The sequence below is a fragment of the Esox lucius genome, chromosome 2 (genome assembly GCF_011004845.1).
Source record: "Esox lucius isolate fEsoLuc1 chromosome 2, fEsoLuc1.pri, whole genome shotgun sequence".
Taxonomy (NCBI): domain Eukaryota; kingdom Metazoa; phylum Chordata; class Actinopteri; order Esociformes; family Esocidae; genus Esox; species Esox lucius.
This window is the reverse complement of record NC_047570.1, coordinates 21,992,006-22,118,302: the sequence shown is the minus strand read 5'-3', so window position 1 is coordinate 22,118,302 and position 126,297 is coordinate 21,992,006. Positions and strand designations below refer to the sequence as shown.

General features: G+C 39.8%; 3 protein-coding genes across 4 annotated transcripts; 2 read left to right on the top strand and 1 right to left on the bottom strand.

The window, feature by feature from the left end:
• Nucleotides 1–8,403: 8,403 nt before the first annotated feature.
• On the top strand, nt 8,404–104,083 carry pde3b (phosphodiesterase 3B). Of its 2 annotated transcripts, none has more exons than XM_010890509.5 (16): nt 8,404–9,461; nt 77,927–77,977; nt 86,421–86,669; nt 88,423–88,571; nt 90,828–90,925; nt 91,019–91,232; nt 91,571–91,650; nt 91,916–92,067; nt 94,695–94,826; nt 95,478–95,589; nt 95,959–96,072; nt 97,053–97,252; nt 97,621–97,824; nt 98,024–98,185; nt 100,516–100,762; nt 101,040–104,083. In XM_010890509.5, the coding sequence occupies exons 1-16, from the start codon at nt 8,574–8,576 to the stop codon at nt 101,246–101,248; spliced, it is 3,261 nt and encodes a 1,086-aa protein (XP_010888811.1). In that variant the 5' UTR covers nt 8,404–8,573; the 3' UTR covers nt 101,249–104,083. The 2 variants fall into 2 exon arrangements, with proteins under 2 accessions (XP_010888811.1, XP_010888810.1); XM_010890508.5 differs by having other exon boundaries at nt 91,913–92,067.
• A 2,183-nt stretch (nt 104,084–106,266) lies between these two features.
• On the bottom strand, nt 106,267–110,400 carry LOC105022275 (vitamin D 25-hydroxylase). The gene is made up of 5 exons (XM_020053026.1): nt 110,137–110,400; nt 109,426–109,567; nt 108,611–109,243; nt 107,981–108,310; nt 106,267–107,309 (listed from the first exon to the last, which is right to left on the bottom strand). The coding sequence occupies exons 1-5, from the start codon at nt 110,374–110,376 to the stop codon at nt 107,128–107,130; spliced, it is 1,527 nt and encodes a 508-aa protein (XP_019908585.1). The 5' UTR covers nt 110,377–110,400; the 3' UTR covers nt 106,267–107,127.
• An 8,992-nt stretch (nt 110,401–119,392) lies between these two features.
• calca (calcitonin/calcitonin-related polypeptide, alpha) lies at nt 119,393–124,010 on the top strand. Its single transcript, XM_010890525.3, has 4 exons — nt 119,393–119,462; nt 120,050–120,140; nt 122,866–123,000; nt 123,691–124,010. The coding sequence occupies exons 2-4, from the start codon at nt 120,055–120,057 to the stop codon at nt 123,890–123,892; spliced, it is 423 nt and encodes a 140-aa protein (XP_010888827.2). The 5' UTR covers nt 119,393–119,462; nt 120,050–120,054; the 3' UTR covers nt 123,893–124,010.
• The last annotated feature ends 2,287 nt before the right edge of the window (nt 124,011–126,297 follow it).

Below are 126,297 nucleotides of genomic sequence, written 5' to 3'. Positions count from 1 at the left end.
ATGGATAATTCTAGACAGTGCTTCTTAAATCTTTAAAACAAATTGTATATGTCTGCCAACCATTTTCCTTTATTAAAAATGTTTTGATACCAATCCACTTCATCAGATCAAAGTTTTTGGACATTCCATGATGGAGTCAACAGGTCACATTTGAAGGAGCCACTATGGGTAGCACGCATGCATCAAACATATCTGTGAAAACAAATACAATCAGCCTTTTTTGGATTGAGTTCGCTTGGAAAGTCTGTCTTTCCTTCTTGCATATGCCTATGGGCCCACATTGCTGTGGCTTCTGGACTGTCTGCTCAACAAGCCACCGTGGCATCTGCTAGTCTAGTAGGACATGTTGTACCAAGCTTACAGTTAGATTTTGCACTCATAGCCCCAAGATTTGGACCTCTGGGTCTGGCCCATGTGGCCTTCCTTCCAGGCCATGGCCTGTCCTTGAGCAAAGCTTCAGTGGTAGTTCGTTTCCCTGACCTTGACCAACAGTTGTTCCTAGCATCTCCAGGCCAGGGAGAGAATAGTTTACATCCAGCCGTGTGGCTCGTGCTTTCAAGTGACGCCATAATGGTCCCAGCTCACTAAATGTATGAGTGGAATTTGACTTTAGGTGCTGCTTCCTGTGCTCCATAAAGAACTTTGGCTTTAGGTGCTGCTTCCTGTGCTCCATAGCTCTGCTGCAAATATGCTGGCTTTCCTGAAGGAGCTTTTGGAGCAGAGCATTTTTTTCCCACAATTTAGGTGTTTCTGGCTGCCATCTTGGCTTGCCATGTGGGAATTGATGGGGCAACACTTGGTGTGCACCCTTTGGAGGCTCGGTTCCTTGCTAGGGTGCTGCGGCTCAGACAGGCCGTCTGGCCCTCTACTTCCATTTGGGACCTGTCTTTTGTGCTCGACACACTTTGTGCTGCCCTATTTGAGCCTCTTCAGTTAGTTCCTAGTCAGGTTTAATCCTTTAAGACTGTGTTGTTTTCGGCCCTGGCATCAGCCAAGTGCATTGGACATCACAGGTCAGGTTGTCGGCCCATCCTTTCTGCACAAAGCTTTCCTAAGTTATGTTGGTTTGTCTCTAAAGCTAAGCAGCGTTGGTTCTAGTCAGTCCCTAAAAGGGAGTACTGCTGGATGCTTTGTTAGAGGGCTAGTTGGGGGCACAGTTCCCTCTGGTCATTATACACACCTCCAAAAAATAAAGGGAACACAGTAATCATCACAGTATAACGCCATGTCAAGTGAACTTCAGGGATATCAATTTGTCCAGTTAGGAAGCATAAGCGATAATATTTATCAATGTCACCTGTTATGGTGCAAATGAAAATAACGAAGGCACTGATGTCATTGACCAGCCCCCACATTAGCCAAACTTGAATCCAATTGAGAGCCTCTGGGACGTTATATATCGGTGCATCTGACGCCGCCAAGTAGCACCACAGACTGTCCAGGAGCTCATTGATTCCCTGATCTAGGTCTGGGAGGAGATTCCCCCAGGAAACCATCCGCCATCTAATCAGGAACATGCCCAGATGTTTTTGAGAGTGCAATACAGGCATGTGGGGGCCATACACACTACTGAGTCACATTTTGAGTTGCCATGATGAAATTCACGCCAGTTGGAACTGCCTGGGATTTAAATTGTTTACTTAGATTTTCGGTCAGAGTTTGAATCCAACCCTCAATCGGTTGGTGATTTTGGTTTCCACTGACCGTTGTTACATCGTTTTGTTCTCAACGAATTACACAATGTACAGTAAAGATTTTGATCTTTAATATACTTCCTTCATCAAGACCCAAAGTGTGATTTAAGTGTAGTGTAGAGTAGTGTATAAACTCCCAATACCCCAGGGCAGTGAATTATTTTCTTATCTCAGGATCAACCTTGACTAATAGATGCATTTATCTATGTCTTTTTGTCTAAATTGCAATCTGGCTTTTTGTTGTCTCCCCGTAGTCTCCTACCATACAACCCCCTTTCAGTGAATTCGGGACAGATGGTGTGAGTTGAAACTGTGTAATTATTATATATTGATATATATTTCAATTTATGTGCCTATATATTTTTTAAACCAATACTAATATATGTATTGTATGTATTACTGTCGTATGGCCATATATTTTATACATATATTTACATTCAATTTTGGCCGTTTTCAAATATGTTTTAATATGTTTTAAATACATGTAAATATATTTACATAAATGACATAATTATGGTTGGTAATATGCATTTAGCATTTACATATAACTGATATATTTCCATATTTGTATTGTTTCCTGTCATGTGTTTATTATGTTATCTAGTCATTTTTACAGAGAGGAATGGCATTCAAGATGCTGTGTTAAAATGTATGCATATTGTTTTCATAATGAGTCTTTTTTTTAAATGTGAACTTGGAGTCCAAAGTGTTTCATTATATTGAAACTGAAATAGGTGGTATATGCTGCTTGACAGTGACTAAAGTCAAAACTTTGGTGTATTTACTTACTGTATGATACTATGAATAAATGTCCTTATTAATTTAAGATGACTGACTCTAACCAGTTGTTCCTTTACTTGAAATTACATTGTATTTAAAAGAAATACATAAATAAATACATACAGTACAATTTACAAATCGGCTCTTGTTTGTTAAAGATAATAATTATTTTCACAGATTTTTTAAAATCTAATAAGTCTTTTCACAGTAATTAATGTAATTTAATAAGCCCTAGACTGGTGGTTATGTTGGTTTGCTCCCCATTTAGCCAACGACAATTAGTTAAACACACTATAACAAGGATATTCTCTGGAAAATAACTCTGTATGTCTTGAAGGTTAATTCCATGATGTGTTGATGAGAAATGCTTAAAGTTCTGCATATTCATGTATTTCATTATTTTAACACATAATATACCATGTTAAAATATATGACATGCATTGTATTATGATATTTTGAGAAGCGCAAGATATATTTCATGATTATATTCAGGGCACATATGTAAATATATGTTGAGAAATCCTCTACATATATGCTTATATGTTTTGCATGAGTTTTCTGTGTGGGTCATCATCATCATAATCATCATTTTCTTCCGCTTATCCGGGGCCGGGTCGCGGGGGCAGCGGTCTAAGCAGAGATGCCCAGACTTCCCTCTCCCTAGACACTTCCTCCAGCTCTTCCGGGGGGACACCGAGGCGTTCCCAGGCCAGCCGGGAGACATAGTCCCTCCAGCGTGTCCTAGGTCTTCCCCGGGGTCTCCTCCCGGTGGGACGGGACCGGAACACCTTCCTGGGAATCAGAAACAGATGCCCAAGCCACCTCAGCTGACCTCTCTCGATGTGGAGGAGCAGCGGCTCTACTCTGAGCTCCTCCCGGGTGACCGAGCTTCTCACCCTATCTCTAAGGGATCGCCCAGCCACCCTGCGGAGAAAGCTCATTTCGGCCGCCTGTATCCGGGATCTTGTCCTTTCGGTCATGACCCAAAGCTCATGACCATAGGTGACAGTAGGAACGTAGATTGACCGGTAAATCGAGAGCTTCGCCTTGCGGCTCAGCTCTTTCCTCACCACGACAGACCGGTACATCGACCGCATTACTGCAGAAGCTGCACCGATCTGTCTATCTCCCGTTCCATCCTTCCCTCACTTGTGAACAAGACCCCTAGATACTTAAACTCCTCCACTTGAGGCAGGCACTCTCCAACAACCTGAAGTGGGCAAGCCACCCTTTTCCGACTGAGGACCACAGCCTCGGATTTGTAGGTACTGATTCTCATCCCCACCGCTTCACACTCGGCTGCAAACCATCCCAGTGCATGCTGAAGATCCTGGCTTGAAGGGGCCAACATGACAACATCATCAGCAAAGAGCAGAGACGAAATCGTGTGGTCCCCAAACCTGACACCCTCCGGCCCCTGGCTGCGCCTAGAAATTCTGTCCTTAAAAATTACGAACAGAACCGGCGACAATGGGCAGCCCTGCCGGAGTCCAACATGCACTGGGAACAAGTTTGACTTACTGCCGGCAATGCGGACCAAGCTCCTGCTTCGGTCGTACAGGGACCTGTGTGGGTGTCGTACCAATATCTGAAGTTTGAATCTGTGTGGCATTTAGATGCTTTCACCAACATTCAGTCTTTCGCTGAAATCTATCTTTTGCAGCCACATCCATGGAGGTTGGCTACAGTTGCAATGGCCTTAACCTTCTTGATAACATTATGTACAGTGGAAACAGGAACATCAAGGTCTCTGGAGATGAACTTTTGGCCTTGAGATATTCCATATTTGGCCACAATGTGTCTCACCTCAGGTTTTCTTTTTAATCCTCTATGCTCTCAGCAGGAGAATGAGAATGAGTACTTTCCTTTATTCAAACTGGTTGAGTTAGTGATTGTCATATCATAAGCACCTAAACCTGATTACAGGTGATTTCACATCTAATCTAAAGGAGAATCACCCACTTGAATTTAAATTATTTCCAACGACTTAAAAAAATAATCTCAATCGCTTTGGCAAATTTTCTGAAACAGTCTTAACATTGTCTAAACTGTAAGTACAATCGAACTGTTTCATGGGACATCACAACTCTATGGCATGTCAACAGAATGTAGTAACTCACCCAAAACATTTAATTCATGCTTCAAAACTAGTTTTTGTGTCAGTAAATTGGCCAGTGCCACCAAAATGAAAAGTTATTTTCTCATCGTGTGAGCTGTACTGGTCAAAGTGTTTTGATTTTTTTTCACCATGGCATTCAACCCTGGAAATGTTTGTTATATATAAATGTCTTTGTTCTACTTTTCTGTCTTGCTGAAAGCTGGTGGGTATCACACTGAGCTTTTTAGAAACCAGTTTCAAGAGGGGAGAAAGTTTACTGGGAAAAGAGAATACTGTACAATTCTGTAGTACACAGAAAAAAGATATGCGCATCTGTATGCATACTGTCAATTTAGTGATATGTTACATGTAAACAGAAAATTTACTTTTTCATGTAAATTTTTACATATTTCTTACACATAAAGTCGTATATAGAGAGCTGAAAAATGACAAAAAATGACATACATGAAAACAAAATAACTACCACAATGAAAAGTCCTGCAGTAGTTCTGTTAAAAACAATGAATTGTACATCCTTATGGTACATACAGTGACACTACAAGTTCCCATCTTCTTGGTGGACATCCTGTCTCTCTTGTTGGTCTGGCAAGAAAAACTCACATCTGATGTTTCTCCTTGCGATGCACCGGGGGAAAAATCTCCTGGCGATTCCTATTTGATTACTATGTCACCTGGCAGGTCATTCAATATAGTAGATATCACAAATATTTCATGTCATAGATATTTATGGAGTATGTGCATGTATGTCTGACAGATTTTGATAATTGAATGGATCATTCTGCATGTGATGTCTCAAACAATGAAAGAAAGTTTAGAAGTTGTGAAGAGTATGACGATTTCAATGAGACTCAACTCATCAGTTTTGATCAGAAAACCATACACATGTAGCTATTGTGCAAATTGTATACAATTGAGCTTACTCTTTTGCACATGTGCCAAAACATGCAATTTGCTTGAAAGAATGATACATTCTAATTTGGTGTGAGCAAGACTAATTGTTCAGAGTACTGAACTTATTGTTTTGGAAAAAAGTATAATTTGAGAAATGAGCCAAAACGATTGAGAAAACTGTAACAAGGGGTAGTCAGTCAGTCACTCACTCACTCACTCACTCACTCACTCACTCACTCAGTAAGAGACATTCACTCTTCTTGGCCCAGCTCCACTTACATGGTCCGGCACAAAGAAAACCATCAGAGAGATAGCAGTAACATTAAAAGTGGCCAAATCAAAATTTGGTACATTTGGAGAAAAAAAAAAACGCACCGGTGAGCTCTGCAACACAAAAAGGCCTGGATGTCCATGGAAGACAGCAGTGGTGGATGATTGTAGGATCCTTTCTATGATAAAGAAAAACCCCTTTCTTCCTTTTTTCTTTACCATGCAAAGTCAAATAAAGAAGAACACACAACCCACCATAGATTATAATGAGATGATGCCTTAAAAGTAGGTCTAAACTATACACATCTCATAACATCACATTACGAAGCAACTCATCATCAAGGCCATTGGGTACCAAGGTATGTCAAGTGAAGATCCAAAAAGTTTCACGTCTTTTTAACTGCAGGCCATATCCCTAACCCCCTGTGTGGTGGGCTGACTTTTTCAATGTCACAAAAACGTAAAGCTGAAATATCATGTTTTGCGTCATTGAAATGTATAGCTACAGGGTAGTCTTGGTTGTTTCTACGTATTGTACTTTTATGTTCACTTATAGGTTGTTAGAGCTTTCTTGAAGTTTTACTTATATACACTAACCCACATAACAATTTTTATGGGAAATACTCTGTGTGAAGATGAGAAAAACTGGTGGTTTTGTAAGTGTTATTGTACTGTGCACAGCCACAGCAGCAATAGTTTCCATCAGGGAGTGGGCTTAAGGGCCTCTGTTCTGGAGCTGGCATAGGCTTGTGATCTGCAAATTCAGCATGGAACAAAAGGTCTCTCAGATTTTTCCCCCGTTTGGACACAAAAAGGGGCAGATCTTTTGAAAATAACGGCTAGTACATTTTAAAATATGTTAATTATTAAAAAAAAATAAAGTGACATGTGAGTGGGGAGAATAAGAAGTGATGCAAATGATAGAAAATCTTGTAATTTTTCTCAAATGTTTTCAACAAATCTGAGCGGGATTTACTCAGTGCCACTTCATAAGCCGTCTGAATGCATTCAGTCAGGTGCCCACATTGTAAAAACCGAGCTCTCATTTCTTTATACATCTATTTATATATCTAGCTCTCATTTTTTAATATTAAATCTTCAGTTGATTTTATGGAAAGAATTGGCTTTTAGGAAGGCCTCTCTTTAGTGGAGTAGGGTAAAAGCCGCTTGCCAACCAAATAATGTTTTCATCAGTATCTTTACGGTATAGTGTACCATAATTGTTTATGACCCAGAAAGTTAACCTTTACCTCACTGCAAACCATTGTTAATTTCAGGTTGCTATTAAAGCTATTCAACAGAGTTAAAAAATAATGCAATTTGTTAGCGTCACCTGGATACAAGCAGAAGACATCATCAATATATATATATACCATTTCAGAATAGGTACATTTGTGTTGCTCTCAGAGTTCCAAGCATTTGCTTTCCCAAACATACCAACAAATAGGTTGGCATAGCTGGGTGCACAAAGAGAACCCATACTCGTCCCTGAAACTTGTAAAAATAAATCTCCATTAAACAAGACTAGCTAAATCTAAGATAAACTGATTGGGTCATTAAAGGACATCATCCTATAATCGGTAAGTGTTGAAATCTTCAGACATCAGTGGAATCTCTAATGTAAAAGTCAACAAAATCTGGATAATTGGTCTGAGCTACTCTAGGATGACCTGGAGGATCTGACAGAGATTCTTCCAATTTCAAATACAAGGGATAATAACTCTAATTTGCTCCCACCTTGTGGAAGCAACAGCATGTTCAAACCAACTCTGTTTGTGTTGATCAGTGGCAAAAACTCCTCATTGAATTCAATTGGATTTAATGTTAAAATGTGGGAAAGTAAATTCTATATAATGCCCCGTAAATCCTAATTGGAGGGCCATTCAAGTGCATTTTTTACAGTCAGATTTGGCAAATTTTTCCAGTAAGATTCAAATGCAGCTGCACTGCTTGAGTTAGTAGACAAAAATGCTTTATAAACTAATATTGAAACAAAAGGTTTGCAATCAAAAGGTATTACATGTGAATGATTTGTGTTTTATTATTCTCACCTAAATATCTTGTGGTTTCACTAGTATATCCTATTTGTAGTACTTAAGGGATGTCGTTTGAGTATGATTAGTGAAACGGTAGCATTTGTTTTCTCACAGACTTTAAACACATAATAACATGTATTTGTAATCATGATAAGACAGCTGGAAGCATTATCTCAGTAAGATTGATCATATTTTCAGAAATCCAGAAATTATTTCATAATTTGAACTGACTGAAAATCTTCAGATAATACAATTATAGGTCCAACTAGTTGGCGAATAACCTGGTTATATATTTACACTGCATTCTGAATAATGCAATCATACCATACAGCCTACAATAATCTATAATAACACAATAACAGTAATAATATAAATAATCATGATAAAACCTTGAGATAATAGGAATTGGACAAAATCTGCATTACTGGTACTAAACTCCTAAATGAACAGACTATATTACCATTGTAATATTTGTAATTGTCGATATTTTATCTAGTTAACGATGTTCTTTTGACCATGAGCGTGCATGGAGCGTTTCCAGTACTGCAGAGCGCGTGCTTGTTAATGTGTAGTGTCTGTAGCAGATTGTCGCATCTAGGCGGCGACACCGAGTCCCTTTTCACTAAAAACAACAACATTTCACCTTCTCTTTCTTTTAGACAAAATGCTTGAGCACGTTTGGGTGACTATGGAGTGCGTTAGTCGTGTAGTGGAGCGTTAACACGGCAAGAATATTGGGAGAAGAAAACTTTTTAAGGAATCCAATTCGCTACAGTTGAAAACATGGCTGTACGCGAAGGAGAGGTTTTGCACAGTAAAATCAGGCATCACGATGGAGTTGTTAATGCAAACAGCACAGAGAGCTTCAGGAACGGCTATGTGAAGAGCTGCGTCACCCCTTTAAAACAAGACCATCAAAGGGGATTCTTGTTAAACGTCTGTAGGTTTTGCAATAAGGACATTCTAAATTCAAAAATATTTTGTATTTCTGGACTATACCTGGGTGCATTCGCATTTTTTGCAGTTTCTTTGCTTATTTCCAGGTGCTTTCAAAGTGACTTTAGCTTTTGGGATTTGCGGACTTTTCTGTCGGGCTTCTCTCAGTCCATCAGCCCTCTCTTTAGCATAGGCTGTGCATTCTTCTTTTTGACATTTTATTTAAGGAGGAAAAAGAGAGAAAGTAATAAATGTTGGCTTGTGTCACTGCCAGCATCATGTTATTTAGGGGATTTTTTGGTTTTGCGCTTTTTGCAGTGGGGAGAGGACCAACATCAGATGCAAATGGTGGGCAGGTTGTTATTCGTGTTGGGTTGTGTGGGTTTCCTAACACTTATCCCAACTTTGAAACTCAAACACAGTGTACTGATTCTGGTTTTTGCCAGTGTTGTGTGGTTGGTTTCTTTCACCAGTCTGACCTGTCTGCCTGCACTCCTGAGACCAGTGTTTGCTTGTTTGGCGGGGGTCTCAGGCTCGCTCTTGGCGCTCTGTTTTGACCATTATTACCCGTCGAGGGAAGTGCCGAACAGGATCTCAAGCGCTGAGGAAAAAGTCCCTGTGATCAGACCCAGGAGAAGGTCCAGTTGTGTTTCTTTGGGGGAAACGTCGACCAGCTATTATGGCAGTTGTAAAATGCCCCGCCGACCTTCATTACCCTGCATATCCAGAGAACAGGTATGTCGTGGCATAGTGTTCATCATCGCCATCCCTAGGTATGCAAAAAGTATTACTTATTGACTTGGTCAGTGGGCACACGTGCTCCAGAGTTCACAACCTTGACCTGTGGTCTCGGACAAGGAGGCAAACAACTCCACAGACAGTTCATAGGCCTACTGTAGCCACTTTTAGGTCCGACGGTGAGCCCTATTGCTGAGCTAGTCATCTTTCAGGTCATTCACCTCCACGTTTCCCACCAAATATTGGTCTGCTGAAATAGGCTAATCTAATAGTCCTATATGAGTATGTCATGCAGGACATAAACACCCTATCGTTTCATTTAGCTACTTGACATTCAGACATCCTATTGTTTATTGTGAGAATTGTTGATGAGTGTAAAGAATGTTTCTGCCAAATCGCCAAGCCGTTCCATCCAGGTTTAAGCAGTTTAAGCATGATTACTTGTGGTAGAATAGTTAATGCAATGAGTGCTCTATAAGGCTGTTCTTCCACTGTAGTTAACTTTGTGCAAGGCAACTGGAATGGAAAACATGAGTAACATCAAGCCTCTCAATTAAGTTTAATTCCTTGCAAGGTATTGTGACCATGGAAGATATTAATTCCCCAATAAGTTACACACTTACTATTGATTGTTATAAACAACCTGACTGTGGCTCAGCTGAGCAATGCAATCCCTCTAAAGGTGGTACAATTTATACAAATAATGAATTCAATGATTCTTTTAAGGGACTTCAATATTTACTGTTGTGAGTGGACCGCATTATACTTTTGTTGTTTTGTGATGAGTTTTGTGTGATTTTAGGATATTTCTTTTGGGCACATGGGAGTGATACTTTTCCCCGGGCTTATATTTGATGATTTTGTTGTAAGTTTTACCATATTATTTCCTATATCCTAAATGTATTTCCTTATCTTCTTGCATGCACCTATCCTGTTAGATATTTCTTTCCTACCATTTGAGTAACATTTGTCCACTTACTATATACCACAGTTGAACATAGTCAGTCTGTCTAGTCCACCCTCTATCCCCCAATTGTATTGACAATAGTGGAAGGTGGATCATTTGTCCAGATCTGTAATTGGTTAACTAGTGTCATACCACATAAATCATCTGCACCAATATACAGTAAATACACCAGGCATAGAGGAAAAAGTTGAAATAGCCAGGTGCCTCATTGTACATGACATAAGATACACAGGCAAAACATGTCCCGCACTGAGCTTATTCAGTGCCCCAGCCATTTTATATTTGAAAACAAAAGCAGCTACCAAAAATCAGCCTACTGGCCTATAGACCTGCGTGGCATCAACTGTGCTATAAAACCATGCTGAAGTGAAACGATCAATATATAAGTTAATGTACTGGCTTGCTACAATTGTTATTTGTGGTTGTAATCATTCATGCAGATTTAATTTAATGAGGGGGCAGGTTTTACATTGTGTGTTGGGGGGGGTGTAATTCTTTATTTTATTTCACCTTGCTAAAATTTTTGCTCATGCTTCTAATGACTGAGCTTGAGCAGCAATCATTTCTCCCAAATAATCTGTTATGCAACAGGCTTTAAAGACCTCTCAAGTAATGTAACTTATTCTTGAAATAATCTAACTGTTATTTGTGTATAGAAACTTTACTGCAATCCACCTTTATAATAACAATTCATGTTGTTGATCATAGCTGTTTTTCTTTTCTTGAAACATTTAGGCCTAGTGGGAGGTGGGAAATTCCCGGTTGAGAAGTTTTGTGCCAGTTAGATACATTCACATACTTTGAACTTTTGATGCTGATTGGCTACCGGCTAACGATCACAACCAAAATCTACACGTATCATCCTTATGTACAAATTCTAGTTTTGCAAACCCATGGTAATACATTGCTTTGTTATTGCATTTGACTACTGTAAATGCTGTTATAGAGGTAATATGTTTTGTAGGTGAGGTCAGAAGTCACCATGTGAGAGAAGTGGGAACTCAGGTTGACAGATTGTTTGTGTGAAGGCATAATACAATGGTTGCTCGAACAGTTCCTGTTCCCTCTTATTTTGCATCCCAATGTGGCTGTGGAATGAAGTACTGCATTTCATACAAATTCTTTCCCCCCCAAATTACACTACAATTTAGTCCCATTATCCCCGTGCACACAGGTGAAATGTGTGGTGCTTATGTATGCTTTATAGAGGAAAATAAAATATGCTTTCTTATTTTTAAAATGCACTCAGCAGAAATATCTTTTCATGGGTGTGGCATCAGTGCTTTTGCTCTAGTGCCGCACCACAGTTGAATGCAACGGAATCAGTGATGGACCTCACAAACAAAGCCATGTGCTGTTCACACTCTTATCATCTAGCTCAGTGGTTCCCTTTCAATCGGTCAGTCGGTACGACACACATCCTCTTACCTCGAGCGCAACCAGAACATGAAATTCAATCACGCCTTTCAAGGCCAATAAGGTCTTAAGTCGATCAAATCATGGCACACCCGTATCCAGATTGATTTCTCCTCTCTTCATTTCACTGAAAGGAAGGTATCATATTTTTCTAAAAATTAAATTAGCTCATAGCCTGGAACTCTTCTACACCACCTGTTTTCCAGCATCAGCTTAACTGTACACTTAGGTAAATTTGCTTATTGTTACCAGGTGTGTCCCAGCAGTGAGTAAAATCTCCAACCCAAAAAAACCTGAAGAAGGCTTTTAAGCCAAGTTCGTTCCATACCACACTCTCTTTTCCTTATTATGCAGCTTGGATATTTTCTTTCACCTCATTGCTCACAAGATTCACCTGGGTTTCATTTTGGGTCATGCTTCTGCTATCTGTCTTAGATTGTGAGGTTATTGTTGCAAACTGTGCACAGTAACTCAACAAGCAGGCAGGCTGTGTTAGTGCCAGAGTTGACATGAACATTTGAAAAATTGACATGAATGTCTCAGCTTCCCCCTGCCTTTGGGTTTCTCAGAGTCAGGTGTCACAGAATGCAAAGAGCCTGGTATCATAGAGCTGTCACTACTTAGCTTGGTGTCTGTCAGTGTCACAGTTTTTCTATGACATACACAGGGAATCCAGTACTGATACGTCAGTTTGTTGAATTGTGCTGTGGAAGCAGCCAACCATCTTTAGATGGACCCACACATTTCCCCTCAGCAAAAGTAGTCATGGTTTTGGCAGACTGCGTATTCCCTTGGTTTCTATATGCTCTGTCACTCTACATAAAGTGCAGGGTTGGGGTATTCTTTAGAGATGGATGAAATGGAAGAAACCAGAGGCTAACTAGCTACCGAAAGCGAAGGGCGAACCGGGGTATGTTCCAACTAAAGAATGTTATTTTTTGTTAGACCAGCTGTCAGGGTTATATATAATAAAGTAATCTGTCTCTGTGACCTTAGTGCCCGTTCTCTGCGGAAGAGATCTCTTCTCTCCTCCAGACAGGCAGATGTACTCTGCGACAACTCACCTGTTAATATATTTCTGCTGCAGTTTCTAATGAAACCTTTCAAAATGTTATTATGAGTTTAATTATTGTAGCCGATCTACTTACAAATACTTGTTGTTTCCCAGTACGATGGGTTTACTGTCACAAACCAGCATTGGTTAAAAATGCCTTGCATGAAAATATAGCACGTCTGTTGTAGAAAGCTCAGAAAGTATATATTTCCTTAAAGTATATATGTTTTTTTAAATGATAGGCCTACATTTTGCTTTCAGAAAGTATAAGTTACATTATAATTTCCTTGTGGAGTCAGTATAGGATGGTAACGAAAATATGAAGGGGCAGACAATGAAGATGGATTTGATAACTATATGGAATTAAATGCATGCAGCTTGTCCATAGCTCATTGATTGATTAGGCTACTTGAAAGGAAAGTGTTGCATATCAAATAACCCTGACAGGTTGGAAGTTTGAATGGCACTTTTTTCTACTTGACAGAAGATTGGCAGGTTATGCCTCAATCCAGTCTGAATTACTGTTGAATTACTGATGAATAGTCATAGATGATTGTTAGTACTTGCTGTTTGTCATTGACATTTTCTATATTTGGTTTTGTTATGAATATTTTGAAACGGGTTTGTCAGTTATACTTTTTGCATGACTGTCTTCATTCAAGATCACCTGTCTAGCGGTTTTTACAATCACTGTCACAGCCCTATCTAGAGTTGGATCCTACGATTATAGAGCCCTCCCTATATCCTCACACCTTTTTGTAAGTGGTTGAGGGGTCCTTGGTCTGGATGAGGTGCTGGGGGCTTAGGTGTCGTCCTATTTGGATGATCTGCTGGTAGTGGGGCGAAGTCGGCTGGTAGTGGGGTGAAGTCGGCTGGTAGTGGGGCGAAGTCGGCTGGTAGTGTGGAGAGGTCGGCTGGTAGTGTGGAGAGGTCGGCTGGTAGTGTGGCGAAGTCGGCTGGTAGTGTGGAGAGGTCGGCTGGTAGTGGGGAGAGGTCGGCTGGTAGTGTGGCGAAGTCGGCTGGTAGTGGGGGAAGTCGGCTGGTAGTGGGGAGAGGTCGGCTGGTAGTGTGGCGAAGTCGGCTGGTAGTGGGGGAAGTCGGCTGGTAGTGTGGCGAAGTCGGCTGGTAGTGGGGCGAAGTCGGCTGGTAGTGGGGGAAGTCGGCTGGTAGTGTGGCGAAGTCGGCTGGTAGTGTGGCGAAGTCGGCTGGTAGTGGGGCGAAGTCGGCTGGTAGTGTGGCGAAGTCGGCTGGTAGTGTGGCGAAGTCGGCTGGTAGTGGGGCGAAGTCGGCTGGTAGTGTGGCGAAGTCGGCTGGTAGTGGGGCGAAGTCGGCTGGTAGTGGGTCAGCTTTGTTTGTTCTCCATGCAATTGAATGCGTCTCCCCACCTTTACCTGTGGCTCTAAGTGATCCACACCATACGTAAAGGCACTGGCCCTGTGAGGCCAAGTCATGTCACATATGATGATCATGACGGACACATCCACCAGGGGGTGGGAAGCTCTGCGTGGCAGAGACTCTGTAAGGGAAAGTGGTATGTCTGGTGTGAGGCATGCAGCAGGTACATTACCTGGAACTACCAGTGACCTTTCTATAGGGCGTTTGGCCAGAAACGGTTGAATCAGCTCAGCATACGCTGGTACGGAACCACAGCGGGACAGCGGTTGCATATTTCCACACGCAGAGGGAAAGCCGACCCCTGGATCGTTGCAGAGTATTTACCTCGGAGTATTGCAATCTGGGGATGGTTCTGCTTTTCGAAGGAAATCCCCTTATTTTGAAGCGGAGACAACATATTTTTTAAGATTTGCAAGAACATGCGTGATCTGTCTTGATGGGATACCAGAGCACGCCGTTAGGTCTGGACATGATCTGTGTGGCTGACCAGCTGGACATGCTCTGTGTGGCTCTTTTGCAACCAGAAAAACTCCTGGCTCTAGCCTCTTCCACTGACATCTTCACACGTTATCGCTACGCCCCTCCTGTTCTGAATTTGCCGCTCTTTGCGCCCTAATGCAAACTTTATCTCTAAAGCCATGTCTTTGTCCAATTAGGACTCCAGTCTTCGAGCTTCCTCCCTTTTCCAGCTCCTGTGTTTACATTTGAGCATCAACAGAAGTTACATTCCCTGTGCATGGCCTATACACATACTGTATATGGACCAGACCCAAGCGTTCCAGTTATGCAACTGGCTTTTAGTGTGCTTCGCCAAACCAGCTCAGGGTAGGGCGCTGTCTGAACAGCGACTGTCTTAGTGCGTTATGGAGGCGATCTCCATGGCACGTGACAGCAAAGGGCTATGGGGTGTGCACTGCCTTACGCTCCTGCGTTCAATGTATTGCCTCTCAGGCTTATGGCCGTGATGATATCTTTCCATATGTGTCATACATTGTGACCGACTGAAACGGTCATTGTGTATGTCTCTGAAGGGGGGAGTGAGGAACAACACACAGAGGGCATCACGTTGTTTGACCAGATTAAGGCCACACAATGGTTTTCGATGCCGCTGGGAATCTCCTTCCCTGATTTCTCTTAAACAGTTCATACCTCGACTTTCACGATTCATTTCACGGTGCTAAACATGGGATTTGAAGTGCATGTCCAAGATCATCATCCTACTGCATTTATGTCTAGCATTAAAAATTGCTTTTGGTGTTGTACATTTAATGTAACTTCTTGTGTATGCTTTCTCTCATATAGACAAATTGATCAAACAGCATAAATGTTTTAGCAACAAGGAAAACAGCTTTTCCATTTACTGCAGACATTAAGGACATAATAACATAACAATAGAGGAACAAAGAGGGGATTCTGAATGCAAAGATCATACCCGCATTATACACCAGACAAAACCCAGGCGGGGACTTAAAGATTTGTCCATCACCCATGAGCAGGCGTTTATAAAACTGGCAGTGGATGAAATGCACACTGTTTACTGGTGAGTCCCATTAGAAGTTTAAAAACAAATCACTCTTTTGACCTTTTTCCTGTTTGCCAATCATGAAGTGTTTAGAAAGCTACAACTGTGTTCTGTGATTGTAATCTTCCAGGGAACATTCTGTCCTCAAAGTTGATGTGTTAGAAGCACGAAAAATGGCCAAGCGTAAGGATCTGAGAGAATTTGATATGGCAAGACGACTGGGTCAGAGCATCTCCAACACTGCAGCCCTTGTGGGGTGTTCCTGCTCTGCAGTGGTCAGTACCTATCAAAAGTGGTCCAAGGAAGGAAAAGAGTTGAACCAGCGACAGGGTCTCGGCCGGCCAAGGCTCATTGATGCACGTGGGGAGCGAAGGCTGGCCTGTGTGGTCCCATCCAACAGACGAGCTACTGTTCAAATTGCTGAAAAAGTGAATGCTGGTACTGATAGAAAGGTGTCAGAACACACAGTTCATGCAGTTTGTTGCGTATTGGGCTTCGTAGCCGCAGACCAGTCGGGGTGCCCATGCTGACCCCTGTCTATAGCCGAAACGCTTACAATGGGCACGTGAGGTTCAGAACTGGATCACAGAGCAATGGAAGAAGGTGGCCTGGTTGGATGAATCACGTTTCCTTTTACATCACGTGGATGGCTGGGTGCCTGTGCATCACTTACCTGGAGAACACATGACACCAGGATGCACTATGGGAAGGACACAAGCTGGTGAAGGCAGTGTGATGCTTTGGGCAATGTTCTGCTGGGAAAACTTGGGTCCTGCCATTCATGACACATACCACCTACCTAAGCATTGTTAAACACCATGTGCACCCTTTCATGGCAACGGTATTCCCTGATGGCATTGGCCTCTTTCAGCAGGATAATGCACCCTGCCACAAAGCAAAAATAGTTCAGGAATGGTTTGAGGAATACAACAACGACTTCAAGGTGTTGACTTGGCCTCCAAATTCCCCAGATCTCAATCCAGTCGAGCCTCTGTAGGATGTACTGGACAAACAAGTCCGATCCATGGAGGCCCCACCTCGCAACTTAGAAGACTTAAAGGATCTGCTGCTAACGTCTTGGTGCCAGATACCACAGCACCCCTTGAGAGGTCTAGTGGAGTCCACGCCTCGACGGGTCAGGGCTGTTTTGGCAACAAAAGGGGGACCCACACAATATTAAGCAGGTGGTCATAATGTTATGGCTGATCAGTGTATTAAGCTGTTGCTACAGAGTGAGATCTACCCAAGGTCCCAACATAACATCCATTAACTGCCTTTCCCCAAATTAACTCTTTGGGTAAATTCCACATAGGCCTAGTCCTAATGGATGCACCTATTTCTGTGCTCATGGGACTTTTTCCTGATTAATTGTTATATAATAATGTAAGCTATAATGGTTTGATATATTTATGAAAACAGGTAAATACTGCTGTAGTTATACACATTTTATATAACATTTTCATAATTCCCCAACACAGTCCTTTTCCTTGTTACAAAAGTGAGGGACAATGTAGTGAGGAAAAACGAAGGTCAGTACTACCTGTGTCTGTAATTGAGCTTGCTATACCAGCCACAGCATCCATGTCCGCAAGATTATGTAAGGACACACTTAGGAATGTGTGGAGTTAGAGAAGATTGGAATCCTAAACATGACAGCATCTAACTGGCTGCAATGGTCTCTCTGACCTTGCTCATCCAACTCAGGTGCAAAATCCAAATGTAACCCCTTCCCCTGATAATTAGAATTTCATGCTTGTTTTAATATTTTAAACTGGATCTTGAATTGGGTCATTCAAGATACAAATTTGTACCTAATTTAGCACATATATTGTTCACTTTGCCGCTTCTTAAAGCCACTCCCTGAGTTTTGTTATCTACATAATTATCTACAGAATTTTAGGAGTTAACTGTAGTATTCTGTATATTAGGTCAAATTAGTCATACATTTTACACCAGAACAATACAATTAACAGGTAAAAGGTTTCAGAAAATAATTTAGAATTCAACTATAAATTCAAGTAAGCGCTACTCCATAGAACAGTGCAATTCACAATAATACACTTTCAGTCTACATATTATAAGATAAGATATTAAGGTATTTTAGAATAATAAACAACTTTTTGTTTTTGACTCAGGCAGCAATGTCTGAATCATGGCTTTGCGCTTAACATCGACACAACTTGTCCATGACAGCATTCTAGAACTTTCCTCATACTTGTGGCAATTTTTTCTTTAGTTGATTTGATATGAGGTGATACAGTATGTCTTGAAGTGGTTGTTAGTTTTCCCAAAACTGTCATCCGATATAGTTGACAGATATTCGTTTTCTACTCGTAATCTCCATGTGGTACCAGGCCAAATGAACGTGGATTTTATTCCCCCAGATATCCGAAACCATGAATCGGCATAACATTTATTACATTTTTTAAAGGGAGCTGGTAGGAACAGGTCCTATGGTATGGATCCAAAAAAACTACAAAATCCAAAAAAACTATTGTCAAGGTTAGGAGGGGCTTCCCACAATTATGTTTGTGACTATCAACAACAGTCCTGCAATGCTCTTGGGTAGAACCTAAATGTTATACCACTCTGGAAAAATGTAAAGACCACTGCACCTTTTACTTTCCTTTCCAAAAAAGTTGAAAAGGAAAGTTTTGAGTGAGGAACAGAAGCATTCAATTTTCAGTGGTCTCTTAATTTGAATGAGGAAAAAGTATTTAATGAGGAAAAAGTATTTAATGAGGAAAAAGTATTTAATGAGAAAGTTCAAGGTTAATGTCTGATATAAATGATGTGTCTTTTATTCCCCCACAAACAGACATGTTTTTTGGACTACTCTGAGTGACAATGAATTGCTGTCTTTTAGTAAATTAGCTATATGTTATTTCTCTATACTAGTGTGAGTCTATGAACACATGGCTGTATCAGTTTAACTTGAACACATGAAGAAGTTTGTCTGTGGGTTTAGCCTTATGTAGCTGGAAGGAAGTGGATGCTCACTTAGGGCCTGTTTTTTCTTGGGCTGCAAGGGCTCCAACATCTCCCCTCAGCCACTGTCATTCTCCTCATTCAGTCTAACCATATGACTCCATATTGCATACATTGGAAGCTTTGTATTTGCACTCAGACTCTGGCTCTTATTTGGCCAAATTATTTCGAATATTAGTTTGGTAACTAGAAACTGTATTATTTAGGTTGAACATCTGGTCTCACCGGAAAATATTCAAATGCAATTAATTTAATTAAGGTTACACCTTGACCCTGAAAAGACAGAAAGACTCAAAACAGTGAAAATATTAAGGGAAGTCGGCACATGTTGAATTAAAAGAAATGCTATTATGTATGCCCTATTAACACATCAGGGTGTAGCTGGCGAATGTAAATGAGTAATTACAACCTCTACTGAGCATCAGGAGGTTGTGTGAAGGTTGGCTGGACTTCCTTAGGACATCCCCTTCCTTAAGACATCCCCCAATCACAGCCAGACTGAGAATATCAGTCTAGTCGTGATGGGTAGTCTTACGTTTTTAGCCGGGTACGGTTTAACTGGGAGAATCGGCGCACTTTACTGAATTCATGGGTAACTGAGATGTGATAGTGATTTTACTTATTACACATCCAGCCCAAAATGTAAGGTACCTTTGTGGGTACCAAAAATATATTTCGCTTCAAGGCTGTCTCTTATTATCTACATTTATGCATGTGCATTTGCTCAAGTTAGCTAAAAATGTTTAGGCATAGCCATAAACATTAGACATGCCTGCTTGGTACAAGAAAAGGTTAGTGTTCGACAGATCAGGAACAATCACCAGGATGTAAGTGTGGATGTGTCAACCACTACCATTAAAACCAGCTAAACTACAAAGGCTGAACTGCATTGTGAAACAGGATAGCCAAATAATAAACAAAAAAGCCTGCCTGGTTCTGGAAAATGGTATTGTGGACAGATGGGACTAATATTAACATGTACCTGGGTGATGGCAAGATGAAAGTGTGAAGGAGAAAATGTACTGGCATACCAACCTATCTGTAAAATCAGGTGGGTGCAATGTTTTTGGCATGTATGGCTGGCACTGGAACTGGCTCTACTTCTGTTGTTTGCTCCTTGAGGTTTAAGGCCAGGTGTTTTGTAAAAGCACTTTGTGACAACTGCTGATGTAAAATGGCTTTATAAAAATACATTTGATTGATTGAGCATGCATTTTACCTGCTGAAGAGAAGACAAAACGTAATAGAAACAAACAGCAGGATGGCTGTGTTCTCTTCAATGGATTTGCAACCACAGACTCAGTTTCATCATGACTTTCATCTAAATCTCAACCAAGGACTAAGTATTAAATCATGTCGATGTGATTTAAAAAAATAAATAAACGGGTACAGCAAAACTTTGCTGAATAAAGTCTACCTCTGTGAAATGAAGTGTCACACAATTCATTTCAAAATTCTGATATGGCCCACAAGTGAAAACATTTTCTCACCTTTGCTCTAATTTTTTTTAGCTGCAGGACGTGATCTGACCTATAACAATTTATGACATCTGGTGAATAGGTTGTCATGATAAACCTTGGATCCAAGTGGCACTCCAGCTATCTCTGCCAAGCCAAGTTGATTTTGCTTACCTGCATATAGTCCAGACAAATCTAGATGAGGATGGAAGATTAAAGATGTTATAGTGAAATAGTGAAAAGGAAATGGGCTGATGAATTGCTTACATCCATGCCCACTAAAGTACTCCATTATCATCTCATCCACTGCCAGATGATCCTGAAGAAAAGGTAATCTGGCATCTGTGATGTTCATTTTTTCCACAAAATAGAAATCATACCTTATTTTCCTGCAAGTTTTTGTTCATCACATTAGCATTGTCTGACTAAGTAAGATGTCTTGGGAATGAGGTGTACAGATGGGCAAAAGAACACTATAGAATGCTGTTACTTCAGTCAGATACAGGGAACAATATACTTACAAGGCATTTGCCCACTGGCAAATTTAGTTACTTCTTGGATGTCTGAATGAGTACACACAAAACAGGACAATGCAAAATCACATGTAAGAATGTTCTTATTTGGATGATTCTAGAGATCTTTATGGCTAAGTTGCTATGTTTTGACTTCAACAAGCTGTTGTAATATTGGGCAGGAAGTTGACAGCTTCATGTGACAGGACAAAAGTAAAAAAAATCTTCTTTGAATCTTTGTTTGGTTGTTTTCTTGCATGTCATTTAGATATTTTAGGTAGTATACATAGCATCTAGAACAATATTTAGGAAAATTACATCTATACACCATGGTAACTAGTTTCCACTCAGCTTAAATAGATTTAGAAACTCTGTTGGTGTTCTCTGAATGTGGGTTTTGTAGCAATCTGATTGCAAAACAATTAACTGTGGCTCTTTCTTCATGTGACCTACATTTCTGTGTACTGTAGCGTGGCTGTATTCTGATGAAATCTGTGAGTGAACACATCTTTGTCGTTGGTGAGATTCTTCAGTGTGTCAGGTGGTAGGGAATGCCCTACACAGCACAGACGCACTGGAGCTCTATTCCAAACAATTCAAAATCTTGGAAAAAATACAATACTAAAACAATAACCAATATTTTCTAGGTTATGAGGACTGTTGCAAATACTGATACAGCAAAAAAAAGAAACCTCAAACAATACCAATATAAGGTTGTTTAGCCAATATCCTCCAGTACTGTCATGATGACTGATATGTCCTTAATCATTAAGAAAAAAGTATTGAAGTATTGCAGAGTTACTACTCAGGTATTAAAGCAGTGGTTCCTAACCAGGGGTACTTGGCCTATCCACAGGATACTTAATGAGGCCATAGGCATTCTTGTGAAATGCACATAATTGGGTAGTCCAGTGGTATATTCAGTTGGTGGTACCATAACAGAAAAGGGTTTGAAACCATTATATTTGCGGACAGACACTTTGTAAACAGTTATTATGCTTTAGTGTATGCACTATTGTAACATGTACTTTTATGTTTTATAGTTTTCGTTTGTCCTGGGTTTTGTTATTTCTTCGGTATTATCCACAGCATACTATGACTTTTTAAATTACTTATAAATTCTCATAATTAATTTGAAGGTATTTTCATTCACACTGGATGAACCATTTAGAGATCACAGCAAGGTTTGTACATGGTGACCATAAGTGTTTGGGCTGATTAACATTATGTACAATCAAATTAGTCATGTTTAGTACTTGATTGTTTATTCTTTGCATAGAATTATTGCATTAAGGTTTATGGCCAATAGACCTCACCAGTTGCTTGGTATCTTCCCTGGTGATTCTTTGCCAGGCCTGTAGTGTAGCAACATTTAGTTTGTACTTGGGCCTTTTTACCATTAGTCTTGTATTCGTCATATGAAAGTATTGCTCAATTGGATTCAGATCAGATGATTGACTTGGCCAGTCGATAACCTTCCACTTTTTGTCCCTGAAAAACATTTTGATAGCTGGTGTCATTGTCTTGCTGCATGATGAAGCACCTTGAAAAGCCTAAGCCACAACACTACTGTCATTATGTCTCATGTACAGTTCCTTATTATTCACACCCCATCACTCTCCCTGTTTTGTTATGGACTCAATTTATAATTAGTCAAATATACAGACGGGGAAGAAATTAAAGGAAAAACATAAATGATTGGAGGGACATTACGAATGCAGATGCTTCAATACAGGTGATACAATTAAGCAATTGACATCCTATCATGCTTTGCTGCATTTATAAAAATGCTGAGCAGGCCCTGTTGACCTCAATTTTGGATTGAGATAGCAAGAGGAAAGTATGTAAGTGACTTTGGAAGAGGTTTGATTATTGGGACACGGATGTCACTGAATGGTTTGATGAGTATGAAAATGTTGTGAAAAATATACTATGGCCTTCGCAGATACCAGATCTCAATCTATTGGACACCCATAGGACATTTTTGATCGACTTGTTACACAGTGCTAGCTACAACCATCATCAACAATGACAACAGCTACAAAATGAGGGAATATCTTCTGGAAGAATGGTGTTCTGTCCCTCCAATTGAGTTCCAGAGACTAAACACCTTACTAATACCCTTTATGTTGGTTTTTACGTTGATTTGTCACACATCTGTATATAAAGTATTGAATGTTCCCAAGGGCACATTAGGCTTCATTCTAAAATTTGAACCACCAAGACTCTTCCTGAAGTTGGCTGTCCGCCCAAACTAAGTAACCAGGGTGAAAGGGCCTTGGTCAGGTCAGTGACCAAGAACACATTGGCAACTACTGTACAACAGAGCTTCACAGTTTCTTTACAGAGATGGGAGAACTGCCAAAGGGTCATCCATCTCTGCAACACTCCTCCAGAGGAGATCCTGTCGCAGCTTGACTGAATTTGAAGTGTTTTGCAAATAACAGTTGGATAACATTACAAAATCCAGTTTTGCTAGTTTGATAGAGACATATCCAAACAGACAAACTGCTGTAATCCAAGCACAATTAGTTTTTCACTTAAATATTGTTGGTTAGAAGGTCGTATTTAATGTAAAAAGACGTGATTTGTCTTGATTTCTGCATTTACATGAACAAGAACTGTGCTTCCAAAAAGGTTGTGCAAAAACATTTGATGTGTGTGTGTATATACAGTTGTGCTCAAAAGTTTGCATACCCTTGGAGAATTGATAATATATGTACCATTTATAAAGAAAACAAGAGTGAGCAGTCTTTTATTTCCTATGAGATTCACATTCAACTGTAAGTCATAACAGAATGGCACAATCATAAAACAAAACATGGGAGCAAAGAAAAAAATGAACCGACCCCTGTTCAAAAGTCTGCATACCCTTACTTCTTAATACTGTGTATTGCCCCTTTAGCATCAATGACAACGTGCAGTCTTTTGTAATAGTTGTCTATGAAGCCCCAAATTCTTGCAAGTAGTACAGTTGCCCATTCGTCTAGGCAAAATGCCTCTAAGTCAAGCAAAGTCTTTTGGTCATTTGAGATCTCCCCAGAGTGGCTCGATGATATTAAGATCAGGAGACTGTGATGGCCACTCCAGAACATTCACCTTTTTCTGCTGTAACCACTGGAGGGTCAACATGGCTTTGTGCTTAGGGTCATTGTTGTGCTGGAAAGTCAAGAGTGTCCCAAGCTCAGATTTCGAGCAGAAGAATGCAAATTGTCGGCCAGTATTTTCTAAAAACATGCTGCATTCATTGTGCCATCAATTTTCACAAGATTCCAGAGCCTTTAGAGCTCACACACCCCCCCAAAACATCAGTGAGCCACTACCATGCTTCACAGTGGGGATGGTATTCTGTTCACTATAGGCCTTGTTGACCCCTCTCCAAACATAGAGCTCTATTTTGGTCACTCCAAATTACTGTGTGCCAGAAGCTGTGAGGCGTGTCAAGGTGTTGTCAGACATATTGTAACCTGGCTTTTTTGTGGCATTGGTGCAGTCAAGGCTTCTTTCTGGCAGCTCGACCATGCAGCTCATTTTTGTTCAAGTATCGTTGTATTGTGCTCCTTGAAACAGCCACACCATCTTTTTCCAGAGGAGCCTGTATTTATCCTGAGGTTACCTGTGAGTTTTTCTTTGTATCCTGTAAAATTCTTCTGGCAGTTTTAGCTGAAATCTTTCTTGGTCTACCTGACTGGCTTGGTATCAAGAGATCACCGAATTTCCCACTTCTTAATAAGTGATTGAACAGTACTGACTGGCATTTGCAAGGCTTTGGATATCTTTTTATATCCTTTTCCATCTTTATAAAGTTCCATTACTTTGTTACGCAGGTCTTTTGACAGTTATTTTCTGCTCCCCATGGCTCAGTATCTAGCCTGCTCAGTGCATCCATGTGAGAGCTAACAAACCCATTGACTATGAAGAGACAGTATTTGCAATTTGAAAAGCCACAGGTGTAAGAAATTCATCTTTAATTGCCATTTACCCCTGTGTGTGTCACCTTGTGTATCTGTAACAAGGCCAAACATTCAAGGGTAAATAAACATTTGATAAGGGCCATTTGGATCATTTCTGTTATCATTATGATTTAAAAAGGAGCCAAACTACAATGTGATAATAAATGACTTCATATGAAGTTATTTTGCATGTTCAGTCATATTTTCAAATCAATGCCAAAATTCCACAATTTCTGCCAGGTTATGCAAACTTACGAGCACAACATTATACTTATGTAATGACAGTCAATTATTAGAGTTTCTGCCACAAAACGTCACAGAGATGCAGTGTCCAGTTTTGCTTACCACTAATCTGTCAATACACAGATCATAAGATTACAGTAAAATGGTGGGACAGGTGAAGTTAATAACACTGATTATTTCTTTATTATGCCGCCTGTCAGTGGGTGGGATATATTAGGCAGCTAGTGAACATTCTGTCCTCAAAGTTGTTGCGTTAGAAGCAGGAAAAATTGGCAAACGTAAGGATCTGAGCGGCTTTGACAAGGGCCAAATTGTGATGGCTAGACGACTGGGTCAGAGCATCTCCAAAACTGCAGCCCTTGTGGGGTGTTCCCGGTCTGCAGTGGTCAATACCTATCAAAAGTGGTCCAACTGTATTGCATTTTGTTGCGTATGGAGCTGCGTAGCTGCAGACAAGTCAGGGTGCCCATGCTGACCCCTGTACCACTGCCAAAATGCCTAGAATGGGTATGTGAGCATCAGAACTGGACCACGGAACAATGGAAGAAGGTAGCCTGGTCAGATGAATCATGTTTCCTTTTACATCACGTGGATGGCTGGGTGCATGTGCATTGCTTACCTATAGAACACATGGCACCAGGATGCACTATGGGAAGGAGACAAGCTGGCAGAGGCATTGTGATGCTTTGGGCAATGTTCTGCTGGTAATCCTTGGGTCCTGCCATTCATGTGGAGGTTTCGTTGACACATATCACCTATCTAAACATTGTTGCAGACCATGTATACCATTTAATGGCAACGCTATTCCCTGATGGCATTGGCCTCTTTCAGCACGATAAAAATGGTTCAGAAATGGTTTGAGGAACACAACAACGAGTTCTACGTGTTGACTTGGCCTCCAAATTCCCCAGATCTCAATCCAATCGAGCATCTGAGGTATGTGCTGGACAAACCAGTCCGATCCATGGAGGCCCCACCTCCCAACTTTCAGGACTTAAAGGATCTGCTGCTAATGTGTTGGTGCCAGATACCACAGCACACCTTCAGAGGTCTAGTGGAGCCCATGCATCGACGGGTCAGAGCTGTTTAGGTGGCAAAAGGGGGACCTACTAAATTTTAGGCAGGTGGTCATAATTTTATGGCTGATCCGTGTGTATTAACCTGTCTTCTCTCCACTCTTTCCTTGCAACACATAGTCAATGGGCAGTCTCCAGACAGAATTGTAGAAATACACTCTATTTATCTAATTCATTGATACATTTCTAATTATTACAAAGGAGGTTGTATAACTGTGCAAAAAAGGGTGATACTCTTGCCCTCTTCGTCATACATCTGGAGGGAGTATTGAGTGTCAACACTGTCCCCTGACTAAGGAAACTCAATTCCCTTCAAGGGACCTTCGTTTAGTGTCCTTCTCAAAATATCCCCTTATAGATCACCACTCTTTGTGCTCCATGCAATCATTCTCATGACAACCCTCTTCCTTTCCTGCCCTTTTATTCTGCTTTTTCTCTGCCCGTTAAACAGCATACGTCAGACATATTTTGAGGATAGAATTAAAAGGACAGAGTAGCTGTGGAAAAAAGGTAGTCTCCTGATGCAAAATAAGCATTGCTATGGACTTTGAGCATCAAATGTGTTTTCAGGTTCTCGTTAGGTATCACCATGAAACATCTGTTAACTGTACACCATTAAAACAACACTAGAGACTATTTCTAAATAACACCTAACTCAGATCCATATAAAGTAAAACAAATTGAGATGAAAGGTTATTATCCAAACAATGTTGCTAACTCCTAAGTGAGGTCAGGAGTCTTATATCTCATATTTCTTTGTCTAATTTCAGCAAATGCAGAATCATATAAAATCATACATTAGTTATCTTGTTCTACTAACAAACGAGTCACAACTAAGTGTCATGACTAAGATATTCATACATTGTTTCCATTTTACAAAAATATTGAACCGCGCTAGTAAACCTAACAAAATGAATGAGGAGTGCGAAAGCAGCACCCAATCTCGGGTGGTTACACAAGGGTCTGTACAGTGCATGTGTTTCACTAACTATTTGTGGGAGAAAATAAATACTCTAAAGCAGTGGTATTCAAATAGGGACTTCAGAGTCAGTTGTACTACACTTTTTTTTTTATTTCATCTGTCTAATCAGAGACTTAATTAAACCTGAGACACAAGGTGTGTGCAGTTAATGATATAATTAATGGTAGAACAGAAAACCAGCAGGCTCCAGACTTTGTAGGGTAAGATTTGAATACCCCTGTTCTAATGTATGATTTAAGGCAAGTTGTGATTTATTTCACTCCAAAAACCAGAATTTTGATATGTTGATATTGAACGTTATAGCACTAGGATATGTTGATATTGAACGTTATAGCACTGGAATATGTTGATATTGAACGTTATAGCAATGGGATATGTTGAAATTGAACGTTATAGCACTGGAATATGTTGATATTGAACGTTATAGCACTGGAATATGTTGATATTGAACATTATAGCACTGGAATATGTTGATATTAATCGTTATAGCACAGGAATATGTTGATATTAATCGTTATAGCACAGGAATATGTTGATATTGAATGTAAAAGCACGGGGATATGTTGATATTTAATGTAAAAGCATGGGGATATGTTGATATTGAATGTAAAAGCATGGGGATATGTTGATATTTAATGTAAAAGCATGGGGATATGTTGATATTTAATGTAAAAGCATGGGGATATGTTGATATTTAATGTAAAAGCACGGGGATATGTTGATATTGAATGTAAAAGCATGGGGATATGTTGATATTGAACGTTATGGCACTGGGATATGTTGATATTGAACGTTATGGCACTGGGATATGTTGATATTGAACGTTATGGCACTGGGATATGTTGATATTGAACGTTATGGCACTGGGATATGTTGATATTGAACGTTATGGCACTGGGATATGTTGATATTGAACGTTATGGCACTGGGATATGTTGATATTGAACGTTATGGCACTGGGATATGTTGATATTGAATGTTATGGCACTGGAATATGTTGATATTGAATGTAATAGAATTGCTATGTTTACTGAAAGTGATCAGTGTTTCCAAAATAGTTACATATGCATATAATACAGGGTTCGAATTACAGGGGGGTTTGACTCCCAATTATGACTTGGGCACCCCAGAAGAGGTCATAACAGGTTGGGGGGGGGGGTTTAGCCGTAATCGTAAATATTACAGTATATTTACCATATTCAAGCATGGAAGAATCTTGTAATATGATTTCAGACACCACTAAAGTGGACCATAACATTTCTTAACCTTGACATTAGTCCCATCTGGCTGCCTCACTCAGCCTCACTCCCAACATTGCAGTGGCTTTTTTAATGAAAGCCTGTCCTACTACAACAGCAAACCGGAACTACTACAACAGCAAACCGGAACATATTCACTCATTCAGTATATGGTTGGCAATACACAGAAATGTTGACTTTATGGGAGAGAACATTACACACAGTAGCCCATTATACGTACTGCCATAGAGTCATAGGGGCTTTCATTAATGACACACAAAAGAGCCATGAATGACGGACAGCAAATTCCCGGCAAAAGTTGGATAGCTTTGTGTTGTGATGCTCTCTCTCCCTTCAAGGGAGTCCCCTGGTTAAGCTAGCACATTTAAAAGTTTAAAGGTATTCTGGCTTAAACTGCATGAAAATGTAATGATAGAAAATGTATGTGTTCCTGAGTATTGCTATTGGTCATGGTCGACAAAAGGGGACGTTACTTCTGTCAAATCTGTCAAAGATTTCCCGTCATTTGTGTATTTGCTGTGTGCCTAACCTCTGTGGTCAATTTTTTTAAAGTAAGACTGATTTGATAGCATTTTTGGCATTAGGCTACTTTGAAGACTGAAACATTCACTTGCAGGCATCGGCCTTGATGCTGTATGGTAGTAACACATCTGCCTTCCTCTTTGGCAAGTTGATAGTGTCTTTGGTTCTGGTATTGTGTGGGTCTGTGAACAGAAATGATGGTCTACAATTGTAGTGTGTGTGTGGGTCTGACTTGCTGCTAGTTTTGCACTAGGATACTTTGTTTGGTGACCCCTGATTACAAAGGTTGTTGTGTGGTTTGTCCCCCATGAGCTGGTGTAATTGATTGGATTTATCATCATCTGCAGACATTACGTTAAACAAGCAAGAAACTGTAAGGATTGTAAGACTGAAGCATACGCCTGCCCTGTACTGGGTTCCCTTTACGCACTGGAGAAAAAGTTGACCACCCCCACCCCAGATTGTCATTGTATAATTCACACTCTGTTGTAATTGTTCCATAGTTACATATTTCACACTGTACAATGCTATAATATTTGGTTATTTTATACCTATGTGCAATACCGTGGCCATTATTATCTGTGTTCCATTGTCTACGAGTATGATTAGAAAATGTGCAGAAGCTTTGGGAAACTCAAGATATTTTGGTCTAAAGATTATATCAGCAGTTGTATCAGCACTCACAGCTTTTACCGAGATAAGTCATGATTAATAAAATAATTTGTTATTTATTACGATCCCAGTTAGCTACTGCTAGGAGTGCTACACCTGTATGCCATTCTTCAGTATGAAGAATGGCATTTCACTGTAACACTATTAGAACAGTTGCTGTGTTCGATGATCATATGGAAAGATTAAAGTCTGGTTAAAAACCTGGTCAGCCATAGATGGTTCCCTGTATGTGTGAAAGTAGTATTCTCTGGTGTTTTGGGAGGCAAGGTAGGGAAAATAATGCTTTTGACTAACTTCGCTACATATGAGGACAGTGCAGCCAGCCACATAAAGAAAGCTTAAGAGAGAGAGAGAGAGAGGGAGGGAGGGAGGGTGGGAGGGAGGGGAGGAGCAAGGGAGAGCAAGGCGGGGAAAAAGCAGAGTACCTCTCAGCTGTCACGTTATCTTGCTGTAAAGCCATGTGGAATGATATAACATTGACGTCACTAACTAGTGACGTACGAGAGTCACTGCAAAAAAAAGCCACGTTTTACTAATCGCCCTGTAGAATTTAGTGACTGCTTCTAGCTGTGAAGAGAAGAGAATGCCTTCTACTATCAGAAGGTGCACAGAGGAAAATGCACACAAATAAATAGGCTATTTGAAAATGTAGAATTGTTTAAATTAGTCATATAAAATTTATTTAGCATTGTTATTTGTTTTTTGACATGTTGGCCTGCTGTATTCTTAAAAAAAACTGACATTTTTACATGTTGGTAATTTATGGTATAGATCCAAAAGCATTATTTACATTTTAATTAATATTTTATCCTGATATATACATCTACAAAGACAATAATTTAATAAAGTATTTGTATGTAGCCTAAATATAATCAAACTATCTTTGATCTTTGGTATAGTATAACACAAAATGATTGGTTTAAGATCTTAATTACAATTTGAGATTGTTTAGCCTGCAATTTAATTGTATAAAAAAACAAGTTTTTGTCTGTGATTCCTACAACTATATGTAAATGTGTGATCTCAGGTTAGCCAAGAGAGGAGCTGATACAATCTAACATTAAGGATAACACATAGAAAACACTGACTGGGCGACAGTCTCATCACAGCAGCAGTATGACAAGCACTTAAGCATATAAAAATATCTGATCATGTAAATACAATATCTTAAAGTAAATACCCCAGATAAATGGGTATTTAAGCAACATGGCTGACTGATGGTGTAGCATGCACTAATGTTTATTGGTGTTATGTGCAAGCATTCTATGTTAGAATGGTACAAGATAAGATTTATGATTGTAAAATGTGTCCTGCCACTGCATGGTATCACAAAAGAAATTGCAATGGTATTATGGGTCATATCTTTGGAACACAGGACTAAAATCAAGAAAGAGACCTAGCTGCTTATAACCAATGAAATGTTAAGTGGGAGGTGGGGGGTTTATTGAGACAAAATTCGAAGACCAACTACTATCAAGGGACTGAAACATAGCAACATCTGTTGCTAAAACAATGCTATTTTTGATGATGTCATAAAACAGGCTGCAGTTCTAAAACAGGCAATGAGAAATGCTGGTGTGACTGGTTAGTTATACAGAATTGCTTGCTGTCCCGCAGCTCACCAGCGGATGTAGGCTGTGTGCTGTTTTTCATGCGTCCTTCACCCTGCTAAACCAAACTGCGCTGCTCTGTTTATCCTCTCAGTCTCTCCAGAATCTTTTGTCCAGTCCACTTAGTAATAGTCTGAATATAGAGATGCTTTGTCAAAAAAAGTGCTTTGTTATTCCTCTGGTATATTAAATTAGTTACAGTATCAGCAATTTACACTGAATGGTTGACTGCCAAATATTTTGAACTACTATTAAAACACACAGAAGGCATGGCCTAGTTCAAACATCTTACCTACTTGCTCTCCAATAGTGGCAGCAGACATACATAGGCCTGCCAGTTACATGTCCTGAAAGTTTCCTATAATCATATAGAAACCGATCTGTCAAATATTAAGTTGTAAACACATACTGTATACTTTACACAGCTTGGTTCTTAACTGGCCGATATAATATCCTTAACATTCAGATTCCCGTGTGCAAGCTGTAATCCTGACAGTAACATTTGTTAACATGTTATTTTTTACTTATTGATTGATGCCCAGGTATTGTTTTAGTTTTTCACTATAAGATTTATAATACTTAAAGTATACAATTACCTGAAATCGTCAATGTCCTGTATTCCATAAAAACATTAACTCAACTAATGTTTGGTTGTTATGTTATTGTATTTTGGCTCAAATAAAGCAAAAAAATATGTATTAGGTAAAAGCAAATACACATTTCAAGCATTATTAACATAATGCATGAGTGTATATATATATATATATATATATATATATATATATATATATATATATATATACATACATACATACAGTGGAGAGAACAAGTATTTGATACACTGCCGATTTTGCAGGTTTTCCCACTTACAAGTCTGTCGTTTTTCTCATAGGTACTCTTCAACTGTGAGTGACGGAATCTAAAACAAAAATCCAGAAAATCTAATTTTTAAGTAATTAATTTGCATTTTATTGCATGACAAAAGTATTTGATACATCAGAAAAGCAGAACTTAATATTTTGTACAGAAACCTTTGTATCCCTGATGTCCTTACACAGCTCTCTGGTCTTGGCCATTGTGGATATGTTGGAGTCTGTTTGATTGAGTGTGTGGACAGGTGTCTTTTATACAGGCAACGAGTTCAAACAGGTGCAGTTAATACAGGTAATGAGTGGAGAACAGGAGGGCTTCTTAAAGAAAAACTAACAGGTCTGTGAGAGCTGGAATTCTTACTGGTTGGTAGGTGATCAAATACTTATGTCATGCAATAAAATGCAAATTAATTATTTAAAAATCATACAATGTGATTTTCTGGATTCATGTTCTAGATTCCGTCTCTCACAGTTGAAGAGTACCTATGATAAAAATTACAGACTTCTACATGCTTTGTAAGTAGGAAAACCGGCAAAATCTTGTTCTCCCCACATGTAAATTATAAAATATATATTTTGTAAGTTTAAATCCTGTAATATCTGTCAGCTGTTTGATGTTAATTTTCCACTTGGCAGCAAGTATCAGGTCTTGTTGAATAAAGGGGTTAACAGCAGGGAGGGAGCAAGCTTAGCGATGTGTTCTGTGTATTTGGCTGACTGCAGAGTGAAACAGGATGCAGCGACTGCATTGTCAGCCTGCTGGTGTGAGTGCAAACAGATGAGGAAATGCTGGAGCGGGTACTCCAAAATTCAAGTTACCTTGGAAACAGTTTGCGTCATGATCACCAGCAATTAGTTTGCAGCTCTTTAGTTTTCATGATAGGTCTGCCAGGACTTAGACCAATGACTGTTGCTAATAGAAAAAGGAATTGTCCTCTAAATCATGCTGAGAAATTGCTTTATATCTATACTTTACCTTGTTTTTAGTGTAAATGTTTTAAAGAGGATTACTTTTTTTTATATATGAAGAATGATATTTATTATAGAAGTGAGATGACATGGCAGATTAAGTTCCTATTGAATATAATTCTCATAAGCCCTGATATAATGTTCTCTGCACGTGCGTGTGTGCAACTGCCAGAATGAAGTTCCTGACTGTTCGATTGGTGTTGAGTAGTAGGCGTCAACGGTTATATTTAAGAGAGATAAGATGATACTCTCTCTGGGGCTATGTGGAGTTTGTTTATTTGGAGAGTCTGCTCTCCTCAATCCAGGGGCAGCATAATGTAACTATATTGTGACTGTATAAGCCTCCCAATCAGCACCTCTCATTTGTTTCTTGAGTGCAAGAGTTGTTCTGCTTGATTCACCTCAAACAGTACAAACATTTAAGGTGGCCTAGTAGCTTTTAGGTCCACAAGGAGGTTGTTGAACCTTGCGTGCATCCAGTATGAAAAGAAAAGGCGGGGTGAAAAGCTGTTTGTTCAGCGCAGTAGCTGGGTATGAGAGGAAGGAAGGAGGGAGGAAGCACAGACATGCGTGTTTGAGAGGAGTGGTGAATGGATGAGATCAGATCATTAGGGCCTATTCAAACTCCTACTAAATGTTTCATAAAATCCATTCACTAATTTTTTAAAATATTTATAATATTAACAAATTAACTTCTAAAGTGTTGACTGTCACCTTCCAAGGTAACTTGAGACACTTGCTACTGACTAGAATTAATACACTGCGTCGCCATGTGTTTATTGTAGACACATGAGCAGTGACATAGAGGGGTCAAAGGACACTTTGGGTTATTGACATAAGCACATAGCAGCAGCTGGCGGGAGGAGACAGCTGCTACTTCGTTAATACTCATGTTAGCTAGCTAGTTACTCTGTACCAGTGCGTAGTTAGGTAGCATTTGGTGGAACCTACTCAACGTTGTGTTCTGCTCTGGTTCAGCATCCCTAACCCCATTTGCTTTCATTCAATAGGAAGTTTGACTGGCTTGGAAAGCCTGCTACTCTTCATGACTGTCAAACTTTGCTAAGAAATTCAGCCCATTTGTCAACAAAACACTAGCTATGGAACCCTGTTTTATTTTTTTGGGTTGTCAAATAGAAAAATATTAATTATATAATTTTTTGTGCATTTAATTTGGGATATCTTGCTTGAACTTGGTACCTGGCTTGCTGTCTGGCAATGCAAACATCCTGAAAACAATGCTGTTTCAGGCATTTTTTATTTTGTATAATTGCTTTAGTTATCCATGTGAATATAGTCATTTGTTGTTCTATTGACATCAAACTTAAGGTCATTAAAATAACAATAAAGATAAAGATCTAAATGAGCCAATTACCTTGCCCTGTTGTCCAAAGCAGCAGATCTTTTTCGACAAGGCAGAGAGTTACATGCCTGTTTCCAATGTATTTCCAAACTTTGTTTGGACACGTTGCCCATTGCAAATGTATACAGAAGTGTATTTACATATCATGTAAATGTTATTTAAATTAATATTCAATCCTAATAACTGATGTTAATAAAAATAGACCTTAAGTAACAGCTTACATACTTTGCTTGCCGGGGTTTGAGCAGAATGCTGGAAGAATACTATTTTGTTTGTGAGGGAGAAGCCGGATTAGTGGCATATTTGTTACTTCATGGTCCTACATACTTTATATTTTAGAAGAACAAAAAATAGTATGAGCTGTTCAAGTATTCTAAACCAACCACAGCTGCTCTTGAAGTGGAATAATAATGAAAATTATAACCATAAAAGTAGAATTGAAACTCCACTAACTAACTTAAGCAGGATCATCAAGATGTCAGATACACATTGGAGGATGAGCAATAAAATAGCCACATAGAAATAGCATATTTTATATTTTGTTAAAAATAGACATGCCTTGGATGTGGATGTAATTTTAGGATTCTGAAAATTGTCATAGTTTTTATTATTGTGATCTTTTTAACAGAAGGTGTTTCTAGTAGTCTGTTTTTTAACCAGCAGAGAATTTCTGGGTTAAAATTTTATATTTATCTTTATTTAATCTTTCTTGCTGTTTAGCTCTTATGGAGATTTAAGCTTATTTGTGACTTTTCATTGTTTTGCTTATACTTTTTGTTCCTTAAAAGGCTCCCTGTTTCTCTGTCTCGCTCTCTCTCTCTGTCTCGCAATTGAAAACAGTGTCAGCACTGCCACTTTTACACAAAAAGTCTGTTGCTAGGTGATGGCTGACGTCAGTGGCAGCTACAGAGGAGGGCTTGTGTGTTTAGCTGCTGAGGGCAGACCCCACTGAAAAGGGCAAAACTATGAGGCCCTATTAGTCATTGCAATGAAAACCTAAACTTCCGTGCCTAAGGTTAGCCACTCTAAATTATTGTGAACATTTCTTGCAGAGACACCTACCATAAAACTGTGATCTGGAATTAGAATTTACATACTGAAGAAAAAGAAAAAAACTCCCCGGTTTGCCAGTACACCCCTTTCTCTTTCTCCCTACTGTACTGTCTTCTTTTGTCTAACTTTTTCTAACCCTCCCCAACATTAGTTTACATTACAAATGCAAATTGAAAAGAATAAATAGTCAAAATATAAATAGAATAAAGAAATCTACAATAGTAGGCTAAAGGCATTCTGAATGTTACATTATAGTACAGTCTCTGTTTTTCTCACACAAACAGCCAAATAGCAGCAACATTTCTGTTGGTGTCTCTCTGTGTGTGTGTGTGTGTATACGTGTGTTGGGGGGGGGGGGGTTGTGTTACAATCAATCACTTGTCTGAAGAAGGTCCCTGAATGCACTAGTGTGATATATCCCCCACCCGGCCAAGGTTGCTCTGTAGCTAGCTTGCCATTGTTTAGTGTTATCAGTTCCCAACCCGTATCTCTCGCCTTCATTCCCTCTTCCTCTCTCTCAGGGCTACAAAATCTGACGTGCCCAAGTAACCAACACAGGACAATACAGCACTGCACATAACTTAAAGAGCAACTGCTCCAGTCTGGTGGCACTGATATAAGTTAGAAACATTTAGAAAGAGCACTGCAACACCCATTCTACTGTTTTGAACAAAACATTTGAATAGGATAGTTGTCATGGTCCAAAACAAAGTTTTGAATGATGGTAGGAAGAAATGCTTGATTAAGTGTTATGTTACAGGAGCTAATTGATGAAAAAGTCTAATTTAGCAAGATAAATTGCTAAATTAGTCCTAAATTGCATCGTCCTAAAATAATAAACTAAATATATACTGACTCCTATTACGTTACTGTACATCTTAAGCAGTTTAGAATTTTCCGTGAAAGTTGGGTACCGCATTTTATAGACATTTGAAATAGCATATTAATGACAGTAGTAGCATCATTACTGAAAATATAGTACTGTGCAAAGGTCTTAGGCATCTGAAAGTTGAACTAACGTCATTTATTTGGATTGTGTTTGTTTGTAAGAAAATAATAATATATTATATTCAATATTTATATATATTATACACTCACCTAAAGGATTATTAGGAACACCTGTTCAATTTCTCATTAATGCAATTATCTAATCAACCAATCACTTGGCAGTTGCTTCAATGCATTTAGGGGTGTGGTCCTGGTCAAGACAATCTCCTGAACTCCAAACTGAATGTCAGAATGGGAAAGAAAGGTGATTTAAGCAATTTTGAGCGTGGCATGGTTGTTGGTGCCAGATGGGCCAGTCTGAGTATTTCACAATCTGCTCAGATACTGGGATTTTCACGCACAACCATTTCTAGGGTTTACAAAGAATGGTGTGAAAAGGGAAAAACATCCAGTATGCGGCAGTCCTGTGGGTGAAAATACCTTGTTGATGCTAGAGGTCAGAGGAGAATGGGCTGACTGATTCAAGCTGATAGAAGAGCAACTTTGACACTCGTTACAACCGAGGTATGCAGCAAAGCATTTGTGAAGCCACAACACGCACAACCTTGAGGCGGATGGGCTACAACAGCAGAAGACCCCACCGGGTACCACTCATCTCCACTACAAATAGGAAAAAGAGGCTACAATTTGCACAAGCTCACCAAAATTGGACAGTTGAAGACTGGAAGAATGTTGCATGGTCTGATGAGTCTCGATTTCTGTTGAGACATTCAGATGGTAGAGTCAGAATTTGGCGTAAACAGAATGAGAACATGGATCCATCATGCCTTGTTACCACTGTGCAGGCTGGTGGTGGTGGTGTAATGGTGTGGGGGATGTTTTCTTGGCACACTTTAGGCCCCTTAGTGCCAATTGGGCATCGTTTAATTGCCACGGCCTACCTGAGCATTGTTTCTGACCATGTCCATCCCTTTATGACCACCATGTACCCATCCTCTGATGGCTACTTCCAGCAGGATAATGCACCATGTCACAAAGCGCGAATCATTTCAAATTGGTTTCTTGAACATGACAATGAGTTCACTGAACTGAAATGGCCCCCACAGTCACCAGATCTCAACCCAATAGAGCATCTTTGGGATGTGGTGGAACGGGAGCTTCGTGCCCTGGATGTGCATCCCACAAATCTCCATCAACTGCAAGATGCTATCCTATCAATATGGGCCAACATTTCTAATGAATGCTTTCAGCACCTTGTTGAATCAATGCCACGTAGAATTAAGGCAGTTCTGACACAAACACAGTATTAGTATGGTGTTCCTAATAATCCTTTAGGTGAGTGTATATACATATTGTTTTTGTGTTTTTAGTAAAACACTTACTACCCAAATAAATGGCCTTAGTTTGTCTTTCAGGTGCCTACGTCTTTTGCTCATTAATGTCAGTGAACCAGTTCCAATGAACTGGTTCCAGTAAACCAGTCTCAGGAGGTCAGCTGTTTCTGATATGCTGGAACCACCATGTTTGGCACCAACAATCATACCACAGTGTCTCATTCTAACGTTTGATCAAAACAACAACTAAACCTCTTGACCATGTTTGCAGGCTTAATATATTGATTTGCAGTCACATGATTCACTGTTTGCCTACCTGCATTAACAAGCAGGTGTACCTAACAAATTGTCCACTAAGTGTATGTATTCTTTTTTTTTTTACCCTGTGTATGGGTTAATGTGTGTGCGTGGAGTGTGCGAGTGTGAGATACTATGTTTTTCCTTGGAGAGTATGTGTGATTGAGTGTGTGCATGGCGAGTGCGATCAATGAGCTGGAGTGTGAAAATGTATGTAAGCATGCAAAATGTTTACGGCTTAGATCAGGTTGCAGTGCACATATGCATTTTTCACATTCCCTGTTCTGGTTTTGATGCTCCTGAATCACCTTGATCTGCTTTCTGGTAAAAGCAGGAACAGTCCACAGCAAAGGTGGCTGAGGTCCATGATGCTGGTGGCCTTTCTGTGGCTACATGTGGAGTAAATGTCTAAGAGTTTGGCTTACCTCTCCATACTCCGACAAGTCATACGATCATGGCCAGTGTAATTGCCCTACCAGACGTTGATGGAACCTGAGAGTATGTGAAGCAAAGTTCAGCAGAAATTTGTGATGATTCTTTGACGGCATGCCAAATTTTTAAACCCAGGCAATTGCGCCTTCTTTACCACAGTGCTGGATGGACAATTTCAGCCTAGCCTAATTTTACCCCTGGAAAGGTATCCTTTTTTTAATTACATATTTGGGCAAATGTCATCAAATATTCAACTGTGAGGCTAAAATACACTTGTGGATGCTTGTCTGCTCGCTCTTTGACCTTTACAAAATGGAGAGGTTTTGTATTTTGAGTTAAGTAACTAATAATGTATTCCACTAGCGAGAGAGGAGTGAACCTCTACTACTGACAAATCAGTTACCTGGGCATTGCTACTGTACATCCAGTACCATTGGGTCGATAATTCTATAAATCAAAACCAAATGACAACAGCGTTTAGAAAGATGGTGAGTTCTTTATTCTGGCAAATTTTAATTGGCAATTTGTGTTAAATTTAGGAGATCATCATTAATTTCCTACATTTGTTATAAGTCACAAAACATCTATTCAGACTTGCGGCCAAAGCCTCCAGCGTACAACCTTGCAGTGATGTAGTCAAATTACTTAAACTTAAGTTTAAGTTGACATCCAAGTCAAGTCACGAGCCCCTATGGTTTATTCCGAGTCCCAGCCACCAATGGTCAAGGCACAACTCTATTTTACAACCACGTCACCAAAAAAGTTGTGACGTTCCGTAAAATGCAAATAAAAACAGAATACAATGATGTGCAAATCATTCATCCGTATGTTTAATAGAAAATTGTACAAAGACAACATATGAAATATTGAAACTGAGATTTTATTGTTTTTGGAAATATACATGCCTGCAACATGTTTCAAAGAAGTTGTGACAGGGGCATGTTTACCACTGAGTTGCATCACCTGTACTTTTAACAATACTGTATTTTTCTGTAGTTTTGAAAATGAAATGTTTTCTCATTCCTGCTTGATATAGGATTACAGCTGCTCAACAGTGTGGTCTACTTTTGTTTTATTGTTTTATTCATAATGCACCAACTTTTTTAATTGGATGACAGGTCTGGACTGCAGGCAGGCCAGTTTAGCACCCGGATTATTTTACTATGGAGCCATGCTGTTGTAATACATACAGAATATGGTCTGGCATTGTCTTGCTGAAATTAGCAATGCCTTCCCTGAAAAAAACATTGTTTGAAGGGCAGCATATGTTGCTTCATAACCTGTATATATTGTTCAGCATTAATGGTGGCTTCACAGATGTGCAAAACACTGTTGCAATTTTGTGTTGAGAAACGTTATATTTAGTTTTTTATACTCAGTCATGTTATCATGTTGCCCAATCATACAAGTCCACTGACGTTTGACTTTTGTCTAATATTCCACACGTACCTAGTTACCCTGAACATCTGACCATTGTCATGTTAGTCGTGTGAAAATCACAGGAAACAGCATGAGCTGGAAGTAATAAGGAGACATTATGGGGTTAACTTTCTGACGTTTGAGTCAAAAAACGGTTTTGGACACATTGTCTTTACAGATATTGTCTCCTGTTTCTGGGCAACACAAAGACAGCTACACTAGGCATCAACACGCTGTTCTTCTCTTCCTGTAAATATGCATGTTAGCTTGAACAATGTCCCTTGTTCATTTGTGCTTGTAAATTTCCAAACACTAAAAATTAAAGTAATTAACTAGCTGCTGCTTATGTTGTGAGGTGTGTGACATTGGTTTCTAAAGGTTTCCCACTTAGAAGGATACCATGGGATAGCTAGGGAATGAGTGCAAGGGAACGTAACCTTAGTGAAAAATACATATACAAATATAATCTTAGTAAATAAATGTTATCGTAAATGACCATATATTGGAAGTCCTTAGTAAAGGTTAATTAATTCGTTCGTCACAAGTCTAACATTTAAATGACGTGTTCCTGGGTCCACCCGGAGACCTAGAACTCAGGGATGCCCACAATGGCATGTGTTTCTGGGTCCACCTAGACCCAGAACTCTAGGATGCCCACAATGGCATGTGTCCCTAGACCATCCAGTCCGTTCAGAGACCCAGAACTCAGGGATGACAAGTCTGGTCACTTCCACTAACGTTTGTCTGTGTGCTTATATCAGTTATCATAAGCGCCCATAAGGTGTAGTTCATTTAACACAAACCATACAATAAAATGGCATGTGTTCCTGGGGATAAACAACATTTTTTAAAACCGAGGACTCAGTGATGACAAGTCAATGGCATGTGTTCCTGGGGCTCCCCAGACTGCTTCGAAATCCAAGACTCAGGGATACCAAGTCTGGTCGTTTAGACTTATGTGTTTGTGATTATCAGTAGCCTTATGAGCTCAAGTGTGAAGATGAACAAGAGTGTCTAGTTATCTATATTCCAAAGTAATACAATTTATTCCAATCAAGTGATGAAGTTACAATACAGAACAATACATACCAACAGGATTCAATGTCCTGAGTATACCATCACACACTATAGCACAAAGGTGTGCTAGGAGCTTCTTTTTTTTCTCCATGCAATATTGAATTCTGTCATTAATAACATCATATCTGCACCGCCTCCTTTTTCCCTTTTTTTTCTTTTTATAATGCATAATTTCACACTCATTCACAAAACAAAAATTCCTTTTTTAACGATAGACTCCTAAATATGACTACAACACAATGTGTTGGGAGGCCTCTTTAACGATGACAAACTCCAATAACTTTTTGGAGACATGGCTATTAATCCTAAAATCGGATTTATCTAAAACACTTCCCCAAATAGTCAATAGCATTACTTTACCTTGGCAAACACAATGAACATGAAGCACAGGAACTGTCCCACTTAATCAAAGCAAAATTATCAAATGGACGGGGTGTTGTCACCAGTTGTTGTCAGTCATGCCACGAGGACAAAGTTTTCTACAATGTTCTTGTAAATTTTAATCCATAGCCCGTACAGTACAATAAAGCATATCAAACTATTCATCCCTTTATGGGGACCTGGGGAAATCCAAACACTACAGATACAGTTTGCATACCCTTGGAGAATTGGTAATACTGTATATGTACCGTTTGTAAAGAAAACATGAGTTAGCAGGCAAAACACATTCACATTCAATAATGACACAATCATAAAAAAAAAACATGGCAACAAAGAAAAAAATGAACTGTCCCCTGTTCAAAAGTCTGCATACCCTTACTTCTTAATACTGTGTATTGCCCCCTAGCATCAATGACAGCATGGAGTCTTTTGTAATAGTTGTCTATGAGGCCCCAAATTCTTGCAGGTGATATAGCTGCCCATTCATCTTGGCAAAATGCCTCCAGGTCATGCAGAGCCTTTGGTCGTCTTGCATGTACCGCACGTTTGAGATCTCCCCTGAGTGGCTCGATGATGTTAACGTCAGACTGTGATGGCCACTCCAGAACATTCACCTTTTTCTGCTGTAACCACTGAATGGTCAACATGGCCTTGTGCTTCGGGTCATTGTTGTGCTGGAAAGTCCAAGAGTGTCCCATGCGCAGCTTTCGAGCAGAAGAATGCAGATTTTCTGCCAGTATTTTCTGATAACATGCATTCATCTTGCCATCAATTTTCACAAGATTCACTGTGCCTTTAAAGCTCACACACCCCCAAAACACCAGTGAGCCACCACCATGCTTCACAGTGGGGATGGTATTCTGTTCACTATAGGCCTTGTTGACCCCTCTTCAATCAAAGCGCTTATGTTTGTGACCATAAAGCTCTATTTTGGTCTTGTCACTCCAAATTACAGTATGCCAGAAGCTGTGAGGCGTGTCAAGGTGTTGTCAGACATATTGTAACCTGACTTTTTTGTGGCATTGGCGCAGTAAAGGCGTCCTTCTTCTTTCTGTATTGTCGTTTTGTGCGCCTTGAAACAACCAGAGCAGCCTGTATTTCTCCTGTGTTATCTGTGGGTTTTTCTTTGTATCCCGAACAATTCTTCTGGCAGTTTTGGCTGAAATCTTTCTTGGGTCTACCTGACCATGGCTTGGTATCAAGAGATCCCCATATTTTCCACTTCTTAATAAGTGATTGAACAGTACTAACTGCATTTGCAATTTTTTTGATAACTTTTTATATCCTTTTCCATCTTTATAAAGTTCCATTACCTTGTTACGCAGTTCTTCTGACAATTCTTTGCTGCTCCCCATGGCTCAGTATCTAGCCTGCTAATTGCATCCACGTGAGAGCTAACAAACTCATTGACTACACACAGATACTAATTGCAATTTAAAAAGCCACATGTGGGAAATTCAGCTTTAATGGCCATTTTCACCTGTGTGTGTCACCTTGTGTGTCTGTAACAAGGCCAAACATTCAAGGTTATGTTAACTTTGGATCAGGGCCATTCTGTTGATTTCTGATATCATAATGATTTAAAAAGGAGCCAAACAACTATGTGATAATGAATGGCTTCATATGATCATGATCCTTAATTTAATATTTTTGCATGATCAGTCATATTTTCAGAATCAAATGACGTGTTCCAGGGTATGCAAACGTATGAGCACAACTGTAAATATCCACCATATCATGTGTGTTAGTTACATTCCAGTTCACTCAGTTTTACACCTCTCCAGGTGAGCTCAGGAGGGTGGGACTCATGGTCCACACCTGGTGTTCCAGATCTTTAGAGAAGCAAATGTTATGCAGGACCCCTGATTAACATCACCAAGTGTCTGTTGGGGACTTGGTGGGGCCAGAAGCTCCTCTTCGTCGAATACACTTCCACTCTTCCTCAACATACATTTCTTATTACATTTATACTTGCTTCCTTTTTATGAGCTGAATTTCCAGTATGTGTTTTGTTTGCATTTGTTACCATTATTTACTAATATTGTCCACTGGATATTATTAGTGCTCCTGTCAATTGTTAGCATTCATAGGGCCCCTGTGTTTAGGGATCTCAGGTCAGTAATGTAGAATGCAATGTTTCATTTTGGCTGGACATAATAGGCTGGTTCAAAAACTCAACACAGCTTTGCCAAAACGCACCTAGAAGCACCTGTTAAGACTCATCGTAACTTCTGGAAATAAGTTTCTACTGACAGAATGGGTCAACAGCATGGGTCCAGTAATGTCTGACCGAAACCAAACATGACTTTCCATTTTTTTGACAGCATGGTTGTGGTATTGTGATAGTTTGATGCTTTGCTGTCTTGGGGCCTGGACAAATAATTTAGGAAACAGTGGATTCTGCTTTGCAACAGGAAATCTAAAGAAGAACGTCAAGGATGGTTCAGTAATATTTGGATTGATACCGTTGATATATTTATATCCACTGAAGTAGTGTGCACCATCATCAGGTTCATTGTCAGGAACACCACAATTTAAAGGACTCTAGATGCATTGGTACAGAACCACAGACAGCATGAATCTGAATGATTATATGAAATACTTCTTATAAACAATATTTGAAACCAAGTATAATAATAATGTAATAATAAAACAGTAATAGGCCTAGTTTTTTTTTATACTAGTCTATTTGTGGATTGATTAGACATGGCTCTGTATTTTGTACTGTGTAAAAGTAATCGGATATCAGTTATAAAAGCATACCTAATAAAAACAAAAAGGCCTATTTAGTTGCCTCATCAGGTTTTGTGTTATTTCATCTTGGGCATCTCAGTAAGCCATTTGTTACATTTGGCAAATATTTCTGCAGCAAGCAGTCCTTCTGAATGTTTTTGTAGTACAACAGGCAACATTGCTACTGCACTCTTCTGGCTTCTTAAAATCTGAAAAGTAGTTAAAAACAACATGACAATGTTTTATCAACTTTTAATTCAACTGAACTGTATGTAAACTATTAAAATCCAGATGCAATGGCCTATTAAATGTTCAGACCTAACCCTATTTGAGACGGTGTGGTAAGACCTATAAAGAGCAGTAAGGGCAATCAACTTTTTGCAGGGAAACATTGGACGTTGCATAACCTTGTTCACTCAGGTTTCCTTAATAGAAAGGTTTTCCTTAAAGATCAGTATTTAGTATCAAAGTATGCCAAACACAATGAGAGAAAATAGTGAACTTTTTAAATGTCACTTTAGGTGCCCCTTTTAACCAGGTGGCCAGTGTCCCATTTACCAGTGGTTCATTGCCCAGTTTTTGGTAAGTGTCACACAGGGACATTATTAAGACGCATTATAAATCAGCTACTTGGTTAACAGATTTCACCTTTCCATTTTGTTATATTCTCAGGTCAAGATGAACAGCATCCTTAACCTCTCAACTCATGATGAACGTTTGGGTTTGTTTTTGTATTGTTTTTGACTTCAGAGCCACATTTTGGCACTAGTAATGGCTGCAGAGAAGTGACATCTGAGATCATTGTAAAATAAAATATAGTGCCTTGGGCCAGTGATGGGCATTTGTTTAGAAATGATTTGTTTGACTACTGGTGATTTTCTTTCTGTTTTGCTCTTCCTCACCTCTCCCTCTTGTTCTCTCACCCTGTGCTGCTTCCTCTCCTGCCTTCATCTGATAGATGGTGGCTCTGTTCACATACTTGTTATTGGCCTAATTTCTGAGGCACAGGCACTAGGCTCTGTTTATGTGAAGAGTCTGCTCTGATTCCATGATAAAGCCAGATGTTGCCTTACAAGGCCTCATGACTCTTCGATTTGGCACTCATGTCCATATCAGGTATAGTGTTCTTCCTGTACCCTGGCCTCTCAAGCTCAATGCTAGCTGCTATTTGGCCTTTTCATTAAGTACCTCAACGCTGGTCCTGAGCACAGCTGCATTGTAGGACACTAGGGCAAGTGTCGATTCATTTAATAAAAAAAAAAACATCAGCACTGATTGAGGATGCATCAATAAGAATGCTCAGTTGAATGATCCTCACAAAATACAATATATTGCAGATGAAGTGACATGTTTAATATAATTAGTAGATAGCTTTATGAAATGTTTGTTCCTGCATTTAATTTAAAAAAAAATCATTTTCTTGGTAGATTATGTCATTGGTCAGCGTGGGTGATTGGATTTGCAAAAGCATTCCAATCCCTGACCAGTAAACTAAAATATGATCCTTGCATATGTATTTAATCACTATGTTTTGGAAGCTCCCTAACAAGGACAAAGTTACCATACCCTTGGACCCCACCTGTAAACTGTTAAAGTCTTCTTTTCTGGATAAAACAAAACACTTGGAAAAATCACTGGTCAGGCTGTGAATCTGAAGGAAAAGACCAAATAGCATTACGCAGAAGTTAGAGATAAAGTAATTCAAATACATATATTAGGACAAAATAATATATGTATATCCCTGTGAGAACAGTTGGATCAATAATCAATAACCCTAACCACTGCCAAGAAAAGACTGCCCCTCTGTACTTAAACAAGCAGGAGCAAAGAGGCTGCTTCCCAACAATCACTTTGATAGAGTTAGAGTTCAGTGGCTACAGTGGGGAGAACAAGTATTTGATACACTGCTGATTTTGCAGGTTTTCCCACTTACAAAGCATGTAGAAGTCTGTAATTTTTATCATAAGTACTCTTCAACTTTGAGTGATGGAATCTAAAACAAAAATCCAGAAAATCACATTGTATGATATTTAAGTAATTAATTAGCATTTTATTGAATGACAAGTATTTGATACATCAGAAAAGCAGAACTTCATATTTGGTACAGAAACCTTTGTTTGCAATTACAGTGATCATACGTTTCCTGTAGTTCTTGACCAGGTTTGCACACACTGCAGCAGGGATTTTGGCCCACCCCTCCATACAGACCTTCTCTAGATCCTTCAGGTTTCGGGGCTGTCGCTGGGCAATACGGACTTTCAGCTCCCTCCAAATATTTTCTATTGGGTTCAAGTCTGGAGACTGGCTAGGCCACTCCAGGACCTTAAGATGCTTCTTACGGAGCCACTCCTTAGTTGCCCTGGCTGTGTGTTTGGGGTCGTTGTCATGCTGGAAGACCCAGACACGACCCATCTTCAATGCTTTTACTGAGGGAAGGAGGTTGTTGGCCAAGATCTCGGGATACATGGCCTCATCCATCCTCCCCTCAATACGGTGCAGTCGTCCTGTCCCCTTTGCAGAAAAGCATCCCCAAAGAATGATGTTTCAACCTCCATGCTTCACGGTTGGGATGGTGTTCTTGGGGTTGTACTCATCCATCTTCTTCCTCCAAACACGGCGAGTAGAGTTTAGACCAAAAAGCTAAATTTTTGTCTCATCAAACCACATGACCTTCTCTCATTCCTCCTCTGGATCATCCAGATGGTCATTGGCAAACTTCAGACGGGCCTGGACATGCGCTGGCTTGAGCAGGGGGACCTTGCATGCGCTGCAGGATTTGAATCCATGACGGCGTAGTGTGTTACTAATGGTTTTCTTTGAGACTGTGGTCCCAGCTCTCTTCAGGTCATTGACCAGGTCCAGCCGTGTAGTTCTTGGCTGATCCCTCACTTTCCTCGTGATCATTGATGCCCAATGAGGTGAGATCTTGCATGGAGCCCCAGACCGAGGGTGATTGACTGTCATCTTGAACTTCTTCTATTTTCTAATAATTACGCCAACAGTTGTTGCCTTCTTACCAAGCTGCTTGCCTATTGTCCTGTAGCGCATCCCAGCCTTGTGCAGGTCTACAATTTTATCCCTGATGTCCTTACACAGCTCTCTGGTCTTGGCCATTGTGGAGAGGTTGGAGATCAAAAACTTATGTCATGCAATAAAAATTCAAATTAATTATTTAAAAATCATACAATTTGACATCAGTGGGTATGCCTATAGTGAAGTATGGTTAGGGACTAGGTATCTTGTTAAAATTGAATAATATTTGAAGAATTGCGTTTTTAATTTTGAATCAGTTATGTTAAGGACCCACAGAATTGTGAAATGTTAAGGAACAACAGTAATAGCGAGTCATTATGGACCATTAGCACAGGGGATAGATTCCTACAGAACTTTATAGTGGTTTACAAAATAGTTCCATACGAATGAAATTCCTGAGAGGTATGGTTGGCTGCACACTAGGGATGTGCATTGGACTTTTACAATATGAACTATACTATATGAATAGTATGTGTGTTATTATTCGAGTAGTATTTGGTTAACCGAAATACATGTTTTTAAAAACTACTGATAGAACATAACGCGCAAAGGAGTGGGTGTCCAAATATTTTTTCCATAGGTAACATTAAATCAGTAAATATATTCTATCTTCCCTTGGATTAGTTAACTTTCATCCACTGCTAACATTTGCATCATTCTGGATCCCACCACACTACTATCGCTCTGACTGACCATTGTAAACAACAAACACGTGACGGACCGCATGTCATAAAAACGACTTAAAAACGTATACTTTTTATAAATGTCATGGTATATTGTCATATGTACACATTTTTGATTTGTATTAGTGCTTTGAAAAATAGTATTCAGGTCAATTTATTTCAACAAAAAAATACATGTATAAAATAGAATGTGGGGAGAATATTTGAATACACACACAAGTACTTGAATACTTAATTTTTTTCGGGTATTCGAATATTAAACTATCCCTGCCCACACATGAGCTTCATATTGATTTTATTTATTTATTTATTTAAAACCTTTATTTTAACAAGACCAGTAGGAGACCAAGGTCTCTTTTACAGCTGCATCCTCCATATACACATTAACACTTACAGTTTAGGTTAAAAAAAATACACAAAACAGACAAAACTAAATGATCACAGATAGCACAAAAATAAATAAAGCTGCAGATTGTTACATTTACACAGAGATTTTTCCCCTGATAACACATGAACTTGCATTACCCGAAGCAATCACAAGCAACACATTTTTAAAATCCTACAATAAATGTTTGAAATGGACAAGGGGGACATGTCCTGTTTCTGAAGAGGAAACCTAGCTTTATTGTTCGTTTTTATTTTTAGCCTTTTACCTCGAGGGGGGCTCTAACCATGCTCCAGGGGGACTCAATCCTTGCGCTCCCAGCACTTGAATAAACTTGTCAGTCCTTTTGTGAGATAATACATCAGTGTCTTATCACTGCGGCGGACAAAATAAAAATCCTCCAATAAATATTTAAAATAAGACAAGGGGGACAAGAGTCAGTTTATAGTTTGTATACAGGTGCTGGTCATAAAATTAGAATGTCACCAAAAAGTTAATTTATTTCAGTAATTCCATTCAAAAAGTGAAACTTGTATAAGTGCCACAGACTGATCGACTCCATGCCACGCTACATTGCTGCAGTAATTCAGGCAAAAGTAGCCCCAACTAAGTATTGAGTGCTGTACATGCTCATACTTTCCATGCTTTTCAGTTGGCCAACATTTCTAAAAATCATTTTTTCGTATTGGGCTTAAGTATTTGTGTGGAATGAATGTATACATTATACAAGTTTAACTTTTTGAATGGAATTACTGAAATAAATCAACTTTTTGATGATATTCTAATTATATGACCAGCACCTGTATAGAGTGAACAGTAATAGACGAAGTATAGAACCTTCTGGTACCCCTTTTAAAAAAAAACACCAATGGCTCCAAGTGTGTATTGTCGACTCTAACAGCCTGACTTCCATCCTTTAGATAGTCATGAAACTAACGACAGGCATCTGATCCCAGTCCTACTGACCACAGCTTACCCCAAAATATTGCATTGTCTACAGTATCATAGGCTTTAGAAAAATCTATGAACAAGGTGACACAGTGTTTTGTATTATCTAGGGCAAAGTTTCCCAATCCTCTGCGTATCAGATGTGGCTGATTTGGGATACACTGATCTAGGGCATTAGCAATAGCGTTTTCAACACGTATGGTGGCTCTACTGGTACTGTGTTTAGGTCTGAAGCCAGATTGATTGTAGTTGCCTTATCACCAATTACTCTAATATTTTAGCCAAACAGGAGAGCTTAGAGATAGGTGTGGTGAATAAAATCTGTTTTCTAAGCTTTAGGAATCTATCCTAGGACTAATGTTTGATTGAAGATGTGTGTCAATGCGCTTACAATGATGGGTGCAGCACACTTGAGTCCATATGGATCCAGATTGTCAGCTCCTAACAGAATCAAAGAATCTTTTGCAGACAGTGCAGGTAAGACCTCATCTTCTGTACACTTTTTGAAGTTAAAAACCGGCTTACGGTTTTCCCTGTCAGCTGAGGGTCTAGAGGCCGTAGCTGCAGCCCATTCTGGTTTCACAGGTAGTCCAGCTCCTCCAGGATGGCACATCCATACGTGCTATTGTAAGAAGGTTTGTTGTGTCTCCCAGTATAGTCCCAAGGGAATGGAGGAGATACCAGGAGACGGGCCGTTACACGAAGAGAGCGGGACAGGGTCGGAGAAGGGCATCAACCCAGCAACAGGACTGGTATCTGCTCCTTTGTGCAAGGAGGAACAGGAGGAGCACTGCCAAAGCCCTACAAAATGACCTCCAGGAGGCTACTGGTGTGCATGTTTCTGACCAAACTTTCAGAAACAGACTCCATGAGGGTGGCATGATAGCCCGACATACTCTAGTGGGACCTGTGCTCACAGCCCAGCACCATGCAGCTTGATTAGCCAGAGAACACCAGAATTGGCAGGTCCGCCATTGGCGTCCCTTTCTCTTCACAGATGAAAGCAGGTTCACAATGAGCACTTGTGACAGACCGGAAAGAGTCTGGAGACTCCGTGGTGAACGTTATACTACCTGCAATTTCATCCAGCATGACCGGTTTGGCGGTGGGTCAGTGATGGTCTGGGAAGGCATATCTTTGGAGGGTCGCACAGACCTCCACGTGCTAGCCAATGGTACCCTGACTGATGTTAGGTACCAGGATGATATCCTCAGACCCAGGACAATGCCCGGCCCCATGTGACCAGAGTGTTTAGGCAGTTCCTGGATGACGAAGGCATTGATGCCACTGACTGGCCCTCACGTTCCCCAGACCTGAATCCAGCTGAGAACCTCTGGTACTTTAGCGCGACTGTCCAGGAGCTCACTGATGCCCTGATCCAGGTCCACTTATCAAATTAGATAATGTACAGTAAAGATTTTGATATTTCATATATTTTGTTAATTGAGACCCAGTGTGTGACTTACATGTTCCCTTTATTTTTTTGAACAGTGTATTTTGTACTTAATTACGCCCATATGCTGAGTCTATTTACTGCCATTTTTTTAATATTAATATTCAATTGAATAGCCCCAGAGTGGTGCTGTGGTCTATGTCACTGCCTTGCCGAAATCATCATCATTGCTGACTGATTTTCTAAACCTGTTTGATGACAACTTAAGTGTTCCCAGAGACTCAGATTAATTTTAAAATGTAAAACCACAATATACATCAAATGAATTGCTAACCTTTGCCACCTTTCTGGAGAAAATCTGCCAATTCGGCTCCTCCAAATAATTGCTTCATTTTGCTTAAACCCAAAATGCAGCCAGAGGGGTGCAGTTGTGTTCGGTTTTGAATGCTAATACCTAGGGTGCCAGTTATTCTGGCGGGCACAGTACATTTCATATGATAAGTCTACTATTCCACTTTTCGATTAAGATCTAGCTGATCTTCATGAACAGCACTACCTTCACATGAGACTTAAAACTAGATATATGCATTGGACAAGATTATGTGTGTGTTATGGTTTTAAAAGCTACAATACAACATGAGCGCTACTACATAACGCGCAAAGGAGTGGGTGTTGTTCACATGAACATTGGCTTACTGGCTGTTTGTTTGATAAAAGTGCAAGTGTGCATGTGGAGGGAGCAGTGTGGTAGACACGCAAAACTCGGCTACAGAACTAAAAGACAATATTTATTAACACTTAACATTGAGTTTATTGGATAGAGGAGTCTAACAAAGTTAGTTAGCTAAGCTAGCCAGCTATTTGCTATTTGCATAAATCACAGTTTTCTGCACTCTAAACCGCCGTATTCCACAGCCTAACTTTACGTGGCATTTTGTGGCCAAATATTTATTTCGTAGGTAACATTAACTCAAATATATTCCATCTTCCCTTGAATTATTTAACTTAAATCCACTTGCTAACAGTAGGCTATGCTGTATATATTGTCATTGTCATTCTGATTGAATGGGCCCCACCAGACTATTACTGTTTTGATTGATGATCGTAAATAACAAACACGTGGTATGTCCTGGTATATCAACATATGTAAAAATTCAAGATTGTAAAATAATAATCAGGTTTATATATTTAAACCAAAAAAATACATATAGGCGATGTAAAAAAAAATGTGGGGCAAAAATGAATAAACACAAGTACTCGAATACTAAATAAATGTCAGATATTAAACTATTAAATATTTGATCGTCGAATAGATCTTTGAGGGCTTGAAGTAAAAAAAAAATGTTATATTTATCACTGACTCCTTCCACCGCACTATAGACCCTGGTCAACATACCTAATGCCTGTTCTCAGTACAAGAATGACCTGCATCTTCCTGCAGCGCCAATCACCGGCAGTCTCAGTGTATCATAAATTAGTAAATTTGTCACATTCAGTTCTTCAACCCATAATAATGATATTTTCTAACATTGGTAACTAACAGATGTGTATGATACAAGGGCTAAATAAATACTTATAATCATATCTTTCATGTGTTTTCAATTGCCCTCATACTTACAGAGGATTTTATTCATGTTACCTTTGTATCTTAGTTTATTTTTGAATTTTTTTTTGGTACTTTTATCAATAGGGGTGGTGCAGTGTTTCAAAACTCTTAGTAAAAAAATCCAAACTGCTTATACTTGTATACCATTAAATATTGCAGTCAAAACAACTGATTTGGCTTTCATTTGGTTTCTAAACATCTTTCACCACAAGATCATGGATTCAACCTCTATGTTTTTGGTGAAATATGAGTCATCAAAATCATCAGAACATCATAGTGCAATTCTCTCAGTTTAGTCATTGTAGCAAAGAGATTTTTCACAATCATTGATGCAAAAAATTTACTTTTACTGCAACATGACAAATGACAAAAATTGCAAAGAAATTAAAGAAATTTCAATGTTTAGCACACACTACGCTAATGTGCGTCAATTCTGTCTTTGGCATTCAGCCTTGCTTCCACATGTTGTCTTGACACACTGCCATCAGACATAAAAATAAAATAAAATAAACTCTATAACAGTGGAGCTACAGCAAATAGTTAATAGCTCTCTGCAATCAGGGATTTTCCCAACATCTCTCCAACCTCACCACTGTACTGAAACGGCCCTGATTAAAGATTTAAATGATATACAGCTGAATACTGATTGTGATAAAGTAACAGTTCTGGTTCTATTAGATCTCAGTGCAGCATTTGACACTGTAGATCATATAACACTTATAGATAGGCTGGAAAATTGGGTAGGACAGCCCTTGATTGGTTTAGATCTTATCTAGATGGCCGGAGTTACTTTTTCACCATTGGTAATCATGAATCTGATAAAGAGGCTATGACATGCGGAGTTCCACAGGGATCAGTTCTCGGTCCGATTCTGTTCAATCTCTATATGCTACCTCTGGGCAAAATTCTACAGAACCACAACATTAACTACCACAGCTAGGTCGATGATACTCAAATATATATGGCTGTCAAATAGTATGACAACAGCTCAATAACATTTCTGTGTCCATGTATAGAGCACATAAATACCTGGATTAACCAAAATTGTCTACAAATAAATCAAGATAAAACAGAGATTATTGTGTTTGGCAACAAAAATAAAAGAACAAGTATTAGTAAAGAGACAGATTCTTGGGCCCTTAAAACCAGGGATCATGTGCGTAATCTTGGTGTTCTGATAGACTCAGACCTCACATTTAAGTCATATCAAAGTGGTCAACAAAACAACATTCTATCATCTTAAAAATATAGCCAGAATCAAAGGCTTGGTGTCCCAAAATTACCAAGAGAAGCTCATCCATGCTTTCATCTCTAGTAGGGTTGACTACTGTAATGGCCTCTTAACTGGACTCCCCAAAAAGACTGTATAACAGCTGCAGCTCATTCAGAATAGAACAGAGCACATCACTCCGGTTCTTAAATCTTTGAATTTACTTCCAGTAAGTTACAGAATAGATTTCAAAGTGGTGCTTTTAGTTTATAAATCTCTGAATGGTTTAGGACCCGAATACATTTCTGATATGTTTTAAGAATATAAACCGAGTAGGGCTCTTAGATCCATGAACACTGGTCAGCTAGTAGAGCCCAAAAAAAACATTGAGAAGCTGCGTTTAGCACTATGCTGTACACAACTGGAATAAGCTACCAGAAGATCTTAGACGTGCCTCAAACATATAAATTTTTATATCCAGGTTAAAAACTCTTCTCTTTTCACGTACCTATGACTGAGCACTAAAACTTGACCCCACTGTTTAGCCGTATAGCTTCCTTGTTTTTATCCCATTTTTATTCTTTTTATATTTTCTTATTCTATTTTTTATTAATATGATGTTTTCATTTGTTTTGAGTATTTGTTTTTATGTTTTTTTATTTTCATAAATGTGTTTCTTTTTCTTTGTAAAGCACATTGAATTGCTTCGATGTGTGAATTGTGCTATATAAATAAACTTGCTTGCTTGCATGATATCTTGTCCACATAAACTTGAGATGGTTCACAGCAGCTCAGTTTCTTATTTTGACTCTGTTCAGGGGCTAAATGACTCACTGCTCTGTCTTGCTTCCATTTTGAAGCAGATTGTCAGTGTTCCCATGGTATATTTGGTTATAGAGTTACTACTATAGATTGCTGTCCTGTTGCATATCCTGTTTTTGACAGTATTGTATTGTGCATAGGCAACACAGTGGTTTTTGTGGCTCACAGAGCCAACACCAAGTTTGTGGGTTTGAATCCTACTCAGTTCGCACACAAGTCTATGACCTTAGGGTGGTGATTCTGTACTTTTCAATCTGATCATAGTAAGTAGAACAATGTATAATACATAAAGTAAATTCACCAAATGGTTGCGTGATTATCCATTAGGAACATAGAGCATAGTGATAGTAAAAGGTATTTTGATAAAGAAAATCTTATCAAAAGTTATGCATGTACTTTGCATGAACATAATGTATTTCAATATAAAACATGTCTTTCTAGATGTTTTTTGTGGACTTTCAATGTCAGATGTACTTAGAGTTGTGGTTTTTATTTTTTTTAATGAGTGTTGAAATACTGCCACCTACCAAAGCGTCTAAAAACACTGTTAACAGTTAAAATAAAAGATACTGCATTGCTGTCCTGTTAAATTCCACTTAGAAAAGTAGTAACTTAATTATCTCTGATTATGATGTTTATCTGTCAACATAGGGCTATTATACAATTAAATACAAGAACTGTGCTAAATTGCATGATGTAGCTAATCAAAATCAATCAGATTTAGTTTTTGCTCATTCAATAAAAATTTTGGATATGTAATGATCAGAAAACTTGTACTATTTATTCGAAAATGAGAAATTAGGGGAGCAGAGTGATTAAAGACGCAAAAACACCTTAGGTCCAAGATAATTGAAGAACACAAGCACAATCCAAAGAAACTTTGGCACTTTCGTAAACAGCTGGGCTGCAGCAAAAAACTCCAAACTAAGACATTTAGTCAGAGCGTTGATGGAGAGATTGTATCTGACAGGACCAAAGTAGCTCTGACACTTGTTTTACATCAGTGGTTAAGGAGAAGCTGTCTAATCACCTTGTGCTGTATAGTGACGGTCAGGTGCAGAACTATTGCTCACAGCAGGGGGTGCTAGCTGACTCATTTTGCTTTATAGATGTTTATGGAAGCGTGGTAAATAACGTTCTATTCTGGAAGTATTTAAGTAAGTTTAAAATTATTGTGGCTCAGTAGACATTGTTTTGACGTAAAAAATAAAGGTATATTAGATAGATTCAGACACCATTCCTCTTTGGGTTAGTGCCACAGGCACTTTTCAGTATGTCCTTATCTCACCCAGAACGAGCAGGCTGATAAATGTCGGCAAAACCTTTTATAGCCTTTTCACTATTGATCAGTGTGATGTTCAAGATTATTTTATTCGTTTGTTTTACATTTATGGGTTCTTAGAAGCAATCAGAAGAATACAAGGCACCTGGATCGACCAAAAAGTACCATCCCAAGACTAGGATGTGAACAGAATGGCCTTCCATTAACTTCAGGTGATATTATATGATGCCTAAAAGCTGCTGCATGACTCGATAATTCTTTAGAAACACTATGATTGGATTTGTACCTCGGCTACATGGGGGACCTGTTTAAGATGAGATGCCAGTTGGTGATGAAATACTTATTTAAAGAACAGCCTATTTCTTAATGCTGAAGAAAATTCTACTCTCTTTAGCAAAGTTTTAATTAAAAATGTCATATGATCAAGCGAGCAACAACAAAGCTAGCCAAATAAATAAGTTGTATTGTTGTATTTTATGTACTTCGTTATATGTTTCCCACAGGCTTAAAGGGATGATTTTGACGATGATTATGGGTAATTAGGAGCATGCTGAAATTCATATAGCCAAGATCGTGCACAATTGGTCGTAGGATTATCACACTTTTTTGATGCATATGAGCATTCTCAATTTCATTCGTTGGTACATATGTAGGATAATTTCTATGCACCCAAATAAGGCTCCTGGAGAAAATGATCTCTGAGCAAATTGATAAGTACGTATTAGTCAATACCATAATGTCTGATGTGCACTCTGGTTTGAGAGAGTTGTATTTGACTGTTATGTGTTAATTGCTTTTAACAGACAATATTACGATTAGGATAATGGAAAATTCTGTAGCATGGTGCTAATTGACATTCAGAAAGCCTTTCATACATGTGTCCAGTCATATGTCAGGAAGGCATCAGAGAGTAAATGTCAATGGAACATTGTCGGAGGCCCAGTTAATCTACTGTGGAGTGCCACAAAGGAGTATGTTAGGGCCCTTCCTCTTACTGTTTTATATCAGTTACATAAAATCAGCTTTTTATATATGAAGATAGCTTTTTCGTATGCTGATGATTCAGCACTTTTTTCCACAAAAAGATAAGGGGACGGTAGAGGCCCTCTGCGAATGCATTACACATTTGCTGCTATATAATTTCTCTTATAGTGTCATAAACGAGCCAGATAGTTAGCAGTGGCTAGGAAAAACTCTGTAAGATGGACGAAATTTAGGAAGAAACCTAGAAAGGAAACAGGCTTAGAGGGGTGACCAGTCCTCTTCTGGCTGTGCTGGTTGAACATACTAAGAGTACTAACTGTAATAATTAATAAATGCATGTGGGCTGGGCCCTGTTGGCCACCCATGATCCTGTAGCCGGTTCACCTCTTTCCCTTCCTTGGACCACTTTTGATAGGTACTGACCACTTCAGACTGGGAACACCCCACAAGGGCTGCAGTTTTGGAGATGCTTTGACCCAATCGTCTAGCCATCACAATGTGGCTCTTGTCAAAGACCCTCATGTCATGCCAAGTCTTTGGTCGTCCTGCACGTTTGAGATCACCCCAGAGTGGCTAGGTGATATTAAGGTCAGGAGACTGTGATGGCCACTCCAGAACCTTCACCTTTTCTGCTGTAACCACTAGATGGTCAACTTGGCCTTAGGGTCATTGTCGTGCTGGAAAATCCAAGATCGTCCCCTGCGCAGCTTTCATGCAGAAGAATGCAAATTGTAAAAAAAAATAAAGCTCTATTTTGGTCTTGTCACTCCAAATTACAGTGTGCTAGAAGCTGTAAGGTGTGTCAAAGTGTTCTCTGGCATATTGCAACCGGGCTTTTTTGTGGCAATGGTGCAGTAAAGGCTTTATTCTGGCAACTCGACCATGCAGCTCATTTTTGTATCATCGTATTGTGCTCTTTGAAACAACCACACTATCTTTTTCCAGAGCAGCCTGTATTTCCCCTGAGATTACCTGTGGGTTTTTCTTTGTATCCCAAACAATTGTTCTGGCAGTTGTGGCTGAAATCTTTCTTGGTCTACCTGACTTTAGCTTGGTATCAAGAGATCCCTGAATTTTCCACTTTTTAATAAATGATTGAACAGTACTGACTGGCATTTGCAAGGCTTTGGATATCTTTTTATATCCTTTTCCATCTTTATAAAGTTCCATTACTTTGTTACGCAGGTCTTTTGACAGTTCTTTTCTGCTCCCCATGGCTCAGTATCTAGCCTGCTCAGTGCATCTTCATGAGAGCTAACAAACTCATTGACTATTTATACACAGCCACTAATTGCAATTAAAAAAGCCACAGTTGTGAGAAATTCACCTTTAATTGCCATTTTCCCCTGTGTGTGTCACCTTGTGTGTCTGTAACAAGGCCAAACATTCAAGGGTATATAAACATTTGATAAGGACCATTTGGATAATTTCTGTTATCATTATGATTTAAAAAGGAGCCAAACTACTATGTGATATTTAATGGCTTCATATGATCAATATCCTTAAATAAAAGACAGTTTTTTTTTTGCATGATCAGTCATATTTAAAAAATAAATGCCAACATTTCACAATTTCTGCCAGGGTATGCAAACTTAGGAGCACAACTGTATGTGTATGTGTGTATTAGGAATGCAACAATACGGATTGCGGTTTGTGGGTCATGGTAACGGCACGGTTTTGGTATGAATGACGTCATCATGTTAGAAGTGTTTCCACTCGAGTAGCTGACAGTGGCAAAGCAATGCTTTCAGTCTGTTCTTTGTTTACAGTCTTTTAACCCTCGTCATCGTATTGAACGCTGAATCCAAAATCCGGTGGTGCCACTTCTCCCTGAACGCATTGTAGCTCTGGTTGCATGCAGTGAGAAACCACAATTCAGAATGTTAGATGTCAGCAAGACACAGGACGGTTGTTCATGAGGTAGAGACTGTAGCTAGTACCAGCTAGTACCAAGCTAGGTAATTTACTAGCTACATACTGGCTGTAAAACTTTCCGCATGTACCATGGGAAAATGCATATTAAATTCTGTCTTTCAAATTTGGCACATTTATGGGAATTAAATCTGTGGAATCCCATAGGAAGTATGAGAAACACAAAAACTACAAAAACACTACAAAAAGCCTCCTACAAAAGCCCAGCATTTCTCAGTTTTGTTTGGTCATAACACTGATGACAGTCCCGCGAAGGACAGCCATCATCATTATTATTAGCATTTGGTTTATTGCTCTAACAACAGTGGGGACTTAAGTCGAACTTGTACACATCCTTGTTTTCCATGAAAACATAAATGAAATATCGCTAAATGAATTTAAAATAGTCATAGACAAGGTTAAATATAATGATTTTTAATTGAAATAATAATTACTTTCGTCAAAGTGGTCTATTTGTGGAGGTATTCAGCTGACATAACATGTTATGACAGAGTTATGACCATGTTATGACACTACACTTCAAGTAATGTGTTACCAAATCCTGGAATATCAGACCATAGTCCTATTATGTTTACCGTCCGAACAACTAATTCACTTGCTTGACTATAAATTCTCAGACTGAAGATTCCTGCTGTCACTGCCCACGGCCCTCTCTATGTATTTTCCTAGGTTTCCGATCCTACTAGGGAGTTATTCCTTGCATCACTTTCTTGTTTTCCTTGGTCTTTGGGGTTTTAGGCTGTGATTAATTTATTTGATTACTACTGTTGACTAACAAGTTGTTTACTTGTATGTAGTACTTCTGTTCTGAGCATGACTGAATATTTGTATATTTATTTGCATTATTACTCAGTTTGTGGCTAGCTATGTCAGAGTAAATTTTTGTGTGTCCCATCCAGCAATATCAACTAGCTAAGCGAATGTACCTCATCTCTGTGAAATTTTGTCTTCTGTTTACCCCAAAGAGTGTTCTGGCTAGGACCTCTAAGTCACAGAGCTTTAAAAGTCCTGCAGAAGGATTACAGCTCCATTCATACTAAGCCAATGCCACCACTTTACAGTAATCATCACTAGATGAATTGGCAAAGTTCCTTTTGGGTACCTTTCATATTGAAATGAACGTCTGCACATAATTCATGGCATGATCGAATTGCCGGTGTTCATGCTTGAAATGAATGGGTATTGGAGAGTGAAAATAATGCCATGGCAGTTAACATTGAATACTTGGGTGCCAGCAGCTTTCCAGCAAAGTCTTATCAGGAATGATTTCTGCATTATGACAGATATTCCACACAGACTTTGTCCCCAAAATATATCTGATTTTTTAAAATGTGTTCATGTAGTTGAAATATTGACATCAGATTGTTCAAAGTAGCTATTTTGAAAACTCTAAAGTAAGAACTTATTTTGATTAGTTAAACAGTCTTTTGGTGTGTTAATACTTTTTACTGGTACTGTACATTAGTTCCAGATCCACAATAGGTTTGGTTTGTAAGCAGCTTTGGGAACAAAGCGCTCTAATCATTGTTTTATTGAGCTGAGGTGTGGTGACTATCCATCTGTCGAGTTATAGTACTGGGCACATGATAACTATAATGGGGCATTTGAGACTGAAACATGCCATTGTGGGAAAAAGTTCAACATTGACGTAATATGGTTGACCTTACTTTGATTGTGGCATTTTTGTTGTTCCTGCAAACACGTGTTTGTCATTATGCAAGCTCCACAGTGTCTGGCCTGCGGCCAGAAGCACACACTTAAGCTATGAGAAGCAAGCCTGACAGTTGAGCTGAGATTTTCTCCTCTAAGTATTCTCCACATTCCTTTTCCAGCGTAATACACTCTGGCAGTCACCTCAGCCACACCCTTTAGTCTAAATTCTGGGGTTCACTCTGTCTTAAACAAATTTTTTTACAACCTCATACGCATGGTGCTGGTCCCATATTTATTTATATGTATCTGCGCTGTTAATTGTTTCAGGGCAATTCCATGGTATAAAAATGACACTAAGACACAGATTGTTCACCTTAAAATGTATTTCAAACACAACATGAATTTCAAAGTTAAACAAACTATAATCTATACACAAACTTCTTACATTTAAAAAAATATAGTACTTGAAGAACAGTACAAATTTAAGCTTCAGTAATCAAATGACAGATAAATCTCCCAGTTCATTATTATCATTAAGACCATGCCATGTTTGAATATTTCGCTAGACACCATTAAGCATTGTGTTAAACTGACTAATGTTTCTTATTAAGTTTACTTCCACCAGCATCTATGAACTGTATGGCTTTTACCACTGGCCGTTTTAACATCTTACTAGCCAGTAATAGGTTTACTCGTATCGACTAACTTACTACTTGAAATAATCATAAGAATAGAGCAATTTCTAGCGAGACTGAAGATTAACTTTGTACTGCCAAAGCAATTTCCTTTAATGGCACAACAACGTTGGTTTTTCTTTCATATGTGAATGACATTGATACAATAACTATCAATATAGGTGACGATTACTTACTTTTTTCTCAAGTGAAAATAATTTGTATTGTGGTATTTCATTTCATGGCACAATAACGTTCGTTTGTCTTTCATTTGTGAATAACATTGATACAATAACTATCAATATAGATGACGATAAACAGAATTTTTCATCAAGTGAAAAGATGAGGGACTCGTGGAAACCCCTCTTTTACTGCGCAATGGATTGTGATCTACAGTATATTACCTGAAAAAGCATGCACAAATGCAAACTTTGAAAATCCACCAGAAATAGTTGCAGTATACCCGTAAACAGTTTTATTTTAGGCTTACTATAACATAGCTAGTGAAGGTTGTAGCCAGCAAAGTTTTTGTCTATCCTGAACAACTCCTAATGCATAATTTGTTTTGACTGTGGCAAGGCTCAAACACAGGTCCCTTGCTTGGCAGTCCGCATCTCTAACTACAACGCTATTTATCAAGGGGTATTCGGTCCAGTCAGTCAGTCACTCACTCAGTAAGAGATATTCGCTCTTCTTGGCCGGCTTTACACAGTCTGGTAAAAAGGCTGTACATACACATTACATTAAAAAAAATAATCTACAGTATATTGTAAGGAATTAAGAGCACTGGAAAACAGATGGAAACACACATAAAAAACATCTTGAGCAAACCAAAAATAGTAGCCCAGACACTATTGTCCTAAGAAATACATTGTTACTTATTGTTGCATGTCATGCATAATAGCATATTCTTGAAACCTCTTCCATATGGCTTGTGACATGACTAACTTGGTAGAAAAGAGTCAGTGTATAAAACAGTGTAAAAGGTTGAATTTGCCTTAAACATTTATAATGTATAGACTTTATAACAATAACAATGTCCTTAGATGCGTAACGTCTATTACAAAATACTTGTGTATTCCATCATGATCTTTACACCAAACGTGCCATTGTAATCTCTGGAGTTTATAGGCTTGAAGTCGCCAACAGTGCAGGGAAACACAAGCATTGCAGTAAAAATGGAACCATTTTTGCTTTGTGGCAGCAGCAGATCCTTCAAGTCCTTGAACTGGTTTTTGTGTTTCTCAAACCATTCCTGAACCATTTATGCTTTGTGGCAGGGCACATTATCCTGCTGAAAGAGGCCAGTAGTAATACTGTTGCCATGAAAGGGTGCGCATGGTCTGCAACAATGCTTAGGTAGGTGGTACGTGTCAGATTAATATCCACATGAATGGCAGCCTCCCCGGGAAAGTCTATGCCAGGGTTCTGGAGAGGAGAATACGGCCGATAGTAGAACCTCGGATTCAGGAGGAACAGTGTGGTTATCGTCCGGGCCGTGGAACACTGGACCAGCTCTATACCCTCTACAGGGTGTTGGAGGGTTCATGGGAGTTTGCCCAACCAATCCACATGTGTTTTGTGGATTTGGAGAAGGCATTCGACTGTGTCCCTCGCGGCATCTTGTGGAGGGTGCTTGGGGAATATGGGGTCCTGGGTCCTTTGCTAAGGGCTGTCAGGTCCCTGTACAACCGAAGCAGGAGCTTGGTCCGCATTGCCGGCAGTAAGTCAGACTTGTTCCCAGTGCATGTTGGACTCCGGCAGGGCTGCCCTTTGTCACCGGTTCTGTTCGTAATTTTTATGGACAGAATTTCTAGGCGCAGCCAGGGGCCGGAGGGTGTCAGGTTTGGGGACCACACAATTTCGTCTCTGCTCTTTGCAGATGATGTTGTTGTGTTGGCCCCTTCTAACCAGGACCTTCAGCATGCGCTGGGACGGTTTGCAGCCGAGTGTGAAGGGGTGGGGATGAAAATCAGTACCTCCAAATCCGAGGCCATGGTCCTCAGTCGGAAAAGGGTGGCTTGCCCACTTCAGGTTGGTGGAGAGTGCCTGCCTCAAGTGGAGGAGTTTAAGTATCTAGGGGTCTTGTTCACGAGTGAGGGAAGGATGGAACGGGAGATTGACAGACGGATCGGTGCAGCTTCTGCAGTAATGCAGTCGATGTATCGGTCTGTCGTGGTGAAGAAAGAGCTGAGCCGCAAGGCGAAGCTCTCGATTTACCAGTCAATCTACGTTCCTACTCTCACCTATGGTCATGAGCTTTGGGTCATGACCGAAAGGACAAGATCCCGGATACAGGCGGCCGAAATGAGCTTTCTCCGCAGGGTGGCCGGGCGATCCCTTAGAGATAGGGTGAGAAGCTCGGTCACCCGGGAGGAGCTCAGAGTAGAGCCGCTGCTCCTCCACATCGAGAGGGGTCAGCTGAGGTGGCTTGGGCATCTTTTTCGGATGCCTCCGGAACGCCTTCCTGGGAAGGTGTTCCGGTCCCGTCCCACCGGGAGGAGACCCCGGGGAAGACCTAGGACACGCTGGAGGGACTATGTCTCCCGGCTGGCCTGGGAACGCCTCGGTGTCCCCCCGGAAGAGCTGGAGGAAGTGTCTGGGGAGAGGGAAGTCTGGGCATCCCTGCTTAGACTGCTGCCCCCGCGACCCGGCCCCGGATAAGCGGAAGAAGATGGTATGGTATGAATGGCAGGACCCAAGGTTTCCCAGCAGAACATTGCCCAAAGCATCATATTGCCTTAGTCGGCTTGCCTTCTTCCCATAGTGTATCCTGGTGCCATGTTTTCTCCAGGTAAGCGATGCATACACACCTGGCCATACAAGTGATATACAAGGAAACGTGATTCATCAGATCTGGCCACCTTCTTCCATTTCTCCGTGGTCCAGTTCTGAGGCTCACGTGCCCATTGTAGGCACTTTGGGCAGTGGACAGGGGTCAGCATGGGCACCCTGACTGGTCTGCGGCTACGCAGCCCCATATGCAACAAACTGGAATGCACTGTCAGTACCAGCATTAACTTTCTCAGCAATTTGAACTACAGTAGCTTGTCTGTTGGATCGGACCACACGGGCCAGCCTTCGCTCCCCACGTGCATCAACGAGCCTTTGCCACCCATGATCCTGTAGCCGGTTTTACTGAGCCCTGTTCAAAAGTCTGCATACCCTTAGTTCTTAATACTGTGTATTTCCCCCTTTAGCATCAATGACAGTGTGCAGTCTTTTGTAATAGTTGTCTATGAGACAACTATGAGGCCCCAAATTCTTGCAGGTGGTATAGCTGCCCAATTGTCTTGGCAAAATGCCTCCAGGTCATTTCAAGTCTTTGGTCGTCTTGCATGTACTGCACGTTTGAGATCACCCCAGAGTGGTTTGATGATATTAAGGTCAGGAGACTGTGATGGCCACTCAAGAACCTTCACATTTTCTTCTGTAAACACTGGATGGTCAACTTGGCCTTGTGCTTAGGGTCATTGTCGTGCTGGAAAATCCAAGAGCGTCCCCTGCGCAGCTTTCGTGTAGAAGAATGCAAATTGTTTGCCAGTATTTTCTGATAACATGCTGCAATCATCTTGCCATCAATTTTCACAAGATTCCCTGTGCCTTTAGAGCCCACACAGCCCCAAATCATCAGTCAGCCACCACCATTATTCACAGTGGGGATGGTATTATGTTCACTATAGGCTTTCGTTGTCCCCTCTCCAAACATACTTGCAATGGTAGTTAAGTGTTGCTTGAATTAAGTTACTGTTACAGAACCAGCTAGATACCTACCTGCCACTGCTTATTTTATACATGCTGTTCTGCTATCTATTGAATCCAACCATACCTCTCAGGAATTAGGTTCATACAGCTTGGAGCTATTTTGAAAATGTCGACTAAGGATAAGGTTAATTTAGGGTTGAGATTAGACCTGACATTACCGGCGTTGTTAGAAATATGGTTAGGTTATGGGTAGGGTTAGGCATCACAGTACTGAGGTTAGGAATAGGATGAAGGTTAAGGGAAAGTTTACAAACAGAAAACCCCTTTCTAAACAACACAATTCCCCAACAAAAAAGGTATTGCTTCTCACTGGAATCGAACTTGAAATCATTGAACTGAAAGTCAGTTGAGGAAGCGCCTGCCCACCATTCTCGACGACACAATGCCCTAGCAAACAGCTACTCTATTTAACTATGAATATGTTTAACTGCTTCTTATGTACCATATGGTCAAGCTGCTCCCACAAAAGCTCATTAGGGTAGAGATCCGGCGACTGTTCTGGCCACTCCATTATAGACAGAATACCAGCTGACTGTTTCTTCCCTAAACAGTTCTTGCATAGTTTGTAGCTGAGTTTTGGGTCATTGTCCTCTTGTAGGAGGAAATTGGCTCCAATCAAGCGCCGTCCACAGGGTTTGGCATGGTGTTGCAAAATGGAGTGATAGCCTTCCCTTTTCAAGATCCCTTTTACCCTGTATAAATCTCCCACTTTACCACCACCAAAACAACCCCAGACAATAACATTGCCTCCACAATCATTGACAGATGGCATCGAGCACTCCTCTAGCATCTTTTATCTCCTCTTCACTGTTGATGTTTAGACTGGTGTTTTGCATGTACAATTTAATGAAGTTGCCAGTATCTATCAAATGAGATACTCTAGATATCTAATGCATTTATGTATGTATTGTGCACTGGGACCTCACACTCCTTTTTCCATTCTGGTTAGAGCCAGTTTGTGCTGTTCTGTGAAGGGAGTTGTACACAGCATTGTTTTGAGATCTTCAGTTTCTTGTCAATTTATCGCATGGAATAGCCTTCCTTTTTCAGAACAAGAATAGACTGACAAGTTTCAGAAAAAAGTTATTTATTTCTGGCCATTTGGAGCCTGCAATTGAACCCACAATTGCTGATGCTCCAAGTTCTAAACTAGTCTAAAGGACAGTTTTACTGTTGCTTTAATCAGCACAACAGTTTTCAGCTGTGCTAACAATACTGCAGAAGGGTTTTCTAATGATCTTTTAAAATGATAAACTTGGAATAGCAAAAGCAACGCGCCATTGGAACACAGGAGTGATAGTTGCTGATAATGGGATGTACACCTGTTATGAACATGTTGTTTTTGAAAATATTCCTATAGTGCTGCTCATTAATGAGGGGGCGTTGAGGGAGAGGCACATGCAGGTAGCTAGATGCCCTTCTCCGTTTGCTACATCTCTTCTTTCTTTTCTTCATCTTACCTTTCTTCCTATTCTTTCCTCCATCTATTCTCTTCTTTTCCAATTGCCTCCTCTCCATCTACTAGATAAAACATTATATGGAATTTATCATGTATTTGAGGAGAAAATGTGTGTCGGATGCACTCTGCCAAAGGATGATGATTTGCATTTGATGCAGCCAACTTAACTCCAGGTAGTTAACCAACTTAACTACAGGTAGGCCATGTGATTCTGCTTGCTGTGCTTCTCAGAAAACAGCGCTCATTGGTTATCATTTGCTGCTGACGACATTGACTTTAAGCTAAGAGTGCAGGTGTTTAATCACAGTATATTTCTTTAATTTGCATATTGAAAAGTTTCTTTGGAGACGTGGAAGGTTTCCAAAATTGCCCGGTTGGTAAGAACTTGAAAGTCAATGCCATCTGTTGCACATGCAGGAGCTGATTCAGCCTCATCTACAGACACTCCAATGTTCTCGATTGCATTAGGTAGCAATAAATATCACTCTTAACGTGAGCTACACATAGTTAACAAACCCGGTTGCAGGATAAATCCTTCTTGCAGACAGATTAGGGTTGGTTTACCAGCAGCTAATAGAATTTGTTGGCATTTTTGTTTGAGATAGTAGTCTATACTAGCTAACGTGAACTAAAGTTCTGTAAAGAAAAAAGCTGATTACGGATACAGCCTCCTCACAGACAGATTCATCTACACCGCAGCTACTAATCCATTTTCCTGAAAGAATAAACAGAAATAACCTTTGAATTTTTTTTCGGAGAACATATGGAGACCAACTGGCAAAAATTAGGTGTACGAATGTCCCTTCCAGATACAAACAAACTGCTCATTTTCACAGTTGTCATTCGTAAACCCCTGAGTATGACACTGACTACTTGTGGCCCCTGACTACACTGTGGACAATTTGAAAGTTAAGTTCGTTTGGTAGATAGCTAACTTTGAGTTGCTGAAACCTGTTGCTGAAGTTTCTCACCAGTTTACATGGCTAAAACGTATATATATATTTCTAAATGTTTGTGTGCTACTCTAACGGTAACGTTTATCCTCTCCTACGTGCACACTGTCCCCTCGCTCAACTTGCAAATCACTCAATCTCTGGTGAGCTGTCGCTGAGCCGAACCTAGCATGCACACTGCCTGCTCGGGCAGGGCGTATTTTCCTATTCTATGCCAGCGACAACCAGTATAGGGGGAAACATCTGTCTCTGCAAATATTAAATAATTAAGTATTTACTATTTGCGTGACTCCACTACTAAAAATATATTACGACGATGCCAAGTCGTATTCAAGATTTGTCAATATTAAAATAGCAATTTACATCATTTTACGTTATGCATGTACCACTCACCCGTGATCCCAACGATCTCAGAAACCTTCCATGCATCAATGTTTTAGAATTATATCTCTGTATGAAACCAGAGAAGCATTTTCAATAATGAGGAAATATATTTTTCACCAACTATTATCTCTAACAAAAATATATTTGTTAGAAACAATATGTACAGCTCCGTGGTGTAGTGGTTAACGACACAGCTTTTCACGTGGGGGATCCTGGTTCGACTGTCGAGGTAATTATCTTTTGCGGGCTGGCTGAACTAGGCTTGCCTGGTTTCTTGTTTTGTTAGCAAAGTATGTTTTTAGCTAACGAGTAGAAAAGAGAAGGGACTTCAAGATGCAGAGAATATCTGCCCTGCCATTGGTAGTCGCCCAACTCTGTCACATCACACTCGCTGGAAATGTGCATAAAGTTGAACATTTCTCAACTGTGGTTGTGGCTGTGAGATTTTGTTCCCGAGAGCAGCACCGCCGTGATTCGCTGGCTGTCGTTGGAAATTAATGAGTACCAATTTGTAGATCTAGCGAGTGGACAGTGTGCACGCACCTTGACTGACTTCTGTACATGTTGTGCAGAATAGCTACTGAAACAATTATTGATAATTACAGTAATAGTTGGGTTTCTAACAACAACATAATAATACGAACGTAGCATCTTTACATCCTCAATCTGAAATCACGGCCACCTCAGACGTTTTGACTCGACCATGTCCCGGGTTGTTCATTATAAACATTATATCCTGCGAAAATAACTAACTATATCATTAAATATTAGCGTAAGCAATTTAGCTGAATAGTGTTGAGAATTTTATTACAGGGACTATTGCGATGATGGAGGAACAAGGCTTGTCTTCAGAACATATTTATGATGAATTTTTGCATGGCATTGGGTTTCTGTAGGGAAGGTGGGGGTAGAATTTGCTCATGAACTACATCTAAATACTTATACAACCGACCTAAAAACCATCTAGGGCGATGATGAATAGACAGAAAAGTGTTATAAAGGGCCCAAAAGTGTTTTTAATGAACTTCCCCTTTAAAGCGAAGTCTGCCTTAGTCTTCTGAAAACCTAACCCTGGAATACAGTTTGAATTAGGCCTGTAGTTTCATTTTCCCCCAAGTGTTTGCCAACGACACATAATGGCTTTACAAGAAGTGGTGAGTGTTCCTCAGTAGTCCAGTCTCTGCCCTGACTTTAAACAAATGCCACTTGCAAAATATATGTTTTATATTTAGGATATTTCTTTATTGGATCCCTTTTTTATTATTTAGGTAGAAAATTCTGAAATTGTGTGCCAGGGGTGTGTAAACATTTACTATACACTTCATGTCTTAAATGCCTTGATTCCTAAATAATATAGTCTTTCACTCCAAATTTGCTTTCTTCTTATGAACATTTTACATGGAATTGGCCTTCACTGTCAGTTTCTGTTCTCTTAAAATCCCCCCCCCCCCCCCCCCCCCCCCCGCCTCACCTAAGTCCGGAATGTTTTGCAAGTCTGCTGACGTCCCTGAAGAAGTGTAACTTCTTATCCATAGTTGTGTTAGTTAAATGATTGCACAGCAATTCGCATGGGGTAACTTAGCAAACGCTTGTGCTGCAGAAAACTTGAGTTGCAGGCAGCCTTCCCATTCCCAGACATCTGCCTCCTAGTCTTATTGTGATAGAAACATATGTGATTACTGTCATAACTAGATTGTCACAGGCCCCTTGTGCAAATGAATCATTAGCCCCCTCTCCCCTAATATCCCCACCCATTTCCCCCACCAGATAGGCTAAACACGCACTCGACTACGTTCCTGTAACTAAAACACGATCTCTTGTCTTGGTAAGTTGTTCAAAAAAAATGGGAGCAACAAGCATGACGGTAGTCGACAATTAATCTTCCCGCAAAATCTTTATCCAGACCACCAAGCAGAAATACAGCAGCAAATCACTGGGGAACTTGGACATACATGGCATACATGGTCAATGTCACAAATAGACGCACATTCCCACAATAGCTGGTGCAGAGGTCCATAGCAAAAACAGCAGCAAATCTGTCAAAAATCATAATTCTTTTCAACAAAGTGAATCCGTATTGTCTCAGCAGGTCTTAGGACTGTAATGTCAGTATAAACTATGTATGCATTTACGGAACATGTATCAATTTTTATTTTATTAGTACTAGACTGTAACCCTACAACAAGCTCATAATGATGGGTCAGGAAATTTCAGTGGAATGGCTTGGCAACTGCAAAAAAAAAAAAATATGCAAATGTGTTTGTTTTGTTTGTATGATTTGGCTTCTTAGCTGTCTCCTTTTTTTTTAGCACCACTTGTTTGCTTAAATGTAATAATTTTTTTATGCTTTCCTTTTTACTCAATTTAAATTAATGATCACACAAAATTCCACTGCAAGCCAGAAGTGTACAATTGTTGGACAGTATTTGCATAATTCACCAGAAATCTTTCCACTACATTCAACGTTAGACTTAACTTGTGAACTATTGAAATCATCAAATGTGAACTCAAAAGTAAATGCTATACAGTAGCAGATATTACAGTTAAAAAAGAATAACCATGAACGAGATTAGTTGTCATGCAAATAGATTCAAAGCTTTTGTCACTTTTTTTTAAATATGTGGCCGGTTGCTGCCTATGAAGTTGTTTGGGCGGGGTGCGTCTGGAGAGCCTGTACATAGGCCCCTGACTCTCATGGTCCATCTGCACTGCCTGGCACTACTCAGCTCTATGAAAGAGAAAGACTAGCGCTGATAGATTGAGGTAGAGAGCCACCTTTAGATAAATCTACCGTAGCTGGGTAAAGCACTGAGTTGTCAACAGGGGGTTCTTAACATAGCCTTTATGAAAAACCTAATCACAGGAATAGGGAAGGAAAGGAAGTCTCATGCTCCAGAGAAGAATGGTTTAGATTTGGGTCTTGACATGACTTTGTCTTTACTGCTTGTCTGGATTTCTTTTTGTATCAGTCTCCACATACTGTATGTGCATTCTGTCCTGGAGCAGGCCTCTGGTGGGCTGTCTTGGCTCTGGCAATGCTCACTAGACCTCTGGCACAAGCCCTGGGGCCACCTCTATTCCACAGTCAAGGCGTCAGTGGCTGGTGCATTTGTCAGGGCAGGGTCAGCCCCTACTGGGGAGCTTAACGTCTGAGTCTGTCTTTCTGCAGCGCATGAATGGCTGTGGTATGAGGGCTGGGCAGTAGTTTGGGAGAAAAGGAGAGGGGGGTGACGGTGGTTAGGCCTTCTTCAGTCCTGCGTCATCAGCATCTGTCTGGGCTGCTGGCAGGTGGCCCCAGGCAGGAGAGCTGTAAATCACTGTGCTGCAGCTGCTGGACACACTGCTGTGCTTTATGGTGCTCCCCAACACACACAGTCAGACAGAGGCTCATTCCAATAGAAACCATTTTGCTGTTTGTGTGCGTACAGATTTGCTGCCCAGCTTAAGTTGCACAGATTCAACTGGATTTGGTGGCATTTGACTTTCAGGGATTTCTTTTGTGATATAACTTGCACAATGTAATCTTCAGAGTGTGTTCGTTTTTGTGACAAGATGTACAATGCTAAATTTATCAGCAGTTTAGAAACAAACCGTTGTGAGATATTTTGCTGTCTAACCGAACTACAGTACGGTTCTTCCAATGATAATGGCAGTAGTGGTTGTTGTCTGGGGAATTTTTTGGAAAGTAGGCTGTCATATTTTCAGGGTCAGTGAGTATAATCCAGCTGTACGTCAACTTTGAAAATACACTATTTATTAGTTGATTTCCGACTATACTTTATAGGTATTGTTTAACGGTGATAACTACGTAATAGTCCAAGTGAAAGGTTTGCATAGTTAGTCATATGGATATTGTGTTGTTCCTGTTTTGAAAGCATTAGTTGACAAATTACATCTAAATACATTAGATGGGGGCCAAGAGGCAGACATGACTGTAGCCTTGTCCATAAGCACATACAAAGGATATTCTGGATCTGAAAAAAATTGAAGTAAATACTAAGATCCCTCTCAATGTGTTTTCCATCTCATTTAAAGAGATTCAAGGTAAGGAAAACAGTAGTGTCAGTATTTTTACCTCTATCATTTGAAAATATATTACTTTTTACATTTGTATTAATATAAACAGTGTATATAATTTCCCCCAAAACATTGGACAGTATATCTTAGTATTCAAATGACTTGTAATGAGTTCTCCTTCTTTGTGACTTAAGTTGTATACAACTGTAGGATGTTCTGGATAGTAGTGTCTGCTAAATGATTAAAACAAAAAGATGTGCCCTGGATCTCTCTGTCCTCCCTGTCCTGCGTCAGGAGGGGGATTTTAGTGCCCGCTTATCTAGAGATGCTTTTGCCCAAGAACCTGTTTTGTGAACGAGGCTGGGAAGTTGGGGTTCTTACAGACATTCTATAGGTACACACCTATGTATTGCCCTCAACTATTCCGTTTTGAGTTGATGAAATGGACCATGTGCTGTTCAATTTGAGAATAATCTGATGAAATGGACATAGCTGGCAGAATTAGCTAAGAATTATTACTCAATCATCATGTTTCATACAAGCATAATCATAAAGATTGTGAATAAAGGCTTTTGCTGTTAAGGCATCTTAACACATCAGTGACATTGTGACTGAATTCTCTATTGTAAAGTCTAGAAATAAAATATTTTATAGTGTAAGAATCAGGTTAAAAATGTATTTCAGTAGCTGGTGATGTCCCAAACTGAATTATTTTTCAAATGTTAAAATTATTTATGTGTAAACAAATCTAAGAAAACAGTAAACAAATCTATGTTACAAATACATTTTTAATTGATTGAAAAATACCTGATATCTTAAAATGCATCCAAATATTTATAAATATATATATATTTTATGTACATTTTCTGATGTTGTGGTTGGTTCATTGCATGCATGCTCACATGTGTTTCATGAGGGATGGTGCTATCTTCCGACCCCATTCTCAACTCCAAGAACTGTCAGTGGTTCTGTCAAGGTTGCCCTGGTGGTACTGCTGAAGTAGATACCACCAGCTGGACAGGCTGAGCCGTGAGGGCTTCCCAACTCTCTCCTTGCTACAGTAGTCGGCCAATCCCCCTGCCCTGGCAAAGTTACTGTATGGGTTACAATCTAGGCCAACTGTACAAGGGCGTTAGATTAGTGCAGCAGACTTCATGCAGTCAGGCAGCGCAGCAGGCTCCTTAGGTCATTTCACGGGCATGCAGAGTTAAGTGAACCACCCTTATAGATATTTGTTTTTCTTGTCTCTTTGTTCCATTTATTCTCTTTGGGCTTTTATTTTGGGAGGGTTCAGGTGCCTGCCCTTATAGATGTGTATTTCAATGCGTAATAGGCACTTTTCTCCCTAGATATGTCTGTGTCTGTGACTCTATGGGCCCTGTCTTCATTATCTGAGTGTGCGTCTAAAGAGGGCTGCTGACGTGCTATGTCGCCTGACGTCAGTACAGCCCTGCTCCTCTCCATTCACATCCTCAGCTGCCCGTGTCCCCCTTTTATATGTCCCCCTCACACTCACTACCCTGCCTGATCCTAGCTCGCACCACGGTGCCAGTGGCAGGGTAGTCTAATGTATCACACCGGTGTAAGATTAGCCTGGGCTGATTAGCTGCTCCAATTACTGCTGTGTTTTAGAAATGCACTGAGGAATAAGTTATGACGACGCTCAAGCCGGCTGCTCATACAAACAGATCAGTAAATGCAATGTTTATTATGTTGCAAGGTCAGTGTATATATGGTCTATGGCGAGCCATATGTCTGCAGACTGTAGTACAAGTTAAATGTCAGGTTTGGTTGTGGTAATCAAAGAAGATGCTTGTTGTTGCGGCGGAACCAGGGTGTGCTATAGCATGGTGTTTCTGTGTGCCTGGGTGGCTGTCCGTGGATGGTGGGTGGGCTGAGGGCTCGGTAGGTGTAGCGTGTCCGTGTGGAGTTTTTCTGCTCCTTGCCATAACCCAGAGCAAAGGGCAGCCAGGTGAGAAACGTACATACTACTGATACTTTCCCGTCTCCTAGCCTCGCACAAAACAGCTCCCTCCTCACAAATATCTCAGCCACCTCGCACCATTACCAAGGCTTTAGAAAAGTCTCCTGAATAAATTACCTAGCTGATGTGGATTCAGACACTTCACCGAGCTGTAAACAGGAGATTATGCACTACTGACAAAACATTGCTTTTAAAATCCCATGTTACAAAATATAAGTAAAACCTTTGGTGTTTGTGTCTGTACTCCTTAGAGGGAGTACTTACCCCCAAAATGTCAACTCATAAATATTGGCATGTTGGACAAATGAAGCAGATTTCACACAATAGGGATATTACATGTTTTTGAAAGAAACTGAACGTAGTCTGTCGGGTAATTCTTAGGTCAAAACATGGAAGAAAAGTTGTTGAATGAACATAAACATTTTACGTTCTTAAAAATAATAAAACGTTTGTATAAGTGAAATAGACATTCAAATATTGCAATTTCAAGTTGTTTTTATACTTTCAAATGTTTTCAGTAGGTAAGCAGAAGGCCTAGTAACTTTACATTGCATAACTGCTGATAGCCTGAATTGTATGTGGAACATCTGAATCAGCATCCAGACAACACCCCCAAGCACAGCTGCAAAGCTGGCAGCTTCCGGAACCTTCCAGCAGTAGCCAGCAAGGCACTGCACAGGCGCCTCCCTTTGGGACTTTGTCAAAGAAAGTATAAAGCTCTCAAGGAGCTGCTCAGGGAAGAAGCTGGAAAAAAGAGATGTCATGCCATGCTGCCCTATGGATGCAAGATGCAGATAAGGAGGAAGATTGCTGTGAGAACACCACCATAATGGCTACGATCACCAGCACTCATTCCTCCTTAACTGCCACCCAGAGGCCATACCACGCACAATGCTGTGAATTTTGCATAACCCTTGCATTGACAGTTCTTAAGTCACATTGTCAGACAACAGCATTCAGATTTTAAGTGCAATGCCTTTCTGTTGCATCAAGCTCATTCCTCCTGTCGAACAGGTTTTCATGGTTGATATATAGTTGGGAGGCTTCACGAAAGGTAAATATAAACAGAATGCAATGATGTGTAAATCATTTAAACCATATATTCAATAGAAAATAGTGCAAAGACAACATATCAAATTTGGAAACTGAGACATTTTATAGTTTCTTGAAAAATATATGCCCACTTTGAATTTGATGCCAGAGACACGTTTCAAACAAGTTGGGACAGAGGCAACAAAAGCCTGGAAAAGTTGTGTAATGATAAAAAACCTAACCTGGTGGAATATCACACAGCTAATTAGGTTTATTGGCAACAGGTCAGTTACATGATTGGATATTAAAAGATCGTTCCAGAGAGGATGGTTCTGTCAGAAGTGAGGAAAGGGAGGGGTTCACCACTCTATGAAAGACTGCACAGGCAAATAGTGCAACAATTTAAGAATAAAGTTCATCAAAGTTAAATTGCAAAGAGTTTGGGGATCTCATCATCTATGGTACATAATACCATTAAAAGATTCAGAGAATCCAGAGAAATCTTTGTATGCAAGGGACAACGTTGAAAACCAATATCGGTTGGCCGTGATCTCCGGGGCCCTCAGGCGGCACTGCATTTAAAACAGACACGATTCTGTGGAAATCATTGCATGGGCTCAGGAACACTTCTGAAAACCATTGTCTGTGAACACAGAATGTAGCAGTATCCACAAATGCAAGTTAAAACTCTACCATACAAATAAGAAACCATATATAAATAAGATCCATAACCACCACCCCTTTCTCTGGGCCCAAGCTCATTTAAAATGAACTGAGGCGAAGTGGGAAACTATCCTGCAGTCTGACGAATCAACATTTGAAATTATTTTTGGGAATCATGGGCGCCGGAGAGGGACCATCCAGCTTTTAATCAGCTCACAGTTCCAAAGCCAGCATCTGTGATGGTATGGGGGTGCCTTAGTGCACAGGGCACAGGTGACTTGCAAATCTGTGAAGGCAACATTAATGCTGAACAACATATACAGGTTTTGGAGCAACATATGCTACCATCCAGGTGACGTCTTTTTCAGGGAAGGCCTTGCTTATTTCAGCAAGACAATGCCAAACCACATTCTGCAAGTATCACAACAGCATGAGTCTGTAGTAAAAAACTCTGGGTGCTAAACTCGCCTGCTTGCAGTCCAGACCTGTCCCCTCCTGAATATATTTGGCGCATTATGAAGCAAAAAATGACCTGAACTGAAAAAATTACCAGACCCTGAACTGTTGAGCAGCTGAAATCCAATGTCAAGCAAGAATGGGAAAACATTTCACTTTCTACAGCATTTGGTCTCCTCAGTTCCCAAACGCTTACAGAGTGTTGTTAAAAGAAGATGTGATGCAACACAGTGGTAAACATGCCCCTGTCCCAACTTTTTTTAAACGTAATGCTGGCATCAAATTCAAAATGTGAAGGTATTTTTCCAAAAATAATACAATTTCTCAGTTTCAACATTTGATGTGTTGTCTTTGTACTGTTTTCAATTAAATATAGGGATAAATGATCATTGCATTCTGTTTTTATTAGCATTTTACACTGCGTCCCAACTCTTTTGGAAACAGGGTTGTACATTACTTATATTGAAATTTATGAAATGTATAGTTCATCTTAGGAATACTTAAAAAAAAAAAAATGTTTTGTGTGAACAGAGCAAAGGCATGTTTTACGTGAGACTACATGTTGAGGTGACGGAGGAACATGCATATGTACAGTGAGCCGTGAACAGGCTTTGTGTGTTTGTATGCTCACAGAGGTGTGAACTAAGCGTCAGAGAACCACACGTGTCTAAGGAACACGCTCCTGGAGTCTGACACACTGCCTGGCCAGTAGGCACATTTGGACTGCGTCATCCACTCCATAGCAGCTTCTCTCCCGCTTTCCCTTCCTCCACTAAATTGCAGCCTCTCCATAACTCTCCCTCCTCATCTCTCCCTCTGTAACTATTCTTCTGACCTGCCCCCTGTAAACAAGCAGACGTCGGACAGATCTCTCTCTAGACTTCTCCCGCCGTCCCGTTGCCTTGGCGTTTGGAGCATTGTGTGCCGGCTTCTATGTTGTGTTGCCATGGCAGTGCTTATTTGCTGTACTAAATGTTTGGCTGCATTATACACATGATGATGACAAACACTGTGCATCTTGCTCTGATCAATATAACTTCCTATGATTTGAGGAGCATCTAATTACAATGCAGTAGAAAGGTTTTTGTCTCAGCCTTCATTATGAGGAGCTCTGTTGGCAATTATTGGTGTTTGTTGATACATTTTTATATGAAACAACACTGTTATTGCACACACTCCCAAGGTGCAACAGTCAAAATACCTTTGACTACAGGTCGAGCGGTATCTTTGACCAAGGTTCCAATGCGATCACAAAGGTGTCTTTATTTTGTCAGTTAGTTAAAACACAATTAACTTACTGTATCTTTAAAGATACATGTCTGATTTGTGTCATCTATGAAACATTTACAATTCTGTGAATACCAAAAATATGCAACTGGATAATAAGAGCTTTCTAGCAGTCCATAAAGAATGTTGTTTTCATTTCTCTGCACTCTGTTCCACTGTTTTTGATCCGTGAACTGATATTTAAGCATCAAAGACTTACCAAATATTTACTGTTTAATTATATGTCAGTGTTATAATGTTCTCAAACTGTTGATCTGAGTGCATATTTGGTAAACTTCAAAGTCAAATAATGACTATAGTGCCTGGGATTGTGCTGTTTGTATGTTTAGATGTGTGTTGTTGAGTGTTTGTGCACGTCAGAGAGGTGGTCTGTGACTGAATAAAGAGCCAAGGCCTTGAAGTTCATCCATTCACATGCCTCTACCACAACCCCTTGTGGTCAGTAGAAAGACTACATATTCTCTGAGTGAGAGGAATGAGTGTTTGTTCTCTGGGTTTACCATAGGAACTAACCTGTGTGTTAAATCTCCTTCCTACCGCTGAGGACAAGTAGAGGCCTAAGATAGGGTAGGGAATACATCATCCACACATACAGTTGTTGTTCGACGGGGACATTTTGTTTTTCAGAAATGTGATTAAATTTTTCCATGTCTGTGAAATGTCTGTGACTTGTTTTGTGGTCTGTACTGAAACAAATGCACATACACCTTTTGTTTTCATATGTTGTGAAGTAACATATGACCCAGTAAGTGAAGAAGTTCAACAGTAGTGTCTAGGTCTTTGTGGCATAGTAGCAGTTTGTGATTGTAATCTCCTGTTTGGTGTATTTTTTCTCAGATAGATAGATGTGGAAATGCTGACCATTGACGTAATTGAGGGTAGATATGATCTGAGAGCGCTTGTTGATGTTTCATTGTGGTTGTGGTGGTTTGACTTTCTATGAAATGTATAAGGCAGAGCTCATGTTGTGTGTAGGCTTGAATAACACTCTACAGCTATATAATGTGCACAGTTTGTATGTCTGTGTAAGTTGTTTGCCCTTATTCAGTTACTCCCTTATGTGTTTACTTTAAAAGAAATCATATGGGTGAATTAAATCACTTTTTATTGAAATCTTTAAAAGGAGTACTAACATATTTTACATTACATTTTACAAAGATTAGGATTTTTTGAGAATGCATTATAAAACATCTGTTGCAGTACTTTGTCTTTAACGTCAAAGCAATTATATTTGGCTATGTTTAATTCATACATGTACAGTATGTGGACCTATATGTTTGTAATACACGCGCCTACGCATATGTCCTATCAATAATGCCTGACAGATGTGTCTGTGTTTTCTCTCTTTTAGATGATCCTATGGGACTGGGACCTAAAGCAGTGGTACAAGCCCCAGTATCAGGTCAGTGTGGACACAAACACAAGCTCACACTCTTGGTGTGGAAATAAACACACGTTAACGAATTAAGCAATATACATTTCAATACATTTAGTAATTAAAAAGTTTGTATTTGTACATTAAATTAGAAAGAAAAGATTAAGAGATTTTCTTCATAAACAATAACATTTTCAATTCTAATGACAAGCAAGAGCTTATAAACAAATTGTAATTTCTCCAATAATATGTACACTACCGTTCAAAAGTTTGGGGTCACTTAGAAATGTCTTTGTTGCCTCTTTACTGTTGATGTTGAGACTGGTGTTTTGCTGGTATTTAATGAAGCTGCCAGTTGAGGATCTGTGAGGCATGTGTTTCTCAAACTAGACACGCATGCATTTGCAATTTTACATTGAGAAATGTTATTCTCAAAATCTATTTGCCCGTGCAGTCTTTCATGGAGTGGTGAACACCTTTCTATCTTTACTAATGAAAGACTCATCCCCTCTTTTTATACCTAATCATGGTCCTGACCCTTTGCCAATTGACCTAATATGTTGTGTGATGTTCCATCAGGTTATTTTTTGCATTACACACATTTTCTCATATTTTGTTGCCCCTGTCCAAACCCTTTTGAAATGTTGTGCTGGCATAAAATTGGCCAAATTAAATCCTTGTTTGCCAGAGATTCCAAAACAGCCGGGCCTTTTTAATGTGAACGTCCATTCTGAAAGACAACCTACACAAGGCAATGCTCTGGGGTATTGGGATTTGATCTTTAGACTAGAGAAACAAAAGTGCCACACACATTCCAGTTGTGGGATTTTCCACAAAGATGCAAAGCATTCTTCCAGATCCACACTAATGACTTACTGACCACATAATCAGGCATTCGCAGTGGTTATCCCAGTCCCCTGAGTTTAATCCCATTGAACACCTGTGGGGTGAGCTTAAGAGAAGAGTCCACAAGGTAGGACTAAGGACTCTGAAAGATCTGGGGAGATACAGTACTGCATGTATGAACACTATCTGTCTTGACTAGGGGAGGGTGCATATACTACTAAATGCAGGGGTGCAGTTCATTCTGGAGGGAAGGCACTATAAATCCCAAAACGTGTCCGGGGCACGTGCCCAGGCGCCCCAGTGTTCTTGCCATAATGTTTGAGCATATTATTAACACAAAATTAACCACTGCAAAATGCAGAAATGTGCAACATTTTCTCACAGATTCATAGCTTTTATACATGGCAAAATGTTCATAACGTTCATAGCTTTATGTGTAGAATTGCAGGCAATCTGCATTAAAGCTGCAAAATCTTTAGCACAAACCCTGCACATAAACACAGAGAGAATATACTTATCTGGAGATATCACTATAAAAGCAAACTATCTATTTGCCCTTAGGTCATGGAATTATTAAAATAACAATAAATACAAACAAAGATCATGAATCTACAATGAAAGGGCACTGAAAGAATACAAACTCACAAAAAGGGCATTAAATAACTAACAAAACGTTTTATTGATTGTTTGTGTAGTTCACTCAAATGGAATAATTTTTCACTGAATTGAGTCTGGAATGAATTAGGAGATGGTGAATTGAGAGGAATGTTTTGAACTCACATGAACCTGATTTCACATTATTATCCAAATTTCATAGATGTGTTCGTGAGTAAAATTTGGCAAAATGTCTGGCAGTACAGTGAGGGAAAAAAGTATTTGATCCCCTGCTGATTTTGTATGTTTGCCCACTGACAAAGAAATGATCAGTCTATAATTTCAATGGTAGGTTTATTTGAACACTGAGAGACAGAATAACAAAAACAAAATCCGGAAATACACGTCAAACATTTTATAAATTGATTTGCATTTTAATGAGTGAAATAAGTATTCGACCCCTCTGCAAAACACAACTTAGTACTTGGTGGCAAACCCTGACAGAGGTCAGACGTTTCTTGTAGTTGGCCACCATGTTTGCACACATCTCAGGAGGGATTTTATCCCACTCCTCTTTGCAGATCTTCTCCAAGTCATTAAGGTTTCGAGGCTGACGTTTGGCAACTCAAACCTGCAGCTCCTTCCACAGATTTTCTATGGGTTTAAGGTCTGGAGACTGGCTAGGCCACTCCAGGACCTTAATGTGCTTCTTTTTGAGCCACTCCTTTGTTGCCTTGGCCGTGTGTTTTGGGTCATTGTCATGCTGGAATACCCATCCACGACCCATTTTCAATGCCCTGGCTGAGGGAAGGAGGTTCTCAACCAAGATTTGATGGTACATGGCCCCGTCCTTCGTCCCTTTGATGTGGTGAAGTTGTCCTGTCCCCTTAGCAGAAAAACACCCCCAAAGCATAATGTTTCCACCTTCATGTTTGACGGTGGGGATGGTGTTCTTTGGCTCATAGGCAGCATTCCTCCTCCTCTTATAAACACGGCGAGTAGACTTGATGCCAAAGAGCACGATTTTGGTCTCATCTGACCACAACACTTTCACCCAGTTCTCCTCTAAATCATTTAGATGTTCATTGGCAAACTTCAGATGAGCCAGTACATGTGCTTTCTTGAGCAGGGGGACCTACAGGTGTTGCAGGATTTCAGTCCTTCAAGGCATACTGTGTTACAATTGTTTTCTTGGTGACTGTGGTCCCAGCTGCCTTGAGATCATTGACAAGATCCTCCTGTGTAGTTCTGGGCTGATTCCTCACCATTCTCATGATCTTTGCAACTCCACGAGGTGAGATCTTGCATGGAGCCCCAGACCAAGGGAGATTGACAGTTATTTTGTGTTTCTTCTACCAATAATCGCACCAATTTTTGTCACCCTCTCACCAAGCTGTTTGGCGATGGTCTTGTAGCCCATTCCAGCCTTGTGTAGGTCTACAATCTTGTCCCTGACATCCTTGGACAGCTCATTGGTCATGGTCATGGTGTTTGGAATCTGATTGATTGCTTCTGTGGACAGGTGTCTTTTATACTGGTAACAAAATGAGATTAGGAGCACTCCCTTTAAGAGTGTGCTCCTAATCTCAGCTCGTTACCTATATAAAAAACACCTGGGAGCCAGAAATCTTTCTGATTGTGAGGGGATCAAATACTTATTTCAATATATATAATTTTTGACATGCATTTTTCAGAATTTTGTTGTTGTTATTCTGTCTCTCACTGTTCAAATAAACGTACTATAAAAATTATAAACTGATCAGTTCTTTGTCGGTGGGAAAACGTACAATTTAGCAGGGGATCAAATACTTTTTCCCCTCACTGTATGTCTGTTTGTGGGAGTGTGTTTATTTTGTTCTTTCCGTGGTTGTCTTCCTGTTGGGTTTTGCGGTGTTCTGCAGACACTGCACATGCAGAGCAACAAAAAGTTGTACTCCACTGTCTGTCTGTCGCAACCGTCCTCTATTCCCAATTATTGTGGCCACAGGGCTATGCCTTAAAGTAATGCATATTTTTCTATACCCTCATATCTTTTCTATGGCATGAACAGGGGTAGGGATGAAAATGGGTAAGGGTACAGGTAGGGTCTCTGTCAGCATCATGTCAGCCTCGTAGCTGTTTCTGTCCACACCAATGGGCAGGAAAGTGCTAACGCTGAACTTTTACTCCACACACACACACACACACACACACACAAACACATGCATATATATATATATATATATATATATATATATATATATATATATATATATACAGTCCATATAGAAACTCTAAATCTTTGTGAAGTGTATTACCTTTCTTTAAATGCCACAGAGATTAATTCATTTCAATATGAATTTCTTTCACTTTCAGTGGTTCTAAAGTATTCATCCCCCTTGGGCCTTTCCACATTTTTTATGGTTCAACATAAAATCAAAATGGCATTAATTAGGAGTATTTGGCACTGATCATCACAAAGTTTGTAATGTCAAAGGGTAAAATCTACAAATTGTGTTAAATTAAATTACAAATATAAAACAGAAAGTAATTGTATTATGTGTTGATTGATGTAAGAAAAATGTATGTAATCCTTTTTAGAATCATGCTGTAATGTAGTAAAATGTGAAACATTTGCACAGGTCTTTACCCCACTTCTAAAAACAATCCTAAATTTACTTTCGAAATCACATTCCAAGTTAATTAGCTTCCTGTTCAGCCCTCTGTTGGGTGGTAAATTGCAAAGCAAACTTTCAACCATGAGCACCAAAGAGCTTTGAAAATAACTAATATCTTTGAAAAGCACAAATCAGGAGATACAAAATATAAGTATAAAACATATTTCAAAGGCCTTAAATATCCCTTAGAACACTCAAGATGATTATCAAGAAGTTGAAGGTAAATGGCACCACCAAGATTCTGCCTAATTCAGGCCATTTCTTCAAAACTGGAGGACCAAGCAACTTGGACGATGATAAAACTGTACAGTGGCAGCTTTTTAAAAGTGCTGTATAGTCAGGGTCAATCCCATTTGAAGTGTTCCAAATAACATATAGTAGACTTTTGTTCAGTACTTTGTGAAAAATAAAGAAATTATATATGCCTAATTTTCATATGCACACTGGGCCATTAGTCAATTAGAAGGGATGGAACGAGGCTGCAATCAAGGCTTTTGTAAACTTTGACTAAAATGTATTTAATTCAAAAAATAAAATAAAATAAGATGAGTCTTCTAACCTGGAAATAATATGTCTGAAACTAAACACAATAAAACCATTGTGAATTACACCAATCAGCCATAACATTATGACCACCTGCCTAATATTGTGTGGGTCCCCCTTTTGCCGCTAAACAGCCCTGACGAGGCATGGACTCCACTAGACCATTGAAGGTGTGCTGTGGTATCTTGCACCAAGACGTTAGCCGCAGATCCTTTAAGTCCTGTAAGTTGCGAGGTGAGGCCTCCATGGATCTGACCTGTTTTTCCAGCACATCCCACAGATACTCGATTGGATTGAGATCTGGGGAATTCGGAGACCAAATCAACACCTTGAACTCATTGTCTTGTTCCTCAAACCATTCCTGAACTATTTTTGCTTTGTGGCCAGGCGCATTACCCTGCTGAAAGAGGCCAATGCCATCAGGGAATACTGTTGCCATGAAAGGGTGCACATGGTCTGCATCAATGCTTAGGTAGGCGGTACGTGTCAAAGTAACATCCACATGAATGGCAGGACCCAAGGTTTCCCAACATCATACTGCCTCCGCTGGCTTGCCTCCTTCCTGTAGTGCATCCTGGTGCCATGTGTTCTCCAGGTAAGCGACACACACACATCACAGCCATCCACGTGAGGTAAAAGGAAACATGATTCATCAGACCAGGCCACCTTCTTCCATTGCTCTGTGGTCCTGTTCTGATGCTTACGTGCCCATTGTTGGCGCTTTCAGCTGTGGACAGGGGTCAGCATGGGCAGCCTGAGTGGTCTGCTGCTACGCAGCCCAATACGCAACAAACTGCGATGCATTGTGTATTCTGACACCTTTCTATCAGTACCAGCATTAACTTTTTCAGCAAATTTGAGTTTCAGTAGCTTGTCTATTGGATTGAACCACACGGGCCAGCTTTCGCTCCCCACATGCGTCAATGAGCCTTAGCTACCAATGAACCTGTTGCTGGTTCACCACTTTTCCTTCCTTGGACCACTATCGATAGGTACTGACCACTGCAGATCGGGAACACCCCACAAGGGCTGCAGTTTTGGAGATGCTCTGACCCAGTCGTCTAGCCATCACAGTTTGGCCTGTGTCAAAGTCGCTCAGATATTTACGCTTGCCTATTTTTTCTGCTTCTAGCATATCAACTTTGAGGACAGAATGTTCACTTGCTGCCTAATATATCCCACCCACTGACAGGTGCCATGACAACGAGATTAACAATGTTATTAACTGCACATGATGTTATGGCTCATCAGTATATTTTGTATCTTTGGGACATCTAAAAATGAGAAGACTTGTACAGTACTAAATGTGATTGATTATTGTGTTCTGCTTTTCTCAGGGACTACTATGGCCTAGTATTTTTTGGTTAATTGTGAGTTCATCGCTGGGCAGGTTTATTGTTGGAGCAGAATCACATTACACACTGATGAAATTAGCTTTCTGGGGCGGAACAATCTGTTATAGTGTACCTGCAAAACAAGCATGATGCAAGCATGCATAAAACCCCTGTATTGCGGACTGTTACAAGCATACATAAAACCCCTGTATTGTGGACTGTTACAAACATAAACCCCTTGTATTGTAGACTGTTACAAGCATACATAAAACCCCTGTATTGTGGACTTTTACAAGCATACTTAAAACCCCTGTATTGTGGACTGTTACAAGCATACATAAAACCTGAAGAAATGACACTTTGCTACAATGTGAAGTAGTGAGTGTACAGCTTGTATAACAGTGTAAATTTGCTTTCCCCTCAAAATAACACAACACACAGCCATTAATGTCTAAACCGCTGGCAACAAAAGGGAGTACACCCCTAAGTGAAAATGTCCACATTGGGCCCAAAGTGTCAATATTTGTGTGGCCACCATCATTTTCCAGCACTGCCTTAACCCTCATGGGCATGGAGTTCACCAGAACTTCACAGGTTGCCACTGGAGTCCTCTTCCACTCCTCCATGACGACATCACAGAGCTGGTGGATGTTAGAGACCTTGTGCTCTTTCACTTTCTGTTTGAGGATGCCCCACAGATGCTCAAATAGGGTTTAGGTCTGGAGACATGCTTGGCCAGTCCATCACCTTTAACCTCAGCTTCTTTAGCAAGGAGGTGTGTTTGGGGTCGTTATCATGTCGGAATACTGCCCTGCGGCCCAGTTTTCGAAGGGAGGGCCTGCTTCATGCTCTGCTTCAGTATGTCACAGTACATGTTGGCATTCATGGTTCCCTCAATGAACTGTAGCTCCCCAGTGCCGGCAGCACTCATGCAGCCCCAGACCATGACACTCCCACCACCATACTTGACTGTAGGCAAGACACACTTGTCTTTGTTCTCCTCACCTGGTTGCCACCACACATACCTGACACCATCTGAACCAAATAAGTTTATCTTGGTCTCATCAGACCAATTTGATGCAGTGTGCGGCGTATGGTCTGAGCACTGACAGGCTGACCCCCCCACCTCTATAACCTCTGCAGCAATGCTGGCAGCACTCATACATCTATTTCCCAAAGACAACCTCTGGATATGACGCTGAGCACGTGCACTCAACTTCTTTGGTAGACCAAGGCTAGGCCTGTTCTGAGTGGAACATGTCCTGTTATACCACTGTATGGTCTTGGCCACCGTGCTGCATCTCAGTTTCAGGGTCTTGGCAATCTGCTTATAGCCTAGGCCGTCTTTATGTAGAGCAACAATATTTTTTTCAGATCCTCAGAGAGTCCTTTGCCATGAGGTGCCAGTGACCAGTATGAGGGAGTGTGAGAGCGATGACACCAAATTTAACACACCTGCTCCCCATTCACACCTGAGACCTTGTAACACTAACGAGTCACATGACACCGGGGAGGGAAAATGGCTAATTGGGCCCAATTTGGACATTTTCACTTAGGGGTGTACTCACTTGTGAATATTTGGACATTTTCACTTAGGGGTGTACTCACTTGTGAATATTGCAGCATTTGTCACCTGCTTTTTACTCATTTGTGACTTGCATTACATTTGTGAGTGGCCTTACATATTTGTGAGTTTCTCCACGTATTTGTGAGGGCTACTACATGTTTGCGAGTAACGTTCCATATTTGTGAGTTGCATTTTCCAGGTCAGTTATATACGGAATCCAGATTAGGACCTCCTTAGTTTTGGTTATTCTTAGTCTCCATAACCCCTGTATGTTTAAAATGTACTTTCAAAATAAAGTGTGATTATATATTTTTTTTTTACACATTTTACAATACAGCATAATAATTCGCACTCATCTAAATAGTTATCTTCCTTCAATTTCCTGTGATCCAGATGTCAAGCATTAAAACCCAGAAGAAGCTTTAGCTTTCTTATTGATACAAAAGACAATTGCGCCATTTTCAGCATTTACCTGAGTGTGTGTGACAAGCCGTTTATAACTTTTTCCACAGTTGCAATGCTACCAGAACAAAATGACAGGCACTAGCCTGAGGGGATGTGTATTTTGTGGGGGACCACATCTTTACTGTTGTCTTGTTTAAAACTGCTGGGCATGTACTAAAACAGTACAAAGAAACCTGGACCACAGTAGCTCAAGCACTTTTCCTTGTAGAGTATGTTTGTTTAGTGCACTGCTCTCCATTGTGCTCCGCTGAAAATGGCAGCTTAATCAATCAATAACATTTATTTTATAAAGCCCTCTTTAAATCAGCAGTTGTCACTAAGTGATTTTACAGATACAACAACAATTTTGACACACAGTAACTAAGAAAAACTCCCTAGTAGGGTCAAGCCGTAGGAAGAAACCTAGAGGGGAACCAGTATCTGAGCTCTCTACAGTGTCTAATAGTTTTTTTCTCTGTCTACAGGGAGCAGTGAGTGGAAACGGGGTGGACCTGTCGGTCATCAATGAGGCCAGGAACATGGTGTCTGACTTGCTAATGGACTCGACCCTGCCTCCCCATACGGTCTCATCACTGCGCAGCATCAGCAGCCTCATGGGGACCTTCTCTGGCTCCTGCCGGCCCCGGGTCAACCCCTTTACCCCCTTTCCAGGCTTCTACCCCTGTTCTGAGGTGGATGACCCTGGAGATAGGGGGGACAGGAAGTCCCTGAAGGTGTGCCAGCATCCCAGACATCCAGACAGCAGCCTGCTGAGACTAGGCCGACTAACATATTTTTCCACTTGTTCTCCGGATTTCATCCTACCAAAATGCTTAGCCAACCACAAACCCCTGAGATGCCATTATCACTATTATGAACTGGTTACCAATTTAATTAGAGAAGTAAAACGTGATGTGATGTCATACCCAATGTACACTCACCTAAAGGATTATTAGGAACACCTGTTCAATTTCTCATTAATGCAATTATCTAATCAACCAATCACATGGCATTTAGGGGTGTGGTCCTGGTCAAGACAATCTCCTGAACTCCAAACTGAATGTCAGAATAGGAAAGAAAGGTGATTTAAGCATTTTTGAGCGTGGCATTGTTGTTGGTGCCAGACGGGCCGGTCTGAGTATTTCACAATCTGCTCAGTTACTGGGATTTTCACGCACAACCATTTCTAGGGTTTACAAAGAATGGTGTGAAAAGGGAAAAACATCCAGTATGCGGCAGTCCTGTGGGCGAAAATGCCTTGTTGATTCTAGAGGTCAGAGGAGAATGGGCCGACTGATTCAAGCTGATAGAAGAGCAACTTTGACTGAAATAACCACTCGTTACAACCGAGGTATGCATCAATGCATTTGTGAAGCCACAACACGCACAACCTTGAGGCAGATGGGCTACAACAGCAGAAGACCCCACCGGGTACCACTCATCTCCACTACAAATAGGAAAAAGAGGCTACAATTTGCACAAGCTCACCAAAATTGGACAGTTGAAGACTAGAAGAATGTTGCCTGGTCTGATGAGTCTCGATTTCTGTTGAGACATTCAGATGGTAGAGTCAGAATTTGGCGTAAACAGAATGAGAACATGGATCCATCATGCCTTGTTACCACTGTGCTGGCTGGTGGTGGTGGTGTAATGGTGTGGGGGATGTTTTCTTGGCACACTTTAGGCCCCTTAGTGCCAATTGGGCATGGTTTAAATGCCACGGCCTACCTGAGCATTGTTTCTGACCATGTCCATCCCTTTATGACCACCATGTACCCATCCTCTGATGGCTACTTCCTGTAGGATAATGCACCATGTCACAAAGCTTGAATCATTTCAAATTGGTTTCTTGAACATGACAATGAGTTCACTGTACTGAAATGGCCCCCACAGTCACCAGATCTCAACCCAATAGAGCATCTTTGGGATGTGGTGGAACGGGAGCTTCGTGCCCTGGATATGCATCCCACAAATCTCCATCAACTGCAAGATGCTATCCTATCAATATGGGCCAACATTTCTAAAGAATGCTTTCAGCACCTTGTTGAATCAATGCCATGTAGAATTAAGGCAGTTCTGAAGGCGAAAGGGGGTCAAACACAGTATTAGTATGGTGTTCCTAATAATCCTTTAGAGTGTATATGGTCTCTTATAAATCGGTTGGTTTGAATCCTGAATGCTGATTGGCTGATTACTATGGTATGAGATCATGTACCAAATGTATAACATCACATCATGTTTTTTATTGCATTGCTAAACAGATTATAAGAGCAATAATGCATAGTTTGCCAATATACCATGGCTAAGTGCTGTGTCCAGGCACTCCGCAATGCATCGTGACTAAGTACAGCCCTTATTCGTGGTATATTGGCCATATACCACGCCCCCTCATGCCTTATTGCTGTGAAATATCAAAGCTATCACCCAATCATGTATGAAGGTGCATCCTTTGTCGTTATGTAACCCTTCTCCCTGCTACACACCCAGGGTCTGAGCAGCAGGAACAGCCTGCCCACCCCACAGCTCCGCCGTGGCTCCACCTCTTCCCCTCTCTCACCTTCGGAGTCTGCCTCCACCCGCTGGGAACGTAACAATAGCAAGAAACCGGGACCCCATCCTGACTTCAATATGACCAGGTACAGCCATATACATGTTGACCTCAAACTTACCACACACACACCCTGAACACAATATGACCTGGTTTAACCCCACGCACGCAGACCCTCCCCTCGAAATGACCAAGTCAGGGGGTTAGGGGTGGTGCTCCACTTAGCATTACTTGGGCATCTACTGGTTAATGTTTAACTATGACCAGGTGAGACTTTGCAGTTTAGACACCCATTGACCTTAGTGTCACCAGTTAAATGTCAAACCAGTTTTAACACATCACTCTGCCCACCTTCACCTTGCCATTAACAAAGCAAGCTCTCTCTAGGCCCCACATTCTATTGCCTTTTCCACCCTCCCTCCTCCATGACCTAGAAGCCAGTTAGGTGTTGAGTGGACGAGGAGATTGTGTTTATTACAGACATTACACCCATGTACTTTATTGAAATGATGCACCATTTTGTCTAGAAAACTGTAGTAATTAAAACATGTTTTGGTATACAGTATCCACATATGTATTTCTTCGGTTTACATTTGTTCAAAACTAAAATGTTGTCAATCAGCTTTTCTTTACACTAAGTATATACACATCACCATTAGCACGCCAATGCATTATTTTGTACCTAATCTAATAGAAGCATCTTCCCATATAATCTTTTTTATTCATCTCAGGCAATAGGAAGTAATGATTAATGTTCCTGTTTGAGGTTTAACTATGAGGTTACAAACATGGCAATCTTCTGTAGTCATCTATCAACATGAAGTTTGTGATGCAGTATCTGTAAGTCGCTCTGGTTTAGAGGGTTTGCTAAACTATTTAAAAGTATTATGAATGAAGGTCATGTATCACCCAAATTAAAAAAGAAAAAGGTTCTAGATCTAAATTAGGCAAAGGCTATAAAATATAGGCGCAGGACCTGAAAACACCAATCTCAACTATCAGGGCAATAATTAAGGGCAATAATAGTTTTAATCAACTGAGCTGTGATGCTGCTTGAAAAATGATGTGTGTTTTCCCCCCATGCAGAGTAAGAAAAAATTATTAAGTGGTAAAAAACATTTTAGTACAACTTTATTACATTACGAGAGAGAATAAAACGCTATATAGACTTATTTAATTTGCATAATCGTTCCCGTAGTGTTTGAATTTACACCATCATTTTCTAGATGTACTGTGTCACGTAGGATTGTTGCTGCAGAGAAACTTAAAACAATTGTCTTAACACTTGCAAAATACCAGGGGGGCTCTATTGAAAATGTGGCTCACGTACCTCGGAAGGTAGCATCTCGAGTTATCGATATCTGCAAGTTTAAACAACAAAATAATCAAGCGTCTTACACTTAAGTCTTGTTCAGTATGTCTCGGAAAATGTAGCGTAAAATGTAGCCATAAATCGGAATTTTGTTGCCTTTATTGCTCATCTTTACCAAGAGACGCAATCATTGTGGAGGGTACTGTGAAAAGTACATTACTATACATTTTGGAAAATGGTAAAAACTAGTGAATACAAGAGATCTAATAACACTAATTTCTTACAATAACATTATGTAAGACATTAGTCTACACGATAGGCAAGCTGCAACACAGAGAATTGTAATACTTTTTACACTAAACGTGTTTAGCGGAATATTCTATATTATACCTTTTATCAGTTAGCCTTTTATCATTCTGTCCTTCACATCCATCTGATAGCACCCTGCCTCTGGCTCAGTCTCTGCTGAATTAGTCAATTTAGACATTCAGATAAACTCTTTGGACCCATCAAAGTTCAGTGGTCTTTCAGCCAGACAATGACCCCAAACACACATGAAAAAGCTTTCATGACAAAACACTTAAGTCCAGGTCTACAGTGAGGGGGGAAAATGATTTGATCCCCTGCTGATTTTTTATGTTTGCCCTCTGACAATCATACTTAAATGCAAGATGTTTATTCAGCTATACAAATTTGATGAACTGTTTAACACTTGAGAAAAGTGCTTTGTTTCATGTCTGATTCAACTACCTTCTGATGTAGTTCCCTTTTATATCCACAGGGTGACAGTGGTGATTATGCTCTCTTAGCTTATAGCATATAAGACTTGCTTGTTTCCTAAAACATAATATTAAGGGCATCTCGTTGTTCCAACAATTTTTAGATTATTTGAATCTTCGAACATCCGAGCAGGCATAACTAATGTTAATCCTAAAATGGTGTATGGGCTCCATTCAGCAGAGTTCTGTGTAGTTCTATAAACAAGTGATATATGTATATATATGTGTGTGTGTGTGTGTGTGTACGTTGCAGCTCACTATCCAATGGGCCCAATGCTAACCTGCTGACCATCCCTAAGCAGAGGTCCTCATCAGTGACCCTAACATACCATGGCGGGCCGAGAAGAGCAGGTATGCCCATGGCATAAAGGCTGTCTTAAAAAAACAGTCTTATTCAAGCTGTAGTGGCATGTGTTATCACTTGGTGCGTTATCACTCCTTCAGGTGCGTCCCCTAGTCTGAGTCCTGTCAGCTCTCCTAGCCACAGTCCTCCAGGGGCTGGGCCCTCCTCACAGGTCACACGTCCACCGGTGGAGTTCCCTGACACGGCGGACTTCCTCACAAAGCCCAGCGTCAACCTGCACAAGCCACTGGGTTATACCCTCAGCTCCCCTGACTTCCAGGGGCTCTACCGCGGTTCTGGGTCTCTCTGCAACAGGTTGGCTTCTCAGACCGAGGATCTCTTACTCCTTCGTCATTGTTCTTGAAGTTGGCACTAACACACACACACTTCAGGCTTTCTAAATGAGTAGTGTCACAATTTCTGAAGGTAGTCTTGACCAGAGCCATGTGCATTAGAGTTTGGCACCCAGATATCAATCAGTTGGCCCCTGAGTTTTCTGCATTATGATGCACTGATGTGACACTTCAGCAAGTCCATAAAACAACAAAATGTAGAAAAGGTGTTCTGACAAACTTTCCAAAGGTACTGAATTCCATCAGTGGTTAAGATTGATGTTAGTTTGCTGTATTTGTCCCTCCCCCCTCCCCATACAGCTGTGGTCGCCAGCTACTGAAGAGCGCCCCTGGCATAGAGGTGGGGGAGGGTCACACTGAGGCCCAGCGCAGACGCTCAGGTAGGTCACCTGCTGGAATCTATCCACAGGAGTCAGTGGCTTGGTACGATCAGGTAACTTGCAATGCCACCGTTTGATTCCCATGGGGGCCAGTATGTTGCTCTGGTTAAGATTATCTGCTAAATTGCTTAAATGGGAAGAAATATATTATTTAAACATGCTGCACTTTTATTTTCACATTGGGTAGCTTACTGTTTCCACTCTCACCAGACAGTCTGTTCATCAGAAGGATTCCCACTGCATCTGCTATGTGTATCCTCAGCAGGTGAAGGGTCAGAGTTCATGGGGGAGCCCTTGATCCGGGAGGAGAGTGTGGAGGCAGAGTCGGACAGGAGTCTTGACGCAGGGGGCCGGAACCAGACAGAGGAGGAGGTGGTGCAGAGCACAGCCACAGTGCAGCCGACTCAGGAAACAGAGGTACCCGGTGTCAAAGCTCAAGGTTCCTATTGTGATGGGGACTTCACACTGGCGAGTTGTGATCCCATTCAGAGCTAATGGAAGATTATAGTATATAGTTTGGCTACTCCAACACGTCTACCACAAATCACACTTGGTTCAGGGAATACAATTAATAAAGAAATTCACAGATCACTTTTTGTTTGTTATTTTCCCCAATTACTGTTTGGCCTGATGAGTTACCAGTAGTTGTGTCTTAAATAAATGCTAAGACCTAACAGTTGAAACTACAATACCCATTGTCCCCAGCCACAGTGTTATTTTACCTTACTCATCAGAGACAGGTTCCATGACTAATCAATCAGTTAGTCAAGACTAATCCATTGATAAGACACAAAAACAGGATTCTCTACACTTTCTGGGTGATAAACTATTTCCGTTAAAACTGAAAACATAAGCTTAACAAGCAAAATATCCACAGTCCATTGTGCAACATTGTATGGATTTCACTTGTGAAAATCACAGTCATATTCTTGCGTCATTAAAGACAACTCACATGACTTCAATTAAGAGTGCGGGGGACCTTTTAGAGGACTTAGACCTGGTGTTCTGTCAGCATTCTTACAGAAAGGGAACATCTTCTGCAACCTAGTGTAAACATGGTATTAATGTCAGCAGAACTGAGATTATGCTGTAGTTTATTTCCCCATAACATAACTCTGTTCCCATAACATAACGTATATTATTCTTAGCTATGTTTAAGTATGTGACTTGGTCAATAGTTCTAGAGGAATTAACTTTCAGTTCATTAGAATAACATAATAGATAAACTTAAAAAAGGCAAGTATGCAGCTCAGTTGTTCTAAGCAATTACCCTGTCTACTTAGGCTTGAACCTAACGTGTCTGAACACAACCATCAACGAAAGCGATCTTATGAATTGCAGACTTTGAATCCCTCAGCTATCTATCTTTTTCGGACTTGCAGTCCCAGAGTCTGCATTAAAAGCATATGTACACATTACATTGAGTGATGCAGGCAGTAATATACAGTATGAGTTCTGATGTATCAATAACTATAATTGATGTGAAATTATTTTATTTGAAGTATGTATTTTTAGACACTCAGAGACCCAAATGGCATTCCATACTGATATGCTTTCTTTGCAAGTGTTATAGCACAGTGGATGAGCCCATATTTCAACATATGGTTATAGTTATTTTTTGGATATATGTATATTCCTTTATTTGTAAAGGGGAAACAAGCTGAGACCAGGGTCTCTTTTACATTTGTGCCCTGTAATACAGCAATTTAGAAACAACAGCAACAATTTAAAATGGAATGCAGAGAGAAATTGAAAACAGAATAAAAAGTAAAAGAAGAATAATTAAAGTTGAATAAAATATTATTGTAAAAAAAAAAAAGAAAACACAGACATTAGGAAAAGCATATGCAGTTAGTTATAAAAAAGTTGAAGTAACAGGCATTTAAAATGCATTACAGGCATCACAGCTTCCAACTTAAATATGCATAGCATTCCATGAGTGAGGGGCATGCTATTCAAAGCCTGTTTTACTTAAAGGTGGGTCATGGTTTCTGTAGTCTATAAAACCTGAGAACGGGTTTGATGAATATTATCTTTCCACAGATTTTAATAAATTTTTAATTAAGATATTTAGGAAGTTTCTTTGAGACAGCCTTAGACAAACATCAACCTGTGTCTTGCCCTAAAAGTCAGGGAGTCCTGGCCAATTGACGCCATATTTTGTGTTACGACTATGTTTGCCACAAACTAAGATACATAGTGTTGACATTTACAGAACCAGTAGCAGTTTGCTAGACTTTCCACTTAAACTACATTTCAAAACAGAAGTACACTATTCTAATGTTACATTAACGTTACATAACTGCAACTTTCAGCATTCAGTCATTGAGTGTTTGTCTTCCCTCAATCAGAGGAGACTCCTCTGTGTTTCTTCAGAGCAGCTAGCTATAGGATGTACCTTCTATTGAGTACTGATAACAAAGCAACACTTATTGGGTGCGTGCCTGTCTACTCAGCTGAGATGTAGCTGTCAGCTGTGTAAATCTAGTGTGATAAGTCCAGTATTGATCTGTCTCTGTCCTGGTGTAAACCTTTTAATCCGAGGCTTGCAGTCTCAATCTTTATTGGACAAACAAAACCTTATTTTTAGGCAACAGAAATATTCTGTTCATCAGTGCATTATTCAAATCAATTAACAGTATTTTGTGTGTGTGTGTGTGTATGCGTGTGTGTGTATGTGTATGTGTATGTGTATGTGTGTGAGAGAGAAAGAGATGGGGGATCCAAAAATACTAGGCCCTTCGGTCCCGCCTAAACAGCCTTAGGTTTTGGTTCAGATCAAGCAATGTAATAAAGCAATTTGGGATACTCAGCCACGCTCATAGACAGTGTGGCGCCCCTCAAAAAAAGAATGAACTAGCAAAGTGCAACTTAATTTTAAGCTGTCATTTGAGGTACTTCCTGTAGCCATAGGTGTAAAGAAATGTAGGACTTTCCAATTGTTTGAATCCTTTTCACTGTTATGTCATTTGTGGATTCAAAAAAGTATATAAATAGTGTGTACGTGTGATTTCAAATATGTCTTTAAAATCTCCTGCCTTCAGGGTGGTGAGTTCAGACTAGACCCCCTGTTGGAGGACCACGATGAACTCATGAAGAAGATCAACAGCTGGAACTTTCAGATATTTGACCTGATGGACAGAACAGGAGGGAAGACCGGAAGAATACTCAGCTACGTCAGTACAACCTTATAAAGAAATATGTTCCTTTATTCCATGTCTGTGTTATAACATGCATATACTTACGATATATCAGTCATTACTCAGTGTCTTTGTTATAACGAACACATAATCTGTCATTATTCCAACATCTGTTTCATGGGTTGCACCCATGAAACAGATATAGCAGCATATTCCCTGTATCGGAGGATTCTCAACCTAGGGGTCAATTTAGATTTTTAAACCCGTCTAGAAAATCTCTGAAATTCAAAGGGGGGTGCTTGGCACAGCATTAATCAAAATAACAATGTAGATTTATGATCAAATGTTTGTAATAATTATTGTAATAATCAAAGTACGGAAATAACAGAGGATATAGTTCTAAAACAACATGTACATCTCAATGGTGTAATATAGAAACAAGCTGTAAAATGCCAGAAGAAGATGCGTCTCTGATGCACATGGTTCGTCTATGACATTCAGAAGCTGAGGTGCTGGTGTAAAAGATATACTAAACTAACAAATATTTTTCTCATGTGGTAAAGGGGAATTCCCTCTCATTTAGACCAGGGGCCAATGTTTTGTTTTTTATATTAAATATGGTTTTTTTGGAAGAACTGACTAATGTTTTGATTTGTGTCTTACATTTTGAGGTTTTGTTTCCCCTAGGTGACCTACACATTGTTCCAGGACACTTGCCTGTTTGAGATCTTTAAGATCCCTGTGAGGGAATTCATGACCTACTTCTGTGCTCTGGAGAACGGCTATAGGGATATTCCCTGTGAGTGTAGTTCTACCTACTCATTCTTGAGTCCAGGAACAAAGCCCATATTAACACTTGGGGAATTGTTTAGTCAGATATCGAAATGATCAGTGCTTGGTCAAAATATATACATATTTGAATTGTGCTTGATTTGGCTGGACATGTGGTACTTCAGGAGCTATTCTAGTTGTTCCAGGGTACTTGGTAACTAAATCAAGATCGGTTCAAGTATTAAATTATTTGTCATGAATCTCCATAATAGGGCTACAGGACCTGACATTAATTAATAGTAGCTTCTACAGAATTTTTGTGATGTATTACTATGCAGCATTTACATTTTGTATGGCTGATGTGTGATATCCCGTGTGAATCTCTGCCTGTACTCAGATCATAACCGGGTCCATGCCACTGATGTGCTCCACGCTGTCTGGTACCTGACCACCCGGCCTGTCCCAGGGTTCCAGCAGATCCACAGTGAGCATGTGACAGGAAGTGACACAGGTAACTATTTGTATTCATTCTGGAGTCAGTCTGGTCACCGTAAATGTGTGCATGTCAGCAGTCAAATTGTTATGATATGGCGCAGCAGTCTTAAGTAATTGTGCATGGTACAGCTGTGTTTGAAACCAGTTTGCGGCATATGACTGTGCCTAAGGGTTCGGCAGAGTTCCAGGTTGGATGGGGGGTGTTGTCTTCTCTCATCGTGTCCTAGTGAGTCCTTGTTATAGATTGAATGTTTGCATTCTAAATCTTGATTGTAGGCCATGGAATCCACTGAGCAAGCAGTGTGATAAGAAGCAGAATAGCTCTCAAACCTGCTGTGTAGTTTTTGTGATGAACCTGGACATATTGGATGTCATGGAAATTGGTTGGGGCTATAATTGGTAGGGGCTATAAATGGTAGGGGCTATAAATGGTAGGGGCTATGAAATGGAAAGATAAAATGTTTTAATGAATACATAAAAAGGTTTTTAAGATGGAATAATATTCTTGTTTTGTTAACAACGCTATGATCACCAGGCCCATCCCTACAGTTTTTGTGTGCTGCATCCATGATCCATTGGAAATGAACCAAGGCTCACTTGCTTAACGATAATGAAGTGGCTGCCAGAGGAGCACTTTCTTTTAGAGAGACGGGGAGGGTGAAGAAGCAGAAGGTGGGAGATAGGATGGTGATGAAGAAGAGAAGGAGCGGAGAGGGGTGCCGCCCTCCGTCGAGATAGAGATCTCTCTGTGCTGACGTCATGGTTGATTTTGGCCATTTCCATTTTTCTAATGTAGCGCAGTAGTCTGAGTCACTGGCCCACTAGCTTGACCTGAATGTTGATTTTTTTTACTGTTTATTCTTAATGCAATACTACACTATGTATTACTTTTCACCTCCAGTAAGTTTTTCCCTGTGAACTCCAGTTTTGATGTCGACCTAGTGTGATTTGCCAGTATGTTATTGCTGAAAGCAACTGTCTGTGTTATCTTTCTAGACTCAGACAGTGGGATCTCGCCAGGCAGGGTATCGTACGCCTCGTCCAAGAGCTCATCCATCTCGGACGATAGCTACGGTTGCCTGGCATGGAATATCCCTGCTCTGGAACTCATGGCACTATATGTAGCAGCTGCAATGCATGACTATGACCACCCTGGTCGCACAAATGCCTTCCTTGTAGCCACCAACGCACCTCAAGTAAGTGTTACAATCCCCAAAACGTCAGATAGACAAGTAAAACATGTATCTGCAAGAGCAAGTTCAACATATAACATCACCTCCCGTTGTATTCCTATTTGTGTTTCCACTTGCTGTTAATTAATTGGAAAGAATAACTATTAATTTGCTATTGTGACTCATCAATATGTCACAATAGCTTAGAGGTTTCTATTTAAACTTGGTTCTAATGCTAAACCCAAATTAGACAGGCCCTGTAAATTGTTTATATGTCTTTTACCTTTCCCTTTGTTAACTTTTCTCTCCACTTGACCCAACCCTCATATTAACTAACTCTACTCTCATCCACCTATTATCTTCTCTACCTCAATCTCATCCTTGTTTCCCAGGCGGTGCTATATAATGACCGTTCAGTTTTGGAGAACCACCACGCCGCATCGGCATGGAGCCTTTATCTGTCCAGCCCAGAGTTCAACTTTCTAGCAAACCTGGACCATGTGGAATTCAAACGTTTCCGCTTCCTGGTCATAGAAGCCATCCTCGCCACCGACCTAAAGAAGCACTTTGACTTCCTCGCTGAATTCAATTCAAAGGTTTGGGCTGATGACGACTAACCTCACTCTCTCAGAACATCTGTTGCATTCTGGCTATAATAAGAATAATAACAGGCAATAAGAACCTGTTTTCTTTTTGAATCACAGAGATAATGCTTACAGGAATGTGCTTCATTTAGGTCACAACACTGAGTCTGTCAGCCATAATCACTATACATTTTTATGCTGATATTAATAGGTGAATGATGTGAACAGTCCAGGAATCGATTGGACTAATGAAAATGACCGGCTTCTGGTGTGCCAAGTTTGCATTAAGCTGGCTGACATCAATGGGCCTGCCAAAGTGCGTGATCTGCATCTCAAGTGGACAGAAGGCATTGTCAATGAATTCTATGAGCAGGTATAAAACCCTCCACAAAGCAGAATGTCAGTTGTCAATGTAACCACATGCCTTGTCATGGTTTTATTGAGTATCACATAGCCTACATAAATGTGTTAACCTCCTAAGACCTGAGCTCTGATAATGTATGCATTTTTTATTTCCCTTAGCTATTTGGGATTAGTAGGACCTGATAAGTATAATATCTAAGCATGGCGCAGACAACTGTCCTCTAATAAGAGCAATAGGTTTAAGTTAAGCAGAATGAAGTACATGGAAGCCTAAAACATGTCCTCATATGCGGACACGGGGTCTCAGGAGGTTAATATGCATGTCCCATAGCCTCGGCTGTGGCTCACAGAAGTAGCAAATGTACACAACGGTTGCAAATATCGATAGCAGGAATCATGTTAGAAGAAAGTACAGTGTTGTTTCAAAGAAACATTTGCCAAAACAGTCATTCAAATGGCGGCGGAATAAATTCAACCTCATAACATCTCACATTGTTTCAAGACCACAGACAGTCTGCAGTCAGAGAGAAAAAAGTTGTGCTGTATTCGTGTCCAGCATGCAACAATAAAAACGTGCATCACAACCTGAAATTTCCTGAACCCAGTACTTCCAATTGCAAAATCATGACCTTTGTTTTTACCACACAACCAGTGATCTAAAGGTGAAATATATTTTACACATTGTATTAAAAAGGTATGAACGAGATAGCAACAAAAAGCAAGATGTAGATGAAAACAAAAAGTCCACTCACCATTTAGATTATCATTTAAAAACGAAATATTCTCCTGTCCTTCTTTATGAAATGGACAATGGCAGGTTCACGTAGCTTGTCTTTTGATTTTAAATTCAAAGGAAGTTCTTTTTTGATTGAGATCAAAGGCAGGGCTGACAGCCGGGCCATCACCATCCTTACATTCAGTACATTCACTCTAAAGTTAATCAGCTAGCTAGGCTCAAGCATGAGAGAAGGCTTGCTATTGGCTCTAAATTATTGATGTATACTTTGGTCCTCTAGAAGGCCTTGAGGCGTCATACAATTGTCCCACCTATGACAAGACAATTTATGATTGGCTGATTCTACTGTCATTCCAAAAAGCTGCTCTAATTGAAGTCAATGTCAATGATGTTGGCTGGTGCCTTCTAGGGATGTCACAAGACCACAAATGTAGTAGTCAATACCAATACCAGAAAAATTCCACAATTCTCGACTCCCACGGTAAAAAACTAAAACAAAACAATAAATCCCATGTACTTAAAAAAAGTACACCCACACACACCTCTACTCAGAGTGCAAGCAGTAGTTTGAATTTACTGACATGCTAACAGACCATTAGTCCGGAAACATTTATTTAAAACGCTAACGTTATATGTTGATGACAGATTACAGACTGAATGGTAAGGACGGTAGCATACTACTACGAGCTGTGGTTTAGCCCTTGCTAGTCTTGCGAGGCCACACCTCCAATCTCGTCTGGCCTCCTTGGCCTCCTAGCGACGTTAAACCATTGCAAACGTCGTATGGAACATAGTTGTATAATACTTAGGATACGTTGTTAATGTAACGTTAATTGAAACTCACTCACCTTGAATTCTTCAAATAAATATGCATGTCCGTCTTTGAGGTGCTTCTCTAAGTTGGATGTGTTTCCTTTAATCTTGAAGGTTTGAAGGCACCGTTTGCATGGTGGTTTTTGCAAATGTATTATTCCCTGATCATCCGCCTTGTGCGCAAAATTTGCGACTCTTACTGTTTTTCTTTTCGACGAGTCGAGGCGGAGCAGCAGCTGCATTTGCCGCTTTCTGACTCGTTTTGTATCCCCGGTTCCTGTGGTATTGTACAAAAACCAATACCATCATGTTTTCAGAATTTTGGCATCGACTTTGTACGGAAGTATTGGTTCTCGTGACATCCCAAACCTGAGGGCCTTGCCAATGAGCATGGAGCACAGCTAGATTATTTCTTCCAAGAGACAACCAAAGAAAAATTATGATTGGATATTTTTTTCTCTTGGAAATTATCCCTTCTTTTTCCAACACCAACTGAAGAAATTCAATAGGAAGATCACTACAATAAAAAAAAGATAAAATCAATGAAAACAAAATTGCTAATTATAGTATATTAAAACATATACAGATTTGTATGTATCCTTAGGCCCTCTCTGAGGGCGTAGAGGGCCCTGACGGTTCCCCACTGCGTATCACTTAGCTTACCAAGAACTGTGGTTTAATGTGCTTGTCTTTCACTGAATAATCTGAATTTAACCCCTGTCCATTTAGGAAGTGAATTTTAATTAGATTATTTGCAGAAGCAAAACTTTGTGTCCCTCTGTTTTCCCCAGGGAGATGAAGAGGCCACTTTGGGCTTACCCATCAGCCCCTTCATGGATCGCTCCTCTCCACAGCTGGCCAAGCTGCAGGAGTCCTTCATCACACACATCGTAGGACCGCTCTGCAACTCATACGACGCCGCTGGCCTGCTACCCGGCTACTGGATCGACCAGGAGCACTCTGACGATGAGGATGCCGAAGAGCAGGTGGAGGACACAGAGACTGATGAAGACGAGCTGGAGGAGGAGCTCGAACCAAGTAGGTTTTTAAAAAATATATATTTTTAAGACGAACAGTATTTCTTTGCCATTGTATGCTTTGTTTTGATAGAGACATTGGTAAAATGTAGAGCGCAGAGTTTAACTGAACAAGCAGGGGCCCGATTCTAACACATGCAGCAGCACTATATCTGCTCCAGAGGCAATGGACCATACTGCTGGACCACTCTAGGCCACCTAAGTGTGTTCTTTAATCTGTGCGTTTGCCACTAATACGCTTTGGGATGTTAAAGCCGGTTTTTGCGTGTCCCATGTAGAAAGGAGAAAGGGCAGGCGTCGGCTGTTCTGCAACATTATGCAGCACCTGACGGAGAACCACAAGGTCTGGAAGAAGACCATCGAAGAGGAGGAGATGAGCAAGGAGAAGCAGCAAGCTGACAGCCTGCCCCCAAACATGTCCCCCTCACCCTCCGAAGACCAGATTCAGGTCATCCAGGAGGAGGAGGAGGGAGAGGAGCGCCAGTAGCAGCGGGCGGGAGAAAAGGAAGCAATGGAACAGAGCCAGGATGCTTAGGAAGTGTAGAACAGTGAAGGAGAAAGTCCTTCAATCCTTCCCTTTTAAACACACAACACAAGTATACATGACATGCATAATATAGACCAGGGATCTCCGAAAATGTTCCTGGAGAGCTACCTTCTGTATGTTTACACTCCAACCCCACTTGGAACAAACCTGATTCAGCTTATCAACCAGATAAGTCATTAGAATCAGGTGCATTAGATTCGGGTTGAAGGGGAAAACCTGTAGGAAGCTAATGTTGGGAACAGGGTTGGATATCCTTGCTATAGACACATACCACACACACCTAAATATACACAGGATGACCCTGTTGGATCTCCGCGTTGATATTGTCACTGTGCTGATACAGACGCTAATGCAGTCATGTTGTTAAAAAAGGCCTTACTACTGTGAGCGGATCCTTGCTGCAATGGTGGGAGCCCCACTCCTATGCACTTTCACCCCATGGAGAGTAGACCAAGAACAAACACCAGAGCTGACGACACTGGTGTGGAGAAAAAGGAAGAACAGGTCTGGATGTGCCCTCCATGGTGACTGGCTGTAATGCTGCTTTGAATGCAGAGCGCTTAAGTTTCCCTTTGGTACTAAAACTAATCCTATTATTGAAAATTAAAACAAGAACTTGAAGTGATTGACACCCATTACCAAAGCAAACAGTTTGAACATGGAAAGACAAGACACTGAGACTGTTTCAGGCTCATTGTCCGGAATATTCTAGATTTATATATCAAATGTGCCTGTCTGAACCTTTACTGAGTCCCGTGGTCCAGATCCTGGGTGGATCTGTGCTATCCTCTACCTTTGCTGGCGACACAAAACACTGTATCACTTACTCAGTCACAGAGACATTGTGGAAATGCTGACTGAAAATGAACATTATACCTGCATCGTTTTTGATGCCTTTAAGTCGTTTGTACCACCTGCCTTTCATGTTTTAGTCTTTATTTGTGTTGGTTTCATTTTGTTTGTGTGAGTGTGCGTGTGTATTATTTCAGGAACGCTTGGTCGCTAATCATTGAAATGTTCTCGGACATGATATACAGTACCCTCTGTTGTTTAACATATTGCATTCAGAACGTTAGTTCTGTTCCAATGAAGGGATTTTTTTTCCTTTTTAATTTTATTATATCTATTTTTCACAGTTACTCAGGATTCTCGTGAAGTTGAATAATTATTTTTCAAGAATTAAATCATTGAGTTTAATACACTTTTCAATCAAAGATAATTGAATCTCTGTGATTGAAATAGTTTTTAATCTTTGTATGAACAACTTGAAAACAAGCATATTGAAGCAATTGAACTGCTCCTCCATGACAGAGATAAGTACAGAATGTCCTGTGTTTCTGTCACTCAAAAGCTGCTGCCGTGTGAGCAGTGTATTTGCTTTACCTTCTTAAGACCTCACTGTAGAATTGGGATCCTTGATTGTCAGTTGACTGCAAAAGACCTGTTTGCAGCAAAGCAACATTTTGTACATTGAAATCCCATAAATATTCATTTACCGGAATAGGTGAATGTGTTTTAAATGTATTGCTGTTGGCGTTGTTTTTACAAACTCAATCTAAGTTGATTTATTTTAGCCATTCAGCAGAAACAACAGATGTTCGCCAAACCCACAACGAGGCCAGTGCTTAGTGTTTCAGGGTTTCACCTTTACTTTGGTTTTGTTTGAATTTTTCCTTAAGCTCTATACCATAATGCAGGTTTATTACTAATAGTTCTATATTTTTGTCTGTAAGAACTCTAGGCATTCCACTAGAAAAAAGCAAGTTTAATGATGGAGAAGGCATATCTGCAAGCCAAGCTCCCTCACCACCTTATCAAGTAATTTTCTCTGGTGAATAAAGTTCTCAAATAGGCAGTGTAAATCAAAATAGTATATTTAAAGACAAAAAAATATATATAAATGTGCACATTTTACTACCAAACAAGTGTTTAGCCTCTGCACAAAGAGTATCTGCATATAAATATATTCTATTTTTTAATTAATCAACAGAATGCATCTGTTTTCTACACACAGCTGACATAGTGTATATTGTACATTGAGACCCTGTAATTATCATCCTATTTCCAGAGTTTCTATCTAATACTACAGGTGTGGAATTGTGGGGTTTGGTGTTTTTCGTTTGGGTTCAGCTTCTCCTTGATCGTTATCATAACCACTCATTCTTGTCTTGATTATAAATGAACTCTCTGTGGACTACTCAGTCCACCCATCCACCTAATCAGTGCCAAACTGTCCCTACACACAGCCCACTGCTCAGCCTCTGGGCCCACATAACCTAGGCTTGAACCCTGAGTTTGTTATGGTTGGCCGAAGAGGAGTGTTTGAACTCCTAGACCCCCATCAGGCTCAGCCTGTGCGGCCTAGCCCAGGTGCTGTGGAGAGGAGAGCTCACTCGGACCCCTAGTTGTTGCTCATCAATTCAGTCCTGCCAGATGAATGACAGTCAGTCTGATACTTAACATCTGTTATTTGTATTCTTAAATGAACTGTTGGCCAATTGTTAAGCCTCAACACCCCCCCCCCCCCACATATTATGTCTTATTATGTTGTAAATGTTGATTGTTTGTTGGCCTTTTACTGTGCAGTCTCACAAACCATAGTGCCCTCAAATGTCCTTGTCATAAATACATCTACAGTATGAATGGCTGTTACCTTTATGTAGCAATGAGATACTATGTGTATGTCTGTTGTAACCGTTCGAGTTTCAATTGTGGGGGAAACACATTTTTCTGTTGTTATTTATAGCTGTCATAAAACACCATCCCAAAAAATAACTTATTTCAAATGACTATCATTGATTCAGTGTGTGATCGCCAACCTGTATGTATGTGTGTGTGTGTGTGTGTGTGAGTGTGTGTGATCTATATGGGGGGGGGGCTTAATGTCTTCACAAAGATAGAAAAACCTTTTAAATATTTTTTGTGGCTGGTCGACACTAGGGAAAATTTGATTTCAAGCTGAGTGGTTAAGTTTTGGGAAAAACATACAATGATGCAATGTTAAAAATTGGGGTTACTTTTAGGTTTAGGCATACCTGATAGGATTACAGTTAGGTCATGGGGATATTTCTTTAGTCCGTGTGTTGTTAGACACCAGCAACCAACTCCAAATGCAAAACATAGAATCAAGGCCAAACATTGACAGATGGACAGACACTAATGATGCCAACATACACACGTACCTAATAAGAGAAAGCTATGAAGCCAACTGTCCAAATACTTTTGGTACCCCTGCTTATTAATGGTTCATCTAATATGGATGAAAAACCCCCTGGTGGGCCGTTAAATTATGTTCACAACTTATGCGTGAAAAGGACAAAGCTGATCGTTTACTTTAACCCCATTGTCATTTATAATTAAAATCCAAAATACTGGAGACTGGACCCAAAACAGAAAAACTTGCATGTGTACACGTGACAAAGATAGTGAAACCTGACAAATTGGTCCCAGAAAGGTTTTTTATTTCATCCCCACTAGACAAAATGTGATTTCTGTCATAGAAGTTTAGAGAAAAACATACTGTACAATGGGGTATTATTGGTTATATTTATGCTTAAGCCTGCAGGATGAGGTTAGGTTTAGGCATAAAATATCAATTATTGAGTTTAAAGTTAGGTTTATGGCTAAGGAACAGATTTCTTGTTCAATATTAGGTCTCAGGTACAGCACCAGGATAGAACGATGAGTACTGTACATGAAGGTTAAATAAGTGCTTTGTGGAGACTTTTGATATTATAACTAGAATTTGTTGACAGATTTTTAAAAGTGTTTGTTATTAATTTGAGGTGTTTTGTAAAACAGCCAACATGGGAAAGTTAATAATTGAATAATAAATTAAAACTTGCTTCAGCAATAATGTTCTGTGAAGAAAGGTGAGTTGGTTGTACTCCATTTTTTTGTATTTATTGTGGGAACTGATCAAGTCAACCCAGATAGACTAGAGATGTTTGCTGGCATTTATTGTCTGTTCCAAGATTCCCCCAGTTACAAGGTAAATTATGGCTGATTTACGATAGAATCATCAACCCTCTGTTGATAGTTACTTTTGATATTCATATTTTAATTTACCCTTTAGGTGTCTCTTGTAGCTCAGCTGTTGTCAGGGTTTAATTCCCATGGGGGGCCATTACCAGAAAATCAGAAACTGTACTAACCCGCTACTACAAATCACTTAAGATTGTCTGCTAAATACAAAAATATATACAAAAACATTATCCTGAAAAGGCACATAATTAGTGGTATGACCCACGCACTGTCTGAGTGTGCTCAGTTTGGAAGAGAAACCCTTGAATGTAACCTTACTATGACTTTGCACCCAGTAGCTAAATTTATACAAGCAAACACATTTTGATATTATTTACCCACTAATTAGTGTTTTGACCAATCAGATCAGCACTGTTGCCCATAAATGGGCAAAAGATAACAATTGGGCTGCCAGAGTAAATGCAGCCAAAGTGTTTACAGTAGGCCCTCCTGACCACAACCACCGTTTGAACACTGATGTTTGCTCAAATGACTGCAATGTCAGTTTCAACATTTCCAATGAACACAGACAAGGCACTCATCCAGACTACCTCAGCATAACTTTCTTAGAACTGTAGTTCGTAGTTAATAAAGGTATGCTAGCTGCCAAAATTAGCCAGAAGCATCCAGCAATACAAAAGATAACTCAGATATTTGTTCAGAACAGCATTGCATTGGAGTCTTTTTTCAGCCCTTTGAGTCTGTTGCGTAAAGTGTGGAGTTCATTTAAGGAAATGGGTGACACCCCAGGCTCAGTTCCATATTAAGATTATTTATGGCAGCTGAGTCTGTATATCTTTGGACGATGCAGTCTGGATACATTGACTATCCTTTACTGGGCTTCAAAAACTACATAGTAACATTTTGAGATGAACATTTTCAGCAATAGTAATGCTAAATGTTAAATAGACTTAAGTAAAATAGCAAGCAGAGGATACAAAATGTTAACTTTAATTTCTCCCAGGAAATATGAACTACAGACATTACAAAATAAAAAGATAGCTATAGCACCAACATGGAATTGTTCTTACAACAAAGTATGGTCATAATGGAAAGTCACAATAGACATAAAATAAAGTTAGTAATGTACTGACATTGCAGTAACTTTCTAAGAGAAGGCATTTCTAAGGACATATCCCCAGAGATGAATTCAGATGTTTATTCAGATGAGTTTCGCTGTTCGTTCAGACTTGCTGGATATATGGCGCTGATCCAGCTGAAACACCATGTCCAGAGCCTTCTAGGAAAGTCAGCTAGTCTACCAATTTTTCTGTTCAGCTGAAGTGAACACAGATTAGCTTAATGTTTCCTTTTCTCCCTCAGGCAAGCTGAGAAAGAAAAGACAGGGCCATGAACCATCATAGAGGTCCCTCCTGTAATACTCCATGGAAGATCACACCTACATTTCATTATATCAGATAAAAATGCACATTCAAGATTCATTCATAGTACAGTATATTTGTTCATAGTATATTGTGTAAGTATTCACACTTCTGATCATGTCAATTAAAGTTACTAAGAGGTTCAACCTGAACTTTCCCTATCTCACCAGTAAGTCTCTGGTGATTATGTGACTTTGCAAATATCACTGTGCAAACATGCTATTGCTCAGAAATAAGCATCAGCTGATATTTAGAATTCTATCAGTTCTGTGTAAAACACTGGAGTTCAGACCCTGGAGGTCAGTTTTAGTAACTGGCTGCGTCAGGGAGTTGATGAGGGAGTCTAAGCCCCACTCAGTCCCATGGCTTGTTCTGACTAGTCCACCCCCCTGGGCAGTGCATTCTGGGAATCTGTCACTGCTGTCTACGGACGGCACAGATGGAGTAAGGCAGCGGCTGCAGGGTCATGCCAAGTTTTGGGGAAAGGCTTGGCACTTTGCCATTGGGGAAATGCAGGTGGAAGCGCTGCATCAAAGTGGTGAAGAACAAGAACATCTCCATTCTGGCCAGCTGCTCTCCCAGACAGTGACGTCTTCCTGGGGAAAAACAACACAATATGTATTGAGCTCTGTGAAAATTGTCAACTTTTTTAACAACTATATCATTGTATCAATTGTCTTCAAAGCTACCACTGATTTTGTATAGTGAACATTCAACCCACCTACAGCGCATCTCTCTCTCTATATATATATATATATATATAGAGAGAGAGAGAGAGAGAGAGAGAGAGAGATTGGTGGGTTGAATGTGTGTGTGTGTATATATATATATATATATATGAGAGAAAGATTTACCCTGTCAGGAAATAGGTTAGTCCAATGATAAGATATGACTGGAAAGGGTTACGTTTGATTTGTTTACTTTGAAATTATTTAGCTCGAACTAACATGGGGGTGTTTTTATTTTCTAATAATATTTTCTTGTAATACTGGCAACATTATAGTTTTCATTAGCCACATGGACTGACTTGTTCATCAGTCTATTAATTAAGTGTTCAAATTGATTACTAAGCTATAAGGTTGTTATAATACAGGCTCTGGATAATTTTATTAGATAAGAATAATTGTATGTTCAATGATATTAAGTCATAGCTAACTAACATGACAGTTTATATTTTAGTATTCAATGCCCACCACTATTAGTTCTGTAATTAATCACCATTTGAATTAAGCAAGATGGGGCCTAAGTATAAAGAAGTGTGACTCACCCAGAGAGAAAGGTATGAATGCTTCTCGGCGGACAAAGTTGCCATTGCAGTCCAGGAAGCGCTGTGGTGAAAATGTTCCTGGATCACACCAGTACTTCTCATCAAAGTGTGCAGAGTACAGGTTGGTGATGACCATGGTGCCTTTGGGGATGGTGTAGCCGCTCACCAGTGCATCCTGGGAGGTGGCACGGAAGATGCCCAGGGGTACTATGTTACAGAAGCGCAGGACCTCATGTAGCACTGCTTCCACATAGGGCATCCTCTGTTTGTCCTCCATGGAGGGGGGCTTCCCATTGCCCAGTACGCTGTCGATCTCTTTATGCACTTTCTCTACAAAGAAGAAACACCAGCAGCACACTGTCAATATCTTATAATGACAGTGTTCTCTTTTGCTTTCTCAACTATTTTCTAGTATCAGGGCACCAGATAACCTAGCATTTGAGAAATAAACATAACCCTGCCTGAGATACCCAACCTTATACCAACACGTTGCAAGGAACGTTCCTTAATCAACTGCTAGTGATTGTTTACATAGCCATCTTAAAGTAGGCATGTTTGTCCTATGATATTGAAACCTAATGACGCCTGCATAGGGACTCGACTTGGTGTTATGAGGCCGGCTGCACTGACCTTGGATGTTAGGGTACAGAGCCATGTAGAGCATGGCCCAGCGTAGGGTGTTGGTGGTTGTCTCCGTGCCTGCAATGATGAGCTCTCCCACAGAGTAGATCAGGTTCTCCTTTGAAAACGTGGTGCCCAAGTCGCCAGTGTTCTGTTCCAACTCGTCCAGGTAGGCGTCAATGTAGTGGCGTGGGGTATGGCGCACTCTGCCCTGTGAGAAGCGCTCAGTGATCTGCAGCAGGAAGTCATAGACCTTGGCTGCGTTGCAGAACAGTTTCTGGTGCTTTCCGAAGGGGAGGTACTCGATGCACGGGAAGGCGTTGTAGAGGAAGGCCCAGCAGCTGGCGGCCAACTCCACGTTCTCACTGAAGATTTCGATCATGTGCTGGAATTCGAGATCATCATATGTGAAACGTTCACCGAAAATGATAAGGTTGGTGATGTTGGACACAGCATTGGTCACTAGGTGCTTTGGGTTAAAGGGTTTCCCTTTGTGCTCATCAATGGCATCCACGAAAAACATGCACTCTTCAGAGATCTTAAGCTCAAATAACTTATGACCACTGCCAAAGTAACGGAAGGAGTTGCTGGCCAGTTTGCGGTGTTCAATCCATCCTCTGCCATATTTGGCATTCAGAAGTCCTGAGAAAGATGGTGAGATTAGAACAGTCATAATGAGGCTTTTAGAAGAGGCTTATATTCTGAGATTGTCAGAATTTGATACTGACTATTCTTCTCAGGACAGGAGCAATTTTCATCTCAATACCATCAAGTATCCATAACAATATAATGTTCATAGTTCAAAATTTAACGGAATTTCTTACCTCCCATTTTGGTCATTTTCTTAAATAAAGGTAGAGATGGGCGGTCAGCAAAGACCTCACTCTGGTGGTACAGGCATTCTTTAATGGCATCATATCCATTAAGCACCACGGTGGAGTAGCCTCCCAAATCAAGACTGAAAATCTGAGAAAACAGAGTTCTATAAATAGGCAGTGAAATCCAAATAAATACGTTATTTATTTCCTCATATAGAAGTTCTGTTAGTGTTTCTTGGTGTTTCAAAACATGTTGGGAATATGGTTATAGTCCCACAGGTTATCATGTGTGACAAAACAAACTGCTATAGTCTAAAAAGAGAGACCAAGTCTAGCACTACTTAGAAGAGTTTGGCCATTCTAAACCCTTGCAGAAACTTACAGAGTTTCCTTTGTTCACTTTTCTGCAACACAGAAAGCTAAGGCTGCATGAACAAGAATGGAGGTCCACCCGAAATAACCTTTGACACAAATAATTCTGGTGATGTGTATGCCCAAGTGTGTGGTGCACTGAAAGGTGCATGTTTACACACTATTTTTCTTTTAAAATTTACTACACTTAATGCCAAACTCTGGATTTACAAATGAACACTCAATAATCCTCACGAGTTAAACCAGTTTAGCGGTGCACAATATCCTAAATTGGGGGCGGGCACAACAAAAAAAAAACATAGCCTAGGTTCAAGCCACTTTGACACGACAAGATAGGTGCTGTACCTGCCCATGGATTTCACTTTGTTTCTTCATAAAGACGTGCGGTTCAGTTGCAAGAGACAGAATGTTTCCTATGACAGGGATAGGTGATGGTCCTGGAGGGAATCCTTGAGGTCTCCTCTGCTTCAAAACCTGCCGTATTAGCAATAGAAAAAGAAGGGTAATAAGTAAACTACACAAACCCAAAAAAGCTTGTCCATGGGACAATGCTGAGACTATAGATGGTAACCTAATTGATACCATTGTTATTTCACTTCGCTGTCTGGACTAAACTTCTCCTCCGTGAAACTGATCTCTAGGCTATATCATCTTGCATGCTATATCCCCCGCCTCTAGAAGGCTAAGATTGGCTAGTAGTTCAGCTGGGTTGATTATCGATAAACTTTTATCAGACTTCGATTCAATTCTGGCAATGTGGATTTCTAAATAATGATTTCTGGTCATTTGATTACATAAGGCATAGCACCACACATATCGTCTTGGTAAATAAAGAGATCTCCTTTGTCTGATCCAATGTTAGGCGTTTGGCTTGTCTTATAAAATACATCTTAAATTCATACATCGAGATTAGCATGCAGTAAAATCAATTTAGATTATGTTGATTCAATAGCAATGCCAGTTTTAAAAAAGAACATCGGTATATTTCGTTCATTAAACAGCTGTTCTGATTCGCCGCACCGCCTAATGCTTTAGCTAAAATAGAAACACGGTGTATTTCAAAGTAATAGGCCTGTTATAGCAGATTTTACAATACCTGACAGAATTTGTCAATTTCCAAGACCTACATTCAAAAGTGTGAACTGCTGTTCTTGTTTCCAAATTACGCTTTGGTTTGGTCAACCACCACTTTCCTTCCCTTTGTCTGAAGTCAATTTAGGAAATGAAAAATAAATGCAATTCTTTATTGATCGAATGTTTTTACTAATGTTCAAAACCACTTGTTCATGCGATTTGATGATGAGCTAAGCTCTCCGTGCCTTATGTGCTGCGTGCCTTTCTTACATTTTTCCGACCCATCAGATTGCATGTCATATTCCAGTGTTATAGTCAACCATTTGAATTGATTTACACAATGCCAGCGCTGCATCTCTAATTACACTTGCATTCCGAGCGTTTTTCCTTGGTTAGGGCCTAAATTAGCGGGTTAGGTGTAGTTTCGTAAATACGTTCACACAAAAAGTTATAACCCAATGCAGTTTGCATTTTTGTTTTACAACTGCATTATTCAAATAAAGACATTGAAAGAAATTGTCGGATAAAACCTGTAATGTCAAAGTCAAACCCTTTTTAAAGGAACACATTGAGAACTCAGTCAACACAAGAGAGAAAATAATTAACTACAAACAATATGCTTCTTGCTGTGGTAGTGTTTCTGCATGATCACAGTTCGCTGTGGAGCCAGAATTACTACCAAAAACTTGAGACAGTTACTGTAGCTCGATGGCTTGATGAGTAATGTTGACTATAATATTTTACCCAGGCTAGGGAGACTGCACTGTATTGAATAATGTTAATTTACATCAGCCCACATAGACACAGTCTGCAGTTGAGACATAGCTGACTCAAAGGAAGCAAATGTAAATATTAAGGCCATCCCATACAGAAATGAAAAAAAAAATACATTTAAAATGTTTTTGGGATACATTTAAGATGTAAATACATTTATACATGTATAAAGGTATTGGGAAAACATACATTCTGTTTGGAAGTACACTGCTCAAAAAAATGAAGTGAACATGTAATCATGACTGAATAACACCAAGTCAAACCTCAGGGATATCAATCTGACTAGTTAGGAAGCATAAGCGTTTGTGAATCAATGTCCCCTGTTTTGGTGCAAATGAAAATGACTAGTTTCGTGTTTTGCTAGTGTACTGGTAGCATGAGGCAGTTCCTGCAGCCCATTCAGGTTGCACAGGTAGTCCAGCTCCTCCAGGATGGCACACCCATACATGCCATCAAAATAATGTTTGCTGTGTCTCCCAGTACAGTTTCAAGAGCATGGAAGAGATACCAGGAGACGGGCCATTACACAAGGAGAGCTGGACAGGGCCGTAGAAGGGCATCAACCCAGAATCAGGACTGGTATCTGCCCCTTTGTGTGAGGAGGAACAGTGCCAGAGTCCTACAAAATGAAAGGCTACTGGTGTGCATGTTTCTGACCAAACTGTCAGAAACAGACACCATGAGGGTGACATGAGGGACTGATGTCTTCTAGTGGGACATGTGCTCAAAGCCCAGCACTGTGCAGCTCGATTGGCATTCGCCAGAGAACAGCAAAATTGGCAAGTCCACCATTGGTGCCCCGAAATTCACACAATTGGAACAGCCTGTGATTTCAATAGTTTACTTAGATTTTCAGTGTGAGTTTGAATCCAGCCCAAAATCGGTTGGTGATTTTGATTTCCATTGACTGTTATGTAATTTTGTTACATAACCATGAATTTTAAATCAAACAATTCAAGATGCAATTGAAGTGCAGACTTTCAGCTTTAATTCAAGGGGTTGAAGAAAAATATATGAAACGTTTTGGAATTGCAACCATTTTCATACACAGTTCTCAAATTTCTGGACTCAAATGTAATTGGACAAATTAACAGAATCATAAATAAAATTTTCATTTTTTATATTTTTTCAAGAAACCTTTGCAGGCAAAGACTCCTTGAAGTCTGGAACGCATGGACGTCATCAAACATTTTTGTGATGCTTTACCAGGCCCTTACTGCAGCTGTCTTCAGTTGTTCTTTGTTTGTGGGTCTTTCTGCCTTAAGTTTTGTCTTCAGCAAATGAAATGCATGCTCAATCGGGTTGAGATCAGGTGATTGACTTGGCCATTACATAATATTCCACTTCATTGCCTTAAAAAACTCCTGGATTACTTTCGCAGTATGTTTTGCGTCAATGTCCATCTGTAAAGTTAAGCACCGTCCAAACTTTGCTGAATTTGGCTGAATCTGAGCAGACAATATATCCATATACACTTCAGAATTCATCCGGCTACTTCTGTCTTCTGTCAAATCATCAATAAACACTAATTACCCAGTGCCATTGGAAGCCATGCATGCCCATGCCATCACACTGCCTCCACAGTGTTTTACAGATGATGTGGTATGATTTGGATCGTGAGCCATTCCAAGCCTTCTCCATACTTTTCTTAGTCATTCTGGTACAGGTTGATCTTAGTTTCATCTGTCCAAATAATGCTGTTCCAGAACTGGGCTGGCTTTTTTAGATGTTTTTTAGCAAAGTCTAATCTGGCCTTTCTATTCTTGAGGCTTATGAATGGTTTGCACCTCTGTATTTGCTCTCATGGAGTCTTCTGTTTATGTTAGAATTGGATTATGATATGCCTACCTCCTGAAGAGTTTTCTTCACTTGGCTGGATGTTGTAAAGTATTTTTTCTTTACCATGGACAGGATCCTACAATCATCCATCACTCTTGTCTTCCAAGGACCTCCAGGCCTCTTTGTGTTGCAGAGCTCAACAGTGCATTCTTTTTTTTTCATAATGTACTGTACCAAACTTTTGATTTGGACACTCCTAATGTTCCTGCTAATGGATGGCCAGTTTAACTTGCATTGAGAGCTCCTTTGACCGCATGTTGTGGGTTAAGAGCAACAGCTTCAAAATGTGAATGCCACACCTGGAATCAACTCCAGACCTTTTACCTGCTTAATTGATTAAGAAATAACGAAGAAATAGCCCACACCTGTCCATGAAACAACTTTTGAGTCAATTGTCCCATTACCTTAGGTCCCTTGAAAAAGAGGGGGCTACATATTAAAGAGCTGTAATTCCTACTCTCCCTCCAATTTGGATGTGAAAACTCTCAAATGAAAGCCGAGACACCACGTTTAGCATATAATCATTATTTAACTGTAACAAAATATATATATTTTGGTAAACAGCCAAAATAACAACACTTGTGTCAGTGTCCTATTATTTCCAGACCAGACTGGTATTTCAATCTTTGAGAATTGTGTGATTTAAGTGTTCCTCTAATTATTTTGAGCAGTGTATCTTATTTGGCCAATTTTTCAGACTGGAAAAAAAGAGGGTTGAAATGTCATCACAGCGAAAGGTAAAGCCTTATGTGGTTAGCTATTTATATAAAAAATTGTAATCCCTGGAGGGTCAAAACTATGACACAGGCACCTGGAAAGGGGTTGGACCAGATGTGCTCATGCATGACACTATCCTCAATGACAAAAGAAATGCAGTCCTCAAAGGTAAAATCAGAGCAAGATTTTACTGGCCAGACTGGCATAGACATAAAGCAGTGGTGTAAGGACTGTGTGGCATGTAAAAAAAAAAGATCCTTAAGTATTAGATCTCACTCCTACTTAGTTGTAGTAGTTCTTAAAATAATAACAGAAGTGTGTTTTAGTGACTCATCACCATGAGCATGGATTTCATTCAGATCAGTTTGAAACTCCAAAATCTTCTTCAAATGAAAAATAAATCTGAATTTGGTTACTTTACAGTATGTTTGATGTCAGAAACACAAGATATTAAGGTCAAATATATTTTTTTATAAATTCCATTAAAAAGTTCCAGTGTCCAGCCCATGAAAGGTTCTGTTACAGGCCATCTTTTCAAGGGATAGGTGTAGACTTAATGGGTCATTCTACAGAGACTGGATGAGGTAACAAGATAATTATAATAGTCTAGGATTCTTGGTTTACAGAGGCATTTTTATACCCAATCAAAAATTATTAATAGTATCCAACAAGTTAGTAGAAAAATATATGTTGCAAAACAGGCCCAACCTCCAACTAGATGGTTTTGTGAAATCCCCGAAAATAATACTGGTCAGCATACTGTAATATTTGTTGATGATAATTCTTAAAAAATATAAAATAAATAAGGATGAGATTTCCCCATAATGTGATGATGGCATACAGGGGTACAGTTCAAGTTTTCACTGGGTTCACAAAAGAGTAGATGCTTTGCGATACTGAAATTACTTAACCTGTTGTGGTTGGATATGGTTACAGTGAGCCGAGGAGGGACAGACCATAAACCAGCGACAGGGTGTTGAGCGCCCAAGGTTCATCAATGCGCGAGAGCAACAAAGGCCAACCCATCTGGTCCAAACCAACAGAAGGTCTAAGTCATTGCACATTTGAATGATGGTTACGGGAGGAATGTGTCACAACACACAGTGTAATGCACCCTGCTGTCTATGGGGCTGTGAAGCCACAGACTGGTCAATGTGCCCATAATGACCCCTGTCCACTGTGCCTTCTAATGGGCACGCAAGCATTGGAACTGGACCTTGGAGCAGTGTAAGAAGGTCGCCTGGTCCAATGAGTAAAAAATGTTAACATCACATGGACGGCCGCGTATGTGTGCACCTTTTTCTTGGGGAGGTGACGGCACCAGGAGTGTGATTCTCTGGACAACGTTCTGCTGGGAAAACCTGGGTCCGGGCATTCATGTGGACGTCAATTTGACACGTGCCATCTACCTAAACATCATTGCATACCAGGTACACCCCTTCATGGCAATGGTATTCCCTGTTGGCCTCTTTCATCTGGATCAGGTGCCCTACCACACTGCACACATTGTTCAGGAATGGTTTGAGGAACATGATGAAGAGTTCAAGGTGTTGCCCTTGCCACCAAATTCCCCAGATCTCAATTTAGTTGAGCATCTGTGGGATGTGCTGAACCAACATGTCTGATCCACCTCACAACTTACAGGACTTGAAAGATCTACTACTTATGTCAGTTGGTGCCAGGTATCACCGGTATCATAATGTTTTGGCTCATCAGAGCACAAATAAATATCTAGGATTAATTAAAATGTTACTTTTACATCTAAGCCATTTATCTAGTGCAACATAGTAGTGAAAAATATATATTTATAGATAGCAAGATGTGCAAGACGGGCAAACCACTCATAATTCCCTTAAGAAACAGACACAGCTTTATGAATTACAAACAGTAAGAAACAGTTTAGGAACATCAACAGTCCCATTGAGACAGAAAGTCCCCAATTAACACAGAATGACTACTGCTCCAATATTGTTGGTGACACATTACAGTTACTCTCAGGTAGCTTGGTAACTCATTCCATGGAATTGAGTACTGGAATTAGTTAAGGCTAAATAATCTAAGTTAGCATAGCTCCCTCTGGTGGAGTAGTTGTGGGTATCATTTACAGTATATGGCAACAATTATTACACTGATATTTTCAGACAGTGCCATGGACAATCTTCTTGATAAATGGTATGACCACTTTTTCCTACTTCATCCATATCCATTAACCTAATTTAGAGTGTTTTCTGTTAGTACTGTGAGGGACTTTCAGATTCAGATTGTCAGTGACAGCAACATCATGTTATCCAATATTAGCATAAAAACATTTAGCTAATTACAACAAAAGCATTCAGGTTCAGTCATCGTCGGTTGCATGGGCAACAAGTACACTACCAATCTCTTGACATTCTGAGAAAAGATTGGGGATTAATTTGTTCACTCTCGCCCCCACATGAGCTGCTCAGGTTGTTTCGGGTAACATTAGCTGCCCTCTGTGACTTTTGTTCTCAATCAATTAATTTGTTCCAGTTCAAAAATGTAAGACTCTACCTCCCCAAAAACGTATTTTCATTGAATAATTTGAAATCTATCATAAAATCTATGATGGATGATGATTTAGGGGGCTGTAAATGTTTTAACTTTATGCCTTCCTCTGACAATTTATGTATAATAAGGAATTACATTATGGTAGGCTAATCTGTGTTTTTGTTATGATTGTATGTAAATTCTGTGTGCTGCTATTTTTGAAGGTTTGAAGGATTTCAATTCATTTTGACAATGCTAATTGAGCTCACTGGGGCATAAATAAATATTTTTTATAATTTTTTAGATTATAACACCACAGGCCTTTTGACACCTAAGATAAGGGGAGTTTCACCAAAATGATTCCAACTACACACTGTAACCCTAAACTGATTTAATTACTTTTAATATAGCAAAGCTATATTGACAGGGAACTACTACCATAGGTTAACAAGCTAGCACATGCCATGGAGAAAAGTTAGAAGTCACAGTGGCAGCAATATACAGGGTACAGATACAATATGGTCAGATCTTATGACATATAGAGGAACACTCAGATTAGCAACACACAGAACAAAGAATTATAGAGGAAAGAACAGCATACTGTTTGTGTAGGGTGCAGATGGATCTGCAGGTGACCGCTCCTGTTGATGAGCTGGAAACTGAGAACAGGGTTGCTAGCAAGTGTGACCTCACAGCACCAGCTCTTGATTTAAAAAGCAGGGAGGTCTTCACAACTCCAGTATCGTCTGGTGGAATTTTTAGTCACAATATTAATTCCATGTAATAGAAAATTCTTGCAAATTCCTACTTTTTTGTGGCACAGTGCAATTAATATTGGTATTCAAACACATAAGACTCTTTCGCGTTTTGGATTTGATTTAAAACCCAATATCAATGTGCTTTATTGATTTGTCAGGCGTGATGAATGTGTGTTTCTGTCGTCTCCAATATACCTTCAAATAGATACAACATATTTCATATACAGAACAGTATGACATATCAATGTTCAGAATGGACAATGATTATCTGTCTGCTGATATAACTTACACCAGGTTGATGCGCCGTGAAATTCTCGCCCCTGAGTAGATTGGAAAGGTTACTGTATTGACTTTAAAGTTTTGAGACGAGGGACAGAAAGTTAAGGTACAAACTGAGATCATCCACAGACGTATGACTGTGCTGCATCTGTACATACAGTCAGGCCTTTATCCGGAAGAAGCATCTCATTACAGTCAGGCAAGCCTGCACGCCTACACAACCACAGTTTTCCCACAGCTCCAGGAGCACCAAGGGGGGTGGATCCTGGCTCTGTCCAATTTCTCTGATTTAGTGGTTCCCTCATAAGCCCTGCACTCTGTTCAATAGCACTAAAAGCCTCATCCACACTAATGGGGCTCCTCCATGACGCAAAAAGAAGACTCCTGGGCAGGATGCTTTACGATACCTTACCCAATAATGTAAAGTAAGGAGAATAAAATGATGCCCAGAGACCAACAGCTCTGTAATTGGGTCTGACAAACCGGGCCGACTATTATCAGCTGCAGCATTGATTTACTGAAAACGGCAGTTCACTTAGGAATCAGTAGCGGGGATGGGGATTGAATAAGGAATAGTCAGGGAGGGGGATGGGGATTGAATGAGGAATAGTCAGGGAGGGGGATGAGGATTGAATAAGGAATAGTCAGGGAGGGGGATGGGGATTGAATGAGGAATAGTCAGGGAGGGGGATGGGGATTGAATAAGGAATAGATGGGGAGGGAGATGGAGACTGAATAAGGAATAGATGGGGAGGGAGATGGAGACTGAATAAGGAATAGATGGGGAGGGGGATGGAGATTGAATAAGGAATAGATGGGGAGGGGGATGGAGATTGAATAAGGAATAGATGGGGAGGGGGATGGAGATTGATTAAGGAATAGATGGGGAGGGGGATGGAGATTGAATAAGGAATTGTCAGGGAGGGGGATGGAGATTGAATAAGGAATAGATGGGGAGGGGGATAGGGATTGATTAAGGATTATGAAGTATTAACTGTATCATTGTTATAAAAAATATCACAAAACTAATTGTAGAGGCATGTAATCAAAACCAAGGTTTGGACACACCCATTCTCAGTACTATAAATACTTTCTAAATTTGTACGTCAGTCATGTTTGTTATTCTTAATAAGCCTAAGGATGCTGCACTTTCCATGATTACGTGTTACATATTGTTGCATGGCTATTATTGTTGCCTGTGATCTTTAGTACAGTAAACATTTAATTTTATCTGTAGCCAGATTGCAATATATCTATTTGTACAGTAGATGGCTCTGCCAGCCTGTTTGATGATGATGCCTTATTTAAGGTATTTATCAAACACATGAAGCAATGGACAGTTTTAAGCAATTTCTGGAAGATAACAGTGTCTCTGTATTTCATTAGTCCCTGTTTAATAAATTACCTCAATGAAAATGTATTATCAATTTCTGCAAGTGACTGGCAAGTTTTTGTGAATGGAACACTTTGTGACAGAGGAATGACGTCATTTGTGTAACATGTCCTTAACCGGCAGGTTCCTTATTGGCTACCTGGTGGGCCTGAACATTCTGATTCGCTAAAAGAAGAAAATTAGAAACCTACTCAGTCAATACAGAAGCCCAAGTGGTAGATATATAAGCCAGGACATTGAAGCAGAGTGCAACCTATTCGCAAGTTGGTCCAAATCTTAAACTACTATATTTATTACATCTTCTACATCCACAAGAAGAACAGACTGCAGTAAGTATAGAATTTCAACCATTTTCTTTGCACATAATTCATTGGGTTGATATGGATGGGATGCTATTTCCTCTGCTATCAGCAATTCTGCTTCCTGCATGCAGAGAATAGTCGAGGGATAACAGAGGGGACAGAATGGGATTGTAAACTTTGCTTTTGTTTACTTTGTATAGAAAGAGTTTAGATGGCTCTGTAAGGGTAGATAGGTTGATTGTAAGTGGGTGGCTGAGATCAGACTATATCTCATTCAACTAATGCATTGGCTCCTGTGAAAGCCGCTGGCTGGTGCTCCAGCTTCTAATCTAGATAAAATCACTAAAGTGTTCATTCTCAGTGTTTGCTGCAGCTTCTTCAAGCCCACCCTGATCAGCTCTTCTCTTCAGTTTGTTAACCGATAGCTGGGGAATATAGTGATTTTGTGTTTTCAACACAGAAGGGAAATTATGTTTTAGGACAGACAGTGTAAATTGCGTAGCTTCCCATTAGAATAGTTTTCTGGGGGGTGACATTTATTTGTTTTCTGCTATCAGAGAAATTAGAAAAGCTTATTAAGTCAAGTTTATTTGGTTGTTATTTGTTAACCACAGGGACCATGGTCATGCTGAAGCTCTCTTCCCTACTTGTTGCCTATGTCCTGGTCAGTTGTCAGATGTACAGCTCACATGCAGCACCTGCCAGGTGAGAATCAACACATAGTTTATAAAGAGAGCTTTCCGGTTTGTCACAGGAATGCATTTTTTTTTTGACGATAGCAATCTCAAAAAGGAAAGAGCCTAGATTATTTGGGACACTTCTAACATTTATTAATAATTGCTCTAATTTCATTGACTGTTTTCCAAAAAGTGTTGGCAGCCACATCTATCTTAAGCATGCCAATTTTAATTATGTAGTTTTCAGACATATTTTAGGTAACCTCTTCACAGCAATGCCTGAGGACAAATATACTTTTCACACTCTGCATAATTATAATAATAATACACTAGTGTAATTACAGTTGCATTAATTAAAAGTGTACTATCATCTCATTTAAACACATCCATGTAATCAACTGTAGTTGTAATTTTGCATATTCATTCAAGTTGTACTTTTGCACTTCCTTATGTAATAAAAGTGCCTGTGAGTGAAGATGAACATGATTTGTATAGTTTCAGTGCCAATAATAAGTGCTTTCTGGCATAGACATCTCAAATCAGAGTTTTTGTATTTTTTATTATGACCAATTAGACCAGCTCTGAAAAAATATATAATTCCAATAAGTGAGGTTCAGAAGAGGGCGAGCATTGTTGATGATTGCCCGATCTTAGAATGCCTGGATATGTATTTAATTTTTCAGGTAACCACATAATGAGGTTACAGTAATATTTTGTGGCATGTAGCCATTGGTTGATGTATGCGACGTCTGAGCAGATGATCTTAATCAAAAAGAAAGTTGACAATGTATGGATTTACATAGGCAGTCCAACTTAGAATATTGTTCTTACCAATCACATCAGATCTATTCATATCAGATCCTTATCAGAGTTAGTCAAACTAACTCCTTATCAGAGTTAGTTTGATTGATAAAACTAGTGAAAGAATATAAGAAATTAGCAGCCTGTTCAAACAATTGTTCACATTAAGAAACATGCACTGCTTAGAAACATTCTTCTTGATGGAATAATATTTTATATCTCAAGAAATATATTGAAATATACTTTCAAAAATATATAAATTAAAAATCCACATAATATAATACTTGCAAAAGCATTAAACCCTGACCAATTCTCTGAATTACAAATGGTACATGTAGATACAAATTTCTTGTTTTGTAGATCCATTTTGATCTATATTTTTGATCTATATATTTTTTTTGAAAATAAATGTTTACAAAACAATTCTGAAATATGTTGCTTGCATAAGCATTCAACCTGCACATATTAAGCCACCTTTAGCTGCAATAACATCTTTGAGTCTTTTGGGGTGAGTTTGTATCGGTTTTGCACAGACAGAGATTTTGGCCCATTCTTTTTGGCATATTTGCCTCAATATGTGCAGGTTGTTCGATCAACACTTGTGGAACTCAAATGGTTTTCAAGGGGATTGAGATCAGGACATGGCCACTGTAGGACATTCACCTTTTTGTTCTTGAGCTACTAGATGTAGCTTTGGCCATGTGCTTGGGATCATTGTCATGCTGAAAGGTAGAGTTCCTTGCAAGCTGAAAGGTGAATTTCCTTTATGATTTGTAGCCTGACCTTCAACAGTGGTGTTTTTATCCAGACAATGTCAGTGGCAACATTAATGATTCACAAGTGGAGACGATTGGTAAGTTAAATGTGTCCTTGTCAGGGCAATCAACATATTTCAGGAAAAAAAAAAATCCAACAAATATTTCCAACCATAAAACCAATATCATCTCACAGAATTTATTTTTTGTTTAAAAATTCTAACAAAAAAACTGAACAACCTTTAAATGAACAATTGGTAATTCAGTAATATGGAGAAACTGATCAAGGTTTTCAATAACTTTGTAATGCACTGTATAAGCATATAATATTTTATATAATTACCCAAAATACTTTTTTTCAAAGTCCCACTTAATCACTGTTTTCAGAAACAGTACTTGCTCCAGCCATAGCTGTTTTGTAAAAAATCTTGAATGTGGTGAATGAACAGACATGTATTTGGAAAATAACTATATACACATTGTAAATACATTATTTCTATATAAAATACTGGACTTTTAATTCAAATGCCTTTTAATTCATCAATATAGGATACTATGCAAGTAATACAATGGTGTTGATCGGTCAATTATAATGAAAAAACACTGAATTGTAATTGTATTAAACTTCCAAATTATGAAGAAAGAAATATAGAACATTTACTTAGTGTATTCAGAATATTAGTATCAGAATATTAGTATAAAAAAATATAATGTTGATTAATTTAAATGTATTTAATAAATAAATCCCAATAAAATAACATTTTCCAATTTTGATAATTGAAAGTAATTTTATTCCGGACATACCACTACATACATGCATACATTAATTCATTGTTTTATTACGCTTGGTTTACACTTGGATGTGATCCAATTGGATTACATCAATGCAATCTAATTAATCTGTTGTCTCATAAAGCCATCCTATGCTGTCCAACTTAATCACATCCATATATTTGAAAGCCAACCTTCCAAAACAGTAATATGATATTTTTTCTATTCCATGTATAATGTTTACAAATTGCTACTGTTCCATTTCCATTTGGTCACCATTATTACTAATATGTTGATATTGTCATAAAGGTCTTAACCTGACAACTTTTAAATGCAAATTTTGAGTTACCTGGTAAACCCAAAATGTTCAACCCAGTGTCCATGTAGCAGCCATTGCATCAATCTAAATATCTAATGTGTTTTCAGAACTGGTTTAGAGTCCATGACAGACGGAGTCACGCTAAATGACTACGAAGCCCGAAGGCTACTCAATGCAATTGTCAAGGAGTTTGTGCAGGTGACTTCAGAGGAACTACAGCAACAAACAAATGAAGTAAATAGGTAGGCACAGTGCCTTTCATGTCTACTAACAGTTTTCGAACTGTTAGTTTTTTCTCTGTGTGTACTTGGTGTAGATATTATGTAATAAATAATGTAATTTCAACTATTTTAATTTAACACCAAATGTCTTATATTGTATGAAAGCAGTCACTTGCTGTCTGATTAAGCAGGGGTATTTATTTAAGGACACAGAGGTATGGAGTTCCCCCTACCATAAAAAGGAATATCTACAGTTAAAAAAATTGTCCCTGTCATAATCTAACCATTATGCATGGTTTGAATGACCTGTATTAATGATTTAAGCTATATTTAGGAGCAAGCCTGCTGCGGAATGCAATGTTGAATACCGCGAAAAAATTTAAGAAAGCATGTGAAGTTCTGTATAGTGCAAGAGGAATGGGATGCATGACAACAGTAGCACTATTTGTTTTATAATTTAATACTATGAATACGAATGTTGCATGAGCCTAAATACAGTAACTAAGTTGTTTAAATTGCCTGAGTTGGACTTGATAGCTTGGCTTTACAAATTTGTATATTATCTTTACATAACTATAAGTCATAGCGGACTTTAAAATGCATGAGGTTGGAATACAGTATAACTAGCATGTTTGTTAATAGAATGATGCATCTGCATGCTGTAGTTATTATGAGCCTGTTTCTGCATGTTTGTCTCTTTTTCTCTAACAGCCTGGACACACCCATGGATAGACCCATGTCCAAGCGTTGCTCCAACCTCAGTACCTGTGTGCTGGGCAAACTGTCCCAGGAGTTGCACAAATTGCAGACATACCCCCGTACCAATACGGGAAGTGGCACACCCGGCAAGAAACGCAGCCTGTCTAATAGCAACCGCTACTCATACTATGAAGACTCATACGATGAAATCTGAGGGACATTACCCCATTGTTACACTGTTCCCTCTGTTCTGTTCCATCCTAGCTTGATGGCTGCTGATGCATGTTGATCATGCTTGCTTGGTTGGCTGCAGAGTAACCTTGATGTCCTACTATGTCCATGCTCTTTCTTTTGTTAAAATTTGTTGATAGAAAATAAGATATATATATATATATATATATACTGTACATATCAACAAGGTCCAATAATTTCAGTTTAGTTTCAAAATGATTTAGTTAAATATGCATCTTAAGGGGGTATAATAGTGTATCTGTCATTATAAAGATCATTCACAATATATGGAAATAGTTAATCAAATCAGAAATCTGCATGAATGCTATCATCCGTGACTTCTTGTTTAATAAACTTATTTTTATACCAAAACATATATACTTACATTTCTGTTGCAGTATACATTATTTTTAAGAATTTATATATATAAATGTAATAAACATAATTTGAGAGAAATACAATTTGAGGTAAGTTGAAAAACTATTTTGAGCTGAATCTCTTATAATGTAACCAGTTCATTTTCCTTTGATGATGTATTTTAATACATTTTCTTCAGACTTTTTTTACATCTCTCTTTTCCTTTACTTGCTAAAAGCAGCATTACAACACAGAAGCGTGCATGTAACACGGCCACATGTGTAACCCACCGCCTGGCTGATTTCCTGAGCCGATCAGGAGGAATGGGTAAGAGCAACTTTGTCCCAACCAACGTGGGCGCCAAGGCTTTCGGGCGGCGGAGAGACAGTCCCATCACAGCTCCGATGTGAACCTGTCAAAAGGCTTCAGGGATATGGTATGACAATATCCTACACTCCTGGCTATAGTCTCTCTCTTCTAAACTGTCTCTGACTGTCACCCTCTGTCTGCCTGTCTACTCTCACGTTCATTCCCAAGCTACTATCTTTCTACATCAATTCTAAATCAGCACTCTTTAGATAGTTTTGTAATAACCATCTGCTTTCAAATTTGGTCTATCTCATATGGATGAATGCAGGTTGGGAGTATGAGAAAGGATAACCAGTCCTTCCCTCCTTTCTCTGAACGAACTAAAGGCAACTGGAAATGACAACTCTCTGCCATTGAAAAGAACAGCCTTCAAACTACATGACTGAATTATTGCATACTCTTTCCAATATTATTGACCATGAGAAGATGCCCCAACCTACAACAACAAACAATTAAGAAAAAAAGTGTTGTGTCTGCAATCACCAGATAATTTCCATATACATGCCAGTTGGAAGTGAAAATGATTGGTTATGTCTCCTGTTCCAGCCTGGAGTACGGTTGGGCCCAGGTCCTACAGGTAGCCCCTCTGTTTCAGCAGCACACTGCAGGGTTGTGGATACATTAAAGCTCTGCCCCAACAAAGTTCCCTAGCTTGAGCCTTAATGTAAAACTCTTCTAGGACATTTCATGATTGTACAATACGTTTAAAAAGCGAAAAGAAAATTATAAACAAATCAAAATATTGTAACATTGTGAATTTAAGCAAGATTAAAATGTATTTTAGATACACATGTGTCTGTGTACTTGTTTTATTCTGAAATGATCTGTAAAGAACAGAAAACCTGTGGTACATGACACTTTAAGGAGAGGGTAACTATTTTACATATTAGATTGTTCCATACTTTGAAAGTCATGGGGAATGAGAAACTGTAAACCATGGTTTCGGTTTCTAAACAGCTATTACAAGCTTCATTTTATGGAAGAAACAGTGAAGCGGGAATACATGAAAACAATTCCATATTTGTTTTGATGTTACTTTAAAGGCTAGTAACTGATTAACAAGTTATAAAATTGTTCATGAATACCACAAACACAAACACATCATGCAGATATTAGCCATGTTCATTCCAGATACTAGGGTTGCTATTTCATTGTTTTTTATGGGTCCAAAATGTTCCTATTTCATAAGACAACAATTTTATTTAATACCTTACTTTACCAGAGAAGTATGACAGAACACACATTCATTTTAATCAATGACCTAGGATCAATTACATTTCATTCTCTTGTTCAGGCTAGCAAGTTAAAGGATTTTTAATCAGTTGAAATAGATGAATTCAGTGAGCACAAGTTAATCACATCTAAGTCTAAATAAAAATGTTAAATGTACATTTAGCAGATGCTTTATTCCAGAGTAACTTACAGTAAGTATAATTAGGTCTGGAAATAATTGTACACTGGCCCAAGTTTTGCTATTTTTGCTGTTTACCAAAATATGTTCAAGTCACAGTAAAATAATGAATATGGGCTTAAAGTGCAGTCTCTCAGCTTTCAGAGGATATTCACATCCAAATTGGAGGAAGGGTTTAGGAATTACAGCTCTTTAATATGTAGCGCCCTCTTTTTCAAGGGACCAAATGTAATTGGACAAATTACCCAAAA

What these genes read in the sequence shown, in the direction of transcription:
- calca (XM_010890525.3), top strand. Translation starts at nt 120,055, where the DNA reads ATGGTCATGCTGAAGCTCTCTTCCCTACTTGTTGCCTATGTCCTGGTC. An exon ending in TCACATGCAGCACCTGCCAG is followed by an intron (nt 120,141 to 122,865) that starts GTGAGAATCAAC and finishes ATGTGTTTTCAG; the next exon opens with AACTGGTTTAGAGTCCATGA. An exon ending in CAAACAAATGAAGTAAATAG is followed by an intron (nt 123,001 to 123,690) that starts GTAGGCACAGTG and finishes TTTCTCTAACAG; the next exon opens with CCTGGACACACCCATGGATA.
- LOC105022275 (XM_020053026.1), bottom strand. Translation starts at nt 110,376, where the DNA reads ATGGTATCAATTAGGTTACCATCTATAGTCTCAGCATTGTCCCATGGA. An exon ending in TCTGTACCCTAACATCCAAG is followed by an intron (nt 108,311 to 108,610) that starts GTCAGTGCAGCC and finishes TCTTCTTTGTAG; the next exon opens with AGAAAGTGCATAAAGAGATC. An exon ending in ATTCATACCTTTCTCTCTGG is followed by an intron (nt 107,310 to 107,980) that starts GTGAGTCACACT and finishes GTTTTTCCCCAG; the next exon opens with GAAGACGTCACTGTCTGGGA.
- pde3b (XM_010890508.5), top strand. Translation starts at nt 8,574, where the DNA reads ATGGCTGTACGCGAAGGAGAGGTTTTGCACAGTAAAATCAGGCATCAC. An exon ending in TCTGGGTCTCTCTGCAACAG is followed by an intron (nt 91,233 to 91,570) that starts GTTGGCTTCTCA and finishes CTCCCCATACAG; the next exon opens with CTGTGGTCGCCAGCTACTGA. An exon ending in CCGGAAGAATACTCAGCTAC is followed by an intron (nt 94,827 to 95,477) that starts GTCAGTACAACC and finishes TGTTTCCCCTAG; the next exon opens with GTGACCTACACATTGTTCCA.